The sequence below is a fragment of the Convolutriloba macropyga genome, chromosome 5, assembly GCF_964194025.1.
Source record: "Convolutriloba macropyga chromosome 5, txConMacr16.3, whole genome shotgun sequence".
NCBI classification, from domain to species: domain Eukaryota; kingdom Metazoa; phylum Xenacoelomorpha; order Acoela; family Convolutidae; genus Convolutriloba; species Convolutriloba macropyga.
The window spans coordinates 66,724,890-66,869,068 of record NC_134472.1 but is presented as its reverse complement, the minus strand read 5'-3'; the positions used below and the strand labels follow the sequence as shown (position 1 = coordinate 66,869,068).

Here is a 144,179-nt window from a genome sequence, read left to right as displayed (position 1 = left end):
ACCGAAAAAATTTTCAAAGCGCCGCCGTAAAACGCTCCGCACCCGTCATGCGTTTGAGGAGGCAGAACTTACTCAAGCCCTTGATAACCTTAATGTCACTTAGTCTTGCGCTGTTGTGGGAGTCTACCCGCTGACTGGCGGTGTGACTTAGTTAACTCACGAGTTACGGGTTAGTTTGTGGTTGGTTCTCTCCGATAGCGCTTTACTAAACGTTTCGCTCTCCCCATTCTTCGAGTTTTTCACTACCGTCCGTTCTCCGAAGGTTATCTGGTTTCATTTTCCGCTTCCGTCCTCTTGTTTCCGTGTCAATTTCTTTCTTTCTATCCCCCGTTTATTTGTTGTATGATGTAGTATGTTGAGTTTTGCTGTAGTAAAATTGCTTTCTGCTAGTATGCTGGTTTGTTGTTTAGACTCGTTCCTTGCTAGGGTGTGACTTAAGTTCATTCTGGAGTTACGGCTGGTCTGTTTTGTGGCTTTCACCACACTTGTTTGCTAGCAATTTGTTGTAGCTTTGTTTATTTTGGTAGTAAGCACTTTTGTTGTCTGGGTATGGTGGTTTGCCAGGGTGTGACTTAAGTTTGTTCTTGAGTTACGGCTTGTAAATTTCCTGACCTTTTCGACCTTTGGTTATACTACATCTTTGCCGTAAATTGTTTCATCTCTGATGTTTTTATGCCGTAGATAAAGCCCCATAATGTTTTGTGCTAGGTTACCTGACAGTAGCTTCTCTCCGTCTTTCTAGGGTGTGACTCGAGTTTAATCTGGAGTTACGGCTGGTTTGTTTGGTTGAGTTTGTTGCTGTGGTCTGCTAGCATTGATCTTCCCGCCTCCTCGCTTGTGGTTTACCGTCTCCTTCCCGTGCTATCCCGGCTTCCCGTACCGTCGCGCGCCATCCGCCCGACGTTTCCGCCCCGCCCGTGCCGTTTTCCCGTTTCGTCGCGCGCCATTCGCCCGACGCTCCCGTTTGTCCGTCCGGTTTCCCGTTGCGTCGTGCGTTACTGTTTTGGCGTCTCTTCCCCTCCGTCCCGTTTCCCGTCTTGTCCCGTTTCCCGCTTCCTGCGCACCGTTCTTTCTTTCTTTCGCCGGGTACTATTGTACTCGACGAACATCTTTGTTCTTTGGCGGTTTGCTAGGCAAACCGTCACACTAGGGTTCGGTATAACCCATTTGTGTTGTGTTGTTGCATGTGTGTGTGTGTGTACTTTATATTAGTACCAAATTAACCTTGTGGTTCCTGTTTTTCTTAAGATCATGACAACTTTGCAGGACAAATTTAACAAACTTTATAGTGCGAGGGCAAAATTAGAGGCTGAACAAATTAACATTTATGGTGAAATTAACAATGCTGTGGATAAGCAAGACAGGAAAGTTAAGATCGAACGTCTGATTGTGAAGTGCGAAGATGCTTTTACTAAAGTAGTTGATAAGAACGAAGAATTCTTTGATCTGGCACAAAGAACTGAAGATCCAGGTGCTGCCTGTAAGAACCTTGAAAAATGGTTAGAGACTGTAACAAAGAAAACTGATGAGTTCATTGCTGCTGCTCGAGGGTATATCAATTCGGTCCATGACAAAGAGACAGCAGAGCTGTATACCTCTCACCATTTAAGATTAGGTTCACATATGACTTCCTCAAAAGGATCAAGTCAGCGTCAACGAGACTTAGAACTATCAAAAATAAAAAGGGAGGAAATTGAGAAACAATATGAGGCAAAGCTTCGCATTGCTAGACAGCGTCTTGAAATTGAAAAACAAACGAAATTGCAGGAATTGGAAATTGAGCAGCTTGAGGAGGATCATCGCAAGGAAGTAGCTGCTGCAGCCCTTGAGGAAATTGAGTTGATGACAAAATCATCAGCAGACGGGTCCGGTACGGGCAAAATGAATGAGCTCTTTACGGAAAGAAGTTCAGTCAAGAGCAAGAAACTTGTTCAAGATTGGGTTAAATCGTCACCGGCCGGGAACATGGCAGATGTTGCAAATGAACCGAGTTTGCACTTTTCTGGTTCCGTCGCCCAATCCAACCAAGCAATTGTCCAACGACCTTCTTCAACTCAACTTCCAAACTCACACTCCAATTTCAATACACATGGTCAAGTTGAGGCCAACATCAACCTCCCTGTCCATGAGCCGCAAGAACCAAGTAGTAGAACCAATGAACCAAACAACAACATGCAAGAGCAGGAACAGCCTCAATATACGCCTCCATCACCAATAAACATTGGTATGCCAACTCAATTAAACGCCCCAAACACAGCCCAACAACTGTCTCAAGCAACAATGCACTTCGATGGTTTACAGTTAGATCATCAATTCCCGCGCAGGTCGAGCATGCCGGGACAGTTGAATTCAGTCAGCCCTCCACGTTCACCACCTTTAAATACACTCGTTAATGCTCCGCTAGCATTTAATCCGCAACAAGCACACATAATGTACCAGCCCCCCCATCCCCCGTTCTAAACCCCGCAACACCGCATTTCCCGTTAATCCCACCAGCATTCCGCTTTCCTCCTTCGCCGCCACAAGCACTCCCACTACACGCCACTAACCCCGTGGCGAATAATATCAATCGGTTACCCCATTCTCCGCCTGCACCAATCATTTCCTCCGCAAACGTTTTTGTACCTCAATTAATTCATCCACCACCCCCACAAAAGAGTTTTCAGCCTCAAAATTTTGTCGCTATAACCCACGCACCTCCTGCTCCTCCGGATCCAAATGTCTGGCGTTTTCCGGCAGCAGTTCCATCTAATGCAGTACCACTTGTACGTACATCTGCAAACTTATACACCGAACAACCTGCCCCGTTAATCAACCCTCATATCACTACATCGCTCCGCTCCTCTCATGTACAAGCAGCAGCAGGCGCTCAAAATTACGTAACATCAGACTTAATGCAAGCGAATCCATTTAGATCTTCCACAGGTACCGCCCCTACCTTTGTCACTCCGATCATTCCGCCAACGTATGGAGCTACCGATCCGAACCCGTTGTGTTGGGGTGGCCCGCCGCATCCCACACCTTCGGCTCCTTCTTTGGACTCTGCGGATTTGATAAAGCAGTTGGCGGAGGCAATTATTTGTAAGAAGAACGATCGACTGCCCGAGTGGAAATCGTCACAGTACAATGGTGATCCACTGCAGTGGCACGAATGGTTCGGACAATTTAAAAGCGCCATAGACGCACAGTCCTTGACTGATGATGTCAAGTTAACATACTTAAAAACGCTTGTAACTGGAAAAGCTAAAACCGCCATCGCTGAGTTCGCATACTGTGGTTTAATGTTTAAGGACGCACTTAAGACACTTGAACGTAAATTTGGCCAACCACAGGCAGTAGTCAGTGCACACTTAGACAAACTCAGCTCTTTTCCTCCACTTGAGATGCACAATAGTGACAACATCATAAACTATTCTGCAACAATTTCAAGTCTTGTTGGGGTCTTTAAATCAATTTCATATGACGCAGACCTTAAGAGCGCCTCACTTCTCAACACGGCTGTGCAAAAATTGCCTCCCAATCTAAAAGAGTCTTGGTCACTCTTCACAGTGAAGAAACATTGGGTTAAGCCCACACTCCTTGACTTCAACGATTGCTTAAAGGAGAAGGCGGAGGCACATGATTTAATGAAACAAACTTCATCGAAAGCAAGAACTGAGGATAACACCAACTCAGTAGTAAAGACCAAAGTTGCCTCAAGAACTTTTGCTGCTAATACACAAACTAAGGGCACTCAGAGACCAGCCTCAACATCGGCAACGCCTGCAACCCCTCGCTGCATTGTATGTAAAGGTAACCATCGCATCTGGGAGTGTAGGGTATTTAAAGAAAAGTCTCCCACTCAGCGAGCAACGGTAGTGGCAGAAGCAAAACTGTGTTTCTCATGTTTGAGAGAAAAGCATATGTTTAGGCAATGCCCAAATCCCAGGAAATGCAGGAAATACGGATGTAACAGCTCCCATAATACACTTCTCCATGGAGCTGAGAGGGTTTATCCATCAGAATCCCCTTCAAACAACAACAACAGTAATTCTAATGCTGGCGCAAATCAAAGTAAACTCCCTAGTGTCCAATCATCGAGTAAGACCACTACTTTGTGATCTGTGAGTAATGTGAAAGACCTCCTTCAGGTGACTGAATTACAGTTGAAGAGCTCCTCCGGTAAAGATACCACGGCTTTAGTTTTGTGTGATACCGATTGCAGTAACTCTTGGGTGTCCAATGATCTTGCAAATAGACTTGGTTTGCACGGTACAGCATTGAAACTAACAGTCAAGGGTATAAATACCGAGGAGGTTGTAGACACTAAGCTAGTTGAAATAATTGTAACACCACGCGACAACCAAGCATTTGAATCATTTAAAGTCAGCCCTTACGTAAAGGAAAATTTGAATGTAGGCGCCGATGTCATCAACATTAAAGCACTTCAAGAAATATACCCGCACCTAGCAGTTCTAGATCCGGTTACATATTGCTATGGAAACATCGAGATGATACTTGGACAGGATGTGTATCATGCCAGCCGCCCGTTAGAGTACTTCGCTGCCGACGAGAAGTCCTCGCCCTTCGCTGTTCGCTTACGCATAGGTTGGGTTCTAAGCGGCCCTCTACCGTCGTCTTCAGGTTTAGTCTCGACTTGTTTCAAAGCTAATATGGAGCAGGATTTTGAACTCAATAGTCAGGTAAAATCTTGGTACGACATGGAGTCGTACGGCGCACTTAAGCAAGTAGACCCACGATCCGCCTCGGATGCACGTGCGCATGAAATTTTTGAAAACACCACCGTGCATAATGGAAAAAGGTACGATGTCGGAATGCTATGGGCTGAAGATAACATCGAACTGCCCAACAATTATTTCTCAGCGCTTGTTCAATTAAAGTCTTTGGAAAAGCGGCCCACGAAAGATCACACATTAAGGGAAAAGTACTCGAATACCATCAAAGAGGACTTAGACAAAGGCTACGTAGTAAGGGTCAAAGATGCTCATAAGGTGGAAAGTCGCTCGGAATGAGAGTGGTACCTACCACACCATCCGGTTGTTAACCCGAACAAGCCGGGCAAGGTTCGTAAGGTACTAAATGGAGCAGCAAAATTCCATGGCGCATCTCTTAATAAGTCATTACTCACCGGACCTGACTTACTGCAAAACCTAATCTATGTACTCCTACGGTTCAGACAACATCGATTTTCCGTATCCGCCGACATCGAGGGAATGTTCCTCCAAGTTGGAGTGTTACCATGTGATCAGCCATCATTGCGCTTTTTGTGGCGGGAGGACCCCACAACAAATGCTGTGGTACACCAGTATACGCGCCACATCTTTGGGGCAAAAGATTTGCCCACCTGCGCCAACTACGCACTTCAGCGTACGGCAAGTGATAATGCTAAGGAGTACCCAGAAGCTGCGAAAGCCGTCATCGAGAACTTCTACATGGACGATTACTTAGACTCAGTGGAATCCCCCGAGAGGGCCCTCATTAGGTCGAAGGAATTGGTACATCTTCTCCATCTAGGTTGGTTCAAACATACTAAGTTTGTAAGCAATTTACCAGATCTGGCTGACCGAATTGATGGGTCTGCTCAATCCACTGAACCGAAGGTCATCGTTTCATCAAAAGAGGAATCAATGCAAGTGCTCTGGCTTAAGTGGGAACACAACAACGATACTCTGGTTGTGAGTAGGGGCACTAACAGCACCATCAGGAAAAATTTAACACAGAGCTTGGTCTTAAGTCTTGTGTCAAAGGTCTACGACCCAATTGGTCTTGTCGCACCTTTCACTGTTGGTGCTCGCTTAATCTTGAAAGACATTTGGCGTGTCAATGGACAAAGTTGGGATGACGAGTTACCTAAGGACACAGTTGACAGATTTCTTGCCTGGTGTATTGAACTGCCGCGGTTAGCTGAGATCACTATACCGAGAAGTTACTTTTCAGGACCATTCCAACGTCTTGAACTCCACATGTTTGGTGATAGCTCGCAAGACGTATTCAGTGCAGTAGGTTTTCTTAGGGCTCAAGTAACTTGCCCCTCCGGGGAGATTATAACACAGTTGGCGTTTGTCTTGGGCAAGGCCCGTGTTGCACCTATGAAGGTAATGACAGTTCCTAAGTTGGAATTACAAGCCGCTCTCCTCGCTGCCCTTTTAAAAGGGGAAATCTGTCGAGCATTAACGGTTACTGTGGACAAAGTCTTTATGGGGACAGATAGTACCATCGTCTTGCAGTGGATAAACTCAACAAACAAACACCCCATCTTCATTGCAAATCGTGTTAGTGAAATCCTTGAGAACACCAGCGTTGACCAATGGAACTACGTTGCCACTTGTGATAATCCGGCAGATGCTGGCACGCGTGGCATGTCCGCTGAAGTTTTGCAATCAAGTAGCTGGGTGAGGGGTCCTGACTTCTTGAGAACTAAGCAATTCCCTTTTGTACCAAATACTGACGTCGTTGATAACATCAAGCTCGGCGTTGTAACTAAGGAACAAGATGATGACTCCATCTCATCTCTAGCCGCATCCGTAAACAAGCCCCCTAAGGAACAAAGCATTAATCTAATCGCGTTTGATAAGTTTAGTTCTTATCAAAAATTACTTCGTGTCACCGCATATGTGCTCCGTCTTTTACCATCTCATGAAAGTTACCGTAACGTAGACGGCAGCATAGCCGACCCTGTTGAGCTTGACGAAGCCGAGCGTCATCTCCAGTACTTGGTTCAGGGAGAGTCCTTTAATACTGAAAGAAAGGATCTTCTTGACAACAAATCCATTAGGAAGAGCAGCCGCATTGCTCAATTCACACCGTTTATTGGGCCTCATGGTCTCATCCGTTCTTCTGGTCGACTTCGACAGCTAGGGGAAATTAACTTTGACACTAAGCATCCTATCATCAGGGCATCGATTACTACTTAAAGTCAAAGGTACAGGAATGTTACGCCATCCTAAAACTACGTTCCACACTGCGTTCAATCAAATCAAACAGCGTCATGTGTAGAAAATTCCGTGCTGCAACCATTCAACCTATCATGGCCGACCTCCCAAAGGAGAGACTCGCATACCAGTCTCCTCCCTTTACCAACACCGGGGTTGATTACTTTAGCCCATTCTACGTCACAGTTCGTCGGACTACCGAGAAGAGATGGGGATTTCTCTTCACTTGTCTCACTACTCGTGCTGTTCATGTTGAAGTCGTCACGTCCATGGACACTAGTTCGTGTGTAATGGGAGTGAAGCGGTTCGTCTCCCGTCGGGGTTCTCCTGCTATGATTTGGTCGGATAATGGTACGAACTTCATTCGAGCGGAGAAAGAGCTCCGTGAATGTGTGGAAAAATGGAATACGCTTAACATCGCTGCCGAACTTGCACGTAAAGGCATTAAATGGAGGTTCAATCCACCCAGCGCGCCACACCAAGGTGGCATCTGGGAGAGGTTAATTCGGTGTTTTAAAAGAGTACTGTACACTATCCTCGGTACGCGTCGCCTCACAGATGAGGTGTTGAACACTAAATTTGTCTGGTCGAATACGCACTAAACTCACGTCCCTTAACGCCCGTAAGCGCTGACCCGTCTGACCTAGGCGCAATAACACCTAATCATTTTCTACTCGGTAACCAAGCAACCAGAATTCCGTCTATCGTTGGCGTCGACGAGTTCGATCATCGTAAGCGATACGCCCGTGCACAGTCAGACGCCAATGCAATTTGGGCACGTTGGCTCAAGGAGTATGTACCTGCGTTGAACCGTAGATCTAAGTGGCAGACGCCTGCCGAGCAGCACCTCAAGGTCGGTGATTTAGTTTGGATCGTTGAAGAAAGCAACCCTAGGGGTTACGATCCAACCGCTCGGATTGAGGATTTTCGGTACGGCTCCGACAGCGTCGCCCGCTCCGCCGTCTTACGCACGTCATCCGGATCGCTCGTCCGCCCACTCGTTAAGCTTGTACCAATCCTCCCAACATTTTCTCCCGGGCCGGAGGATGTTACTGAGTAAATAAAAGAGCAGCGAGAAAACTAAGCGACGAATCTATGCGCTATCCAGCGAGAAAGTTTATTACGTAATTTCTTAACCATTTAACATCTAATATGCATAGAAAGCTCAGAAAAAGTCCGTTTAACATAATTTTCGCTAAGCCTACTAATATACTAAATCGATTGCGCTCTTTTTAGGCTTAAAATTTTTATGTTTCGAAAACGTTTCGGTGACCAATCTGAGCCGAAAATCGGATCAGACAAAATTCCTGCTAGCAAATACAGCTAGATTTGCCGGGCCATTTAGATGTGCTTTTTTGCCTTGATGTTAAATAGAACAATTGATCAAAAAAAAGTTGCCTTAACGTTATGATATAACGAATAAAGATTACGAAAGAGTGTTTCCGTCACCTTTACTATGAGATCGATTTGTGTTGCTATTTCTGTTGAATGCTAGTCATTCGATGAGTGAAAACTAACAGCATCGCAAGATTTTTGCCGATAGTGCTTTTGGAATCGCAACTTTTTTAAGATTCTCTTTCGCTTGTTGCCTTTTTTGTTGCCAGAAATTGATAGCAAAACTGATCGTTCTTCATTGTTGAAAGTCACGTTATTGTTTCAAAATTATTATTATGATTGAGTCGGAGCGTTATTATGTCAGTTAGACTGTCAGTTCTTTTCCTCCTTCCATTCTTCCCTCCTTCAATGAGTGATTTTGTCATGCGGAAACAGGAAGTTCTGGGGGAAAAAGCGGCCTTGCGACGTGAAACCACTCAATTTTTCGTCACTTCATTCGGTACTTTAACTCAATGAAATAAGGTCAGCTCAGTTTAGTTCACTCTAATTGGAGGTTATTTGAGAGCAGCTACAGGAAGTAGCAACAACATCTAAGCAATTAAAAAAGAAAACAGAAATAGTTTTCGTCTGTTTTTTTAAATTATATTATTAAGACTGAGTTGCTATCCCAATTTGTTTTTATGAGAATCTACAAATAAAACTTTTAAATTCAAGAAATATTTCAATATAGCATTCCTCATTATAATTATCTGTAATTTTTATATATCGTTAAATGAGACCCTGCAGGCGTGAATTAAAAGTTCATCTTTGAGAAGTGCAACACCATTGCAATGGAATCATATTTTTTTAGTAAATAGCTGCCTGTCAATATGGTCAAACAACAGAAGCAAGACTCCAATAATTTTTTGACTTCCATGACAGGTATGCTGGAACATTGTGCTACGGACAGAGTCGTACGAGCCTTCTTGTCAATCATCTTGCAAGAGTCATGTAGGAGTGTCAGATGACTCTTGCAAGAAGACTGACAAGAAGGCTCGTGGAAGCTCATAACTCTCATGGAAATCAAAAATTTTTGTGTTCTGTCAGAAAGACGGTTGAAAGAAAATGGCCGAAAAAAACTTTACCTGTGATGTTTGAACTAAACCATATGCAATCTTCAGACAGCAAAAACCTTTTAAAACCATACAAACACACACACACATTCTACACCCCCCCCCCCCCACGCACAGAGAGAGAGAGAGAGAGAAAGAGAGAAAGATAGAGAGAGAGAGATTCACACACACACACACACACACACACACACACACACACACACACACACACACACACACACACACACACAAACGCAAATCCCGACACCCAGAAAAAGTTCGTTTTGGCAAACTCGAGTTTGTCTTAACTCGAGTTTCACAATACATTTAGTTTTTTGTGTCTTTTTCTAAAAATGAGGTGTGAACTTATTGAGGCAATTGTATCGCTAATCGCAATTTTGATGCTCAGTTTTGCAATCACTTAAAAATAGATTTTTCGAAAAATCGTATCATTTTTATACTTTTTGGGATTAATTGAAATGTTAGTTGTTCTAAAGCTTGCAGATGGGTTAGCAACATGATTTTTTTAAACATTTCGTCTGCATAAAATGTATAAAACGTCTTTTTCTAGCAAAAATTTACATAATTTCTATTTTTGTAAGGTTTATAAGAGTTTTACTCTGCTTTTTTGTCTTTTATGCAGAGGGTCGGTTACTTAGTAGTACTGTATGAAATTTGTTTTCAATAAACTCTATATTTGGGCCCTTTCACGCTTTCTATTTTCTCGTTTCTATTTCTAAGAAAATTGAAAACTTTGATAGTTCTCAACATTTTTTTTGCGGAGTTTCACGATCAATTGCCTTTTTCTATTTCAAATTGCCCACAAATCAAAGGAAAGATTACATGGTAAAGCAATTTCAGAATATATAGAAGTCAAAGTAATATTCTTCTAATGTTGTTTTAAAAAAACTTTTTTTACATTTGTATTGAATTTTTAGGTGTGGTGATCAGTTAACCATCTAATTCCCGAATTTTTTAGTCTGGCATTGTATTACATCAGATCAGTTGGAGCAATCTTCATTGACAAAAAAAAGATAAAGAAAACAAAAAACGTTTTCCAATTTTATTATATAAAGAAAACTGGTTATTTTTTATGAAAGTGATTTTTGTACGTCTGGGCCGTTTTGAAACTGAACAAATGATTATTTCTTTTGAAATACGTGGAATTGATCTCAAAAACTGACCGGAATTTAAAAATACATTTCTGTTTTTTTGTTTTACATTTCAAAAACTGATTTTTTTTGTATATTAAGAGCTCTTGAATTATCTGAATCTTTTCATTTTTTGTGTTCTCCAAAAAAATTTTCCGATATAGAAAGACATTGTTTTGTACCCAATTTTTTATTAAGTGCTTTCTCCGAAATTTTTTTCGAAGTTTATTGTCAAATAGTTCAAATCCGGTTTAACTAGCTAAGTTTACTACTATTTTCTCCATTTTTAACGATATTTGTTTGTCTCCTGGGGTGTCAACTTTTGGGATGGTAGAAAGTTGTTGATGCCATTGGAAATTTAGCCAATGCGCCTGATTCATGTCTCAGTGTACAAAATTCTTTTGAACTTCCAATCGGATTTTCTTATTGCTTTCCTCTGCGCATATTAAATAAATATATGACACTAAGGAACATTGCTATACTTTTTCCTCTTTTTTGATGGGGTGAAAAGAAAAAAGTGGAGTAAATAATCTACAACTCATTACATCTAATATGCTAAGTTTCTGACCAAACAAAATTCATAATGTTACAAATTTTAAATTACTTAATACAGACCCAATGCAAGTCCTTTCATTTTAAGAGGCTTTTTAACATATAAATCTCTGCTTTTAAAAAGTTCGCAAAAAAACATAGCATTAGATATAATTATTTATCGTAATTCTTTTACTTTTCAACCTAACAGTTTATATGTCCCCCCTGGCCAATAAAAATTAATTTAAAAAAGATTTCTGCTTAATCTCTTGAAATAAAGCTGTTGTTTCTGAACAACTTTTCTGCATTTCTCTCAACTGAAACAGACTAAGCCGTATTGATCTTGGCTGAAAATATTTCAGTGAAGTTCAAGTCATCAACTTGAACTTCACTGAAATAATTTAGGAAACTCATCAACTTTAGGAAACTCATCAACTTAAGTTATGGAAAATAGATATTTTAAGATGTATAAATTGTTTAGTCAACTCCATTATTTTAACTGAATCTTGTTGCAAGTGTTGCGATAATTCCCAATAATTCGACAAGGGATAATTGTATGAAATGTTAACTCAATCTGCCCATTCAAAGTTTCCCGTGTTCTGAGCCATATACTTCCTCCTTCTTGCTCCCCAATATGGGAAGTCACTCTCGTCTGTGTTCCAACATTTCTCCACTCGCGTCTTGTTCCCGTTAATTGTCTCACCTGGAAAAAGCATAATGTTCTACCAATGTTCGGTCCTCTGTCTTTTTTTCGTCATTCAGTTTTCAATAAAAGTATTAAAATGGAATTGCTATTGATTCCATCAAATGGTTGTTGAGAATGCTGAAGCGCAAATCAGTTTAACTTCGATTCGTTTCCATGTCTTCCAGGTGTGTTTTAGGTTTCAGGAGACTTTTCCAGCTTATTCCTGAAATTTGTTCGCAGCTGATTTTGATATTTTTATAGAATATTTTGCTGCCAAATTAGATTCTGGAGATTTTAATTGTGCTCTTTCGTATAATGTGAAATAAGAGAAATAGCTTTAGCCATATTCATCCTTGTATCTTTAACAGTTTTAATTCAGTTTATTCGATCAACATTTTGCTATAGTTAGTGGTGGGGGGGGGGGTGAGGGAGGTTGCTGCCAGGTGAAAAGATGAGCTAAAGTTTTCTGATGACATAGGCTGTATATAAAGGCTGTTCTGCAAAAGCTCTTTAACGAGCCTCTTTCCGAATTAAAAGGAAGCTAAGATCAAAAATTAGTAAATTTACTTAAATTTGAGTACTTTTAATCTGCAAGAAACAAAACACTTTCAAAATTTTCATTATTCAATGAACCCAAATTAACATTCACAGAAAAATTAAAACAATAAAGTTGATCAGTTTTTAAAAATCAGATCAATTGGTCAGAACAAGCTTGCAGGGAATTAGCGACTGTCAATCCCAACTAATTTGGCAAATGGCCCAAAAACATTGAAAAGAACAAATAACGCTCCAAATCATCTAAAACCGAAAAATTTCAAATCTAGGCAGGGAAGCCGAAAAATGGTCACATTGGTTTTGAATGGCCCCTAAATTCCATTGGCAAAAATTACTAATTCTTGCTGAAAGTGTTAACTGGACCAAAAATAGTATAACTGCTCAGCACGCTATTAAGTCCAAAAATAAATGAAAATTTTTTCCTACCAAAATACGTTTTCAAATTTTAAACAGCATCTTAATTTACGCTTTTTCACTAGTTTAAAATAGAAAAGCGTGGAATTACAAATGAAATAAGTTGTCGAATGTTCATTTCAACTTCAAGTAAAATTTTATCTGCTTCACTGATTGAAACTTTCCCATTTTCCTCTATTGTTCCTCTCTTGAGGACAAATAAGCGATGCTGTCGCTGCCTTAACGCGTTTCAAAACAACAAAATATCAAAATTTTCATAAGTACAGCAAAAAATAATAGAATACTGAACCAATAAAACCATAAAGAAAACTAGTCATTCAAAATACCGACATTTTCAAGAATTACGAAAAACACGGACGCACTTAGCCTTGAAGCTGATAGAAATGTCTATGATTCGATTTAGAAAAGTGATTTTCTCGGTATCAGGCATCTAACCATTTTTGGTTTATTTTGATATAAAACTAACTCAAGTTCTCTGTAAAGTTTTTTTTGAAAAACCTTCAAATTTATTATTATAAAACCTTTTCACTTTCTTTTTACCTTTTTCTCATGTATTTTTCACTGAATATCACATTTTCAACTATATATCGGATCAAAAACATTTCAAAGATCAGAAAACTGCTTTGTGTTTGTTTTACTACCAAACTCAGTGCTTCAGCACACCAAAATTAGTTTGTTTGCTAAGATCAATTCAAATGACAGACTCAATTTTAAAGATTTCTCTAACAATAATGAAGGCAATGGGACTCAAAACAACGCAAAAAAAACGAAACCATTTAGTAAAAATTTTTAAAAATTTCCATTCTAGTTACAAAGCGCAAATAATGTTTGTTTAGTTTTTCGAAATGTTTTTTTAATTTAGACAGGCAAAACTTTAATCGTGAAAGCTAGCAACTTCACGCTTAGGTGACATTAAAGAGAACGAAACACTTGTTGGTGTGGTTTTTGTTTTTATCGGGTTCAATAACTTTAAAGGTTGTTTCGGCAGATTGATTAATTCAAAAAACCAACTATGATAGCGAAATAGATCAATAGTTATCATATGATACAAGGTCACAAGATTTTGCATTTATTTTAAGTTTTTACAATTTTGTATTTACGTTTTGCTTTTCAGTTTTTTGAAGGGATCACAACCATTTAAGTTAAGACAAAAAACGTTTAAGAGAAAAGATTTTGACTTAGACTCAGCTTCAAAATCCAAAATAGTGTTGGATATGCCCATTTCAAAAATGATGAAATATTGTAAAAAATTTTGGTTGAACGGTCAGGCTTCGTTGGCACAGGGCGTAGCAAAGTTGAACATCAAATAGACTAAGACCTCAAACAAAGAATTTTTGATTTCATGTATTCAAAAATTCACATTCTCAAAATGAAAGGGAACCTTTCAAAAAAAGGTTCAAATAGGATTATCGATGAGTGATTGCAGCTTGTGAGGTTACTATCCGCAACAAAAACAATATTTTTTTTAATATTTGCAAAATCTATTAAAAGCTTCGAATTAATTTTCTTCTAAGGAGCTTGGAAAAAGTTTATTTTTTGATTATTTGAAATTGATCCCAGCTATCAATTAATGCAAAATTGTGGTTAACGAAGGGCAAAAGTTTACCAAAAAAACTGATTATAAAATTGCTGCCCCAAATCACGTTGGTTGAAGGAAAATTTTTGACTACAGTTGTTTAATTTGCGTCCGCTTAATCTGTAAGTAGCGTCAATTTAGTACCGTCTCACATGTAGTGGCAATAATTGCTCGTTTTTATACCCACAATTCATCTGGAAATGAGATCGAAATTCTAATAGGAAAATTGTAAATTATATTGTAACTTTCGTGGTTGATAAAGAACAATGGTGGTGAGACTATTCTTATACTCTCATTGATATTGTTCCTATTCTCATTTTAAACATCGAAAATCTAATTTAAGCTAAAAACAATGGTCCATTGAGAGGTTAGAAGCTACTGCCATGAAGCACACACAAAAAAACGACTTGATGCCGTAAAACCTGTTTTCCAGTATTCCTCTTCTTATTTTCTAGATCGGAAGCACTTGAAACAGTTTCTATTGGTTTTCAACTCGATGAGATATAAGTCTCTTTTGGGATACTCGCAAGCCAGTAAAGTCTACTTTTTCCACATTCTTTTGTTGCTGTTCTGGTGAAATTCAAAAAGCAAATTCAAATTGTAGATAAGCATTACGACGCAGACGTATACTCTAAAAACTCCGCCCCTAGTGAAAATCGCTGAGAAAACAGATACATAAGCTCAGTAGCTATTTTTTTTGCAAAAGTGGTTCCGCCGTTTGTGCAATAATGATTTATTTTCAAGTCGGAATTTAAGTGGCTAGTACATCGCTCAGGTCTTGGATCATTGCATCAAACTATTAGACTTTAATTTATCGCTCTCTTTAATTATTTTGCTTATGACTGCGACTGACCAGAGCAGCCTGAAAATCACCCAGTTTTAAAACAAAAGTGTTTATAATATCTTATGCAAATAGTATCAAATCTCAGGCAGTATAATCATTTTTTTTGAAAAATTTTTTAAAATGAAATGGTTTTGGGATTGTGTAGGGATCTCTTAGCTAATATTTATTATAAAAAAAGAAATCAATCTTTTATTTTATGCTGCAAATGGCCATTTTGAACATGTCGTTTTCCTCTTAGTGTATCAAAGTTTTAGACTTCAATTAATCGCTCTCTTTACTTTTTTAAATTAAGCCTGCAACTGACCAAAACAGCATACAAATCAACCAATTTCAGAACAAATGTATATATATATATATATATATATATATATATATATATATATATATATAATCAATCGTATAAAAATAATATTTAATCTTAGCCAGTGTAATTGACTTTTTCAATAACTCAGAAAAAGATTTTGGCATTGTGTGGTGTTTTCCTACCTACTATTTAGGGGCAGTGTTTTTTTTTTGTTTTCAATTGTAGGTCAGGGAATGTGATTGACATCACCAGACACTTGCAGTGCCTTTTTTGTTCTGAGGGATATGTTTGGAAAAAAAATCTTTACACTGGCTAAAATTTGATATTAGTTTAATGCGATAAAGATCATTGATGTATAATTTAGCAGTCAAATTTACAACCATTTTTTTGATAGTTTTGAATTGTAGCTCGGGAAATGGGATTGAAATCATTACACACTCCCAAAGCCTCCTTTCTGATGGATTTTAACGAAAAGAAAATCAATTTTACTGGTTAAGATTTGGTAGTGTTTTGATAGGATAGAGGCAATAAAATATTATGAAGGTCTCGGATATATCACAATGGTCTCCTTTTGTTTATTTTAAAATGTGTAATACTAATCTTTAAACCAACTTCAATCACCTTCAATTGCTATCAATTAATAAAAAAACTTTGAACCTTTTTTAATATTAGGCACAATTAAGGAATGTAGAAACATTTGTTTCAAAAATTAGACACAAAGCGCGTTACGCTGAGTGCAAAAAAGAAAACTAAAAATACAACTAAACCAAACATAAATGTTTTTCATAGCGCGCAAAAAAAGGTACACATCCTGTTTCTTAAATAAGCTATTAAGATGCGCAACCTGTGTTCGTAAAACTTTTACGATCACTGGTTGCGCAATTACTTTCAATTTTGGCCGATTTGGCTAAAGTATTTTTTTTTCAAAATAATGTATATTCAATGCATTAAGATAGATAAACTATTAATCAAGGATACACAGATTGTGTAATTTTTTCTCTGACAATTTGGACATACCTCTGCGGCGTTAAGTGATGAAGATTTATCCCCAACAAAAATGAATGTAAATTTTCTCAATAAGTTTGTGTTTCGGACCAAAATTTTTGTTTTAATTCAGCTTGAATTGGTCATGGGTCTTACTGTTTCAAGCATATCTACTTTAATTTGAATCTAAAAATTATACGATTATCAAGTTTGGTTGAAACGTCTTGTTTTCTTCTCAAATTTGTTCTTTTTCTCTTTCTATGCTGTTTTATTTGATTAAGTTATTTTTTCAATGTTTTTTCTGCTTTATAAATGATTTGATTGCTACACTGATTTTAAGCAAATTGATTTTGAGCGATGTTATTTTGAGTCATAAGTTTTTCTCTAATCAGAAACTGATAATGAGGCCCAAGACTCCCAAGACCTCATTTTTTTCTTGTGTTGCGACTTCTCAAGAATCTCAGCGGAACCGATATATCACAGCCTGGTTCTCGAGTTTTACGCCAGCCTGGTTCTTCACAGTTTTTGATTGACTAACCATCTCGCAGAAATAATTATCCGCTCGGACGTATTAAAGGACTGTAACTTTAATTTTGTTGGTTGAAGTTAAGAAAATCCTTAGTGATAGCCTATGTTCAATCTCGTGCTGAAGTTTGTAAGGCTTCAACCAGCAGCTAGTATTGTTTCTATTTCCAAGTAAGCTCAACTAACTTAGAACTCGCAAGATCTTAAGATCTAGCAAAATTTAGCAAAAAGACTAAAGTTGTTAAAGAGTCAAATTTTAGCCAGTCTGAGAGTTAACTGCTCTGTATAACAGTTTGTAATGGTTTTAATTGCAATTCAGTTTCACTATTCAAACAATTGGGTTAAAGTAGATAATCAAATATTTATCATTTATAACATCATCACTACTGGTTTCTGATTGGTTAATCAAGAAATTGATTAAGGTCATTGTTTACATAGTAAATGTCAAATTACTGCAATATTTACTTTTATTGACTAGAGCACGGATGGTTATTACGTGACTTACGTGACTCTAAATGCCTCAAATGTGCGGTATTTGACCTTTAATTATCACCTAAAGTATGGTAAAATAAACAACTTAAGAAATTTAACAATAAATGACAAAATATCCAAAAAATGCCAATTTTGCACCAAATAAGTGCTAAAAGCCACACTTGTGGGTCTGATGCAATCACGTTCGTTGGGTCCATGTTGTTTAGAGGTAACCCTAACCGTGTGCCATAATCTTGGGTTGCTCGGGTTTTGCCTTCCAAAAATCGGGGGTGGGTGTACAGATTTTTGGTCCCAACTTGTAAAAATTTTCAGTTTTGACCATTTTTGAGTTTTGACAAATTTCAAGTTTTTTCAGTTTCAAACGTTATTTCTTGCTGTCTGATGGCTTTTGTAGCTGATTTGAAGTGGCGCCAACAACTTGCAAACTAGTTTTTTTCAAACAAAAAGCGAGAAGCTTCCAGCTCGTGACAGCCTATCTTTTTCAATTAATTTCAACAGATTGTCATTTATAAACGATTGAAGACCTTTGAATTATTTCATCAGTGTTCTCAATTGTGGCAAAACTTTAATATTGATAATTTGAAAAATTTGTTTCACTAAACTCAAAAATCTTTTCCCAAGCTGTCAAATGCGGTCATTTCTTAAAAATACCAATCCTAAATGGTCAAAAATGCGTTTCCTTTAAAAAAATTCTGAGAAACGGTCATTCTTAATCAATTTCCATTTGAAATTTGAGCGTTACTGACCAGTCTGGTCAACTGGTCTGCTCTATAATTTTTGTGAAGAACAAAATGTTACTTAACCGATATATATTATATAACTTTTATATTATTGTATCACTGTCACAGCTTTCGTTAGTGGAACCTTTCCGGTTCTGCTGCTGCCATTCATTGTTTTGATAGCCAGTTTAACAATAATTTCGGTCCTTTGTCAGCAATTCAATCATTAAGATTCGTTTGACCCTGAGCGAATTTTGCTGCGGGGGATCGTGGACATCGCTTACAAATTTGTTAAATCTACTTGCTATTTTTCGTAATCAGAATTCACGTTAAATCTACTAAACAATTTAGCTGGACAATTCAAAACGTCACTTTGTAAGTACTTTTTAATAATTTTATGTAATTAAAATTCGCAATGACAGCTGAGTGATATTTCTGGAAAAAAGAATCAAACAGAGTGAAATTTATTTTCCTTAAATCGTAGAAATGTGGTTACATAAAAGCTGGAAACATCAAGGGCATAGATTATACTGGTGGTGTATGGTGGTGATGGTTATATTTTTTTGGTAAATTTGTTATTTATATTTGTGGTCAACAAACTACATCAAACTTTTATAAGTTTAGTTCAGATTTACATTAATATTACCAAGGTTAAGGTCACTCATCAGACTATCTCGGTCTCGGCTCGGACCCTGCCACAAAAGACCTCGGAGCAGACTTTTTTGCGACCAATTTTTTAGTGCGACTTTCGTGCGACCCAAAATTTAAACCAAATAGACGGTTTTAAAAGTTGCTGGTCGTTTTCTATACCTCTGGTGGTGTCACTGAGATCGGCGTATCTGACCACTTCGCAGTAGAGCCACCCTATGATCCTGTGACAGTCCTTCTCAATCACTTTTGCCTCCTCTGGAATCCAGTCTTCCAGAATTCGCATGTTGTAGTCCGAGGCAATGTACACCCAAGCTAAAAAAAATGAAAAAAGTACCCCGGACTAAGATGCTCGTCCATGGTCAAACATTATCAGCACACAAGAAGACAAGTTTTTTTGGGTTTTTTTTTTTTTGGGGGGGGGGGGGGGGGGTGGAGGGGTGCCGGGCGATTTTATTACACGGACAAGTATCCTTGTCAAAGTCTGCTCTTAAGCTGACCATGAACGAGGAATTGTGTGACCATGGTTGATTTTGAGTACTAATTTTATTGGTCTGGGTAATGAGAATAGTATTCAAATTTATTTAGGTTAACCAAAAAAGTTTGGCTCTGTTTGTTTCATTTTTTTTCAGGTGGTAAATTAAGTGAAATGCGACCTTTATCAGCTCTGTCATGCAAAACTTGCAGTGAGTTTGCTGCTAGGTTAGATAAAGTGAGTTTCTTCAAATATGGTTAAATGATAATACAAGTCAGAGAAAATTTAAGCCCGCTAAAATAGGAAAAAGTCACCTTGAGCAAGCTGTCTGATTAACAAAGTTATCGGGTCTTTTCCTGTGCTCAATACCCCTTCCCCTTCCCCCTCCACCCTCCCCTGTCCCCTCCCCTCCCCCTGCGGGGGAGGGGGTACGAACGGAAAATATCCAAGCTATCTGGGTCTCAAATTTTTGAAAAAATCTTTTTGCAATAGGGCTTCGAAGGCATTGGAACTGCTTCCTTTTCCTTGTGGTCAAAAGTTTTGATTTCTTTTCTGCCCCCTCCCATCTCCATTTACAGCCCTCAATATATGAGTCATTTTATGGGCCGTTACTTAGTATGAAATAAACCAGCGTGATATTCGCGTATGGTAAGCAAGAGTAAGAGAGTAACATAATAAACCCGATGCCCGGGCCAAGGATTATACCCAAAGATAACGGAGAAAATAGTGTAAAGATAGTGATAAAAAATATTTTTACCCCGCTAGTGCTACCCTTAAAAAGGCTAGAATTAATGGCGGATTCACTTAAGTATAATTATATAATTATATTTACACTCTCTTTTTATTACACCATTAACTTAGATTAAAATCTTATTTGACATCGTTAATTTTTTTCTTCCACTCAAGAGTTCTTTATTAGAATCTGTGGGGGTATGTTTACTAATAAAGTCCATAGTGGGTGGTCCTGTGAATTCCTGTCCGTAGTACTGTTCGAAATAGTCCCCCAGAGTGTAGTTCACTCCTATCCAGTCTGTCTGTTGACCATTCCTGGCTATCACTTTGAACCACCTGTTGTACTTGTTGTCCGTCTTCACAGGCTACGATAAGTGAAAAAAAAAATGCATAAATACACGTTGTTAGTATCTGACAAAAAAACCTGCAGTAAATATTACTATATTTAAATTACCTTAGTACAGAAGGCCGAACAAAAATAACAATAAAAATTGTGGTTCCTGCGTAATCGCAGCGGAACAGCATTAGGCCTACAGGAGCCTGTTCTCAGCTGTCCTTTTTCTTATTATTCCCCACATTTCAGACTGATCTTTTTATGAGCAGCATTGCTCTTTTTTGCTGACTAGAGCCATTTTTTGCGTCTGAAACTTTCACGTGGTAACGTGTCCCATAAAGTTGAAATTTATGTTGAGCGTGTCCCATAAAGTTGAGCGTGTCCCAGCGTTGCTCTTTTTTGAGCAGCATTACCGCAGGTTAGAGTTCAAAGTTCAATTTTAAATCATGTAGAAGAAATTGACGAAGAAAAGCTTAATAGAAACAACGGGCATTCAAGTGAACACATTGATTCAAGTGAACACACATGGAGGCATTTTTCGAACGCTCGCTTATCTCCACTTTATGGGACAGACTATAACCAACCCAGCCAACATTGGTCCGGCTGTTGTCAACCTGAAGCTATGGTTCAGTAGGAGCTCATCCTCACACAGACATCTTCACGGAGGCAGGGGATTGAACTCTCACTTATTAGCGTGTGCACCACACATCTTACCTCTCGGCTATCACACAACATGACGAAAGCAATGTTTCAAACGACGCAAGGAAGATCGATTTCCACGCAAGAAATTGTTAAGTTTGGTTTCAAGCATAAAAAGTTGTCGGTAAAATTGGTCTTTTAGATTTGGTATGCTCTGTTACATTGATTTGGTACGTTCAGTTCGAAACGTAAAAAAATCGTTGGTTTTTTTTGTTTGTAATGCAGTCAAATTTTGTGATGATTTTCAAATCGGAGAAATTTCAAACACACATCTTGGAGACAGTTTCTTTGAGAAAAAGCAAAAATTGAATGTTTATTTTTTTGCTTCAGCTCATTTATTAAACTAGTAGAACAAACTTGAAAATTTTATTTGTTTTTCATGCCTAAAATTTAACAGACTTTTACATTGATGCGGCTTCCTTTAGTTGGTCCCAAGATCACCAAGAGAAATCAAAAACATAAATAATTTTCTCATAACTTCCTGTGATTTGAAATCAACCAATTTGTGACGGTTACTTACGTTGATATTCATGCGTATCGAATCTAAGAAACCAAAAATACGGAAATTAAGAAACCAATTGTTACGATGATTTCTATGGTTTAAAACAGATCACCGAAAAATCGTTACATTTAAAACCGAAAAAAAAACGACATTTCCTTAGGTTTATTAACAGAAGATACCAACGATACCGTAAAAAGATTTTTTGGTTTTGCCAAAATGAAACCGAAAATGCCGATGATTTAATTACGTTTACAAGGGACGATTTTTGAACTGGATTCTGTTTAAGTTTTGTACGGTAAGTTAAATAACAAATTTGAATAGCCGAAAAAGAAGTGAGCTCGAAAAGCATAGCAGGAATATTCACAAAACTTCAATTATTCCAAACTCAAACTCACTAGTTTTTGAGAACAGAAAGTCTGGGATTGAGTGTGTACACTAACTACTGTTTTGATCCCTCATTTTAAAACGCTATCAAAAGCAGGACGAATTACATAACACTGAAAAATTTTTGACTGAAAATCATTTTTTCGGTTAGAAACACAATGAATTCAATCAGTTTAAATCGATTGCCTACTTGAGAATCAATCTCAGTTTAACAAAACTGCGTGAGGGGGAAATTAAAAGCAAGAAAGATGCATTCATCAACGGAATGAACTTTGCAATATAACTGCTGTAAATTTTTGTCGGAAACAGAAAAACTGATTGGTTCACTTAGAAATTTTCTAGAAAAATTTATGGAATCGCGGCTGAAAGATTGGTTAAGGTTGAGTTCAAAAAAACCTTGAATAGGTATTAACTATTAATTGCATTCTCTACAATCGCCTTGTATTAAAAGTCACCTATTCATTTGTTTTGGGCTTCCTATGTCAGTTATTTCACTGTTGACATGTTTTTCTTGAATTTTCATATCGTAGCGAATGAGAAGACTCCCTAAAAATTATAGCCGAAGACTTGAAAGAGTTCTCTATGGTTTTGGGACGCTATGCCAACAACAAATCTCTTTGCATATTTTTGTATGATAACAGTGAAATTAATGGGGAAAAAATTTGCTTTACGAATAATGCAGAACATATTATTAAAAAGAAAAACCTGAAAGCCGTTTCGAAAGTGTAAAATTGTGAGAAAACAGCCAAATATGTCAAAGTATATAAAACAGTCAAAAAAGACCAAATAGTATCCAATAAATCAGAATTGACTAATCGTACGAAAAAGTACAAATAATTCAGCCTTTCTACAACTACAAAACGCTGCCGAAGTGTTGTGAAAATTGAATAGTTTGAAAATTTCATTAATGATTTTCAGCGCAAACAATTTCAATCAGAAGTTAAAATGAATAACAACTTGCGAGATTAGGATCAATCAGCAGAATTTCATGCAAGACAAAATCTTTTAAATCTGATCAAAAATACAACAAACTGAAATCTAAATACTATATCCGACAACTGATACCTCTTATACAGATGAAAAACCTTAGCGCACGCCATTTTTCGGTTAAACAAACAAGGGCACGACCTTATTTACTAAGAATTCAAACTTAAATTCCTGGAGTTATCTGTGAAGGAACTCAAGTATTTCATACATGATCTTTCAAAGAATTCAGAGAAATTTAAATAATACAAATTTTAAATAATACACGATGTTGTTCATATGGAAAATTGGTAAAGTTGTTTGCCGGGCACTCAGAAACCGAAAAACTGCTAATGATGGTTGTGGGATCCAAGTTTTTAAAATGATGATTACTTACATCTCGATTTTTGAGTTCGAAGAAGTAGTGTCCTTTCGAGACACAAGGATCCATCGTATCCCACGTTGTGCTGCAAAACAAAATAAAATCATCTCTGCAATTGGAGGAGGAAAAAAACAGTGTAAAAAAATAAAACTCTTTTTTTAAAAAAAAATTAGAGATAAACTGTGACTCGAGCAAGCGTGTGTTGATCAGACTTATATTTCAGTCAGTGCGTATTCCAGATAATTTATAAAAGTTTATTTGGGGCTGTGGTGTCAAAAAGAATGATAAGTTGAAATGATTGCTCAAACTCAAGTACAAAAATCTAGGACTTACCCGGGTCGAGGGGTCAGCAGCTGTAAGCGGATATTTTTGAAAAAAATCCGCTGAATGTGCGGAAATTGTGTAAGATTTGTGCTGATTGCGCTAAAAATTGAAAAATAGGTGCTGAATCCGCTGAAAAAAAACATATTTGAGCACATTTCAGCACATTTCTTACCTAAAATCTGCATCTCATTCAGCACCTTTCTTAGATATTTTCAGCACTTACGAAAATTTCAAATTCAGCTGATTCAGCGCCTTTTCTTCAAAAATTTTGACGAAGTCCTCGACCCAGTCACAATTATCGCGCTTTCACGTGCTAGTTCAAAAGTACGTACGAAGGGACCCATCTATATCAAACCTCGACTGAGAAAATTTAACAATCCAAAAACAACTTTTTTTCTTTTTTGCTAATTTATAAAAAAGCGTACGTACCACATTTACCTGTGGCTTAAAAGCAGAATTGGCAAAACACTTACGTCTGATGATAAATTGGTATCAGATATAGAAGAAGCAGAATTAACATTGCAATATCTCCTGCCATATTATTGAGCAGTTATCTCAAATTTCTGACTCATGAATTGGGTTTTACGATTGTGAAGTAAAACACAGTTGAATTTCTTTAGTTTTAAAACTATAGGTTGAGAATTCACTTGTAAAATGAAATCGTGACACTTTGCAAATGTGTTTCTCAATCGTCTTCTGATCTGAAGTGATGTTTAATTTGGAACCAAGTCCCCTGTACCAGTTTTCAAGGAGGGTCATAACTGCCGAATTCAGAAATAGGCATAGATATTGAAACCCTTTTGTATCTTAGATACCACTTATAGATACTACGGTCGAGGTTGCATATGCTAACAAATTGAGAGATGACCAATTCTTTTTGTGCCAGAATCATGATCTTGCCAACGTTATAATGAAGAAGATGCTGTATACTTTGCTGATAATCTGCTTGTTCATTGTATTTCAGTAGTCAGCGCAGGTTTGCAGAGAATTGTTGTGTAAATGTTTAGTCCGCCTGCAGAAGTTTTCTTTTAATTTTGCTAGTTTTTTCTCATCGCCAAAAAAATCATCTCTGTTTTCTTGCCGTGTTTGATCACCGCTGGCTCTGTTAAGATTTAACGTTACATCAAGATATTTTCCAACATTTGCTGACAAGCGTATGAGACAAAAGTTTTTATTATTCAACAAAATATGTACCAAACTCATACAAATAGGTCTTCCTTTATACTGCTGGCCTGGACAGGAAGACAGCAGAGGTTACCTGAAATTTTTGCCAAATACGTTTTGTTTGCTTTCGACCCTTGAGAGAAGTATGTGATAATAGATAATGCATAACTGATACAGGATTGAAATTTGCTTATTTGGTTGCTTTCCTTTTAATAAGTTACGTTTAAAATGAAATAAAGCTTTAGTGGCTATGGAAACATACTGTTTTACATAGAACCCGAGATCGGGTTCTAGTTGATTTATTTCTGTTTTTGGATCATATCTAAGAGTGCATTGTTCTTTCGATATTTAAAAGTTACATCTTTTAGCGTTCCATAGCAATTTTTTAAGACTTAAGTTTGTTAAAATTTTTACATCTGTATCTAGATCATGAGCATATAAATTTATCAAATTAAAATCATGTGTCAATTCTAGAACGTTCTGAGTTAGGATTTGTTTTCAGAAAGACAGCATTGTTTTTAATTGATATGAACTAGGACTAAACCAAAAACTTGTTTCAGAATACATTATTTGGCAAAAACTATGCTGTAATCAGCCTAAAATTTGTACAAAGAAATACAATCATATGAAAAACTTTGGTTTCTTTGTTAAAAATTTCTTTCTTAATTGATATACATATGTTTGACTACATATTTAGTTCGGACTATTTTGTCTGGGACTGTTTTGTCTGTTTCTTGGGACTATTTTGTCTGGCACTGTTTTGTCTCGAAATATTTTCCTATTTGGGACTGTTTCGTCCGGGACTTTTTTGTCTAGGGCTGTTTTGTCTGTTCACCTAGTTTGGAAAACAGAAAAAAATGCATAAGGAAAACAGAAGGCTCAAGACTCATCACTGTCTGCAGCAGTACAAAAAGTACTTTTCACATTTAAGATCTTTGCAAATTCGACTAGCTAATTGCTTCCAATTCCCACTTTGATTAAGAATTTAAATTTTTCAGTTTTAAAACATCTTTAAATGTTCACAATTTGATTAAAAAACCTGTTTATGTGGAATTTTCTTAAATCCTCGTGCAGAAAAGTTATTGAAAAAAACTATCTTGTTTCCTCATACTCTTTTAGTATATTGAACGTATCGAATGCTACCTTTCTAGTGTGACTGATTTAGGTTTAGTTGATTTTTGCAGTGAACAAATGAAACGTAGAAAGTTGCAATTGCAAAGACTCCGGTTACGAAGCATAACAAATCAAACCGATTGGCTTGTAGCATGCGGCATCAGTTTTGTTATCGTCTTTGTGGTTTATTCAATTGTTTTATGGTTTGAGAAAAAAATATTTGTTTTTTCCGCTTTTTTTCTTTTCTGCTCTTGAAAAGAATTGTTAAGTGCACTTTATAACAAAAATGTCTCATTGTTGACTGTTCACTGATTGAAATTATAGCCTACTAAGTTCCCTCAAATGTTTTTAAAGGCGTCAAAGCTCATCTGATCAAAACCTGTACAATTCAGTGTCAACTCCATGTCTTTTCAACAGTACGAGGAATTGAATTTCGAATATTTGATTTTATCTTTGCATGTGAAACATTTGGATAGAAACAACGGCTTCGACTTATTAATATTAGTTTTTATGTGTTACTTATGTTTAAAGTTATTCGTAAATTTGGACATTCTGTTGTAATTTAATCTTTTAGCCATCAAACATAATATCATCTAGGAAAAACACCGCGTTAATCTAAAGGATCTAATTAATGAGTGTTTTACGATGGTTTCCATAATGAATTACTTTCAGAACAGTTTACGAAGGAAGAAACTTCAAAGGAAGTGATATTTTCATTTCCTATCTCTTTCCCAAGCTTTTCAAGAAAAATGAAAACAAGCAAATTATCCTTGACCTTTGTAGAAGAATTCTTAGGCTCATATTTGGATGAACGGAACCACAGAGACAAGGAGAACGGTTTTGTGTGCTCAGCAACTGTTTGAATTATTCTGAAATTAATTCTTTGTGAAAATCATTGTACAAGACTCATTTATTAGAATCATTTTAAGTCTACTAAACGCTCGTTCTTTTAGATTGACGGAGCCATTTTCCTAGATGACATTATATTTGCTGTCTAAAACCTTTAAATTACAACGGAATTTACATATTTACGAATAACTGTATGAAATTGTTTTTAATCGAGAACATGATGAATTCCATTTTTATCTTACAACTAGGGGGATTACCAAAACAAAAACTCGTCCAAATTTTTCAATCTAAATTGAAGTTGATAAATTCCAGTTTTATCATCAGGGCGATATCTATAGGGGGATTACGAAAACATCAACTCGTTCAAAATTTTCCATCTAGATTGAAGTTAAGTCAGAAATCTTCTCAACTATCTTTTTGACGGTGATGTCAGAGGGAGAAGACCCGTTATAGATATCTTTTGGACACACAAGTAAACGAATTTACTGTACCGGTATTTTCTTGGATAACAAGCGGGTACATATCCGTAGGTTGAACAGCTGGGAAGGCTAAATACTTGATGTTGGCGGAAAATTGTCGTTGAGAGCCATTTATAAGTAGAGCTTTGTTCAGAAACTTACGAAACAGAATCTTTCGTAAGTTTCATTGCATTCAGAATCTCGTTCCTAAGTTTTTTTGGAACTCTAATATCAACTGATCGTCTGTTCTTTTTGCACCTTTCTAAGAAATTGATCTCTTCAAAAACAAAAGTGAATGAAATTCTATTTTCCCACCAGCTCAGGAGTCACGTAATTGTTCATAAGTTTATAAAATGCAGTAATCATATAAACTAAACGACAGCTGTGTACGAGGCAACTTTGAATGACTCCATATACTAGCGAGCTGTCTGAAGAATGCTGGCGAGAGCCCGTCTCCCGTTTTCGTCATCCAGGTTCCCAATCTCCAATCCCTTCGAATAAGCAACCTTTAAACGTTACAGATTCCCGCACTCATTTTTGAACGTTCTAGCTTGAGATCATATGGAGAAACGCCACGCTAAAACCGACATGGAACACTACAGAATTAAGAGCTTTGAGCAAATAAATACTGTCCAACAATCTTCCGAACGTTTTGCCATATATTGAATATTGCCCAAAAATATTTGGAAGTTATACATCGGCAAGGAAACGTCCCTTCCCCCCCCCACAAAAAAACAACGAGAAAAAAGTTTGGATTATATTGTCAATGTTTCGAAACTTTTGCTGGAAAAACTAAATCTTTCATGCTTATCGTTTAATTGTGCTCTAATTTTTTCAGCACTTAAACGGTTTTTGCGACAACTTTCAACAACGGGTTTTTGAGGAAAACGATCAATAGGTGGCAGCTTCAACTGTCGTGTAAAAGTTAACTTGAAAAATTTTTTTTTAAATGAAAATTCTCCCGGTCTTATTTCGACAAAAGATATTTTGCGCAAAGAAGGGTGACTTCGAAGAATTCAATACATTGAAATGCGTAGAATAGAGATTGAATGTAGTTGAGTCTAGCTTCACAAGAGAACTCTCATCGGAGATTTTTTGTTGAAGGAAAATTTGAAAATGTCAACCTTAAAAAATTGAGACTGTTCTTGAACTACTCCATAAAATAAACCTGCATCCGTCTGAAGTCAACGCAATATACTTTGCTGAGTCTTACGAATTCTATGTTTCGACTCCATATTTGAAAACATTAGAGCACCAGCATTTTGCAACCTCCTTCAAAATGCCATTGCAGCAAAAGTCCGCCACATTTAGATGACAACGAATGGAGACAAAACTGCTATCGCATCAAGGAGAAATCTGCCAACCCTGGAAAAACCTGGTTGAAAATTGCCATCGTTTTCACTATATTAAAGAGCGCTACACTCAACAGCAAGCGTTTAATTTATTACTGCTGTTCGATTGAGTATTTGATAAAAATTTTTGAAGCACAAACTTGACCTAAACAAAATTAATTATGTCAAGCAAAAAAGTACTGAGGGGTTTCGAAGAACTTCTAATTTGGGAACAAAACTCAATGACAATACCCCAGTCGATTTCGAATGGTTATCTTGCAAGATTCTGGCAGATTCTGCCAGAATCTTGCAAGATTATGCATAATCTTGCAAGATTTCTGCCAGAATCTTGCAAGATAACCATTTTTCTGCCAGAATCTTGCAAGATAACCATTTTTCTGCCAGAATCTTGCAAGATAACCATTCATTCTGCCAGAAACTTGCAAGATAACCATTTTTCTGCCGGAATCTTACAAGATAGCCATTTTTTTCTGCCAGAATCTTACAAGATAGCCATTTTTTCTGCCAGAATCCTACAAGATAACCATTTTTTGCAAGATTCTGGCAGAATCTTGCAAGATAACCATCCGGTCTCGCCTGGGGTACCGTCAGGGCTTGAAAAAACCAAATCACATTGATAATATCAAGTTAGTATCCAGATCATTAGCAACGACATTCAATTCATCCAATGGGAAACTAAAAACCACTTGTCTGCATGTTTAAAGAGATCATTCACTCTCAGTTATCAATTTTTTTTTTCTGGCTCCTCAAAAACTTTAATAATAAACATTAATCCCATGTGTTTAACTACTGCTTTAATCTCAACTATTCTTTTTAACATTGTGACAACTTCGCAATCTTAACATAAGAAATATCTAAGTCGTAAAGTATTCCTACTAAGTGTGAAATTTGAACGAGGTAAGTTGAATCTGACTATATTACACCTTTTGAGTTCTATCTGATTTACATTGTAACTTAGAGTAGCTCAGTTGGTGCTAATTCAATCTTGTTCAATTTGCTCATGATAATTACTTGATCCCTTTAAGCTCAATTTGCATAAGATTCCATCTAGCTTGAACAAATTAATTAATTCACACTGATCGTCAACTCCTGTTAACAGTAGACTTGGTATTAAGTGTAGGTTTTGAGGATTGAACTCTCAATTTATACATGTGGTCAATCGAGTAAACCATTTTGTTTGAGAATCTATAGTAACAAGGCAATTCGGTAATGAGCGATCGCACATAAGGTTCCGACCCCGCTCATCCACAATTTTGGTTTGATTGTCTACCAAATGAGGAACATTGAAAAACCCAAAAATTCAACTATTTTAACAAAATTGGTGTATGAATGAAAAGAAAGTCTCCAAAGCAAATAACTGCGGTGAAGTTAAAATGGCGCATTAGATTGATGAGATGTGCAAATATTAAGAAAGCGAGTCAAGTCGAACAGCAAAATCAAACAACAACAACAACAACAACAAAAATTAATTGCATCAAAAAACTTCAAGTCCGTTTTAAAAAACAAAACTTAATAACAAAGTCAAAATTCCGTCAGATAAAACTGAGATTAAACAAAACAACATGTAATGCATCAAAAAAGATAAGGGAGTAGTAAAAAAAGGCTTGGTAACAATTAGACAATAAAAAACAAATCATTAAAGTTGAAAAATTCGCTTATTTTTTTTAAAACAATTAATTTCGAAATAATGGAAACCATTAGAAGTCAAATAAAAGATCCCATAAGTATACGATTACCAATGCGTCTATAGAAGGAATTAAGAGCTGTCGGTTTTTAATTTTTTACACACTGATAAAAAGAACATATAGACAACAAACAAAAAATAAAATAAAACTCGGCAGAAACGGCTTTTGGAACCGTAACGCCATACTATGGCCATCCAAATGTGTTCAGTTGCACTTTCTTTAACTACCGATAATGTATTATGTGATCTCTCATTAATGAAGCTAGGTAACCGGTAGACAAAAATGGAAAACACAATGCAAAAATAAGTAACACTTTAATTTTTTTTCGAAAATAAATATTCCAAAATACATGATAGCCAATAATTACAGTATAAAAAAATGATTAGGTTCATTTAGTCTTCCAAAAGAAGCCCATGAGAATTGCAATTTTACAGAATATGTTTTATGTCTACAAAAATAACATCAAACGTGACAAAAATCAAAAGTTAATTTACTTTTTTTTTTCGTGTCGAAGCCAGTAAAGTCAACAAGTTCTTTAAAAACATTAGATTGTGTGACACTAATCCCGTTTTGAAACCTTCCCTTGGCAACAAAAATCTCATAATTGGCCAGTAATTAACGAGACTAGATAAAAACCAGACATTAAAAGGAACAAATTGCGAAGTTAAAAAGTGTTTTTTTTTAAATCGGAAAACAATTGTTTTCAGATTCATGAAAGCTATCAGCTATCTACTAAAATCAGAATATTGTCTCATCTATTCTTCCGTGAAAAAGCAATGAAACCGGGTCAATGTATAGTAAAATTTCATACAACTAAAAAGACAAAGCAGAAACGGCATTTCAAGACAATTTTAAAAAATCATATAAATTTTTCGAGAAAGTAGTGTCGAAGCCGTTAAAATCATGATCTATATGTTCAAGCATTTTAATAATATCAATTGCGCTATATTTTGAAAGCCAGTAATGTGATATAAGAATTGACAATAACGTGATAATGTCACAAAGATAGAATACGTGAAAAATGGGCAAATACCTAAAAATTAAGAAAATTTGAAATCTAGTTGTATCAAAGCCAGTAGCCATAACTTAAGGCATAAAACCGCAATAAAGATTAAATTTGATTTCAATAGAAAGAGGAAGCATTCTTTCATTGTGGACAATAAGCTACAAGTTGACGAAAGAAAGAGAAAAATAGAGGCAAAAGTTCAATAAGTCATTATTCATTTGAAAATCAAATAGTTTTAAAATTCAAAACGACCATAAGCTTTCAAGTAATCAAATAGATACAAAATTGTGAAGCTACTTAGGAACCCAATTGGACTTATCATTTGTGATTTTTTTTGAACAATTCTGTTATTTAATTAATGTAGAAGAGGTCGAATTTTTTTTATAAAAAAGACCGACTGTTTAAAATCCGAATTTTTTTTGGATTATACCAGTCCAAGATTGGTCCAAAACTAGCCTTGCTAAGGTTGTTTGTTCTTTAAGAACACTTATTTATTCGAATATTATAGATAATGATTTTTTGTTATTTAAAAAATCAAATATAGATGCTGCGTGTTTGATAATCAACGAATAAATTTAGCAAAGAAGGGCGAAGTTTTAATTACAGAGCACTCTCAACGGAATTTGAAGTAAAAAGCCCCCTTTTGAGTCTACAAAAATAGATTTAGTGGTGTTTAGGTCTGTATTTTTTGTAATTTTAATCAAAATGGACTAAAGAAACTTATTTCGTGCTGTTTTTAAAGAAAAAGTCTGAATTTTGAAATATGTAGCCAGAATTTCTGACAAAAGAAAATAAAAATAGCCTACTATATTCTTGTGATTTTTTTTGTTTTTACAAATAAAAATCAACAACACTTTCAAAAAAATTAACAAATTTGGAGCAAAATTGGCGAAGTTTCATTCAAAAATTCCGGAAAAGTGAATAAAATCTCGCCGGAATTGAGACTATTTTCTCAAAATTTAAACCTCGATAACTCCCTGCAAGAAACAAAAATTAAAAAAATCTTTTTAATTCCATATTCTACGCTGGACAAGCTTTCTCATGATACCAGTCTCAACTCTCTACGATGAATATATCGATCGGCCAAAATTGACTGAACAAAAAAACACCTGTTTGAGTATATAGTTCCTTCGGAACAATTACCAGCAGTATAACAGTTTCTTCTACAGAGGCTTGTCACTTATTATAACTGCAACGATCCAGTTTCAACTCCGCTAGTTTCATAAGTTCTCTCTCATCGTTTTCAAACTAATTCAATATACGTGAATATTGCCTACTTGATTAAAAACTGATTCATATGTCTGGCATAATTTCCTTTATTCGGTATCAACGTTCATTGTAATTTCATTCAGTTCTAGTCTCACCTTCTGAAGAATACTTCATGTGTCAGCTGACATTCCTAGAACAAATTCTCATGTTTCGCTTGTTTGTTTCTCAGATATCGACCGTAATAGAAGAGTTTCTGTTAGAAAAGTTTTCATAAGGTAATACCCCTTTTATTACTACTTAGGACTGCAGCTGCCGTTGACCAAATTAGGTAAAAACAGAGACAAAAATTACGATTTGACTCTTTTTTACTGACACTGCTGTAGAATGGTTCAGAATTGAGATAAGAGATAAAAGAATTCACACCCGGGGCGAGGTGATAGAAATATGACTCGACAAAACGTCGTCTGCGGGGGGGGGGGGGGGGGGGGGGGGTGTCATTCCGGGTCGTTAAATACACGGTCCCGGAAGAAGTTAATGACCCGGTAAGATTCAGGGCCGAACAGATTAGAGAACCTTTTCGTTAAGATTTACAGACAATAAGTATAGATCGATATGGATTTTAGATTAGTGGTTGATATTTCATTCAGTGATGATGCAGAGTTACTCAGGCATCAATCGATCATAATAAAAACTACTGAAGACAAAGAATGGCCAAAAAGGCAGGCTGATGATATTATCAGAATAGAAAAAATTAAACAAATCCAAAGTAGGCATTAGCTACTGACCTCACCGGAGCAGCAAGTTCGTACTTAAAATAAATAGCGACATCGCGAATATGTTCAGAGGCAGTGAAGTGAATTCACTTCACTGCCTTTCCGGGAAGGCTATAGATACCACAAGGCCTAGGAAACATAGAAAAAGAAATCCAAACAGTACAAGATTTTCTTTTTATTGCAGAAACGCCGCCTTCAGTTCAATTTCAAAAATAATCGATTATATAGGTGCACATCGGAAGAGAGTTTCAAAAATTGAAAAAAGAATAACTGGGTCAGAGAAAACCAAATATCGCATTCTCTTACAGAAAATCTGTAAATTTTTTTTAGAAAACTAAAGAAGAAAACTTGAAAATGAAAAGAGTTATCGAAAATGAAAGGATAATAACCTGGACACTGAAAAAAATATCACAAATTTTTTTGATTACAAGGAAAACGTCAGAAGCAACAAGAATTGTATTGGAAAATTAAACAATCAATAAAAAGCTGGTTATTAAAACCAGAATCCTAGATGCAAAAAACCAAATCACCACCAACAAAAACCATTCTCTCGAACAAAATAGCAATACTTTCACTGTTTTATACGGAAAAATTTCTCTTAAACAGAACACATATAAGTATGGTGAAGAAAAAAGCAGAGAAAAACGATAAATACAACAAAATGTTACTTCTTCATTTATTTAAACAGAAACATAATAGTTGCATTTGCTACCTTTAAACATTTGGTACCTTTAAACAATTGGTATCTTTATATAATCAGCGTGAATTAGCGTTTTCGGATATGGCAGTGCACATTAATGAACAAAGAATCATAACTTGTAAATGGTAACAAAGACCAACAGACACTGGTACTGTCCTTAATTTCCGAAGGTGTGCACCGCTTCAACACAGGAGCAACAGTATTAAAGGGATAATCCATAGGCGCTGCACGAGCAATTTGAAAAACTTCGACGACGCCTTAAAAGTGAATGAAAAAATTTGGCTGGAGAATTTTATACAGAGAATTGGTCTTCAGAAGTAGTAAAGGAAACGTTAAAAAACAACCAAAGAAACTGAACATGCTTCTAGCACAAAACATCTCAAATCATTAAAGAAAAAGAACACTCAAATATCATCGTTGTTTCTGCAAAACAGAGGTAACCTTAGCCGAAAAACTAAATACTGCTGCAGAAATAAATGTAATCTTCACAAACCGCAAGCTCAAGACATGCTTACCTATTTGATTTACCTGATAATTTCTAGAGGATATAATTCCACTTATGTCGGGCAGACCTGCAGAATTATTGCAACAAGTATTTCGAAGCATCAAAAAAACAGACTCATCAATTGGACAACATTTGAGTGAATAATGTGGGTCTTTGCGAGCCTTTGAGCGGCGTGTCAATTATCAGTGTAACGACTTGCAACAAAATGACACTGGAAGCTATTTACATTGCGCAGCGAAAAGCACGTAGGATGAATACAGGAGTAGAGAGCTAACACTAAAAGACTAATCTACTTGCACACATGCGGCTTTTTTCGAAATATGTGTCTATGAAATCGAAGTCGATAGCGAAATTTTGATAAAAAATGTGCCACTCAAAGAGATGGATTATAATAGCAAAAGGAATGAAAAACAGCAAAAAACTGCGAAATTGTAAACAAAGTGAGAAAATTTTCGTTTAATTTAAACTTCAAATTTTGAACATATGAAATTAAGACAGACTCATGTGATATGTAAAAAGCGTTTTAGTTGTAATTACTCCAACTTTAGGTTGTAAAAACTTCATAACCTGATGATGCTAATCATAGTGAAAAAAAATTTTTTAATAATTAATCAATATTGACTTAGTCCTTTTAGCAATTAAACAGACGAAATTGTTTCCAGCAAAGACATTTAAGACCGAATAAAAATCTAATGCAAACAAATCGAAATTAAATTATTTAGCGACGGAGACAATGATTATGTGAACGCCAGTACTGTTTTTTCTATTAAACGATTCATTTCTCGATATGCTGTTACAATTGATGTGGTATTAACTCAGAAACAAATCTTAGTTTGTTTCTGCCACAGGACAAATAAAGTAAAAGTGATTTAAAGGTAAGAATCATCGTATAGCCAGAATCACACACCATCTACAAAATAAAGCAAGTTGAATATTTTGATCACAAACACATTCTGGCTCCTCTGGCTTAGATAAAAAACTTGTGTATCAACTGCTGGCATCGACAGTAAAACCATAGTTCCACATAATGTAGTTAGCACAAAAGATGAGAAACAGAAAGTGATATGCATTAATGTTTTCCATTTCTTGTTTAAAACCAACTGCTTTGTTGTATCCGCAGTATATTTGAACGCTGAATGAGTGATAATTTGCTGCAGCTCACTCAACAACGAAAAAAATATCCAAAATTGACTGCTCATAGTACAGTACAACCAATCTAGCTACCACAGAATAGCAGAATTTTATATGAAAACAGCACAGAGACACTGCTTCCCATCAGAACTTAATTACCGCCTCATAAAAATGTTGCGAAAAACGATTAATTATTTTTTAAAATTTTCCGTCCGAAACTTGCTTGCCTTCACTTAAGTCGAGTTTCGATCAAAATCTGAAATTTCACGTGGTTTATGAAAATTCTTGTAGTGGATGTGAATCCGCCTGTGTTGGTCAGACTTGCCATCATATTACCACGAGAATGAGCACCAGAGACTTGAGTCACCGGTTGGGCAGCACGTTAGCGACTGCTGCGGTTCGTCAAAGGCATTTGATTGGCGAAGCATTGACCAGTGCTGCGACAATGAAAAATTGATAACCGTGGAGGCATTTCACATAAGGCAACAAAAATCGAAGTTAAACATTTGAGCCAAATACCGTGGGCGGGAGCAAACACACAATTACTAGTCTGACATGTGAGTTGGCTTGCTCGGTAAAAAAAATTTAAGAAACAATATATGAAGAAAAGCGAAAAATCAAGCTATTGTTGGAAATTTGTCCTTCCGAATTTCAAAAACGGAAATTAATGAACGACATGTTTTGAAAAATGAAAATCAACAACTTTCAAAAGTTCAAAAATTCAATTTAAACATATGATCAGTTCCGAGAACTAAAAAACGTTAGTCTTTGAAGTGATTGTTCATATATTCATTTTATTTAAAAACACTCATAGAACAAATTTGATAACTTGACAATGCTATTTATAGCAAAAGCGTTCGTATTTAAGTTTAGACTAGTTGCTTTTTAATTCAATTATAAAGACCAATTATCAGCACCGATCAAATGAAAAATCCTTTTCACCTGAAAAGCTGAGCAACTACTTGAGGAGTAACAACTTTCGATTCCAGGCCATTATCTACTGTCATCGATAAGGAGCACCAGATATTCTTAAACACTTGCCTTTAATTTGAATTCAATTGATAATTCAAGTAACAAAGGATATCATCTCACTAAGGAGACAACAATTCACGTCGTGTCTAAGCAGTACAGTGCCCTGCATTAGGAAGCATCACAAGAATTGCGCACACTTGAAGTGTGTGGAAGCACTCAGTTGACCTTACACGTTTATTGAACAGAGGAGGAGGTAAACTTAAAATAGGTAAGAAATAGAAATAAAGCCAGCAAAAAAGCGTCAAGCTAAGGAAGCCTATCATATACTTACAGATGGTACGGTCCGTAGTTCTGACGAACTTCTTGTGCAAAATGATGTTTGTTCCAATAATGCCCGTCGTTTGCATGAGACTTGCTCCACGAAAATTTCAAATTTGGAAAGCGTACTTAAACACTCGCAATGTTTTCAAAACTCGTGAAAAAAATTTTTAGAATATTTTTTCTTGAACGCTGTTTGAATAACAACTTGGTTCCCGATTTTCTAAAGTTTTTGTGTTCCTAAAGCAAATGTTTTTTTTTGAGCCAGCGGTGCATAAGTTCCAGCTAAGATTATTAAAAGAAGATCTAAAGAGTGCTAGAGAAAAAGGTTAGAAAGCAAAGGGGAATGTTGAAAATAGCAAGTTAAGACTAATCGAAAACATCAATCGCATTCGCATATGGCTGTTACCAATTGCTTTCAATTTAAGCAGAAAATTTATATCTTTAATTGCAGAACAAGAATATAAAAAGCTTTTGAGGCTGCAAAACATTTTGGAGACACAAGATAAACCGCTCCGTGAGACAAACAATTTTGCACTCAGAACACTCGATGGTATCGATTTGCCCGTTTTTGTCAAAGAAAAGCTCTTTTATTGCCCAAAACAACTGGTCAATGACAAACTCATTGAGATTCATTTTCTGGCGGATGTGGTTAAGCTTGTCCGATCACTACGAAAAAAGGGAACATCCAATGAAAAACTCTGAAAAAAAACGTCTGCAACCAAATGGTATGCGAAAAAACGTACGAAAGGCACCCATAGACCAGGGCCTTCTCAAGATAAATAAACACCTCAAGGAGAACAAATTTTTGGTTGGGCCATTTTGATAAAAGGAGTCGTTTTCGCGTAATGAAGAAGGAAAGCTATGAACAAAAACTCCGTTGTTCGCAATTTAAAAAATTGGAATTCGGAAACGATAATATAATTGAAAAAAATAGCTCCTCGCTAGAAATGAAGAGACAGGAATTGATAAGTGAATCAATGTGCCACAGATCCCGAACAATAGGAGCACAGCCTGCTCGTCTGTATGTTTATCAAAATTTTACAAATAGACACGCCACTGAGACGGTTCTGTCGATTCCTGGGAGTATTTATCACAATACAAACAAATGTCTGACACTACCTTTTCAAAATTTACCCGGAGGAAACGTTGAAACAACCGTAATCGATGCACGTACAGAACTTGAGCAAATTGTGCTCAATGAAAACGAACAGATAATATCGTTAGACGTAAAAATTTTATACACAAATGTGCCTGTTTCAGAAGCGATAAAAATAGTTCTGAGGTGCTTTGATTGTGACCATGCTACAGATATAGAAAGATCAACTTTAAAGTTTTGTTAATTTTGGCTTTGACAAATATCCATTTCAAATGTAACAATAAATGGTACTGCCAAGTTAATGGCCCATCAATGGGCGCATCTTTGGTGGTCATACGGGCAAATTTTTGGAACAAATAATTCAAAGATAAACTAAAAGAAGAGAGTTGTAGTCCTGAGCCTGGCTTGAAGGAAGATCTCAGTGCGAAATGCCCCGATTGTTCAAGAAAACTATTTTGGAACAGTGAAGGAAACGATGCCGAAAATGGTTTCATGTGAAGTGCCAGAAAAAAGAGCAATGGACAATATAAAAATTGGGGGTATTGTTTGGTTCTGTAGCCACTGCAACAAATTATCAAAGACAGAACTCAGTAAAGATTTTGGCACGACATGTTGACGACATTGTATCCACTTAAAATCAACCAGCAATGGATTGCTCGAAAAAGTTAACGCAATGCACAAAAACCTTCTTTTTATATCAGAAAATAAAGATGCAAATGGCGAACTGCCCTTTCTTTACATGAATATATGTGTAAGCAAGGAAAACAAAAGTCAATACAAATGGTACCGTAAGCCTACTGATTCATCCACAATTTTAAATTTTTGTAGTCGTTCCGCTTTTGCAACATAAGAGAAATATTGTTCAAGGCACTGTGTATAAGCTTTTCCGAAGCACGAGTAATTGGAAAAGTTTTGGCGAGGCACTCAAAACAAATCAGGATGTATGGTTGAAAAACAAGTACCTTGAATGTTGGAATGCACAAATTTTAAACGGAACTCTCCAAACACTTGTAGGAAAAAAGAAAGCCTCACAAAACGAAAAAAGAGATAACATTGGCAAAAATAGCCGAGAGGAAATTCCCACCTGTTAATGCAATACGCGACTGAAAGAAAAACTACAGAAAAGATCTCGGTGAAATATTATTTTTTACGAATAGGAAAATGAAAACTTGCTTGACTTCGCTGAGGGTGAAAATTGATGAAAATCTGAACTGGTTTATAAGTTTTCTTGTAATGGATATAAATCCAACTGTGTTGGCCAGAGTTTCCGTCATAAAACAACAAGATTGAGCACCAGAGACTTATGTCACCGGTTCGGCAGCACGTTAGCGACTACTGCGGTTCGTCAAAGGCATTTGATTGGCGAATCATTGATCATTGCTGCGACACTGAAAAATTGATAATCGTGGAGGCACTGCACATGAGGCAACAAAAACGGAAGTTGCGATTACAGGAGGTGGGAGTAAACACACAAGTAATAGTCTCAGATATGAGTTGACTTGTTCGGGAAAAGTTTTAACGAACAATATATAAATAAAAGCGAAAAATCACGCTACTATTGGAATATAGTTCTCCAAATTTCAAAATAAAATTGAGCAACCTCTTCGAAAGTTGAACATCAACGTTTTTGAAAGTTCGAAAATTCAATTTAAACAGGTGATCAATTTCAGGAACAAAAACATTTTAATCTTTGTAGTGATTATTGATATATATCCATTTCGTTTGAAAGAACTCATGGAGTAAAGTTGATTAGATGACGTTTTGCTAGCTACAGATTCAAGGGACTGGGCATAGGATTTTTAATGCGACTAGTGACTGGCAATCCTTTGTTGTAGCTCTTAAGAAAAATCAAGAGATCTGCACTGAAAATCAATATCCAACTGAGTAGTCCTCCAGTATTGTTAATGAAACGTTGGATGAAATAGTCACAAAAGAAAAAAAGCACAGCAAACCCCCCCCCCAAACGAACATAATTTCAGAAAATTTTAACAATAGGGAGCCTAAACCGGGGTTTTTGGTTCAATGCAGAGGAAGCATCACTCAGAATTCTGCAAGTAGACTGAAAAAATTGTGTGTTATTAAAATCATTTTAACAACAAGAGAGCTGAAAACTTGATTGCCCACCCTGAAATCATCTTTTGACAAGAATTTGGAATCCCATGTGGTTTATAAGGTTACATGTAATGAATGCAGTTCCATCTATGTTGTCGAAACAAGCGGACATGTTACCACAAGAATTTCGGAGCATCAAAAGAAGGTTTCCACTGTGGGACAACACCTCGCTGAATGTTGTGGTACAGCGCTTAATACTGAATTGGAGATTCTTGATGCATCTCGCGGGGTTGAAAACCTGGATCTATTCTGTTTCGACCCCCCAGTGTTTTTTATGACCCCCAGTTACAAATTATATGTTGTTATATAGCACGTTACTATGTAAGAAAATAGCACGTGCGTCTGGGGGTCATAAAAAATTTGTTCTCACTAAGCTGGGGGGCCGAAACAGAACAGATCCGAAAAACTAATGACGATAGAGGCGATCTACATCAAAGAACTGAAACCGCACGATGAGTACGGGGGGCGGGAATTGACGTTGAAGTATTAGTTCAAATACAAAATGTTTGACTTGTGAAATCCATAAATTATTCTGTTACATGTTAATTCAAAATTTTGTCAACCCCAACAAGTAAAAAAACAACAACAGATAGGAATGAAAAGAACAAATCCTTTCTCAAGAATAGAAAGCATTATACCCGGGATTTTCAAACGTTCCGGAATAAAAATTGAATTGATTTTTGTGTAATAAGTGTAAATAAAATATAAATATGATTTTATTTGTAAATAGTTGCGAAAATTCGATGTTATTATAACTCATTTCTTAGAATTAGAGTCAAAGACAAGCTTATATACTTTGTAAATGATTTCATTTAATTTTTAAACAAGACGATGAACGCAATGTTCAAAAGCGTTCGTTTAGTAATCAATTTAAGTTTTAATTGACAATTTTTTCTCTGCACCGTTCTTTTTTAAATTTAGACTAATTGGCTTTTATTTAAATTTTTGTCCCAGAAGAGGAATGCGTACAAACATTTACTGAGATTCTGAAGTGTCATTCAATAAAAAAAATACTTAAATGAAAAAGTTAAACAAAAATACAGAAACAGGCTACCAAATCTATGAAATAACCTCCTCGCCTATAAAAAGAAGTATAGCAGCCGCCCGTGCGCAATATGTATTATCTTTTGTAGTTGAGCGTGGTACTTGTTTAAAATACAAGGATTGAAGTTTAATTAATAAGTAGAGAAAAGCAGAAAAGAATTGTTTCAAATAAATGAAGATCTAATTGAGTGATTAACTCCGAAGGTAGGTTTATTATTCAATGAGTGAGTTTTATCCTCAGTTTTGCCCGTACCCAATATCGGTTCTATCACCGTGGTAAATTAACCAAGTAAATACTGATATGTCACAATTGTTAGTATTGCTCGAAGCCCGAGCTTTGTCTATTTCAATATGTCGACACCTATCAAGATTGTGTCAGTCATTAATCAAGCAATAAATTAAAATTTAAACTAAAACTTTGACCTTGAAACCCAAGGTTTTTAGTACACCCCTTTTTTACATACGTGTGACACTCACACTGCCCCCTCTCAATAAGAATAGAGTGTGCCACTCACCTACATTAGAATCAAAGAAAGTTTACAAAAATGCGAGAATCGCATGTGCGGAAAACATTGAAAAATTTCAAGAGTACAACAAAATAACTCCGACAATAATACAAGACTACTTAAAAACATTCCTATTCGAAAAATCCGGAATAGGAATGTTTTTAAGTAAATTGATAACAGATGTAAATATGTGTTGTAAATAGGCTAAATATTGTACATAAAGAAAAAATTTTCGATTGAATTTTTTAGAATGTTTCCTAGAATTGTTTTAATTGTCATCTCAGACAAATGTAAATACATATTCATTTTATCTTTTAACAATTTGTAAAACAGTTTTAACCTGACGATGAACGTAAAGTTCGAAAACGTTTGTTTTAAGTATTGGAAGTAATTTTAATTTGACAAATTGGTTTCTTTTACAATAATAAAAAGCATAGGGACGAATTTGATTTCGACAAACACGTGAACTCAAGTTCAATGAGCTTGTTGACTCACGCTGATGCTGGTGGAGAAGAGGAGTTTTTCAAGACCATTAATCGAGCATACCAAATACTGATGAACGATGGGGCGCGAGAAGCGTACAACAATTTCGGGCTGGACGAGGCAGAGAAACTCGTGAATGACGAAAAATGATACCTAAACTTTTTATATGAAAAGTACAAACTTTTTGTATTTTAAAACGCTTATGTATCGAGAGCTGTAAAATTTGTTTGATTTTATGTGAGTGAGTGGCACACTCTATTCTTATTGAGAGGGGGGCAGTGTGAGTGTCACACGTATGTAAAAAAGAGGGGTGTACTAAAAACCTTGGGTTTCAAGGTCAAAGATTTAGTTTAAATTTTAATTTATTACTTGATTAATGACTGACACAATCTTGATAGGTGTCGAAATATTGAAATAGACAAAGCTCGGGCTTCGAGCAATACTAACAAATGCGACCGAATTTATCATATGTCGACACCTATCAAGATTGTGTCAGTCATTAATCAAGTAATAAATTAAAATTTAAACTAAATCTTTGACCTTGAAACCCAAGGTTTTTAGTACACCCCTTTTTTTACATACGTGTGACACTCACAGAAGTATAATAAAAATGTGCTGAATCCATTATCACAATACCAAATGGACGCAAGGACTAGCAATTGCTCCTAATCATATTCTGCTGTGAAAAGCTTGCACGATTGACTAAAAGCTCAACGCAATTCTTTTTGTCAGATACATAGAATTCGGCATACAGTCTTTCTTTGACCCTACAATGCCCAGAGCACATCTAATTTTCATCTGATGCAGAAATAAAAACGATTTGCTAATATTTTTTTTAATTGAAGTCCTTCACTTCAGAAATACTATAGGAGCAAAAGCAGCAAGAGAGGCGAACTAATAGTTTACAAAGAAGACAAATTTCTCAGCTTAAACTTTTGTTTCAATTTTTTGATCTAATGTAAACTGCAGATTTTTCAGCAGAACCCGATGGTCGATTTAGTCTTCTCTCATTGATTCAAATTCTTGGAAGTTGACAAATTTTAATTTATTATACGTAGGGTAAGGAGTAGGGTTATGTAACAATGGTCTGGCAAGAAAAGCAACTTGTGAGTTCTGAAGCAAGTAGGACAATCTAGATATTTGCTCCGTGCCTTGGTGAATGGCCAACTGAATTTCCTGGGCCACATAATTTGAGCCAAAGGCCTCGAAGCAAATGGATATAATCCATTTTCATAACTATGCAATTTGAGCCATGAGAAATGCTCCTCAAGGTTTGAAATTTAGTTGGAACAGATGGTTGGAGGAGAGTGTTACTCCCCGAGAACAAATATGAAGTACAGCAGCAAAATTTTTGGTAGTGAACAGGTTCTCGAGTGAATGTCATACAACGACAAGTGGATTTCGTCAACGAGACCGCAGGGGCATATACACTTAACCATAATAATAATAAAATAATAATCTGATTCTAGAGTAGAAATTTATTAACTGGACGTCACCCGATAATAGCAGAAAATATGCCAATAGTCGTTGAATTTTTGAGGATCAGAGACATCCACTGAATCGAAAAAAGGTTTTCCAGTCTTTCTTATTATAGTCCTCCCCCTTCCCAGCTTAGTGATGTCCTCCCCTAGACATGGTAATTATTGTTCCGACCCAGGAACTATATACTCAAAGTGGGGGAGCCCGTCCAGCGTAGAATATGGAATTAAAAAGATTTTTTTGATTTTCGATTTTTAAAGGGAGTTATCGAGGTTTAAATTTTTGTAAAAGCAGACAATACTACCTTGTTTTAATTCACATTTTCCGTATTTTTTCCAAGTTTTCGTTAATTTTCGGTAAAATATGTTAAAATTGCTAACGGTAGTATTATTTATTTAGATTTTTATTTCTTTATAAAGGTAGGGTAGGGTTGCTGAATTGTTCGATTCGTGTTTTTGACTAGAACTAATGCTAAATTCTTTCAAAATTCAGACTTCGTCAAAAATGGGAGCAAATACGCGTTTTTAGCCCGATTTCTTCAAATTTGATGAAAGTGGACTCCTTGAAACTGCGCTCATATTCTTTGTAAGCTCAAAAAAAGCTAGTTGTACTCCCGCCGTTCTTAAGAGTCTTCTTGGACTATAATATTGCGAGTTTTTGGCAATTTTAAACTCGATAGTTATACAAATTTCATGCTTTTTGATATACTGAAAAATTGTGTTTATGAATTGATCTGATTCGCAACCATTAGAACAAATGAGTGTATTTTTAGGCGCACAGCATTATCAGGTCTGATCTTGATCTCATCATGGATCTTTATAGTTAAAAAAAAATTAGATTTTAATGGCGCGTTGCCTTTTTTAAAAACTATTTCCGCATTTAGTTTTTATGTAAATTACTGACAAAAATATCAAACCAGGACTCAATTATTGACCGATTCTATATAAGAAAAAAGATGTGCAATGACAAAGGCCTTATAATTTCCCAGTTCAGCTGATGTTTTTTATGGCTGACCAATTGTTTTGGTAAAATTTTATGGACTTCTTATGTTTTGATTTCATTTGTAATGCTTTTGTAGTCGAATGACTTAGTCTCACCAATCAAAGATCTAATTGGTTTTTATGAGGTAAAAGCGAACCTAGACATTATTTTCATTAGTTATCTGATGTCTCTTATGACTGTGAATATATTTGTTTTAAGAAAATATTGGTGAAATTTTGAATTTTTCAACAAATTTATCTTATTTTTCTCAATTTCAGGCGTATACTCAGCAACACCAGGAGTCACCATTTCATCTGAGATATGAACTATCGTTTTAAACGGTTTCTTGGTTTTGATACTACGAGTTTTCATTTTTTTTGTATTTTTAGTATAATTGAATATTTTTAAGTTCATTTTGTTTCCTTGTCGAATTATCACATTAATGACAGGTCCAATTGAAAAACAGGTTAATTGGGAATAATGCACAAGCGTTGAAAAAAGGCGTGTTTGAAAATGTTTTTTATTTTTGTTGAATATTTTGTGCTTTTTGGCTGAAACAGTTTTCTCGCAGTTGGTGGAGTTTGCCTATGTTTGTCTTTCTTGTTGTTATTTACGACATATACCTGATAATGATAGATCTCAATTGCATCTACAGGGCGAATATTTGAAATTTTTCAAAGACTTTGGTTTATGTCTATTTGTTCTAATGACTTTCAAATTAACTTAAAAAATTTTCGACAGTCTCTTTTTTTGCTTTCTTTTTTGTCATCATGTAATCAACCTTACTGGTCAGATGTTTAATTTTCTTTTGTTAATGCTAACATTATTTTCTTGGTTGGCTATGTGTTTTGACAGATGGCTTCGACCATTTAGTTTCAATAAAAAATTTATATACTGTTCAAATTGTGGGTCTTTTTGTTGTGATGTCTACGTAGTCCATTCATGAGGAAGACCCGTTGATGTTAAGATGGAGCAAGTCATTTACAATTCTTGACGATGACAACCTAAAATTATAGGGCCTTGAACACTGTGATGTCGTGAAATTGTTTGTGAAGTTTGGGCTTCTGCCTGTATTTGTTTTGTAGTCTTGTGACTCAGTCTCATTAAAGCCAGCGCAATTGGCCCTCTGAGGTGTTGCAACCTGATTGATCAATTTCCTAAAATCCTATCTCTGTTACGGCTTTTGAATTTATTTGTTTTCAAAAACATTTTTGGGTTTTTGAGCTTCGCTATTTTTGAAATCGTTTTTCTCTCGATTTGTAGCTTATTCTCCGTAAGGACAGGTAACAAGGCTTAATTTGTTGTGTTTAGGTTTCATCTGATGCGAGTTTGATTTTGTTATTTTGTTAATATAGACATCGAGGTTTGGTCCTAATTAATGTTTATTTTATTTTTTTTCTAGTACTCCTAGAAACAACAGGTTCCATCGGTCCTCTATCGTGGCTTTATAGTATCCCATTTGTGGTTTATTGAACATTATGTATGTATTTGAATGTTTTCGCTTTGATTTGGTGACCAATTGAGCCAAGAGTGTGGATGAGCGGGGTCGGAACATTGTGCGCACGCACAATACCGAGCCTCCTTGTACCATTATGGGGGCTATAAAGGCAACGACCCTTTTTTTAAAGGGCGTAACAAACAAGATTGAAGCATAAACGTGTCGAATCCACTAAATTTATTAACTTATTTTATTTTTACTTTTCAGACCACAAATTGAGAATGCTCCGATCTTCGTTTAGCAGGTTTGCCCAGCACCACAATTTGGTAAGTCTGATTCCTAGATGTTCTGCAATTGCAAGCAGACATATGGGGGAAGTGGCTGCTGTTCCAGAGGGAACTATCAGTTCGAAAACTGGACTTCCTGTAAGCAGTAGACCACCGCCTAAAGCAGCACAGGACTACATGTACCACGATAGAACGGATGTCCCGATTCCAGTTGTTCCGTTTATAGAATTCCCAAATGCGGAGCAGCAAGCACTTCTGGAACTTCAGAAGAAAGATTGGAAGGAAATTTCAAATGAAGATAAACGTCTTATATACAACCTGAAATTTCAATGGAGTATGGATGATTTGCGCCATTTGTCCCAGAATAATAACTACAACATTGCCTGGACCGTGCTCATATTCCTTGGTGCAGCTCTCGTTACATACGAGATTCTTGGTATATACATGTGGGAACGAAGTAGGCGACCAGCTCTTTTCACTGAACCAAGAATGACAACCTTCCGCTGCAAAATTAAGAAATTCATGAACAAAGTTGGAGATGTTGTCAGTCCCCAATACCTCGAGATGAAAAAGAAGGAAACCGAAATTGATGGCGTTGAATTGTGAATCTAATTGGAGTGAAGACTTCGTTCGTTACTACTACCATGTTTTAATATATATAAATGAATCTGAGATGCATCTTAAAAGACTGTGATCGACTGCACTTAACTAGGATTAACGATTGAATTCACTGCTCTCCCAAATATGATTTTTAGACAGTTGAGAAAAATGAACAGTTGGTCTTCTCGGGACTTCACCCAAATGGGGATGGTTTTTAGGAACTCAATATCTTCTAAAATTTTGCCAAGTAAGTGTTCAATAAATGTACATCCAATTGTGTTGAGCTGAAGATGCCGAGAGGAGATATTTAAAGGCCCAAATAAGCGTTATAACCCCCATACGTTCTTGCTATGTTATTGTCACTGGTCGAAACTTTAAGTTGCTATCTCTCTCAAATTTGAGATCTATCTTAAATGAGTCGGGTTGTCAATCATTCTTCACGAAGTTCATTGAAAGTTTGACAAAAAAGTTGTGTACTCCTCAATTTAATAGATCTGCTCGGAAAAATGAAAATCTAATGTTTATACATCAATTAAATCAGCTGGGGCTTAAGTTTTGTTTTGCAAAAACCTTGTGCAAATTTTACACGGCTGTGTTTTGTGTTAAACAGCTTCTGTATGAGAGTATTTTATTTCACCTTTTTCGGTTAGATATTGAAAAAGCCATTGACTGATTTTTTGTCTTTAGATCTAATGTTTGTCTCAAACATTAGATTTTGCGTCCTCAAAAACGGGATAAACCGATGACGCCCGTAGGCCCTGAGGGGCTGATACAGCCTTACGCCTGACCAGTCTCGAAACTTCTTTAAGTTGCTTCCTATCTGATAATTGAGATCTATCTGAAATAAGGCGTATTTTCAATCATTCTTCATCAAGTTCATAGAAAGTTTGACTAAAAAAGTTGTGTACTCCTCAATGTAATCAATCTGCTCGGAAAAATGACAACCTAATGTTTATACATCAATTAAAGCAGATGGGGTTAACGTTTTGTTTTGCAAATACCTTGTGCAAATTTTACACAGCTGTTTTTTGTGTTAAACAGCTTCTGTATGAGAGGACTTTATTTCACCTTTTTCGGTTAGGTTAATTGAAAAAGCCATGTTTGCTAATCCGTTGGGTGTTTTTTCGGGTGTTTTTTGTAGCAATTATATTAGTCCTGTGGTCTTTTTAATGCAGTTTTTCAATCGACTGATTTTTTGTCTATGGATCTAATGTTTGTGTCAAACATTGGATTTTGAGTCCTCAAAAACTGGGTAAACAGGTAACGTCCGGAGACTACAGCCTTACGCCTGACCAGTCTCTAAGTATGCGATTCGCGAAACTCTTTTGATGATACAATTTCTTGGTGTGAAGGGAAGTTTTACCCCTTTTTTCAGTGACTCCACCCCCACTCACCGCCTTTAACCCCAATTCACCCTCATCCACCAGGCCATTTGGACCCCTGCTCCCTCCCTCCTTCCCTCTTTCTCTTAGAGCTTTACGAGTCTCTAAATATCCTGCACCTGGCAAGCTAAGCACCCGTCGAGCACTGAAATCGGACACATCGCCTGACCCCCCTCACCGACTAATTCACAACCTAATGCTTGCATCCCTAAGCGCCAGATGACTACCACCAAAACCAACCGATTGCCAGTCATTTGAGAGCAATTCGCCTGTTGTTAATTGGTTACGTTTTGCTTTTAACTGCCAAAAATGAATGAATGAATTTAGGACGCTTTCAACGATACGCGATATAAGATCTTTGTTTAATAGCTGCCACAGCGAACTTATATTGTCCTTTTCGTGGTTTTAACAATTGTAGAATTTGAATTGTATTGGTGTGCTGTTTTTTTTAAGATCTGTTGCACTTATGTTAATATTTTCTCAATGATAAGTCAATCTGGAGTAGTGAATTTATTCACGCTGGAGTCGCCAGTGGAGCGAAAAGCTAGAAGGTTAGGAGCGCGTTTTTTAAACTGTTTTTTAGGGTGAGGTGTTGTTTTTATTAAGTCATTTAAATTACTTATACTGATTTGAACTGAAATCAAACGGCTGGACACTACTCAATTTCAAAGAAAATCGTTTTTAAAAAAGATTTTGCCCTCTTTTGTACTTGTTCTACCACGTAGTCTTATAAATGAAAGGTCTCCAACCTCTCTAATGACTCATTTTAAATCTAGTTAGTTGGTTCTATTCAAACAAATCTAAAAGTTATCACTTTTTTCAAAAATTATTGATTTTTCTTGGCTCTTGCCAGTTCTTGCAGTTGTCTGTTCTTCTGTCATTTAGTCCCACTAACGACGACTATGACGTTTGTGGATTTAGATAGCTTTTTAGTTGTGTTTTGTTCGTCTGTCACTTAACTTCAATGATGATAGGTATCATTAGCACTGTAATTATTTTTTTTACTCATTCATTTGGTCGGATGAAATCTAACAGTTTTTATGGTTTGGTCAAAAATTGTTTTCGAAATTGACTTTGTTGTTCCGTCTTTAGTCTCATTAATGACAGTTCTCATTTGATCTCTATTCAGGCATTATTGAATCCATTCAAAGAATCTATTCTCATTGCTAATGATTTTACTGCTTTTGACATTAGTTTCCGAAATTTTTTGGATTTTTGTTGCCGGTATTCGTTGTTAATTTTGTTGTGGTCACTGAACTGTTTTCTTTTCTGTTTAAGTTGATTTATACTGTTTTATGGATATTGAAGATTTCAAGTTTTTTAAATGCACATTATAATTTTTTTTCCACTTTTTTCTAATGATATTAAAAATCGTTGTTAGCCAAATGTCGCTTGCGTTGTCCTTTTTCTTTGTGGTTTTCGGAAAATTCGGTGTTTGTTGTCGAAACGCTCGGTATCTGAAGTATTTTCGAGTTTTTGTTGGATCTAATTAGGTCAATTAATTTTCCTAAATAGAAATGAAACTTGTTAAAATATTCTTTGTAATGTTTGTTTCGTAGACTTCTTGGTTTAGAATTGGTTTACTATCAGAAGCTGCTTCTCTGAGGAGTGATAGTGTTGTCTTCATTTCGTTCAGTTATTCCAATTGTAGTTTAGTAATTGTCCTGTTATGTTTTTGTTTCGCCGTCAATTTTATTGGTGCGGCCATATGACGTCATGCTCACTTGGAATTTGATTTTTGTTCATTCCATACAATTTCTTCTGAATTGCTTGAGTGACGTCCTTTTCGCTCTTTGTGAAGCGAATTGTTTTCACTTGCCTTATTATGTGTTTGATCACACCTCACTTTCAAAGTTATCTTGAAGGAGGAAGTCAAATAAGTGTGTCATTCTAATTGAAAGTTTTTTGAAGACAGTTTATGGAAACGGAAAAAAGTTATACAAATTCTTTCATCTCTTTCTTACTAAAATTTTTCATCTCGGCGCTGTCCTTTTTCGACAAAGTGGGGTGTCTTATTGAATTATTTCATTGACTCATTTTTTGCGTGGAAATGGAATAGACTCCTGTTGCTTCTAGTCATTTAGCCAATCAGTTGCAGATTCGTCGGTATAAAGCGATTTTTTTTGACAAATTTGTTTTAAAAAAAGAGAATGTAATTATTGTTAATTTTTTTTAACTTCCCTTAATAGTCAGGAGAGTTCCGGTGTTTTATGGCTGGTGGAGCTTTGCGTGAATAAATTATTGTTCTCAATTGCACACGGGAAAGGCTTTTCATGTACTTATATTATTATATTTATAAATAATAATTTAAATTTTACTTTTAATTAGTCTAATTAAGCTAGTTTGTTTAATAGCCGCACAGCGATAGCTGGGGCTATTATTGGCCTTCTCTTAGTTTTTACAATTCAAAGAATTTGAATTGTATTGGGGCGCTGTCTTTTTCTTTTTTTTTAAGGTCTGTTCACACATTTTCATGATTTTTGAAGTCAAATTGGAGTGGTGATTTTGGTCACGACGAAACAAGAAATGGAGCGAAAAAGCGAGTGGTTTTACGGCGTGAATTTTTTTCACTCTAATTTTAAAGTAAAGTGAGAAAACGGTGTTTGAACAAAAATTCGGTTTCTCGGTAGTGGTTTTTTTGTTCACATGCGGCAATTTCACTCTGATTTTTACTGTTTTTTCGATTTGTTGGATCGGATTTTTTCTAAATAGTTTTCCCAATCCATTCACAGCTCATTCTGGACCTGGTTTTTTGTTAGAATCAAAATTACATATCTCACTAGTGGTTTTTTGTTCTCCCTAGCAGCATTTTGACATTGATTTTCTGTTTTTTTTTTCATCTGATTTTTTTTAGAAATGGTTTTCCCAATTCACTCATTGTCCGTTCTAGGTCTAGTTGTTTGTTAAGTCAATGAAAACTCTTTGAATTGTACGTCAGGACTTGTCTTGCTATGTTTTTAATTTCGTCGTCAAGAATTTTGTTTCGACCATATGCCGTCACAGCCACTTCAAATCTGCTTTCAACTGAAGTGCGTGCGGGCCGTCATTTTTCGCTCTTAGTGGAGCGAGTTTTTTTGTTCATTCGCGTGATTAAATTTTTTGTCCACACATGATTTACCTCACTCTAAAAAATGACCTTCTGACTTTGAAATTGACTTTTATTTACTTTAATTCAAAGAGATAAGGTCAAGTGAATGAGTGTCTCTAAATAAAGGTTAATTGAAAGCAGCTAATAGATGCAGCAATAACTTCTCAATCAAAATTTTACATGTCAGCCTTTAATGAAAAGACTATTTTTTGTCTGTCTTTTTTTACTGTTTTTTAGACTGTAGATCTACGAAGCTATTGCGGCTATTTTTGTCTTAAGTTTGTGTTTTTATTTTCTTGTAGTTGCCTATAACAGTTATTTCCTGGGCTAGTTTTTAACAGCAAAGTTGACTCTTCGATTCGTTTCCAAAATCATTCTGCTATTCTTTTGAGTTGTTAGTGAATCATGATGTAGAAGACAATGCGGCCCGTGAAAAGAGGTGTTTGGGTTAGTTTGAGAGTTGTTCTTGTCCACACATCTTTCTGAGAGAAAGCAAAAACAATAGGGGAGGAGATTGTTTTGTTCACGTGCGGCATTTTCAAAACAGTTTCTTAGAGTTGACTAAAGTTCTTGGTCGAAATTTTTTTTCTTTTATGCCACTTTTACGTCATTTTAAGAACGTTTTATCAATGATTGGACCTTTGTGTGCAATATTTTTTGCCTTTTTAGACAATTCATAGCCGTATCAGCTTAGATTTCTCGGTGGCCCATAACTGCGAATACAAATAGTTATGAAATTTACGCAAAATTTCATAACCTTTAAGAAACCTTTAATGGTTTTTTCCAGCTCCATGATTTCAGTTTTTAGCTCTTCTATTTTTTGTTTTTTGTCTGCGTGTGCTATGAGAAAAGCTCTGCCGATAATGTTTTTATACTGGATAAATGTATGTTTTTTACCTAGAGAATGTAGTTGAATTTTTAATGAGTTGAAATAAATTAAAATATCCCATTTGCTAATCTTTCAAAGCTTCTTGGCTTTTTGTGTTTTAATGCGACATCTGATGCATGCGGTAGTCAACGACTGAACAAAGTTGACATCGAAACGTGTCTGGAGAACAATTGTTGGGATTGTTGCAACTTTTAAGAGATTCGGTTCAATTTGTCACATCAAATTTTGAACCTATTTTCTCTAGTAAAATCTATCTATACTTCACAATTAAATTTTCCCTCGATAAGTAAATTTTTTCACGAGCCTTTAAGTTGTAGTCTCACTTTGGGCTCTCCTGAAAAGATATCGGTTCACCATGATCGACTCAATAAATTAATCCAGGGTAGTGTAAAGTTCCTGTCCCCCCAAAAGAATTCGAGGGTTAGAACAATTTAAAAAAAAAACGGAGCCAATTAGGTAACCTATCAAAAGACGAGTTTATAGTATACTGTATTGCATTAATCCTTGCATGAAATTTTAATTCTTACTTACACAATAAATAAATCAATTGATTTTGAAAACTTTTCGATTTAAACGAAATAGGGCTACCATATCGCTGCAAAAGAAACTTAATGAGTAGGTAGATTAATAAAATTTGATTTAATACCTATTGATAGCATTTAACTAGTATCAATTAATGTCCTATCAATTCATTGTCTAAATATAAATGCCGAAAGTATCAAATTTTTTGGAAATCCCATTAAGCTTTGCACAATTTGTTTTCAGTTTACACTGGAGACAAGTGACCCAATAAGAGGTGATTTTGAACCTGAAAATCGAGAATATATTAAATTTTAAAACAGTAGAGCTCGAAATCAATTTTTATTTCTATAATTTAATTAAAAACCTCAATTAGGTCAAAATTTAGGGGACCTGTAAGAAGCAAATTGCTACGACCCCACTTTAGTGGGAGGGAGGAACTATATACTCAAACGGGTTTTATTGTTTCAGTCAATTCTCGCCGATCGATGTGTTCATCGTAGAATTGAGTGGTATCATAAAACAGCCCGTCCAGCGTACAATATAGATGAGAGAATATTTTTAAAATTTCCTTTTTTTTCGGGGATATATCGAGGTTTAAATTTTTGTGATCAGTAGACCGATTTCGGTTGTTGCTCACATTTTCGGTAATCTTTTGTTAATTTTGCTAAAATATGTCAAAATTGTCGATAATAGTGTTAATAGTTATACCTCTCTAAGACAGAGGGTTACTGAATGGTTAGTCCGAGTTTTGCTAAAACTTTGCTAAATTTTTTGACTTTCAGACTTTCTTATCAAAAACGGTGCCAATTGTGCTTTTTTAGCCCTCTTTGTTCAAGCTTGCCCGAAGTAGAGACCTGAAAATTGCTAACACAATCTTTCTACACTCCGAATGAGGGCTGGTTTGTTTCCGCTTCCTATAAAAGTGTTCTTGAAATAATATATTGCTCATTTTGGCTAATTTATCTCGATATCTATCCAAAATAGTTGAAATATTTTCGATATATTGAATTATTTCAGTTGCCAAATAATTTTAACAATTAGGTTTTAATTGGAACAATTAGGTTTTTATGTGATGTCAGGCTAGCTAGTTTTCTGTTCTCTGTGTACTATTATGATCAAAAGTATTGGGTTGTATTGGGGCGCAAGTTTTGCTCAATATTTTTTGCAGTTTTTAATCTCAAGTTGTTAACCGACAAAAATGAATTTAGGACAAGGTGCAATTAAAGGAAGTCCCATTTGCATGTCCAATCAAAGCCAGATTTTGAATTGTGTTCCATGCTTTTTTTGCAATCTCATGATTAAGTCCAATCCATAAGATATCCACCAAAAGCATTAAATTTGTTCCATTGCGCATTCTTTAAAAGTCAATTGGACATATCATGAATGTGATAATTTGTCAAGCAAACAAAAATAAACCTCGAAATTGGGCAAACATGCAAAAATCACGTTTTTTTTTCAAACCCGTAGTACCCAAGCCTAGAAACCATTAGTTAAATTTCAAACTGTTATTTCGTGTGAAATGAACTTTATCTCATTTTAACTAATGGTTTCTTGTCTTTAGTTCTACGGGTTTATAAAAATGACGTGATTTTTGCCTGTTTGACCATTTCTGAGATTCGTTTTTATTTGATAAGTTATCACTTCAATGATATGTTCAATTGACGTTTAAAGGATGAGCAATTGAACACTTTGTGATTTTAGTAGATGTCTTATGGTTTTGACTGCTTTGACACTGTTCATTCGCAAAACTTATTTGAATATTTTATATGTACCTGTGTTTTTCGTTCTGTTTATAGTCGTTCAAAATTTTCTAGATTATTAAAGATCCCAGTGGCCTCCCTCGTATAACAGAACCAGCTCAATATTTTTTATAGCTGATGGTTTTACTGTCTTTCAGATGTTGAACCTCTTTTATCTTGATTTTGGCATAATCTTACTTACCCTCATTATAAATTGTTTCATTATTTTTTTTGCGGAACCAATCTTCAATTTTTTTTTTTGGTTATGTCTTTTGACTGATGTCTTTATGGCTGGCACAATTTGTGATCATAAGAGTTTTTATGAGTTGCCTGTACTGGCCAAAATTGTTTTTTTTTCACCGAGTCCCATTACAAAGAGGATCAACTGATGATCAAATAAGGTTCGAGTGTGGAATTCAAGTATCTTCATTTGATCATAGTGTTTATTAGTTTTTAAGATCTTTGTTTTATGGGCTTCAATACTAGTTTCGTAAAATAGATTGTTAAATTTTGTTGTGTCCGTTTTTTTGTTTTTTTTTGGTCTTGTGACTTAGTCTCACTAATAGCAATCCCAAATCAATTCACAAGGAGTTGTGAGTTTATCTGCCTTTGTTTTTAGCTGGAACTTTTTAGTTTTATGACTTTAGAAAATATTTGTTTTAAAAAAAAGCAATGGCTTTTTGAGCTTTGTCACTTTTTATCTTCTTTCTGTTATTAGATAGTGTCTGCAACGATTGGCCATATCCTCCTTTTCGGGAGCCAAAATTCAAATTTTTTTACTGTTTTTTTTCAACTAAATCCCTTAATACTGCGCATTTACATTTAAAAATTGCAGTTTTGGATATCTGCCAATTTTTGAAGTTCTTTGTTTTCTTGCCACAATAAGTAACTAAAAGGGAGGTCCCATTGGTGTTGAACGATTGCGGTATTGAATCTATTTAGTGTTTTCAGTGAATAGATCTTCGTTTTAACGTCTGCGGCTTCGTTTTCTTGCTAAATTATTTCAATTTTTAAAGACTGCCTTTTCTTGTTTTTTTTTGGTCGTATCACATAATCAAAAATTAAATGGGCAGTTTTTAATTGCTTTCTTAGTTATGCATCAAGAGGTTTAAACGAACCTTTTAAATGAATTCAGTTGATACCTTATGTTTTTAATCACTGAAATAATGGTTTTTCAAAAAGGGAAACTTAATTTTGAACTCAAAAACCCATTGAAACCTAATTTTGAACTTTGTAGTTCTTTTTGTAGTCGTTTCACATAATCGAAACAATGACAGTTCTGAAATGCTTCCTGAAGAGAATTAAATTAATGTTTTAATTGCTTCCTCAATTATACATCAAGAGGTATAAATGAAACTTTAATTGAACGTGTTCAGTTGATACCTGATAGGTTTAATCACTTAGAAAATAATGGTTTTCAAAAATGGAAACTTAATTTTGGACTCAAAAATCCATTGACACTTAATTTTGGACTTTGTAGTTCTTTTTGTAGTCGTTTCACGTAATCTAAATAATGACAGTTCTGAAATGCTTCCTTAAGAGAATTCAATTTAAATGTTTTAATTGCTTCCTCAATTATTCATCAAGAGGTATAAATGAAACTTTAATTAAACAATTTCAGTTGATACCTTATGGTTTTAATCACTTAGAAAATTATGGTTTTCAAAAATGGAAACTTAATTTTGAACTTTGCACTTTCTGCAGTCTTCTTTGAATTGTTTCGTTGTGTTATTAAGGACAGATCTCATATTTTTATTACAGGTCAATTTGTTTAGTTCAGGTTTTATCTGATACCTTTTTCATTTTGTTATTGCGTTTGCTTTTAAACCCAAAAATTGAGTTTTGAGTATAATTATTGTTTTATCTGACTTTTGAATTTGTTATGTCTCGGTGTCTCATTATCGGCAGGTTTTGTCTACCCTCTTATGCGGCATTACTTCATTCATTTAGTGGTTTGTTGAACAATATTTGAATTTTTGAAAGTTTTCTATGTCTTCCTCATTTGGTAGGCCATTAAATAAAAATGGGGATTAGCGGGGTCGGAACATGTGATAACTCATATTGCCGAGCCTCCTTGTTCGTGTTAAAGCTTAAAGCATTGTTACTTTTTCCTTGTATCTCTGAAAAATGTTAGTTAACTTTGATTTTACTAAAATTGAAAGACATGACCATTTTTAAAAGAGAAATTGCTCAATAAGATTCACGTTTGCCTCAAGTGTTGCGTTATTGGATAAGCGTGCTGCTGGAAGTACAAATACTTTCCAACCTTTAGCATTGATATATAAAAAATCCAGCGGAAGAAACAATGATAGGAGTTTCTCGGGGATTAGTTAGTTAAAATAGTGCAATCTAAATTTGATCAAAAGCAAATGCCAAAACTTTGGCTAATCATAACTTGTTTTTCTCCAATAAAATTGAACCAATCGTGGTTGAATCCCAGTATTTTGAATAATTGTTATCTGAGCTTCTCATTAAATTGCTGGGCTGGTTGTTGAATTGCTCAGGAACTGAAGTTTGAAGCAATTATCCTAAATGTCTTTTTATGCAACATTTTTACGTGACCGTTTTTGGGGCTTTTCTTCTAGATCATTCTTCGCTTTGCGCAATATTTAAAAACATTTGCGCTAATTGGTCTTTTGAAATGAGTTTTATGCTTTTTTCAAGTATGGAACACTGAACTAAATTGAGGCTTTAAAAATTCCTTGTACCAGTTTTGCTATCTGATTGGTCACGGTGTGGTAATTTTTCACTGATGACGTTCTCAGCTGATTTTCAAAGAAAGCGAGAAGCTTTCTAGTCTTTCTTAATTAGGTTAGTATTCATAGATTTTTACATGACAATTTCCTGTGACTGGAATGCTATTTTAAAACCGTTCTGGTTGTCTGAATATTTGTTTAACATCCAACTCACACCACGCAAAAGATCTTGTATTTTGAAATAATCGAATTTCAAATGCCTATGTAAATTTGGCTGTGGTTTGAGTTAAAATGTATCTCGGTAAGTTTCGTGTGTAATTCAAGAGTTTGAATGTTTTATTCAACATAATTGCTGTTGCAAAAATTGTGAAATTTTTAATAGAGTGGTTGGGTTTCGTGTAAGATGCAAATGTAGTTTCAATTTCATTTTGCGGCAACGTGAGTAACCAATTCGTGACGAAAATTGACGCAAGAAAACCTTAAAACTATTTCTAAAATTTCTCAGCGGCAGTACATTATATTCAGAATTTTGAAACTTCAGATTAGTTTGAAACTTGCATGCTCTCTTTCAGTCGACAAATATCCTCCAAATTTTTACTCATTGCAAAAACCATGTCTTCACACTCAGACCTTCGGCGACGGCTTGACGATCGCAGAAGTTACGACAGACACCGACCTCCAAGCAGCCATTTTCACAGCCATTCAAGGTCAAACTATCACTATAACAGGTATCAAGGCAGTTCTTCATATGGAAATAACAGGCAATCAAGACCAACACAGAACCGAAATTTTTACTTCCGAAATGTTGATTACTCAAAAATGAGCAGGAGTGAAGTTTTGGAGGATTTGGTTAAAGTTGAGAAACATCATATCGAGAATGTTTTTCGAAGTGAAGACTCCTCCAATCGAATTGAGGATGTGAAATGGTGTCCGTCTTATATGGAGCGAGGGGAGCATTGCACTGGGGGGACACGTTTGCCACATCACAAGTGCCGGTTGTGTAATAAGTAGGTTTGCGTTGTTGAGATAGTTTGGAATTCTCCCAACTTTTAGAAGAGATCCCTGCTCTTCTACTTTCAACTGAAGCAGACTTGTTTTGTCTAAAAACATGCAAAGAGACACGTCTTGTTGTCACCATTTGCTATGGCATCATGTAAAAAGGTCCTCATCGATTAAAATAACCGATTAATAAAGCACGGGGCTTTAAAAATACAATAGTGTTCGTCTTTATTGATCATGGGCGTTAAAATTACATATAATATTAACCGAAACAGTCTTCGATTTTAGGTCGAAATTTGGTTTAAATTATGAACAACCTTGTTTTGATTGATATTTTGGTGGTCTCATCAAATTGTTTTTTTCTCGAAGTTTAAAATATAAATAATATTCTGAAATGGAATATGAAAAAGAGTTTATCAGAATTGAGAACGCTTGTGAAAAGAAAGAGCTAATTTTGCCAACCCTTCGCCACTAAATTTTGGGCTCGGAACCTATTTTTGAGCCCGCTGTTTTTCAGTTCATCATTGGTTAAAAATTAATTTGGTGTCAGGACAATATACCCATTGCCATTATACCCAATATACTTTGATATTTTCGTTCAAAGATCCGACTACAAATTAGCCGTCTCTATTACACGTATGTTTTGACGTACTTAATGGCCATGCCTCAGTGGCCCGTGGGACTTGATATGAAGAGATCCCTGGTGTCAGGACAATATACCCATTGCCATTATACCCAATATACTTTGATATTTTCGTTCAAAGATCCGACTACAAATTAGCCGTCTCTATTACACGTATGTTTTGACGTACTTAATGGCCATGCCTCAGTGGCCCGTGGGACTTGATATGAAACTATCACAACCGAACATAGTATAATTTATCCGCTTGAGTGTGTTGAAACATAGTGCAATAGCGACCGCTAATTTTGTAGTAGGATTTTTGAACGAAGATAGCGAAGTATATTGAGAATCATGGTATTGGGGATGCTTACATTAGGTATATTATCAGGCAACCAATAAGTTCATATCTGACATTAGTAAAAAATAGTTTGGGAGGCTTTTACTCGGGCAGCTAAGGTTTCAACCAATTCACCTAAGGTTTCACCTGTCAATTCAACCAATTCCATTTTACCCAATGTCATTTACTCGCTCTTCCCTTTCACCCAATGCCAAAGTAACGAATATCAAGAATTAGCCAATATTTTTGATCTGAGTATAATAAATGCTCTTTTCAAGTTAAAGCAAAGTTCGTAAGTCTAATTACACCGCATAAATAAAACGGCTGTCTTAGTTCAAAGCAAATGTCAAGCATTGATAAGCAAATGGAAAACAAGGTCGTAAACCGAAAAAGTTAGCAAATGTTCAATGTTCTTAAAGGCAGCTTTCAGGTCGAAGAAAATTATAGGTCAAAGAAACTTTTCGTCAAAGCGGCTTCTGTCATTTTTTCTTTGTAATGAGTGCAATGACCTATTTGAAACAAAATTAACGCTACCTGTCAAGTACAGTTGGTTAACTGGCTTGTTTTACTCAGTCTGACTACTATACGCGGTAGTTCAATTCCTTGTCGATGAAAAATTTTCCTTAAACTTAGTACACAAAAGCAAACTGGGAAAACAAAAATATGGAAAATAGGGAAAAACTGGTCAAATTAAGGAAGCAGGTTGGGCTAGTCAGTGGAACAAATGAATGGAACAACTACTGGTACCCATCATTTCTACTGGCAAAAGATGTTCCCTCTGGGAAATCTAGTTTTAGGGGTACATTTTTTAAAAGTTAGGTTGACAAATGAGATTTAGAAGTTAAATACAAATGAAAAGAGCGTACAAAAGAGCGTCACTAGGAATGAGAATACTAGGCAAAAGATTCCAAAAAGAGGAGCATCAGTTGATTACAGCATCAGTTGTATAATTTTTTTTACAATGTTATCTTTATTTATCACCCGATTATTTTTGCGGCGTGGATCCTCATTTCCATCGCTTTATTAATATTGAACTTCTGGTTTGTAGCGTCAAGAGAAATTTTTTCAAAAATGTTCTGATGCAGGGATGGTTGACTTGAAAAATGTTTTGACGCCCATATTCCAACTTTCCAGAGCTGCATTGGTTATTGCGCTTCTTGTGTTGTGCCCAATAAGATCGTCGTTCATTTGTTAAGATTCATTTGCTCTTATTTGATGATCTCTGAAACTTCTTGTGTTTCTTTAATCAACAATTCGGTTGAGGAAGAAAGCTTAGAGCTGGTATCATTTGCAGAGCGAGTTCAGCTATACTCATTTTGTTTTTGAGGCCGATTGCAGATATCGTTCTAGTGAAAGTTTGGCAATGTTGAAAACAACAAACTTTGATTTCGCTTGCAGGATAGTGTTCAGCAAACAGTGATTGTGGCCTGTCCACAATCCAGAAAGATTATGGGGTGAAACACCGCCCGTGAGATTACCCAGGCCAAGGAGTAATTTTTTATGAGTTTTCCTTTTTCTCACTAAGCAACGCATATATACACACGGAGAATAAAAACCTCCATTATCTGAATATGTACAGTATACAGCTGGTAGAATCCAATTGGGGTGATTTTAAAAGTGCTGTCACAAAGCCATAAAGAGTTGTTGGCTGTCAGTGGGTGCAGATTTTCTCTGGATCCAAAACTCATCTTTCGCTAGTTATCCAATTCATCGGTGTCTCACAGGCATAATTCCTAAAATTTTACTGGAATATTGAAATGTCTACGTATATTTTGCGGCTCTCCTCTATTTCCTTTTACGTTTTGTCTCAAATTGGTCAATACATATTACTACAAGTGGTTTTTGCCTTTTAAATTAGGCACAATTTATTACCGAATATCTTCTTTATTGTTGACTAGCACCTAAAGGATATCATCATTTTTAAATTAAGTGCAATTACTTATTACCTCGTTAGTTTTCGAGGGGTACCTAATTGTTCAGATTACATTAATTGTTGAATAATTAAGGTAATTTGTTATTAGTAAAACTGCATTGGGTGAAACTGCGTTGGGTAAAGCGGCAGGTTGCGTATGATGGCATGGGGTAAATTAGTATCGGATAATTTTTTATCAACCAAAATTTGTCTTCAGAAAAAAATATTCAACCGATAATGTTCTTTATTTCACAAAGCTTATTGAAAACATGGAAGACGGAAACAATACTATGGCCACCTTTTGGATCCTGGAATTTCTTGCCCTTCTCAAGTATATCCTTGCAAAATTGTTCCCATGTGCTAATTTTCAACGTTTTTCGATGACTTATAAATAATGTTGTTCTCCAGGACACAGCCTTGATCATTTTGCATCTACGTTATTTACTTTGAGAAAATAATAGTTGAACAATTTGCAGATGATACTGCAGTTGAGATGGTGCTTATTGAGTAATGAGGATATTTTACAAAAATATCAAAAATGTCCTTCTACAAAATAGACTTTTACTAGCACAAAAATAAGTTCTAGCAAATTCTGATAGCATAGAACATCTTTGTTTTTATTGATCTAATGTTTTTATTGATCTAATGTTTTTATTGATCTAAACTTCAGCTTGGATACCCAGCTAAACATAGTTTTGTTCAAAATGGCTATTGCTATTCGCTCTCTAGATCGTGTGAGGGACCATATTAACTAGATCTTGTGGGGGATCTTTTTAACTAGATCTTGTGAGGGACCATATTAACTAAAAATCAGTTTCTGTTCAAATTAATTTTACTGTCATATCTTTCTATTCCGAGTTTTCTGGCAAAAACTATACAACGGATAAGTCGACAAGTTCATTGAGGTCCTAGAGTCTGTTATATAAGTCGAAAAGGTGATCACTGTCGAGAATTTTTTATCAAGTCACATATTCGTACTTGCGAACATTTCGAAAATCAGTTTAATGAAAGCTTGTCTGATAAGTGTCGTAAAATATATATTTTTTTTGCAAAATCAACATGAGAAGAGGGCATTGAGCACAGGTGGGATCTTTAACGTCCTAATTTTACTTATAATGGTGAAGAAAAAAACTTAATTTATCATATTGTATTGTATTTAATTTTTGAATATAATTTACGGATTCAGAGCATGTGATTTTTAACCGTTCAGTTATATTTTATTTTTTGTTGAATCGGTAGAATTTGACTATTTTGAAGCCTTAAGCCAGTAGTCTTATTAGTCAGGTATTATTCAGTCCTTCAATCTTTGGAGAAATGAAATTCCTCAAAGTTCATCATTTAATTTGTCGTAGGATTGCGATCCACCTGGTTGACACAAAAGGACGCCCCTGTCTGAGGTGCTATGGCTGGCACAGAGATGACATTCCATCCTGGTATTACCACAAGGGATGCAGACATTGTGCTTCGCCCAGACACCGATGACGTCACAGAATCAAAACCTTCAATAGTTTAAAGTTCATTTTTACTCAAGTTTATTTGCTTTGATTTTCGGTAGCTGTTTCCTTCTCCTCAGAGGAATAAAACCATTTATAATTGTAATTACACATTGATGATGGTAATTGTAAAATTATTTGGCAGAGCACCATCTCTTATTATTAATGAATGATAATTGTGGTTCCTGCGCGATCGCAGCGGAACAGCATTAGGTCACAACGGCCTGTTCTTAGCTGCCCTTTTTCTTATTATTCCCCACATTTCAGAATATTCTTTTTATGAGCTATGCAGGCTATGTAATTCTTATCAGGCTATGCAATTCATTATCAGTTCACAATGCCCATCAGTTTGTTCAGAGACCACTGAAAACCAAGTTTTGTTCACGTTTGGAGAAGGAAACGGGTCCGATTTTTGCGGGAACTTATGTACGCAGGGGACTCAAAAAGATGATAATTTAATTTCGGATCTGTCTTCTGTTCACCCATTTATAATTTCTAGACGTGAGGAGAATAACAGCTCCAGTGGATTCGGTTTTGTAGATGTAACACTTTTCGCTGAAATTGGCGAAATTTAAAAAGAATTATGCAGGGTGAAGTAATGTTCTCTTGGGTGGAGAAAACATATTTGAAAGCTAATTGTATGATAAATGAAATGGAAAAGGTTAATATGAAAGATGATGCGATTGATTTGTTGTGATTATTATAAATTTTCTTTCGTTTTTTAAAGAAATTTAGATTTCATGTTGTTTCTATGATTACACTAATTACATGATTATATATTTTCTCGCTGAGCGTGATCTTGTTAAATCATTAGTGCTAAGTTAAAGCTTGAATCGCAAAATAGATTACACTAAAAATAGTTATCTTTCTTGTCTCTTAGAGCCATTTTGTAGCGGAGTTAATCCATTCCACAAGATTGAAGTTGTCCAAGAATGCTTTGACATTGATATACAGCTTGAAGCTAAAGATGAACAAAACCGTTTCTGACATTTTAGATGAGATTTATTTTGAGCTGATGATTTGTAAATAGCGATGTTCGCATCCGTAGACAGATATCGTGAGAATAACAGAGGTATACTTACTTTTTAACGTTTTTATCTGATGTCGTCTGTTTTTATGAGTACCTACCTAATCGCGTGTTTAATAGCTCACAACCGAAAAGTTTTAAGCAATATTTGGGTTGCTGTTGGTCCATTGTGATTTCTTTCTGACTATTTCGTGAAACTTTCTGACACTTTCTTAAAAACTATTGAGGCGCGATGCCATTAAGTCTCTGTTCAGTGCTTCCCTTTAGTCTCTCAGTATAACTTAGGAGGTATGATTTCATGATTGGAAAGTTGATGTTCTCCCCACTAGCTTCCTTGGGGATCAGTTACCTACTGCCAAATCCAGCCCCTTGTCAGTCATTTGAGAGCCATTCACCCGACGTTTTTCGTGATAGGAGTAGAGCCTTGCATTCTAGTTTTAGATAGCTCAATGAAAGAGAAAGAAGTTTTCTCAATAGATACATGTGGAGTGAGTTATCAAAACATAGTTTTTTTTGTATATAGAGAATTACAGCCGCATAGCGATAGCGGTGACTATTATTAGCCTTCTTTTGGTTTTTTAAGATCTGTTCACACATTTTCATAATTTTTGAGGTCAAATTGGAGTAATGATTTTGGTCACGCGGAGACAGGAAAGGGAGCGAAAAAGCGAGTGATTTTGCGGCGTGAAAATTTTTATTCGATTTCTCGCTAGTGGTTTTTTGTTCACATGCGCCAATTTTTACTGTTTTTCGAGTTTTTGGATCGGATTTTTTTAAATGGTTTCTCAATCCATTCATAGTTCATTGCAGGCCTAATTTTTTTTGTTTGAACCAAATTTCCATTTCTGGCTAGTGCTTTTTGTTCACAGGCGGCATTTTGAAACTGGTTTTTAATTTTTTGTTGTTTATCTGATTTTCTAGAAATGGATTTCCAATTCACTCAGAGTCCTTTCCTTGCTTTTTGTTTAGTCAATGAAAATTCTTTGAATTATACGTCAGGACTTGTCCTGCTATGTTTGTTTTATTTCGTCGTCAAAATTTTGGCTACGACCATATGACGTCACAATAACATGAAATCTGCTTTTTGTTCATTCGTTCATGCAATTTCAACTGAATTGCGTGCGTGACGTAGTTCTTCACTCTTAGTGGAGTGAGTTTTTTGTAGATTCGCGTTATTAATTTTTTGTCACACGTGCCTTACCTCACTCAAAAGTGACTTCCTCACTTTGAAATTGACTTCAAAGAAATAAGGTCAAGTGAGTGTGTGTGCGTCGCTCTAATTGAAGTTTGGTTATTTAAGAGAATATAAACTTAGTACTAAATTTTACTGTTTTTTTGAGACTGCAAGTCTACAAAGCTATTAGGGCTAATTTCGGGCAATCTGCCAGCTTTATTTTATTATTATTATTAGTTCATCAAAATTCTTTTTTTCAATTCATATTTTTTGTTGTACTAAGCTAATGCTTTCCGAAAGGGACAGGAGTCCTTCTCAAGTGATTAAAATAATAAATTTCCAAGTTTAAGATTTTGTTGGCAGAATGAATCATTGTCTCGAATGTCCCGAGAATCATTCTTGTGAAAATTGGCGTGGCTAAATAACAATAAAAAATCATAATCCCTCGTTTTTAAAGTTGCTCTTAAATGACACAATTGTTCTGATATCATTGAAAACCGCTGCTGATAACTTCAATTTTAAATCGCATCGGCCATCTGGTGATCTCTCAAGCCCAACGCTACTCTAGCAGCTAATTTTAAATTCAATGTTTACAAAGGTCACTTTTAGTGCGAATAAATAAAAACCAGTCGGCCGGGGGCTTATGCTCCAGAAAGTTGCATTATTAGTTAAGCAAGTTACTTCTTCAATTTTGCTTTGCCTCATGGAACCTCTTGTCAAGAAAAATTTGAGCCGTATTTTTCAGAGTCAACATGAAGGACAATATTCGTCATCAAATTTTTCTGCTGGGAAGTTGGGGAAGTTTTACTTTTCTGACAAATAACCGTCAAATCAGGTTGTTGGTGAGCTTCTGCAATATTGAATTGCTCATTTGTAATTGTTCCGACCCCTCTTGAGGGGGAAGGAACTATATACACAAACGGGTTTTTTTTTGTTCAGTCAATTTTGGCCGATCGATATATTCATCTTAGAGAGTTGAGACTAGTATCATTAGAAAGCTTGTCCAGCGTAGAATATGGAATTAAAAAGATTTTGCTAATTTTCGTTTTTTAAAGGGAGTTATCGAGGATTAAATTTCGAGAAAATAGTGTGAATTCCGGCGAGATTTTATTCACTTTTTCCGGAATTTTTGAATAAAACTTCGTCAATTTTGCTGAAATTTGTTATTTTTTTAAAAAAATGTTGTTGATTTTTATTTGTAAAATCAAAAAAATCAAAAGAATATTGTAGGCTATTTTTATTTTTTTTGTCAAAAATTCTGGCTAATTATTTCAAAATTTTTTCCTCAAAAACAGCACGAAATAAGTTTCTTTAGTCCATTTTGATTAAATTTACAGGAAGTTCAGACCCAAACACCACTAACACAATTTTTGCAGACTCAAAAGGGGCTTTTTTACATCAAATTCCTTTGAGAGTGCTCTGTAATTAAAACTTCGCCGTTTTTTGCCAAATTTATTCGTTGATTATCAAAAACGCAGCATCTATTTTTGTTTTTTTAACTAACAAAAATCAATATCTAAAACATTCGAACTATTAAGTATCCTTAAAGAAAAAACGGCATTAGCAGGGCTAGTTTTGGACCAATCTTGGACTGGTATAATCCAAAAATAATTCGGATTGTAAACAGTCGGTCTTTTTTATAAAAAAAATTCGACCTCTTCTACAATAATTAAATAACAGAATATTTCGAAAAAGCTCACTAATGATAAATTGGGTTCTTAATTAGCTCCACATTATTGTATCTAGTTGATTACTTGAAAACTTATGGTCGCTTTGACTTTTAAAAGTATTTGATATTCAAATAAATAATGACTTATTGAACTTTTGCCTCTATTTTTCTCTTTCTTTGGTCAACTTGTAGCTTATTGTTCGCAATTAAAGAATGCTTCTTCTTTCTATTGAAATAAAATTCAGTCTTTATTGCGGCTTTACGCCTTAAGTTATGGCTACTGGCTTTGATAAAACTAGATTTCAAATTTTCTTAATTTTTAGGAATTTGCCCATTTTTCACGTTTTCTAGTTTTGTCACATTATCACATCATTGGCAGTTCATATATCACATTATTGGCTTTCAAAATAAGGCACAATTGATATTATTAAAATGCTTGAAGATATAGATTATGATTTTAACGGCTTCGACCTTACTTTCTCGAAGAATTTAATTGATTTTTTTTAAATTGTCTTTAACTGTCGTTTTTACTTTCTCTTTTTAGTCGCACGAAATTTTGCTCTGCAATGACCCGGTTTCATTGCCTTTTCATGGAAGAATAGTTGAGACGATATTCTGATTTTAGTAGATAGCTGATAGCTTTCATGACTCTGAAAACAATTGTTTTCCAAATTAAAAAAAAAACTTTTTAACTTCGCAATTTGTTGCTTTTATTGTCTGGTTGTTATATAGTCTCGTTAATTACAGGCCAGTTATGACATTATTGTTGTCAAAGGAAGGTTTCAAAGGTGGATTAGTGTCACACAATCTAATGTTTTTGAAGAATTCATTTACTTTACTGGCTTGGATACGAAAAAAAAAGTAAATTAATTTTTTCCTTTTTGTCATGTTTGACGTTCTTTTCTTAGACATAAGACTTACTCTGGATAATTGCATTTCTCATGGGCTTCTTTTGGAAGAATATACGAACCTAAATAATTTTTTTGTTCTGTAATTATTGGCGTTCATGCCTTTAGAAATAGTTTTTTTCGAAAAAAAAATTTGAAGTTACTTATTTTTGCATTTTGTTTTCCATTTTTGTCTACTTGTTACCTTGCTTCATTAATGAGAGGTCACATAATACAATATTGGTGGTTGTAGAAAGTGCAATTGAACACATTTTGATGGCCATAGTATGGCTTTACGGTTTCGAAAGCGTTTTCTGCCAAGTTTTATTTGATTTTTTATTTGCTGTCTATATGTTCTTTTTGTAACCGCGTAAAAAATTGAATACCGACAGCTCTTATTTCCTTCTATAGAAGCATTGTTAATCGTACACCTATGGGATATTTTATTTGATTTCTAATGGTTTTCATTATTTCGAAATTGATTGTTTTAAAAAAAAAATAAGCGAATTTTTCAACTTTACTGCTTTTGTTCTTTATTGTCTTATTGTTACCAATTCTTTTTATTGACTACTCCCTCATCTTTTCTGTTGAATTACAAGTTATTCTGTTTTTATTAGTTTTAGCTGACGGTATTTTGACGTTGTTATTAAGTTTTGTTTTTTAAAACGGACATGAAGTTTTTGATGTAATTAATTTTTGTTGTTGCTGTTGTTTGATTTTGCTGTTCGTCTTGACTCGCTTTCTTAATATTTGCTTATCTCATCAATCTAATGCGTCATTTTTACTCCACCACAGTTTTTTGCTTTGGAGGCTTACTTTTCGTTCATACACCAATTTTTTTAAAATACTTGATTTTTTGGGTTTTTCTATGTTCCTTATTTGGTAGACAATCAAGCCAAAATTGCGGATGAGCGGGGTCGGAACCTTATGTGCGATCGCACATTACCGAGTCGCCTTGTTGCTTTCTGTACTTGAATCTGTTTTTGGAATCGGCATGTCGAAAACTGTGGTTACCGGATAGTCAGCCGTTTCTTGTTTTTTGGTCAGTTTGCCTGAAACGCAGAATATTAGACTGGTTGTTTCCTATGTTAAGTAGTCTCATATTTCATTGTCATATCACTTTTAATATCAAAGAATTTTTAATCACAATGGTTTTTAAGATTGCCATTTATAAAATTGCTGGCATCACACATGGTTTTTCGTTTCCAATTAGCAGTTTCTGTGCCCTTTTTAATTGCTCTCGAACGACGTTCGCAGCAATTATTGTAAACGTGTTGGTCTTTTTTAATGCAAATTTTTCGCTCGACCGTTTTGGTGCTTCTCTTGGAAAACCTTTTTTGACTTCTCAAGTGACTTTTTCACGATTTCGTTCTTCATTTTTGAGTGATCTCTATTGCTCTCACTCCGAAATAAAGCTTTTTGATAAATTAAAATCGATTGCAGCATTGAAACGACAAGGGACTAATAGCCGAGTGGGTAGTGTTTCTGGTGAGGTTTCGGGAGGTCCATGGTTCGAATTCCGACCTGGTTAACTATTTTTGCACCCGTGAAGAATAACTTATCTAGGCTACAGCCCCTGACTCAATTTGCCTCTCCCGTCGTTCGAGAGCAATTCTTCCGACGTTAGTCGGTTTATGGTATATTTCGCATGTACTCAATTGGTCCTTTTTTCTATTAAACAGTCTTGTGACTAATAAAAGCAGTGCTTATTTGTCTGTATGTTTTTGTTACCATATGCTCTTCTGGTTCGGCAGTGTTGTTTGCTGTAGTTCTGACGCTTTGAATCGTATTTGGAATTAATATTTCCGGATTTCGTAATTAATTTCCGGTTGCTTTTCGTCCTTTTGTCTGCATATTTTTCTGAAGCGACCATTTATTTGATCGAGCCTCAAGTCGAACGGCAGATTTTTCTAAAACTGCTAGCACTCAGCAGCTCAGTTTGTGTACGTGACGACATTTATTACTTCACGGTGGTTTGAATTTTCAGGAAATTCGATTTTGAGCTCTAAGAGCAACAAGGCGGCTCGGTAATGTGCGATGGCACATTAGGTTACGACCCCACCCATCCACAATTTTGGCATAATTGTCTACCAAATGAGGAACAGTTTTTTTCAAAAAATTCTGTATGAACGATAAGATAGCCTCCAAAGCAAATAACTCAGTGGAGTAAAAACTGATGCATTAGATTGCTGTAATATGTCAATATTAAGAAAGCGAGTCAAGACGAACAGCAAAATCAAACAACAACAACAACAAACATTAATTACATCAAAAAATTTGTCCCTCTTAAAAACTAAATTTAATAACAAAGTCAACATACCGTCAGATAAACCTAAAACTAAACAAAAATAACTTATAAATCATCAGAAAACATATGCGACCAGTCCATAAAAAGGTTTGGTAACAATTATACAAAAAAGAACAAAAACAGTAAAGTAAAAAAAATTAACTTATTTTTTTGAAACAGTTAACTTCAAAGTAATAAATACCATTAGGAATCAATTAATATTACCACAAATTTACGATTACCACTGCTTCTATAGAAGGGCATTAGGACCTGTCCTTATTCATTTTTTTAATGCGGCTAAAAAGAACAACAAAGAACAAACAAAATTTCAATTGAAACTTGCCAGAAAACGCTGTCAAAACCGTCAAGCCAAATTTTGGCACTCAAAATATATTTGATTGCGCCTTCTTCAAACAACTATAATGTAGTACGTGGCCATTCATTAGTAAGACTAGGTAACAAGTAGACAAAAAAGCGAAGTGCTAAAGTATGTAATAATTTTAATTTTTTTTTCGAAACGAAATTACATTCAATGTCATGAAAGGCATTAATTACAAAAAGAGCTATTTAAATAGGGTCGTTTATTCATGAAAAGGAGACCTTCGAGACCTGTAATTATCCAGAATATTTCTTGCATCTACAAAATGAACGTCAAATATGACAAAAATCAAATTAGTTTACTTTTTTTTTGTGAAAAACCGAAAAACCGGTGTCGAAGCCAGTAAGGTCATAACAAATTCTTTAAAAAAAAGATTTTGGGACACCAATACCTTTTATTCCCTTGACACCTATAATGTCATATTTGACCTGTAATTCACTTACGAGATTAGGTAACAAAAAGAAATATAAAAAGAACAAAATTGCGAAGTTAAAAAGTTTTTTTTTTTATTTTTGGAAAACGATTGTTATCAAAGTCATGAAAGCCATCAGCTATCTACTAATTTCAGAGTATTGTTTTTTCTATTCTTCCATGAAACGCCAATGAAAGCTATCACTATACAGGAAATTTCATACGACCGAAACGACAAAGTATAAATGACAGTTAGAGACAAAATTAAAAAATTCAATTGATTTCTTCAAGAAAGAGGCGTCGAGGCCGTTAAAATGACGATGTATATCTTTCAGGATTTTAATATGTTCAATTGTGCCTTATTATGAATGCTAACAAGGTGACATGAGAACTGTCAATAATGTGATAATGTGACAAAATTAGAAAACGCGAAAACCTGGCAAATATCAAAACAAATGAAAATCTGAAATCTTTTAGTATCAAAGCCAGAAAACAATAGTTTCAGGCTTAAAATTGCAACCCAAAATAAATGTTAAATCAGTAGAAAGAAAAAGGAGTCTTTCTTTGATGACACTAAGCTGGAAGTTGAAAAAAATAGAGGTAAAGTTAATTAAGCCATTATTCATTGAAAAGTCATTTTTTTAAAAAAACAGAAACGACCATAAACTTTCAATTAAAAAACTAAATGCATTAGTTTGGAGCTGCTTAGCAAGCTAATTGGTTGGACCTATCACTCCTGGGCTTTGATTTGATATGTTCTGTTCTTTATTATTAAAAAAAGTCTTTTTTTTAAAAAAAAAAGACCGACTGATTACAACCCGATTTTTTTTTGGATTTTAACAGTTCAAGAATGGTCCAAAACTAGCCCTGCTAATACTTATTGTCCGTTAGGAACAATTGATTTTTCAAATGTTGTAGATGTAGATAATTTGTTAGTTGAAAACTCAAAATAAATTCTGCATTTTTGATAATCAATGAGTAAAGTTAGCAAAAAACGCCAAAGTTTTAACTACAGTGCACTCTCAGCGGACTCTGAAGTAGAAATAGCCCCCCTCTGAGTCCACAAAGATTGTATGAGGGTTGTTTGGGGTAGTACTGTCGGCAAATTTAATCAAAGTGGACTAAAGTAGCTTATTTCGTGCTGTTTTTGTTGAAAAAGGCTAAATTTTGAAATGTTTATCCAGATTTTTTGACCAAAAAAATTAAATCAAAACAATCAACAATGCTTGTTGGTCTTCAAAATTAAAATCAACGACACTATTCTTAAAAATTATAACAAATTTTAGCAAAATTGACGAAAATTTAGGCAAAATTCCGGTAAATGTGAATAAAAACAACGTGAATTCACTCTTCTTTTCTCAGAAGTTTAAACCTCGATAACTCCCTGTAGAAAAGTAAAATTAAAAAAATCTTTGTAATTCCATATTCTACGCTGGACGAGCTTTCTAATGATACCAGTCTCAACTCTCTACGATGAATATATCGAGCGGCGAAAATTCACGGAACAATAAAAAAAACCCATTTGAGTATATAGTTCCTCCCCCCTCAAGAGGGTCGGAACAATAATTGAGTTAGCGTGTAGTGGGAAAATTTTAGAGACTAGTGTTTCTGCAAAAAGTCGTATGGTTGTTATGCGATTTCAGTGATTGTAATCTACACTCGTTGAACAATGTAATATTCGTAATGAACAGATTTATCAGAAAAACTATTTTAATCATTGGATAATTTGCATGTGTTTAGCTTCTATGATGAAACGGTTTAGGTTATAGAGCCGAGATACTCTGTCATTCTGTCAATTGCATTTTCTAAATCTTTAAAGTGCTGATCTATATATAAATAGATAATTTTTGCGAGAAAAAAGACTTCAGTGCTCTTTAGATTTGTTAGAGGTCTTTGATTTTTGTGTAGCAGGTCGTCTTTTTATCTTAAATAGATCTTAATAATTTGTGTGTTATATCAAGAAGGCTCGCTTTTGACGGAATTGTAGTTTTTTGTGAAGTAATGCATAATTCTATTACATGTTCAAGGTCTGATGGTTTGATTTTACGGTTGAAGCAAAGTTGACATCATAAAGATGGCGGACGAGGTGGATGGGGTGTTGTCAAGCAGCAGTTCATCTACTGCCACCGCTGCCTGTATCAAGTCCAGGTCTCTTCTCTGGGGTCGCATGCTGGTGGCTACAAGTACGAGTGAGAAACCAGTTGCAACCAGCCTCTTCTCTGAGAAGATATGCGTCCTCAATATGGGCATGTTCCTGCAATTTAAAAGTTAGTTATTACTTCCTAATTAAAATAAAGTGAAAGGGTGAAGTTTACAGTCTGAGATGCGCATCTAAATTTGACAGTTTCAATTGTGAAGACACGGTAAAATTATATACAGAGTCCGAAACTCTTAGTTACAAGACGATTTTTGAAAATAGTTTATATCAAAAAGGGGCATTCTTGATCATGCTCTAGTTTAGTCCGTCAAAATAGGATAAGATGCCTTTCTTAGGAAAAGCTGAATATGAGAGTCACTTTATATTGTGTGGGTAAAGCTTACCGACATCTCGAGATTTCTAGGATTTTTACATTTGTCTGTATTTTATTATGACAAAGTCGTAGTTAGGTATCATGCGCCTAGTCTCGAATACAGAGCTTCAGATCAGTTTTTCTTTGTGATAATTTGCAATGCACTAAGCTAGAAGTTCTTTATTTGAAGTATTGTTTCAGCAGCTGACGGAACTTCAACAGAAAGCGAAACACATGCTCTAAGCTCTACTAGTAACAGGATAGACCTTCTCCCAAATAACGTGTACGGGGTAGTCATTCGGATCAGGAAAAATGCCAATCTCTGCATATTCATGGCTCAAAAAGGTACTATTTGACATATTTTCTGTATTATTAGAAGGGGAAGCTATCAGAATTGAAGATCGCGCGAGTTGTATTTGAGTGAGTTTTTTTAAGAGTAGGTTGATACTGATGGAATCTCATTTGAATTGGATACTGTGCTTCACCTTTCAAATAAATTGTTTTAATTAATAAAATGTAACTTAATTTTTGGATTTTAACGATTGAGAAGATATTGCTTAAGCACTAAGTTATTAATAAGCTCAATAAATTAACCGGTTAAGAGAAACAGGTTGAGCAAAAATGGCTCACCGCATTATATAATTTGGTAGTTTTACTTCAATTCAGATTCCTCTGCGCATATAGTGTTGGTTCAGTGAAGTTCTTTACCAAAACTTTTTCTGAATGATCATGGCTCAAAAAAGTCGAGTTCAAAATTTCTTCCATAAACCCAGGCTCTGTCGTGGTCGATAACACGGGTAAAAGAATTCAATAAGTTGAATTTTAAATTAAATTTTGAACTGAAAATATACAAAAATTAGCTTGTATTTATAGTAGTTATCTATGAGAAAATATACAGAGAATATTTACAGAGAATATACAGAGAGAATCTTGCCATTGATGAGCACTTTCAAGTCCACGTAAAGTTTGTCAGGTAAGTTTTTCTTTCGTTCTTTGAAACTTTAATAAAGAAAACCTCTAAGTTTCTTGATGTTTCTCTGAAACCATCACATCCTCCCTCCTTTTTTAAGCAAGTTTGTGGGTATAGGTTCTCCAAATCTGTCGGGTTGTTTTCTGTTTCTTGTTGATATTCGTGAAGGCTCTGAGGTTTCGAGTTGTTGGTGCTCTGCAGATGTTGTGGCTGCAGAAGCTTCATCTTGAAGTGAAGGTCCAACATCTGTGCTCTGAAGTTGTTGTTCTGATTGAGATATGGTCTCCTCCACTGCTGGTTCAGTTTTCACATTCTCCTCGTCTAGTGTCGCATTTTAGTTGTCGCTCACTAGAGTCGTCCGTGCTGAGTTTTCGGGCTGTATGAAAGATGTGTTCAAGCCCTTCCTGATGATGAAGGTAGCAGGAACTGTCTTTGTCTTTTCGTTGGCCTTGAATAGAATGGGTTCGCACAAGTCGAAATCTGCTATTGCTGGTAGTCTCACTCTGCGTCCCAACAAGTGTTTAACTGGAGTTTTGGTCCTCGTCTTTGAAGTGTTGTGGTGTCATCAGTGTCCTTTGAAGGAATGCTCCAAATGACACATTAAGGTTGGGACTCCACGCTTGAAGTGCCAGCTTCACTTTCTGAACTGCTCTTTCAGCTAGTCCATTAGCTCTTGGATGATAGACGGGTGATTCCATTTTCTTAATTCCCAGTGATTCACTCCACTGTCTAAGGTCACCACTTACAAATTCAGGACCATTATCAGATACTAAAGTTTTTGGTATTCCGAATCTTTTATTCCGCAAAGATTTGACTAAGATTTATTTTTACTGTTTCTGATGTTCTTTTTCCCGCGGGGAAGGCTTCTATCCCACCAGAACCTGCGTTAACAATTACTAAGATATTGTCTTGGTCCTTAACATAACCCCAGTCCATGTGGAGCCGTTCCCAAACGTCGGCTTATGGCCACGTAGAGACTGTTTTTCCCAGGCTAGGCCTGTTCAATTGACAATTCTTGCATTTACTAACAAAGTGTTGAACGTCTTGGGTAATGCCAGGCCACCATGCTATCATTCTGACTGATGCCTCAGTTGCATTCTTCCCGGGACGTGTCTAATGCGCTTTTGCCAAAACCAAGTGTCGTAGTTTGGGTGGAATGAAAGGAACAACACCTCTGAAGATGATTCCATTATGTAAAGTCAGTGCATCTTTCTGTTGTTCGAATCCTTCTGAACATTGTTTCCAATTGCCGCTTTTGATTCGTTTCATCATGTCCTGGAAGAGTCTGTTTGTTCCAAGTTCAGTTTTGATTTCGGCTTGGGTCACCAAATCACTCTGGGCGAAGTAGATGTTATTGATTGCGAAGCACACTCGATCTTTGTCCGATTCGTCTTCGTCAAAATCCATTCTGCTCAAAGCATCTGCATGGGGTATCTGCTCTCCTGGTGTGTACTTCAACTCTTAGTCGAAACCCATTAGAGCTATTGCCCATCTTGTGATTCTCGCTGATGCTGTCTTCGGGATCTCCTCATCTGGTGCAAAGAGATATTTGAGTAGTTTGTGGTCAGTCTGTAGGGTAAATCGTTTTCCAAGAAGGAATTGTTTTAGTCTTGTAACCACAAACACAATTGCCAGTGCTTCCCGCTCTATGATCGAGTAGTTTTGCTCCGCTGAAGTCAATTTGCTCGATACATATATGACTGGATGTCCTTCTTGCGAAAGAACCCCGCCAATGGCTTTTTCAGAGGCTTCAGTAGTAACTGTTGCTTCTTTTTGTAGACTATATGGCTGTACTAGTGGGTTAGCACAATTCATTTTTTATGTCTTCAAAGGCTTTTTGCATTTTGCCACATGAGAAATCGCTATTTCTCATGTTATTTAATGGTAGCATTTTGGTTGCAAAATCAGGAATCATTCTTCCGTAAAAATTAGCTAGCCCAACAAACGATTCGAGTTGTTTGTTGTTAGTTGGCGCTTTTGCATTTTTTTTTATTTTTTCAACATGTTTGGGATCTGGTGCTAATCCCTACTTTGAAATGGAGTATCGCAAAAAGCTAACGCTATCGACTGGTTCTGAGTTAGATTTTTTCTCATTAATAGTAAAATTTTTCTCACGTAGTCGACTCTTGACTGCAAGCATGCTCTTGTCGAACTGCTCCTTGGTAGTTCCATACACCAATACATGGTTGATTCGATGCAATTTGAGTGTTGATTCGATGCAATTCTGGAAGATTGAAGAAGAGTTTTTCAGTTCCTGAGGTAGTCGGCACATCTTGAACAGTCCCTGAGATGTGTTGATTGTGCATATTTCTTTTGCTTCTTCGTCAAGTTTAATTTGATAGTAGGCATCTGAGAGGTCAATTTTGCCAAAGTATGAGGCCCCATGTAGGTTGTGGAAAATCGCCTCCATGTCTCGTATTGGTAGTCCTCATTTATGACCTTGCCATTGATGTGCACCTGGCTGTACCGGTTCAAGGATGCCTTGTCTGACCATTTGTTCCAGCTTCTCTGTGACCTTGTCTTGAAGAGGTAGAGGTATTTTTCTGGCTTCGCAGAATATTGGCTGTGTTCCTGGTAACAGCTTCACATGAGCTTTGTAACCCTTCACAGCAGGTAGGTCCTCGGCTGTGGTGTTGTTCACACCGTGCTTAGGTAGAAGGTCTCTACCAAGTAGTCCAAATTCTTTATCAGACTGCACAACTGCTAGTTGTTTTTGCGTGAGCTGGCTTCCGTTCTACTCAACGTCACAGGTAAGTGATCCCAAAGGCGTTAATTGATGACCATCATAAGCTTCGAGATGTCTTATCTTACCATCCAAATGAGATTAACCAAGCGCAGTTCATATTTTTGATTATATCACTGTGCTATCTGCACCTGTGTCTACCTGCATTTTTACTTTGTAGTTATTTATTGAGATGTATTCCCATGTCACAGACATGCTAAAGATTTGTTGTTTAGTATAAAACATTCCCATCTCCGATGCTGGAGATGCTTGCTCTCGAAGAAACATTTTCTTCTTCGCAAAGGTTGTTCTGTTTATTGTACTTACCTGAAGTTGGCTGGGGTTGGCTTCTACACATTTTTGAGAAGTGTCCCACCTTTTCACAGATGTTGCATTTTTTACTTAGCGCTGGACAGGGTCTACTACAGTGTGGTTTACCTCCACATCTAGTGCACATGTTGTTGTTTTATTAGCCGTAATTTTTTTCATTTGGTTTTCGAAAGGTCTTTTTGAAGTTGAACCAAACTTCTTTCACATTAAAGGGCTTATTACCTGATGAAGAACTTGTAAAAGCCATTACTTGACTTCTGAACTGTAAGCTCTCGGTCATTTCAGTAACCGACATTGCTGGTTTTGCTTTAATACCGTCTAGTAGTCTATGTTTTGCTTCAGGGTCCCTCAAACCTGAGATAAACTTTATTTTTACCAACTCCTCTTCGGGGTTGGCCGCTGTTTTCAGTTTTTTGAAGTCACAATAGCGTGCTTCTTCTCTAAGACGTGATAGGAAGTCGTCGTCTGACTCCCCTACACCTTGTATTACGGACAGAATATTAGCCCTTTCTGCCGTTACCACTCTCTCTCTCTCTCTCGGAGAAATATAATTTTGAATCGCCAATCTGATGTCTTTATACGGAGTGTCTATCAAATTCCTAGGACTCATTAGGCTCCTGAGTTTAATAATTGCATCTTGTCCGCACATACTAAGGAAGAGATTGGTTACCTGTAGGTCCTGTACAGTACCATCGTTGTTGACCTTGTCCTCTTTCTTCTCTGCGCGAGATTTCGCCACAAAAGACATAATCAACGCAGTAGCTGATTCTGCATTCTGTAGATCCAAAATTTGTTTGTCTGTAGCTGGTCTGGACACCATTGTCGTGGTCGATAACACGGGTCAAAGAATTCAATAAGTTGAATTTTAAATTAAATTTTGAACTGAAAATATACAAAAATTAGCTTGTATTTATATTAGTTATCTATGAGAAAATATACAGAGAAAATTTAGATTTGCTCAAAATATTTTACATGATTGGCATGTGAATAGATCTTATCTCGAATCCCGAAGGTGATTTTCTTTTTTCATCAACATTTCATGAGAATCATATATGGCTTGGGTACAATCGAGTTCATTAGTTGGAGGTCGGTGGATGTTAGAATCAGGTTTCTGTTGGTGGGAGAATTTACTTCTGACATATGATCGATAGGTCAATAAGATAATGATAGCGCCAAAACACAATTAGAATTGAGTTTAGTTTTGTGGCCATTACTTATCGACACAGCAATAAAGTTCGTCGGGTAAGTTCTTCTTTCGTTCTTTGAAACTTTAATAAGGAAAACTTCTGAGTTTCTTGATGTTTCTCTGAAAGCATCACAGGCTCCTTCAATTTGAAAGCGAAGCTTTCAAATTCAAGGAGCCTCCGTTCATACAGCCAGAATATACTGGCTGTATTTAAAAGCCAAATCCCAATTTGGCTAGTTAATAATGAAGAAGGCTCGCGCGTATGTGCTTTCGCCACAGCTAATTCCGATCTTCCACTACCTAGGGGGGGGGGGGGGGGGGGCGTGCAGCGTAAAATCGGGACCTAGGGGGCGCGATTTCGTTCCGTAAAATTGGGATAAAAGTAAATCCCGCAGGCCATTAATTTCTCTTTGAGCCGTACGGCGCATTATTCTCTATGCGATCCACCAAAACTTTAGGAGACACAATTTTATCAATTAGTCACACCTACTTCGCCTCCCTCTCCGCTCCACCTCATTCCAATTGTAACCCCTCACGCTCTCCCCGACCCCCCCCCCCCCCCGTTCAACACCCATCTTCCCTCACCCACCGTATGCCCCCCCCCCCCACCCCCGCCGTATTAAGCGTAAACTAGCCTCCCTAAGCCGCAGCTTGTTACTGACGAATCGAACCGCTGCTGGCTAGTCTAAGCAATTCCACTGACGTCAGTTAGTTTTGAGCATACATTTAGTTTTGAAATATAACACTGTTTTGTCAGATCATATAATGCGATTGTATTCTAATTACCGAGAATTAATTATAAAAAGCCCGTATTGAGAAAAATCTGCTGACAGTTCTTTCAAATGATACCATTCATGTCTACCTCTGATCAATATTTCCCGGTATAAGTCTTTTTATCGAGCAAGTATCACTTCTTTTTGGTGATTTCAGTTTTTCTGGTCAAAATGCAGAAGTGTAGTGAAGTTCTTTACACACCGGTTACTTAATGTTGGTGGTTGTATTCAGGTAACATTACAAGATGCAATGGCAACTGGAGCAGACGTACATTCCTGCACTCGTACTGGTCAGAGAGTTCGATTGTGATGTGGTACTTGGTTCTCAAGAGTAGAATAGACAGCTCCTCTCTCGCTCAAGACAGCTGTGTAACTGTCCTGCCCAAATGTGCATCGAGAAAGGCATTGTTAAGAACTATTTCTACACTCATACTTCAAAAAGACTTGTTGTCTGTTCTTGCGTGAGTTCTTGATTGCGTGACTTCCCACTCACCTTTTGTTTTTAGGACCAATTTGATAACTTCGTATAAAGACAGTACCTCCGATTCTGTTCAAATCATTCTTCAGAGCTATTTTAGCCATACAACTTGTTATTGTATCAAGAAATAAGGATAACGCTAGGAATTGTTCCTCTCCTAAAATCGGACAAAATTTCCCTTTATATCGAGTATCAGCGTTTAATTCTTAGCACAATAGAGATGCCTTTTAAAGCTTATGCAGTTCGAAGCCCCAGTAGCTAAGTTAGCACTGGGGCAAAATCGCGATCAACAATTGCCCTTTAAATGAAAAATAGTTTTAATGTGCCTCTTTAACATTTTGCTAAAAGATTTTTGGCTTAGTTGGCATCGGTAGGGAATCTCTTGGCGATTCAATATAAATGTGACTCAATGAAAATTTTCCTTTTATCAACGTTTTCAAATTTGAAATAGTTCTTAACTGATAATAAAATTGCAGCTGTGCTCTTCTTACGAACAGCGAGAATTCAGCAATCACCTCATTCTTGCCATCTCTTTTTGTGACTGAAACTAGTCTTCCCTCAGTAGCAGAGAATACGTCGGAGTTTATACGAAAACTGGATCTGCAGCTGAAGGAGGTGCGAATAGTTCTGAAAAGGTGCTATCCAGTTGCCTCATTGGGAACCCAGCCCTATTCCGACTATGACAGACTTCTCTGGTTCAACATACAGTTTGAAACTAATGACAAACTTGATGGAACTGCTTTGCAGGTTAGAACGAGTGTATAAGTTGTTACTGAACCTCTGGTAAAATTTTTGTGGAGGCCATATCAAGCTTAGTTTGTGTCAAGCCTCGATTGTGAACGAGGTATTATGGCTTGACCATGTAAAGATTACAAACTTATTCGATAAATTTTTGAATTTTAGCGACGATGTGAACAGTGAAATGCTTTGTAAAAGTTGGTTGCCGAAATTCTACTTTTCACGAAAACTTGACGAGCTAACAAATGTGTCTACTTCCTTGGATCTGCGACTGGAGAATTTTTTCAATTCTGAAACATGTAAATTAAAATAATCACTTGATTAATGCTGCATGCTGTCAGATTATAAATCAGACACTGCATCATTTCAAATTTTTTCGTCTGAACTTAAATTATGATACCCTCGAAAATTGATAATTTTTGAAGCTATGACTGAGGCTTCTGCAGTATTAACGTAAAATCAACCAGGACGTTTACTTGAACCTATGCCATCGTATTATATGAGCCCGTAGAAATGAACCGTAGCGTTTTAATGCCTACTTAATGAAATAGTGTCGTCTATTTTTAGTGTAATGTACTTGCCAACTTCTTATATTTATATTTATAATTATTTAGTATTCAGTAATTATTTTAATCAATAATGGTATATTGATATTGGGTTTACAGCGGAGAAACCCGATGACAGACGTTCACTTCCTGTCGTTAGTGGGTACTGGGAAGTACCTATTGGAGGAACAGATGTTTGGCTCTACTCTCTCGTATCACGTGCCTCTCAAACTTCTCTCTGCTTTCATTAACCACTTCCAATATGTTTACAAGCTCATGTACAATCTCCTCAAATTGGACCAAACCAACAATGGTAAGTATCGAAAGCTCTTTGCTAAACTTTCCCTCAGGTGTTGCTACTCCTTTTGTTTTGTTCATTATTATCACTCTTCGTCCATATTTTTTTTACGTCCGCGAAGCCATGTGGAGCCGCGAAGCCATGTGGAGCTAAGCCCTTGTTAACATGATTTGCGTTTTTCGTCATCAAATCCAAATTGTCCCATTCGCAAAGCTGTAAAGATCAAATGTTTTGTTCATTTCACAGAATAGAGGGTAAGAAACAAACCTCGACTTTTCAGTATGTTCCTGCTATCTCACTCTGTGCATATTTGCACACCCAAAGAGAATGTGCCATAATTTGTATAATGATTTGTTATGTAATGACACGTTTTCTGTATGTGGGGACAAGACAAGCAACAAATTTAATTTCAATTCAAAAGATACAGGACCTGAACTTAATGATACTAGGTAACAAGTAGACAAAGGGAAACAAAAATGGCAAGGATGAGAAATAACTTTATATTAATTGAGAAAAGCTAATTTCATGAAAACGATTAGATATCTACTGAAATTATTAAATTGGTTCTTTTTTACCTCCTAAAAGGGCCACTGACACCTATCATTATCCGATTATGTCTTAGGACTACAAAAGGAACAACAAATACAGGCAAAAATCAAAACTTCGATTAATTTTGGCAGAAAACGGCGTTAAAGCAGAGAAAACAATTATCTATTCACTGAAAACATTCGATGTGTTAAATTGTGCTTTCGTTCAACATCATTAATGTGTCTTTAACTTGATAATATGATAAGACAACAAAAAAGAACCTCAAAAATGAGAAAATATCAAAATCAAAATAATGAAGACTCGTAGAATCAAAGCCATATACAAAAAAGTGAAATGGAGGTTAATTTTTTTTCAGAAGAAAGAGGATGCAAACCTCCCCTTGCTTCATTGCTGAGACTAAGCTCAAACTTAGAGAAATAGGATAAAAAAAATTGCAAAAGCTCAGAAATTGTAATAATTTTTTACTTGACTACGATAGCTTTCAAAGCTTTCAGTTTTAAAGATACTAGATAGAGTAACTCCATAGGAAGCCAATTGGACCTGTCGTTATTCGGGAAAAAGTCCTTAGATTACTCAATAATTGAGGCCAAACTCAAAAATATCACGAACCTTTTTACGCAAATACAGCATTAAAGCCTACATGAATTTTTTTACTGAAATAATGAAGATGTTTTCATTGGACCGCATTTGCACATACATGCTATCTGTTAATAAGCGAGCTTCGTTTTGAAACCTTTCAGTACTATAATTAACACACTCAACAAATAATGCAAACGTATTTTAAAAGACAGTGCCCTAATACAATTTGAATAATTTTTTGCTGGCAAAATTCCACGATTAGACCAAAACTAGCCTTGCAATTGTTGCTCGTCCATTAAAAAGACGCAATTGTTCCAAATATTAGCTCAAAAGATATTTTCACCATAAAAGTCAATTTATCAAAAAATAAATCATTAAATATAGACAATTATTGTGGTAAATTATCGAGAAACCGGCAAAATTTTATTTTCAGAGCAATCTTACAAGAAACCGAGGTAAAACTCTAAATCTTCTGGAAGTTTGAGAAGATTTTTTCGGCAGATTTTTGTTTTATATTCGTGGCTATCCTAAACTAACTTGGCTTAAGAAGTATATCTATTGCCATTTTTGAGGGAAAACAAGGCTGGATTTTTAAATAGTTTTTGCCAAAATGTTGGATCAAACAGCACCAAGAGTCTTCTGTCGTTAAAATTATAAGCAATATTTCTATTTTTCACAATTGTAACCTAGTTTCCAAATTTGACGAAAATTATCCAAAAACAGAAATCAGTCAAATGTCCCTAGAACATTTAAACTCGTTAACTCCGGTGGTAATAACGAAATTAAAAAAAAAATCTTTTTATATATATTTTACGCTAGATTAGCTTTCTAATAATAGGACTCACAGCTCTCTACAATGAATATATCGATCGGCTAAAATTGACCGAACAAAAAACCCAGTTTAGTATATAGTTCCTCCCCCACTTAGGGGGGTCGGAACAATAATGCATACCACCATATTGGTATAGAATATTTGAGAAAATGGCCATAATTGAAGTTTTTATCCCAAGTAATTTTTCAAATTTTTGCGGAATGTCAGTGATCGATGCTATCGATGATTACCAAAGCAAATTTGTGCTAGCATTAGTCCCTATTTTGGCAGTTTCTATTATTTTGGCAATAATTTTTAACGAGTTGTTATCACATACTTTAGTTTAAAATGTAGAGTTCTCCCTTTGTGTCTAGATGATGTGCTTTCGGTTCAAAAGTTGGTTATTACCATTTTGAAGGTAATAATTTGAAAAATTCAATTAATTTAATTTCTCTGCTGAGCATCAGAGACGCTCATAGTTTGGTAGTAATCAGAAAACTTTATTCTAATGCATTTTTGGCAAAACTTTTAAGAAAAATTCAATGCATTTTACTGCGAATAAAGACGTCAGAGGTTAGATCTGTATATATTCGGCTATGTAGTTTGTTATAGTTCTATTTTCCTGTCTTTTTAAAATCCAATATGGAAACAAGAAGCTTTCATTGATGAACATTTCAAAGACGTTAGAAAAAATATGCTTAAGTTGGCTAATAGTGGGCTATAAAAACAAAGAATGTGCAAATTCAGAGAGAAGTTTGCGGCAAAACAAGTACCATATAGATTTGCAAAATAAGTTGACAATTAACTAATCTACTTGGCAAATGTGACCTCGTAGGAAATTATGAGGCCTCCGAGTATTTTTTATCACGAGAGCTCCACCAGCTTAGCTTGACTTAAACTAACCCCCCCCCCCCCTTAGGTATTAGGTGGATAGCAAGCGGCATAAATGCAACGGTGGTAACCGAACTGATCAAGAATGTTGCAATCCTTTCATTAGATACACTTCAAGTAGAGAGATAATGCTGAACTGGCAGTGGTACAGGTCGCTGTTGTCGTAATATAAGAGGGTGTAATGTGAAAATTCTATTGAAGTGAACAGTAATGGGGGTTATTTTATTTATATTACCAATTACTTCAAAAGTGCGTATTCGAAATTTCTGTCCCTAATACGATTATACTGCTTCTACACAACAGCGACGGGTCTGGCGCTTTAATAATTTACAGAAAATGCTACAATTTTAGAATTCAAGAGGTTTCAAGGTTTGTTCAACTTTTTCTCGTTTCATCCTGTGTGCAATTATGACGAGCTGTCTCCTCATATCAACTATTTGGTTTGAACAGAGTCAGTTTTTCATCCCAACAGCTAAAAAGTTTACTTGAAGCTGCTCATTTACTTTTCGATACTTATTTTCGGGCTATCTATTAATTAAAACGGGGAGTGGGATATTACGCGAAAGCTTGATTGGGCGAAACTAATTTTTGTTGCCAAAGTTTTTCAAATAACTTTTTGTGGAAATCAGGCGAAAACCAATTAAAAAACTTAAAGACGGTACTTCAAAATCCATATAACGCTAAAGTGTTCAAGTGTCCGTAACAATTGTCTTAACATAAAAATGAGTTGATGAAATGTATGTAAAATTATTTTATTTTTATCCCTATTCGGAAATATTCGAGATAATTTTGTTTAAACTTACTACGGAAAGACTGAATTTAATTTTTTTAAATGTCTTATTCTTAATAGTTGAGAGCTATGTGGCGCGGTAACTTCGAGAAAAATGTTGCCACAACTGTGGGATAGATCTAAATCGAAGCGCTGCAAATTTACCTTATTGAAACACTTTTATATCCGACTTCTGTAAGCTGTTAACAAGTTAAGACAATTGTTAGGGACACCTGAGTACTCAATTTTGTAGTGTCAAGTGGATTTTGAAGTACCGTCCCTGAATGTTTTAATTGGTTTTCGCCTTATTTCTACGAAATCTTAGCAGTAAAAGCTGGCTTTCACCTATTCGAGCTTTCACCTGTTATGAAATCGAGCTTTCACCTACTATTCCATCCCCCAGTTAAAACTACAAGCTCTTAAAAATTAAGGTTTTTGAAAGTCTAGAGTTTTGGCGGAAGTTATGCGTTTATTCCTTGTTTACTATATTTTTAAATCTGAAACTTGTAAATTAAAAATAAGCACTTGATTAATATTACATGCTAAAAATTCATAAATCAAACATTATTTTCAAACATTATAAAGATAACACCTTAAGTTTCTGTTTTCTTTAAAGAAGCTCATGAAAAATGTATTTAAATCCTGCTAGTTTTTTCTATTTGAATTCTTTCAGTCCGTTCAATCATTTCTGTAAGTTTTGGTTTAAATTTGCTCTTCGAACTTTTTTTCTAATTGTAATTGGAAGTTAATCCCAATAAGGAATAACATTTTGTAAGAGTACGTGTACGGTGGTTTACATTGATCGTCAGTGGTCTTTTGTCTACTGTAGCTTATTGATGACCTATTTATCAACTTTTTTCAAAGTTCTGCTGCATGAATTTGTCTTTGAGGTGATATAGTTAAATAACTCCATAATTAAAGAGCTATATTTTTGCTAGAAATAAAGTGCGCCTTTTCATCATTTTGTAAAAGCTCCCTATGTCGTTGCCCTAACGTTGAAAGCAACTTTTTTCAAAACCTATGTGTCCGAAAAGATAGCGAGTGTTGAAAACAGGCGTATCTGTTTCATTTTTTAAAGGATTTCGAATGATTTGTACGTTTTGCCTCATATTTTGCTCCTATCGGTATTCAAATTTAAGAAAACCAGAAATTTTGACCCGGTTTGAGATTTCAGACTTTGTCACGCCCCTATTTCTTGCGTCATAGTTACGTGATGATTTTCCTTTAAATATCCATAAATAGTGCTATAATTTAGTTCAGATTCAGATAGATCTCAAGGCCATATATAGCCAGTATTTCCATCTATGCCTGTAACCACTAATTTGTTTATGTCTACTAAAAACAACCGCAGATTGACAGTTTACTGATAAACATATTAAGTGCCTAAAAGCCTCAGTATTTACCTTTTTGAGTTCCCTGACGATGAATTCGCATATTTGGTAAATATTTTCATGAGAAACTATGTTCATGGTGATGTTAATATTCGCATAAAGTAGGTGCTAATACGGAAAATGTATATGTACTTAACAAACATCAAGAGACGTACAAAAGTTGGAAATTGCCCAACTTGTAGATCACTAAATATTTGCGAAGGACCAATACAATTCAAGGTACAGCCCTGCAGAACCCACGATCACCAGAACTCCGGAGAACCAGCCTGACAATCAGTTGATCACAATCTCTTGAAAACTTGATAAAAAATGAAAACTTCTTATTGATTATTGTTGATTAATTCTCGTTAAAATAATTAAAGATTGAACTGGAAAATCTTTGTAAAATGCCAAATTAAAACAGGCTTCCTTAGAGCTTAATAACTCTGAGAAAAGCTAATAAATACAAGGCAATTAGTGGATATATCACGCATCTGAACCGCTCAATAAAAGGCTATTACTAGCTAACTTTATTCAAATTATATCTGCTAAAAATCGCACTGTGAAACATCTAAATAAGCCCTTGTACAATGACGATTATTCAAGTTAATTACTCCGAATATTAACCTCAATAACACCACGAGGAACACTCTAAAAATCAGTGCGTAACAGACTTCCATCCTTCATATACCCTGAGGCCAGATCTATAATTCATCAATGGTTGCGTCAAATTCACATGTAATTAATTGGATAATCATTTTCTGGACATGTTATACAGTGTCTGATTCCGATCATCATTCAGCAGGAGTATTGTTTCATACAAATTGTATTATTTTTGTTTAGTTGAGGTTTTAAGACGGACTCAGCAACAGACGGTGGATTTCCTGCGAGAGGCTTTTGCCAATTTGATGGCAGGAATGGACACCAGCTCATATCTTAAAAAATCAGACTGGAAAAACGAGTTAGTTGGTGCTGTTTGTAGTTTCTATAAATAGAAAGCTATGTCAATCGGTGGGTTTTTGATAGTCTAAAGAAGACTCGAAACGGATTATGGCTTTGGTTGTTGAAGGAACAGAGATAATTCTTTGTTCCTATCCGTTCGTTGGCGTTCGCTGTTTTGCAGTTTTCACACTAGTTTTTGATTTGACCTTTAAGCTTTTCTGAAACCATTGTTAGCATTGATTCTGTGGTTTACACAAATTTAAAAGCGTTTTTCTTTTAGTAAACAATTGATCTTGGTAGTGTTTTGAGGCTTGCCTGTTTGAGTTTTGTATTCTATGACTTAATTTTCATCTCATCGTCTTCGATTTCATTACCTTTTTCTTGATTGTTTTCTGGTATAGTACGCTATCATTGAGATTTCTGCGGGCGGTATGGCCTTTTGCCTCCATTGATAAAATATCAGAACAAGATACAAATTGAGTTTAAAAATTCGGTTTTTGTTCGAGTTCTATTTGTGGTCCCGTAAAAATGATTGATAACTAACTAAATAATGTGCATTTTTTAGCAAATGGAGTGCAAGCATTCCGCTAAATCTGCAAACATATCGTGTCAAATTATACGAGCTCAAAATGCAGCAAGACTTAGAAACAATGGACACGATAGCTGAACAGTCCGAAAATGGTTTTTGCGTCATAACGACTCCTCAAGAACGCAAAAGTGAGAATCGTTACTGGGACGAGCCAACTGAATTAGAAAAGAAGGAGTTGAAGTCGTGGGAGATAGTGACAGTCGGGTGTCCGACACCACATGCCCTTGATTGCAGTGGAACTGGTCGTGGTTTGGTCCGTTTTGAGGAGCTAGTTAGGCTTCAAGGTGAAACTGTCAGACAGTTATTGAAGGTCAATCCGGAGCATAGAGATTTAAAGCTGCCATTTACAACTTATGGTCTCGGTAAGTTTCTGATGTTGCGTGAAGTCTGAACGACTTCAGCCAGCCATTTTTTAATTGCCCTGAATATAAGTTTGTACCATTTATATTAGTCCTGTGACCTTTTTTAATGCAATTTTGCTTCTTGACTGATTTGTCGCCTGACCCATTTGACGTTTCGTCCTTAAAAACGGGATAAACAGGCAGTGCCAGCGGGCATTAAAGGACCTTAGCCGCGTTTAGTAGTACTTCAAGCGCTTAGTGTGGTGAAGCTACTGAGAAGGCCGTAGTTTGAGGTTAAAAAGTAATTTTTAGGAGTTTTTGAGCCCAAAATGTTGCAATTTTTGGTGTTTTTCCTCATTTTTCGTTTTTTTTGTTGGACCAGTCTAAAATTGAGGCTAAATAAAGTTGATAGAGGTCTTTTGCAAGATATAAGTATTTTTTATGACCATTAGGAGCTATATGTTTTGGTAATCCAAACAAAAACACGCAAGTTTATACTAGTTTTCACAATTTTTTTTCAAGCTTTTTGAAAATATTGTCGTTTTTTGAGTTTTTTAGCCCAAGGTGTCAAAAAGGTGCATAAAGCTAATCGTTATTTGCCGTTATTTCGTCCATTTGGTTTGTTTGTTTTGCGCTAAGTCATTGTTCGTAGTAATTTTTGTCGATTGAAACTGCAGTAATATGTAAATCCGAGAGTGTGATTCGAGGACCAAATTGGCTCATATTTCAATTTTCTGGCTATTTTGGCATTTCTCAACAATTTTTATTTCTGAATATCATAAGTGACTTTTTGTAACCTCTGTATATGGTAACGGACCCTTTTTAAATGCTCTCAAACGAAGTCTGTAGCAATTATATTAGTTCTGTTATCTTTTATGCGATTTTTGGCTTGACCGATTTTTCATCTCACCTATTTGACTTTTCGTCCTCAAAAACGGGATAAACAGGTAGCGCCTAAAGGGCATTAAAGCCTCTCGTCTCACTAGAATCAGAGTATGCGATTCACAGAAACTATTTTGAGGAGACAATTTCATTGTGTGATGAGCGGTTCTCAATCTTAACAGTTTAACACCCAATCACCCCCTCCCGCGCACTCTAAGCCCCAGCCTTGTACTACCGACGCCAACTAATTGCCGTTCGTTTGAGAGCAATTAGCTTGACATTAGTCGGTTGCGAATAGCCGCCCTCATCTCAGCCGGCTATTACAGCGCTCTTTTTTTCGTCGAGCAAAAATTGGTTTCGCTTTACCTCATTTTGCCGCTCTTTCGACATTTTGCTTGAAATCATCTCTTATTCTGCTCAAAGTGCTTTTGAACAGCAGTTGCTCATCAAAGCAACCTAATGTGAGCAGAGTCAGTATCGAAAAACGAAATCAAAATAGAAGCGGGATATGCCCATAACGCCGAATTTTAGATACCCGCTGCTTCAACTTTGTTCTTATAAGCCTTAGTTAACATCTTTAATGCTTATTGGCATTGACACCAGCCCCTGTGTCGTCTCACTAAGAAATAGGAGTGTGTTCAACTACGAAATGACATCAAAATAGTTCGCACTTTAAAAATGTTTTTGTACAAAAATCATTTTTTGATTATTTTCCTGTACTCTTTCAATACCAATCGTGGTTATGAGAATCAGCGACGGCTATTTTCCGGCAATCTGTCGGTTATGTTATTTAGTTTTTACCTTTGTTTCAATTCTGTCATTAATCATAGAGAGGAGGTTTGAGTTATTGTGGTTTGATTGGCAGCAAAGGTCATTTGGAGATAGATTGCAAATTATTTGAAAGCTGTTGTCCATTTTGTTGAAAATAGGCCACTACAATCTTTCTGGAGACAAGTAGACCATAAAATTATTATATAGCTGCTCGTCAACAAAGCAATTAATTAGGGTTCAATTTTAAAAAAGTTAACTGAGGTCAACATCGAGCGGAGGTTGTTTTATTTTACTAAATTATATACATTGTTTGTAATTTGGAGGATTGGAACATCATCCGAACGCATACTACTAATTCTCCTTGTTGCCGTTATGTATTAATTGGAAAGTTTTTGCTGAAACAAAACAATGATGGTTTATTTCAGCGACTGATCGGCTCTTTTTATTAATTGCTCTTAAACGAAGTTTGTAGGAATTACATTAATCCTGTCGGTCTTTTTTTAATGCGATTTTTCACTTGACCGATTTTTCGTCTGACGCTTTTGACTTTTTGTCCTCAAAAACGGGATAAGCAGGTAGCGCCCAGCGGGCATTAAGTGCTCTTAGAGCCTTTCAGCTCTGTTTCAGCTCAAATTGTTTTGGAGACTTATACTTATGGTGTGAAGGGCGGTTCTTAGAGGTTGAGACAACCCCCCCCCCCCCCCCACTTTTGACCCCCCACCCCCACTATTGCCTCCACCCCCATTGCGCTATTGCCCCCCCAACCCAGTGTTGCCCCCCATCAGCCCCCGGTGCACCCCCCCCCCCCCCCCCCGTGGCTAGCTACTGACGAAGCCAACCGCTCGCCGGTCGTTTGAGAGCAATTCGCCCGACGTTAGCCGGTTATGTTTAATAGGTGTCTAGTATTAATGTATATCATTTCAAATGTTTTGGGTTTCAGCGTTTACCGATGTATTCATCAGACGAGATATTTTGTCTCTCAGTCTGATTTTGACTCCACTGTGTGTTGGATTAGCCAGAGCATTGGAGACATGCAAAGATGACCTCATCTTCTGGAAGATCTTGCTGACTCACAAGGTCAACTTCTCATGGACAAGCCTTATCAATGACAAGTAAGCTCAGCTGTCGCCCGTCAATGCGACTGTCAATGTTTTTTTGGAGGTTAGGGGGGGGGGGGCTGATGAGGTCGTCGCTTTACAAATACGTGCAAGTTCATAACATATCTTCACAAGTTCTTTCAGGTGCTCAATGTGCTTTTTGATCTTAGAAATGCTCGCAGGGGGTCTATGGAGCATAATGTGAATTGTAAACGGATGCCGAATAGTCGCAGTTTCAGAACTGCGAGTGATGGTTTTCAAATTTTGCATTTTGGCTATTGGTGCTAAGTGTGCAATAATTCATAAAATTTCGTAAATGTTGACCAATCATAAGCATATTTTCCATCTCCACAATACTCCACCGTTTCCAGTGAGCTATTGTAATCGCTATTTTCAGTGGCAGTGAATTGGACATGCTGAGAGATTTCGTAGCTGCAGTGGACTACGTTAACAGATTTGTGAAGTTTGTCTTTTATGAAGGAGACAATGGTCTTTTCCCTGACATTGAAGTGGACATCACAGGCACAATCTTTATACGCTTTCCAGTTCCATACAATGCCAATCTGACTGATAAAAGGTAAGCTGAATGGCGATGCTTTGACATGTGTTGTAGTGGATCTGTTAAAGATCTTATAGATACTTCGTATGAGTTACTTCGACTACTTAATCAATTCCGTGCAATACCTGTTGCTATCTATATTTATGGCACTTTACTCTATTTTGCACAGGTTTACACGATCTGCCGGTTATGTTGAATCATTAATATAATCAATTTTACTACTGAGTTCGGTTCGTGGCGTCTTTTTATAGCTGCGAAGCTGTAAGCTGAGCGAAGCTATATTGCGGTGCTCTTGGTTTTTTAATAGCCGCACAGCGATAGCTGGGGCTATTATTGGCCTTCTCTTGGTTTTTTACAATTCAAAGAATTTGAATTGTATTGGGGCGCTGTCTTTTTTATAAGATCTGTTCACACATTTCCATGATTTTTGAAGTCAAATTGGAGTAGTGATCTTGGTCACGCCGAAGCAGGAAAGGGAGCGAAAAAGCGAGTGATTTTGCGGCGTGAAAATTTTTATTCGATTTCTCGCTAGTGGTTTTTTGTTCACATGCGCCAATTTTTACTTTTTTCGAGTTTTTGGATCGGATTTTTTAAATGGTTTCTCAATCCATTCATAGTTCATTGTAGGCCTATTTTTTTTTGTTTGAACCAAATTTCCATTTCTGGTTAGTGCTTTTTGTTCACAGGCGGCATTTTGAAACTGGTTTTTAATTTTTTGTTGTTTATCCGATTTTTTAGAAATGGATTTCCAATTCACTCAGAGTCCTTTCCTTGCTTTTTGTTTAGTCAATGAAAATTCTTTGAATTATACGTCAGGACTTGTCCTGCTATGTTTTTACAATTCAAAGCATTTGAATTGTATTGGGGCGCTGTCTTTTTTTTAAGATCTGTTCACACATTTTTATGATTTTTGAAGTCAAATTGGAGTAGTGATTTTGGTCACGCCGAAACAGTAAGTGGAGCGAAAAGGCGAGTGGTTTTGTTACGTGAACTTTTTTTGCTCTAATTATAAAGTAGAGTGAGAGAACGGTGTTCGAACAAAAATTCGGTTTCTCGGTAGTGGTTTTTTGTTCACATGCGGCAATTTCACTCCGATTTTTACTGTTTTTCGATTTTTTGGATTGGATTTGTTTGTAGTTTACTTTCCCAATCCATTCACAGCTCATTCTAGGCCTAGTTTTTTGTTTGAATTAAATTTTCATTTCTCGCTAGTGGTTTTTTTGCTCACATGCGGCATTTTGACATTAATCTTGTTTTTTTTTTATTTTTTTGATCTGATTTTTTTCAAAAAGTTTTCTCAATTCACTCATAGTCCATTCTAGGTCTAGTTTTCTGTTTAGTCATTGAAAATTTTTTGAATTCTACGTCAGGACTTGTCCGGCTATGTTTTTTTGTTTCGTCGTCTGACGCTCTTGTTTCGTTTTACATTTGTTCACACAGCAAAGTTGAAGAAGTCAGATTTTCTGAATGACTTCTTCCTCTCACTAACGGCACTTGCGCGCGTGACGTCATTTCTCACTCGCTTTAGCAAAAGTTCTTGGGTTATTTGCGTGATTAGATTTTGATCATACGTGACTTAACCTCACTCAAAAAAATGACTTTTGCAGTTTAAAACTTAAGTTTAGTTTGAATTTGTTCAAGGTCAAAGGAACTCATTTGTGCAGTAAAGGTCCCTAATAAGAGGCTTCTGCGGAATGAATTTTAACAAGCTTTATTAATTCATCGCTGAATGTTTTTTAGCCTAGTTTTTTGAGCGGCGTCGATTTTTTTTTCAATTTAGATCTGTATCTGTTTCTATCTCTATTATATGGCTCGCAGGTCTATTCTTTCTTAGCTACTCCGGCAATCTGCTGGCTATGTTTTAACCCTATTTGTAATCAGTTTTTGTTCGTCTGCTCGACTAATTAATTGGTCACACACACTTAACGTACTTCTCTCGAAATGATTTTCCTTCACTCTGAAAATGACTTTTGCATACTTTGATTAAATGAGTTAGGTCAAATAAATATACTGCGCTCTAATTGAAGGTTACTTGAGTGCAGTTGATAGAAACAATATCTAAGTTAGATCAATTGTTTTTAAATCAATTCAGAGACATTACAGCAATAAGTAGAAAAACTAAAATTCTTTGTTTTTGGGTGTTATTGTTTCATTCTGATGTGTATCATGTAAAATTAATTGAGTTTTTCTAAATTTTATTAATTAAGTTGTGGATTTTTTGTTTTTTTTTTAAATTTCTGAGTAAGTTTTTATTCAAAGTAGAAATAACAATTGGTAGCTAAAGGCAAGTTTTTTGTGGAAAAGACATTTCCAGTGGCTTTCAAGTTTTCTAATTTGTCGTGAGTCAGTGAAACAGGGTGTAAAAGCCAACGCAGCATGTAAATATGGGTAATTTTGTTGTTTTTAGTTGCTGTCGATTGAAACGTGAAGTAAGTTTTATAAACGTGTCTCCTGAACATTATCGCTTGAGCGAATGCTGTTGGTATTCCCTCTTAAATAATGCGATGAAATGGTAAAGCCGAGGAGCGTTTAGTATCTGAGCAGCTCGCTTAGAGCTTTAGTAGGCGCTTAGTGCACAGTTCACCGATGAAGAAGCAGAACTTAGAGGTGTGAAGGGAAATTTAGAGTTGATGGGGATTAGAGACCCACTTTTCTCGTTTCTGTTACCCCCGCGGTGCAATTTGGTGGGGCTAAAGCTTAAGCTATCTTCAAACAAGCCAAACACTTACCTATTGTTCGAGAGCAATGAGTGGGTGTTAGACGGTGTTTTAACTCCGTCCTACTTCTTCAGCGAAATTGGTTTTGTCAAAAATTGTTGATGATGAAGGATTTCTAGAGCCCTACTGAAATTTTAGAACCAATATGCGGCCTTGTGTTGATTTTAAAAAGTTTTATAGAGGAAATTTTTTGTCTCATTTTCCAACCTCTTTGGTTTGAATATTGTTGTGCTGATCCTGATACGTGGATCCTGGTTGACAGTGCTATCAGAAAACTTTGAAAGACTTGTTTTTTTTATGTACGGCTTTTCTTCTTTCATGAACTAGGCTGATTTGGTGCATCGACAACAATTGATCCCAATAATTTAAGATTTTATGGTAGATATACGATTTACAAGATTTTAATCATGTTGGAGCTGAAATTAACACAAAATATAGAAATTGCGCGGTTTTTGTAGAAATCAATGTGACAAGTTATAGATTGGTTCTAATGGAATGCTTAAAGTAGTTTGTTGTTTAATAGCCGCGAAGCCATAGCGGCTATTATTGAGGACATCGTGTTTTCTTTTTAATTCGTCGTCACCATCGATGGTTCTTACGACCTGACTTCTTGGAATTGACTTTTTCAATGAATGCAGTGACTTCTACTGCTTTGCAGTTAAAATTTGTGTGCATGACGTCATTTCTGCTTTTAGGTCGATTCCTTGACTTACCTCACTCAAAAAAATGACTTCTGAACTCACTTATGGAACTTTAAATTTTATGAACATTTATTAGTTAAAGATGAATAGTGTGCTTCTAAGTAGTGACAAACTCATATGCCCTATTTCTTGAATATTAGTCTCGAGTTTTTGATTCCGAATATCAATTTTGAAAAAGCTTTTCTAGGGCTTTTTCCTTATGGACCGTATGTGTCATAAAATTAACAGTCTGAATCTAAGCCAAAAAGTCTAGTGGTCTAATAAAGGGATGGTGGTCGATCTGTCTATCTTATTTCATTAGTTGTTTCAATTCATGGAAGGCCACAAGCGTCTATCGCGGTTATTTTCCGGTAATGTGCCGGCAATGTTTTTAATAGCCAGAAAGCGATATTTGGAGTTACTAGTGGACTTCTCTTGGTTTTCTACAATTCAATGAATTTGAATTGTGTTAGGGCGCTGTAGTTATACCACTCGAAGAGCCATGGTTTTCTGTTTTTACAGCTCAGAGAGGAGTATTAGAGAAGCGTCTTCTTTAATCAACTTTGTTGTAGTGATTTTTGGAGCAGGAAATGAAACGCGTTTAAAATTCAAGTTGTTTTATGTGCTGAACAACATTGAAGACAAAAGAAAAGATTGTAGTTTTTTGTTGATACCGCTGTTTTTGAGAGAGCTAGATATTGATGTGATAAACAATAAACAATTCACGTGCGGCTTTTTCAGGCAGTATTTTGTTTTGAATGTTGATTCTTGTTTAGTACTTTGAACATGCTATTGTTATAATTCTAAGCATGTTTAGATAGTGTTTTAATTTTTTTAGAGTTTAATGGTATTTTGAGGTTTTTCAGGTAGCGAATTTTTGGCCATTGTTTTGTTTTATCACGTTCATTATAAATTTTGAAACAACGCCTTTTGCACAAAGTAGTTTTTGTTGCCAAATGATTCAAGTTTATAAGGTATAAAACAGTGTTTTTGTTGAGAAAATGACTGAAAATTGATAAACTATTTTCTGCTTATATTCTGCAGTTTTCCTTCAAGTATAAAGTTTGCGAGCCTGACATGGCTTGCCTGTTACTGTGTCAGGAGTTTGTTGGTATCAATCAAACAAAATGATTTCTCTTGTTTTGCTTACTTGTATTATATAAGTAGGTAGTTTTTTTTTTACTTTTCTAGCTCTGTTCTCGTACATATCTTTTGCTGAATTAAAAAGGTAATTTCCGGAATTGGAATTCCTTGCTTTTTCTAAACAAGTGATTAAAAAATCCGGTAGTTCACTGTGTGAATGAAGTTTAAAGAGGTTTCTGTGAATAATTGCGAAGAGCGGAGAAAAGGGAGTGTTGTTATATTGTTCATGCATTCTTTTGAAACAGGAGGAGAAAAATGGGTGTAATGTAATTTTAGCTGCGCAAGCGAAGTTTCTCTTCACGTGCGACTTTTTTAGTTCTTTTTTCTAGTGTCATTTTCTGAAGATTTATGGCAATTAAATTAGTTTATGCTAATTTGAAGCTTTCTCAAATATTGTGCAGATTTTTATCTATTTTAGCAGTATTTCATCAATTACATTGTTTCATTGGCTTCATTGTTAACAGTAGTGAAATGTAATGCTCCCAGTCATTTACTGTTAAGTAATGAATGAATTTTTGTTTGGTTCGAGGCAGTTCTTTTGTAAAAATTTGATAAAGTTTTGCGCCATTTCGCTGTTTCTCCTTTTTTTCAAAGTTAGTGATTTTCAGAGCTTGTTATGTCTTGTCTATTTTTTGAGAGATTTTGTAGTCTCGGTTTCATGAATCAACGGTTATCGTTTGGATCTTTACTGGTACTATATGAAAAATTTATTTGAATTTTCGTGATATTTTAAGTTAATATACTTTTTTTGCCCAATTTTTCTCTTTTTATCAGACTCAAAATTATCATTTTGCCCTGCTTTTGTTCGTTTTGCCAGTAGGATTTAGTTATTTGGAAAGCTGAATTCATCGGCTGTTTTTAAAGATCTGTTAACACATTTTGAAGTCAATTGGCGTAGTGATTTTGGTGAGGCACAAAACATTAATTGGAGCCATAAGTCAGTGGTATTGCCGTCTTAAATTACTCTAATTTTAGAGGTGAATAAGAAACGTGTTAACAAAAATTTGCTTTCTGGCTCGTAGTTTTTTTGTCCACATACGCCCATCTGAATGTAGTTATGAAAGTAGTTGTTATGCCTGCAGAAGTAAATATCGGCTAGTAGTTTTTCAATTGCAGTTATGAAAAGGTTGTTTATAAGCTGCGAAGCTATAAGCCATTTTTTGCTATTTTGACATAGCTATTTTGTTGGTTTTTTGGCAATTCAAAAACTTTGAATTGTATTGGGGCGCCTTTTTTCAAGATCTGTTCTCAAGTTTTCCTGATTTATGACCTCAAACTGCAGTTCCAAACAGGAAGTGGAGCGAATAAGCGAGTTTTTTTGGGACGTAAAGTTTAAATACTTTAATTTTAAAGCAGATTAAAAACCAATGTTTGAGCGAATTTTGCTCTAGAGTTTGGTCTTTTATTCACGTGCTTTTACTTCCGAGTTTACCGTTTTTCAAGTTTTTCTGACTTTGATAGGATTGTTTCTGAATAGTTTTTAAAAACCAATCATAGCCATTTCTAGGACTAATTGTTTGTCTAGTGAATTTAAATTTTTGAAACTGAAGGCCAGAACTTGTCCTGCTTTTTTTGTTCCGTCGCGAAGATATTTGTTGGGACCAGATGACGTCACGATCGCCTCAAATCTGCGTTTGGCTCATTCTTTCATACAGTTTCGACTGAAGTGACTGCGTGATGTCGTTTTTGACTCTTAGTGGATCGAGTTTTTCTGTTCATTTGCGTGATTCTGTTTTCGATCACACGTGATTTACCTCATTCTCAAAAATGACTTTTTCTACTTTAATTAAAGGAGATAAGGCCAACTGAGTGTGTTGTTCTAATTGAAGGTTGTTTGAGATCAGCTAAAAGTAAAAGCAATAAGTTATACTGCTTCCTAATCAAAATATAACATCTCAGTAATTGATAAGAACTTTTTTTTCTTTTGTCGCTCTGTTTTTTATTTTTTTGAGACTGCAAATATGCAAAGATAGCGCGGCTATTTTCTTTGCCGGCTGTTTTATCTCGGTATTTGATTGAGCACGCTTTTCGCGCAATTGGGTAACCCCAGCTGCCCCTTCCTTCTAAAAGCGAGCCCCGTTTGTCGTAAGAGAGGAAGTCGTCCGACATTATGAGGTTTTTAAATCTTTGCTCTTGTGAAGGATGCTTATCGACATACTTCTGCAATGATGCGTCACCCCTCCCCCCACCCGCAGTGTCTTTCTGGCCTTTTATAAATGTGTTTTCCTATAGCACTTTGTAGTGTTGAACAAATAGCACGTTACAGTTGTCTTACACATTTGAGTCAAAATTGTATGCTCACAGAACCGGCCCACTGAGAATAGAGCAGATTATAAATCTCAACAGCAATGCGTGATCAACAAAACTTAAGAGGAAGCTGAAATGTTTTGAAACTTGCCATTTTGAATTTGTCCTCAATAGTCTTTTTGAGCATTGAAAGTTGAATTATACAAAACAGTTGAGTGTCGAAAACAGTAGTCTGATGTGCTTAATTTACAAATGTGCCTGTTTTTTGGATATGTTATTATGGTGGTTCTACGCTAAAAATGGCAATTGATACTGGTGATTGCATCAACTGGCTTAATACTGCCTATTATTTGACAGATTATGCAATTATTTGACAGTTGACGTCACAGTTGGCTGTGTTATTGGATTGTTGACGTAAGTCAGTGTTCATGGCCAATTTTGCTCGTAGTACTGCTTTATTAACGGATACAAATATTGGGCTCTTCTGTAAATTAATGAGAATTGTAACATAAAGCTGCAATTGTTTTCAGTTCTGCTTGAAATATAATCTCATAGATCAAATTATGGCATACATGCGCACGCTAACACTTGTGGCAGGGCTTGAGCTAGGTCGGCGCAAAATTTTGCAGTGAGTGGGGTGACATTGCCACAAATAGTTTTGAAATAAGTGCCGCCGTCCTGGGCTATTGCGAACATCTGCGCAATTGTAATTTCTGTCGTTTTGACAGGGTACGGGAATGTTGTATTGTAAAGAGCTCTTATGCACTTGTGACAGGGGCTGTCCCATTGGCCTCTTTCTTCGGAGTTACTGGCGTCCATGCTCTGATTGTTTGGTGTCCACGGTACAGATAACGATAAGTTGATAACCAATAGTGCTGTGGTGAAAAAGATAACAATTTGAATCATTTTCTGGCTTGTTATGAAAGTTGCGCTTGTAGTAATATCCGCAGCAATTTAACTATTAAGAATTTAACTGGCCTTAAAAAGGCTCCGATTTGAAGTAAACGATTGGCCAGTTTTTCAAATCTTGAATACTTTGCAAGTGAAGCTAATAATTAAGTGTCCATGAACTGATTATGGTAGTGTGGTAATGAAAGGTTGCTGTTATCAGCTTCTGGTTTGGTTAAGCTATTCACAACGACTTAATTTGTAAAAAAAAATGATTGCGGTCCTCATTATAACGATGAGAGCATCGGTGAATGAGGAAGCAAACAGTATGTTTGCATGTATAAAGACACAAGCTACAAGTCTATTTTGCTCCATTTTCTCATAATATAACCGTAATCCACACGGTGTACTGATTGAACTAAAACTGTTACTAGCAAATGTGATGTTCCGTAGTAGTGATGCGGAATGGAGAGCATGGAGATCCCTTGTTTGAAATTTAACATTGTTCATGTCCAGGCTCGGAAAATTTTTGGTGGCTACTGTAGAAAGGTTAATTACTGCTGTTAGCAATGAGAATATTTAACCAAGTAACAGACAGATTATTAAATGTTCTCAAACGACGTTTGTAGGAATTATATTAGGCATGTCGTCTTTTTATACGATTTTTGCTTGACCGATTTTTCGGGATAAACAGGTCACGCTTGGAGGGAATTGATTTAAAGCCTTTGGGCTTTCAAGACTAAGTATGCGATTAACCGAAACTGTTTTGGACGCATAATTTTATGGTGTAAAGGGCGGTTCTTAGAGTTTGACCCCCTCTCAGTTCACACACGCACAATTGACACATACAATTCACCCCACCCCCTCCACCCAGACACACACAAACTTTTTTTGCCCGAACTTCGTTGACCTAACTTTCTCTGCGGCTATTTTGGTGTATGACGACTTCAATGCATGTTCCTCTGATTCAATTTTTTTAAAATTTTGAGTATATGAACTCGTGCGCTAAATTTCAGCAGTTTATTACCAAAAGCGATGTGAATTTTCTTGTTTTCTGAGCTGCAGAAATAAGTTAATTAGTTGGCACCTGAAAAATTTGCGGATGCACACGGCAATTCAGCAGAACTAAGAGAATGAATACTGCTTCTGGATCGATTCCCACTTCTGAAGCTCTGCTAAATGGAAGCAGGATGAGGAACGCCCACTGGTCCCTATTGTTCTAATGCTATTTTGCTCGAGGGAAATTTTTGAAAGTAGTCCTTTGAATGCAAATTTTTCCCTTGAAAATTTGACAGTACGCAGGTTTATTCTTTTGAGAAGACAGCATCAACAAAATATTCAAAAACAGGCTTTTTAAGTTTCCCGAACCAAAATTGTTGTGTTGGTACTTTTTATCAGTCTAAATTCTTAATAATTTTGCCCATTTTTTAAACTTCACTATAGTATCAAAAAGCTACGTACACCAAGAGATTTTTTTAAAAGCGGCACAAATGTCAAATAATAGAACATGTTGAGTTCAAATCAGTTCTCTAGTAACGGGAAGTTACGCTTTTAGTTTTTCTAATATATGGTATACCATATATTAGAAAAAATGAGGGACTGCCTATAGCAGTTTTTGAAGTTTTCAGACAACTTTTTAAGGAAATCTGAGTCAAGTTTTTGACAATTTTTCTTCCAATTTTTCCTAAATTTATCAGTTTTTGTAATTCTTGCTTCACAATTGCTCATAATTTTTCAATTGCCCACAATTTTTTGTAAGCGGAGAAAATGAGAATGAAAACCGGTTTAAACGAGTTTAAAATTTCAAAATTTCACGCCTTTCTTCACGCCTTAGCGTGAATCAAGCATTTTGAGCAAAATTAACGTTTTAAGCGAACAAATTCTGCTGTACGTAGCTAGGTTGCAAGGTTGCGTTTCGCAGATGCCTTTCTAACTGGGAAGCAAAAACAAAGAAGCCACCTTTTTGTGGTTAAAGAATATGATGCAACCGCACACCGTATATCTCTGATTTTTATGGGACTGAGTAACCTCACAAGTAGCAGTTGGATGGAATTAAGTGGTGCTCCAAAAAATGCAAAAATTCATTTTTTCAAACTTTTTTGTTTGTGAAAAAAATTACTAACAGCGCATAAATCCTAGAGCTTGCTCGACCAATCTATTTGTGGTCAAGCTATAAGTCAGTTGATGAAATAAAATGGCGGCTGTAATAGTCGACCATCTTATCTCTCAATTTTCGATAAAATGGCTTATTTGTTTTTATCTATCGTTAACCCCATTGGTCGGGGATCAAATACTGGTTTCTCACTTCAAATGTTTTGAGAACAACAACGTATTGGTTTTGAGCGATGCGCTACAACCCAGTCGCATCATTCCAATTTATCTAATTTATTGATTCAGGCTGTCACAGCTTTCCAATGCATTTTTTTTGAATTTCAAGTTTTATTGCGTTTAATTTACTGCGTTTATTCGCACAGAAAAAAATGTTTTTCTTATGGTTTCTATGGAGCTCAGAAACGTTTTCGAAAAGAAATAAGGGCTTCCATTTTCGAGCTATAATGCCAAAAACATTTTTGATGAAAAACATTTTCTTTTGTTTCCAGAAAACTTTATAGTTGCGCCTAGTAAGAACCAGAAATTATATGATAGCTCAGAACATATGAAATATTTCTTTTCTGGTGAGTTGTTATCCTTTATCTTCAAGAAACGTTAAAAAATATAATTAAAATCTTTTTTTTTAAAAAAAAAAAAATAAAGCTTCACCGATATTTTTCTGATTCAACATTAACCTGTATTATAAAATAACTCGATAGGTCGATATTTCATGCGTATAGATTTTCAGCGTTCGGTTGTGGATCCATCCAGCTATGTTTATTTTCTCTTCTAGGTCGAAATCAGGTCTATATTCCATACCGACAGATTTTGATCCTCTTCCAATTTTCAGCGTACGGTTGTGGATCCATCCAGCTATGTTTATTTTCTTCTCTTCTAGGTCGAAATCAGGTCTATATTCCATACCGACAGATTTTGATCCTCTTCCAATTGCGACCCAATCCTGATCAATCCAACTATGTTAACCGTTTCTGTTCCAGGTCAGCGTTCATGCACACAGTGAGGAGGGAGGGGAAAGAGTTCCAGCTAGACTGTTGTGTCCACTTTCTCAATCAGAGACTCATCCCAGCACCCGCTGGAGCAGACGCCACCGGAGCCTCCAATGCATTGTTAGTAGCCTTGCTGAATAACTGGTAGACTTTGTTTATAATCTTCTACAATTAAATAAATTTCAATGCTCATTTTTTCACCTGAAGGTGTTGTTGCCCGAACGCTCTGCTTGAAGTTTCGTAAAAGATCAGTAATGGGAGATCTTAATTCCGTTAGAAATAATTCTCACAATTTTCAAACTTTAAACAGCTGCTTTCCCCCTGATTACTAATATAAGGGAGTCTTTCATGACACAAAGTGGGCCAGATGGTTGCTATATCTGCATTTCGGCTGCAACCGAGAATATATGATCGGATCGGGACTGAGGTTATCGGCACTGTTCCACTTTCAGAAATATCTGTTAGAAGCCACCATCAGCGTTGTACTCTGCTCGTGCGACCAAATTTTTACTGCTTGAAATCTGCACTAACAGTCTTTAGCAGTAATTATTCTTGAAAATAGTAAAATCTTTAACCTCCTCGGATTTGTATACCAATTTTAATTTTTTTGAAGAAAATTTTTTTATTGTGGTGGCTAAGAAGACTAATTTTCATGATTTTATTGTTCATTCACTCAACTGGACAAATAAAACATAAAGCATTATAATATGCTTTAGAAAAGAGAACAGGTACATTTCACTTAGTATTATTCTTCACTTCAAAGAATCTAAGTCCGAGTTTCCCTGTATGAATTTTTTTTATTATACTCCTACATGCTTTTTTTCTCAAGTTAGGACACTGACTACCGAGGTCAGCATCCCATATTCCCTGTTTTTTCAAACAATTTAAAAGCTTTATAGACTGGTGTCCAATCGACAACTTCATGATTTGCTTCCGATGCACTTTTTGTTCAAATAGATCTTGTTTAGAACTTCTAGTATTTATTTTGACAGCCTTAGGGAAAGCACTTATGTTGTCTGTTGCATATTGTAGTAATTGCATCATGAATAGATCATGGACATTGAAAATGTTAGCCTTCTCAATACTTTGCTCAATAGCATACCGAAAGTCAGATGCCAACTCTCTGATATCTCTTGAGATTTGATTGGGGTGCCCTCAAGTTAATTTTTTCCTATCAATTATTTTATGCTCGATAAATAGTTTCAATAGGTGCCATGAGGGCCCTTTTTTCAAATAGGTTTTTTGTGCCTTCCATAACTGTTCAGTTTCTGACGCCATATTATTTCATTGGATTATACTGTCGCTACAGGGTGTCGATATGCAGCCTCTCGGGCAAGTTAATGCTTTTTCAATGAAAACGCAATTTAGCCGTAAATGACGATGCCGATATACAGTTTTCATAATACCTCGGAATGCTGTGTGGCTAAATCAGTTTCCGGTATGGTTTTGTCAGCTTGGTAATGGAGCAACGTCGTCTCAACAAATTCATTTTGGTTTCATTTGTTCTAAATTAGCTAATCGACTTGTTTTCCATATGTCCAATGAAATCTATGATCAGTAAGGGCTCAAAAGCAGAGATCTCCGCAGTTGGCATCGCAACAATTCATAATCAGATGAAAAACATAGGTGAGAGGAACCGGGTTCCTTCATAGTCCGTTCTTGGTCTAGTTTTTCGTTCAGTCAATTTCAGTCTTCGAACTGTTTCAGGACTTGTCTTGCTAGGCTGTCTACTTTGTCGATTGAAAATGTATTTCGCTATACCTCATTTTGCTGCTTTTTCGACATTTTGCATGAAATTATTTTGATTTCTCTAGGTTAGTTTCATTCTTTGCTAATTCTGCTCAATGTGTTTTTCAACAGCAGTTCTGCAAAGCTGACTAACTGACTAAAATGAACAGAATGAGTATCAAAAATGAAATTGTAACGTCCCGTTTCTCACTAAACATTAATTGCTAAATTCATTGTCCTTATATAGATATCTACCACTCGGTGAAATATGTTTATTTATCTCTAAGTTGCTTATTTATTCGTGATACATAATTAATCATAAAAGTAAATGAATACATCCGCCTTATATTTGTTATATAACTTGTATATTTGCTAAATGATGACAAAGATGTTATAAAAAGTATGTAAGACACAACTGGAATAAGATGAGATACGATAGTGTGCGAGGCCCCAGAACAAGTTACAAAATTCACTTCTTAAAACCCAATGTTTTCCACCAATTAAGCTGTCAGCCTATGCACACCGAAGACAAAACGCAATCGCCATTCCCTGTAATTGAAATGATAAGTACGTTAGTTGACTAAGGAAAACAACTGTGATTAGAAGATATTTACTCCAGACATTATATTCAGAAAATCAAAGATTACCACACATGCACTAGAAATAGGTATACAACATGGTGACAGGAGTGACGACAGCTTACCAAAACCGTACTTAACACTTATCCTGGAATTACTTACCTTTGTTTACCTTTTTCATCATGATGACAGGCCACTTCGGAAAAATGCTTACAAATATACAGTCATCAATACAATTGCAACAATTCGAATCACCAGTAAACCTTATTTCCTATGGCGACTCAAACTTATCATATACCTCTGCAGAAGTAACCCTCGCATATTACCAAGAACAATTAGCCCTTATTATCTTTGTTGGTTGGACTGAGAAATACCAAAATAGAATTATTGCCATTAGTTCTTTCGATAATCATCAACAATTTATTTCAGCAAAAAAAGAAATAGAAAGAGAAATGCACTTTGACTTGACAAAGACAAAATTCGACTTAATTTTTGAAAACTAAAGCATTGTCAACATCAAATCTATTATTGGTTATATAATTAATTGACCGACGAGACGATAAAGAGGACAAAGAGAGTGATGCAAACATTTTCAGGAAACAAGCCAGAGACCCTTGTGGTAAAATGCCAGTAAGTCTCAATTAAACTCATTTTGAGGCACTAATTTAACATTAGTGGTGCTAAGTAATTCAAAAAGCTGTGCAGTAAAGTAATAATCTAGACCCTTAGACAAAATGGCGGCGAACGCTCAAATTACAATCGAACCTTTTTGTGGAGCAGAAAATGAAAATTTTCGAGAATTCGAACAGCTTTTCCGAGGCATAATTGGCGTAGCAGCAGTTCCGGCCGGCCAGCAAGTAAACTTTTTGCAGCTACATTTACGAGATGCAGCATTACGCTTTTTCCAAACGCTAGATGCAGCCACAAGAGCGGACGTTGACTTAACGTTGGCAGCGCTGAGAGATCATTTTTGTAATGTGCAGTTACAAGAGGTTCATATTTTGAAGCTTGAACAACAGAAATTTGATTTGAAAAAAGATACCCCAGAAAATTTCCTTGTTACATTACAAACGAAGGCACAACGAGCATATCCTACGCCAGACCTCCCAAAAGTAGCCCCATTAGCGTTGGCAGGACTTGATCCAGCACCGGCAGCAGCTGAACAAACACGCTTTGACAGTGAAACAGCGACACGGGCGGCCCGCTTACAAGCAGCTGAAGATCATAAAAACGAACAGGTAAAACGAATCTTCATAAAAGCAATGCCAGGTTGGTTAAGGTCCAAAATAATGGAACAACCTCCTGCAACACCAGTCCAAGATCTTTGTACATTCGCTAGACAACAAATGACCATTCGTGAAATGTGCAGAAAAGAAGATTATCCAGAAGATGGATTTAACGAAATTAGTCCAGCACTTTCAGAAAACCTAATCAATGCGCTTTCTAAGTTAACCGCCAACCAAGAACAAATGGAAAGACAATTGAAGAATATGGATGAGAAACTTCAAGCAAGCAATTCAACACAAACAAATCAGGACTCAGAAGACCGGTTCCAAAACTTAACTCAACAGCAACCCTACAACCCTAACCCACAAAATCGTAGGTTTGCCAATTTTAACGGGAATTTCCGTCCTGGACTTCAAAATAGAGGACAAACCAACAGGCCAAGTTTCCCAATACGTTCAAGAAACTATCAATCACGCTTTACCCAGCCTTTCCAGCCAAGGAGTTATCAGGCAAGGCCTAGCAATCAAATTGATATACGACTCCCTACAGCCCCTACTTGCCAATTACGCAAGCCAGTAAAGCATTTTGCTATATTTGCGGTTACCCAAATCATACAGCAAGCCAATGCTTCCGCCGAGGTAGAGGTAACCCGAGAGGATCTTCATTTCCATTTCATCGGCAGCCAAAAAACTTCTAAAGCCACCCAAAACAACAAAAACAGAAAAAACGCTAAACGAATCACCAAATATTCATTTATCTACTCTTTTTTAAATAACGTAACTGAAGCTAATCAGACAGTATTATCTTATATTAAACTCCAATTCTCTCCGAAAATAGTACGGAGAGCATTGATTGATACCGGCGCCTGTGCAAACGTCATAAGTAGAAGAACTTATGATGAACTGATAGCAGACCCAAATACACACATAAAACGCTTAGCAGAAAAACCACAATGGGACCAAGTAAAAATGGCTGGAGGCCAAACAATAAAAGTTACATGCCAGGTCCAAATCTGCTTTAAATTAGCGCATCGAGATTTTAACGAAAATTTTCTTGTATTACCTTCGGCAAACTCGATAATCTTGGGAAACCCTTTTTTTAAAAAACACGAAATTAATATATTTCCAGCGAAAAACCTCATCCAGTTTGAAGACTTAACAGTGCAGGTTAATGAAATTAAACCCAAAAACGAACCAAGAAGAACAATCAAACCAAGAAAAGTCCCGATTTATACAACACGAAAAATTACAATTAAACCCAACGAACATTCAATTATCGAATGCAAACTCGTGAATTCAACCGAAAGTCTTGACAATCAGAGTGGAATCATAGTCCCAAACGAAAAACTAGAACAAGAAACTGAGATAGCGCTAACATCTTCCCTAAGTACAGTCGGTGCCAACAACACGTTGTTCATTGCAGCCGTTAATATAACAGACCGCCCAATAACCATAAAAAATCAAACTGAAATTGCTCGATTTTCAATCTTGACAGCTGAACAAGCTCAAAATCTGACTGTAATTGACCCAGAATTAATATCACTAGCCAAACACAAGTCATCAGAAAACACAATACTAGAAATTAACCAATTGATACAAGACTTCTGTAGACAAGGCAAAAATCAGCCCCCTAGACCAGCGCCCGAATACGAAAAACTTTGGTTTCCAACCCCGGAAACCTGCAACAACCCTGATCAATTACAACCACTACAGAAGGAAATTTACGACCAAATAACGAGACTTCAACATGCGGAAAAACTGAACCCGAGTAAAAGTGAAGAAGACAGATATCAATTTTTGGAAAAACTTCCCTGGCAAAACACCTCACTAAATGAGGACGAACGCAAACAAGTTGAGAACCTATTGGTGGAATATCACGACATTTTCGCTAAACATCGCTTCGACGTTGGTTACAACACAGAGTTGAAAATTAAGCTAACACCAGAACACGACTTGCCTATCTACACTCAAAGTCCGCCCACACCAATTCATCTCCGCGACGAATTGCATATTGAACTGGCACTTATGCACTATTATGGCCTTATAACCACATAACCTCAGTCAAAGTACAGCAGTCCTCTGTTTGCGCATAGAAAAGAATCCGGAAAACTTAGACTATTAATTGATCTACGAAGGGTTAACCATCTCCTAAAAAACGATTACATCAATGCCAATTTCCCAATTTCAAACATGCAAGATGCCACAAATCACTTTGCTGGAAAAACTATGTTTACAAAATTGGATTGTTCACAGGCGTATCATTGTGTACAAATGGCCGACGAACTTTCAGTACAACTACTCGCTTTTAACTTTGCGTCAAGGACCTACGCCTACAAATGCTTGGCGCAGGGTCTCGGCAAATCTGTAACAGGATTCAGCTCTTTCATAAGACACTATTTAGATCCATGCCTAGCTGCAAATATCTGTACGCAGTTCATGGATGACATAGGCTGTGCTGTAAACAAATTTGAAGACCTGATACCCAATTTACGAAAAGTATTTGACTGCCTTCGGCGCTCTGGACTCAAGTTGTCGACTGAAAAATGCGAGATAGCAACAAATTCAATGAAGTTCCTTGGGAATGTAATTACACCAAAGGGCATTTCGCCACAGTCGGAAAAAATAACAGTTTCTTAATAAAATTAAAATGCCACAAACCACAAAACAGGTTAAACGCCTGATTGGCTTCATACAGTTTTTCAAGAACTTTATCCCAAATCTCGGAAAAAAATTGATACCATTTTATCAAATGCTCCGAAAAGATGCAAAAATAGAAGCAACGGAAGAACATTACAAAAACCTGGAAATTCTAAAAAATGATCTCGTCGAAGCAACTAAAATGTCGCTCAGATTACCGAAACCTGGTTTGCAATATGTCTTATTATGTGACGCCAGCTATTACGAGGCCGGATTTGTTCTGATGGTAGAAGACTATGTTGAAGAACCGAATGCAAAATCAAAGAAAACTTTTGCCCCGGTTGCGTTTGGCTCACATTTGTTCAACACAGCCCAGCTGAAATTCTCTATCTACTACAAAGAATTTCTGGTACTATATTACGCTCTTGATCATTTTGCGCATTACCTCTGGTGTTCATCTCACCCAATTATGGTCTTGACTGACAATAAAAGCCTGACGCAGTTTTTCCAATCGAAAACTATTCCTCCAACACTGTGGAATTTTTTAGACAGAGTACTCTCATTCAACTTAGTAATCGCCCACATACCAGGCAGGGCAAATTATGCAGCTGATTTTCTGTCAAGAATGCAAACCGACAGATCAGCAAAAATGTCTCTTAAGCTTACTGACAAAATACCAATTAAGGAAGTGCATATCGATACAACAGCACAAATACCTGACGTAATGGTAAACTTAATCAGTTGGAATGAAGACGACTTTGACACCACAGAGAGAAAATTTATCGAACAACTTAGAATGTGCGGCTTGTTCGATCAATACGTTGAGCAAACAAAAAATGAAGTTGGAACGGATATAAAAGGATTTCTTCAATTGAAAAAACCAGAGATTAATGAGGTACACTACAATAATCCACTTGACGTTCTCAGTGATATTACGGACAGGATGCAGCCTTTAAACTTGTATAGTGAGCAACAGCAAGATGAAGACATCAGGAAAATTATCCGTTGGAAGAAGGACAACGTCACTGCTGATTTAACATACGAGTGCAAAACAGTCCGCAAATATTTTAAACAAATCAATAGACTAGTTGTCGAAGAAGGAGTACTTTTTAGACTCTTTTATGATGACATTGGTCAAATTCAATATAAACAGTATTGTCTCCCAAAACAACTGTGGAAAGAAGTTGTTTACCGGCTTCATAACTCAAGAACAGCAGGACATGTGGGAATTCTAAAAACAATACGGGAATTCCGACAAAGATTCTACTTTCCAGGATTCTCGGAATACCTGATTGATTTCATCAGAAACTGCCTGACGTGTTTGCAACTGAAACCAGCCGATGAGCGACAACTCAAGCCACCCTTACAACCAGTCTCATCCCTCCAGTCATTTCCGGGAGATATGCTCCAGATTGACCTAGTAGGGACTTTCAACTCACCAATATACAAGTACGTCCTGAGCGGAATAGATGTCTTCTCTAAATATCTTTTCGCAGTTCCGCTAACAAACGGAAGCGCAGACACAGTGGCCAAAGAACTTGTCAAAATATTCTTTAATCATAGTTACTTACCCCACACAATTGTAAGTGACCTCGGATCTACATTCGTATCAGAACTATTGCAAGAATTAGCGGAATTACTTGAAATTAAACTGAAACACGCCTCTTTAAAACACCCCCAGAGCATTGGAGCCGTTGAACGCTCCCATGGCCCCCTAAAGCGAATTCTGAAAATAAACACAAATGAACAATGGAATAATTGGCACAAGTATGTGGCTTTGGCAACCTTCATCCACAATACCTCATATCACAATACAATCGGGTGTTGCCCAACAGCAATCTTCCATGGACGCGAACCATTAAAACCCCTCGACATACGTTTCTCAATGAAAACAATGGAAGCAGTGGAAGCAAACTCGGACTTTGTAACAGAATTACAAGATGCCATGCTTACAAAATTTGCCGAAAACAAAATTAGGCTCCTAGAAGCCTATCAACGATATAGAAGTTATTATGACAGGAAAGCTTCAGCAAAACCACTCCAAATCCACTCACACTGTCTTCTACTGAATCCAAAGCTTACATCCCAAAATCAGTTCCAAAGTAAATCAGTCCAAATGTGGCTGCCTCTGTATCGGGTGGAAATTAAGCTTACAGATTCAAACTATATTATTTGTAGAGTAGGAACAAATTTCACACAGTGTGTTCACAGAATACGACTGAAACCAATAAGGCCGCCACCAGATACGAAGGATATTTTCCCTGTGAAACCTGAGCACTTTGAACGAGATCCGTCCAGGAAAGACGATAGGCGTGAACCCGAATTATTTGATGACTATCTTGTTGATCTATTGAACGATGAAAAAACCCAAACAAGGGAGGATACACAACCCACCACTCGGGCTCGAGTTCGTGTAGGAATTCAAATAGGCGCGGCACCAGCTCCAGTGAGAATGGCACCGGTACCACGCGCCACAGTAGCAGGACATATATCTCCAGCAGGAAGTCCTCCGAATTCAGAAGCATCCGCTACTACAGTACACAGCTCTTCCGAAGAATATTGTGACAATGATACAGGCGAAATTCCTGGATTACCAAGTGATACTGAGGATGATGAGGTAACCGCCCCCGACTCCTTCAGTGATAGCGACCAAACAGAAGAGCAAATTCAGTCCCCGCCAACGAGACCACAAACACGAAGTCAACAGAAAAATGTCACTTTTAGTAATTGGGTTAAAAAGAGAGAATTCACTGCCAGATACAGGGGTGACAGCCCAGAACGTGTTAATATTGCATCACCAAGCTATATGCGAAGTACTGCTGCCAGTAGAAATAAAGAACAAACACGACAAGAAATCATTGACTCGGTACGCAGGTCCAAAACATCCTTAACACCTGGTAGAGACACAAAACTCGATCAAGTCCGCTCAAGTATTTTGCGATACCAAACAGGACAACCAGAAGCACAGCAAGGAACCTCACATCCTGAAAACACTGCTGGTCACATGAATAACATAGGTGTACACGATATACAATCAAAAACAAAAGCAACGTTTTGTCAAACTTACGGCAATATTTTAAAATCAAAAACCTCAATGGCACATTGTGTATCGAGTGATTTTCGAATGAGCAGAGGATTAGCATCAAAAGTAGCGACCTTTTATCCCGAAATCCAACAAGCAGCGTTCAGACATAAACGATTACCAGTTGGATCAGTTTTCGCATTCTACGACCCGTACGATAATCGATATATTTTCAACTTAGTAACAAAACGAAATTTCTATGAAAAGCCAACACACGAAGCCCTAGAGCAAGCCCTAATTAACCTTAGGTTCATGGTGCAGCAATACAGACTTCCGCGGATAATACTGCCAAAACTAGCATGTGGTCTTCACGGTCTCAATCCTGACATCGTGTATAAGATGATTATCTCAAACCTTGGAGACCTACCTATAACGATATATCACCAGTGTTCGTATGCACACTTGTTAGATAACACTTAGAACACCTGAAAAGTTGGCTATGGGCGCTCAATACGAAGAAAATTGGAAACAAAGACAACGTTGTGGACCTTTATCAGGGTGACCCCGCAGTCTCGATGAACTAGTCTCGCAATGATTACCCGAAACCGAAACTCAACAGTGCAAAACACTCCTCATGAACCCCTCTTGAAAAGCTACTATACATATTCTTGTATCTGAACAAGTCCTCGTGGCGAAAAACGCGCGTAAAATCAAAAAATACGAAATTTCTTCGAAAATTACCAGACGTTTCTTGTGCATCCAGATCTCTCTTCTTGGAAGGACTTATGCTATGACCCTGAAAAGCCGTCTACTCATTTCTAACAAGCAGGTGCCCACTTTGTTCAAGCCAGATTTCCCAATTTCGATTTATGTTAAACAAAAAACTGCCAATAAACTGAAGAAAAGGAAGAAAATAGGAAAATTACGAAAATATCTTTGCACATCCAGATCTCTCTTCCTAGAAGGACCTCCGCTACAAGCCTGACAACTTGCATACGCATTGTCAAAAAGGCTCTGCCCACTTTGTTCAAGCCCGATTTTCGATATTTAACCTATGCGCGGAGAAATCGGCTCTTAAACTCCCCAAATACAAGGCGTAAAAACAGACCCAATTTTGCATTGACAAGCTGTAACTGCCAAATTGAGTTTCAAACAGCCAATAATTATCTCATTGTCTCTCTAGTAACATGCAGCTACTACTTCAATATAACTGAGCTCACTGTAAACAAACAAAAACACATGCGGTGCGCTTATAAATTGGCAAAACAGTACAGCTCAGAAACACAAAAGAAAAACAATTACCTTTGATTGTCAAAGATGCCACCCAATCGCATTTATATCACTCAAAGCTGTAGGCCCCCACTGTTCTTTCTCTTCCTCAGTTACGTCCACCAAACAGGATTCATATGGTTTATCACGTTTCAAATTTGCCAAACGAGATTTCTTTGCCGACTTGTTGTACTTTTGATCAGCATTTTCCAAACTCGCTTGAAGATCATAATTATTATCGAAGAGCACTTTAGGATGAGTCGTTGAGTTACTCGCGGAATAAAAATCGAGAATATTGGTGCCACCAGCCTTCTGACAGTCTTGAAAAGCACGCCTGTAATCTCGTATCTTCATTAAACGTAGTAAATTTCTGAAGCCATGCAGTTTTAGTTCAGAACGAAGTTTCCCACGAGGGAACCCAACAGCATAATTGTCAAAGAGACGCCTTCCACGATCTTCAACTCGGAGGTCAATAGCTTCGTAGCCCGAGACGAGAGCCCACTTAGGTTGCCCAGATCGGTCGAAGGTCGGCTCCGTGAACACACAATGCGTTGCGAACGCCGGCTGTACAATTAAGTCCCCGGGCTCACCAAGATGATAATAGCAGTTCGATAACAGAAGTGCTTGCTTAGGGGAAGGCGTAGCAGAACTCAGTAGGCGGTACATGGCATCAAAAGACTCCAATTCCTTGGCATAAAGCAATTTTGAAGACTCTGCTTTCGCAGTAATTATCCAGAGCTTCGAGCCTGAAATTAAGGAAGCCACTGACTCCCCTCCACCCCATTCGATATGAGGTTCAGTGTACCACGGCCCTCGTGTTGCCAGAGCACCGAAACTATGTGCAACCAGGTTTGGGTACTCCTTATAAATAATATTCTCTTTCTTCGGCAACTCAAAAGAGAACGACTGAGAACCAATTAAATTAAGTTTGTCACTTGTTTCAATTTGGAATAACGACTCCTCACTCTCGATAAATTGTTTCGCGTCTACCTCTCCATCGTTCCATTTAATAAGTAATCGATCGCTCCAACTGTAAATTTCCTTGCAATTTCTTCCTCGAATAAAAAAGGGCTCTTTTGGGAAAGAACTTTGAGAAAATTCCCAATTCCGCCTACAAGGCAATGGTTGTAAGCCAAGCTCACCAAACCGAGTTCCACGAGCCATTTGGAAAATGGCTGTAATTTTTTCAGCGTTAGAAAGCATGCTAGACGGTTCTGAAACGAGCATTAAACACTACACAAAACATGCAAATGTCACAAGCTTCATGCACGTGCAAACTACAAAGGCCCACATTACACAGGACGTATACTATTACTCTAACACAACTTAACATGCAGATTAATGAAAGCTAGTTAGCGTCAAGCGTGTATTCAGCAAACAACCGATCGGCAGTAAATTACTTATAAAAACAAAACAAGAAAACAGTAATTGAAATTCAACACAGAAAAGGCAAATCATAAGATAGAAACGACAAGACAAACAATAAAACCTACACAAATTTAACACCTACATCTAAAACTGTCTCTTTAGAAAACTCAGAACTCAATTAAACTCTCACTCTCATGATTAGGCCAAGTTGCGCTGGCGCCAATTCCACAAAAACAAGGCCAGTCTGGCAATCAAGAGCAGGAACAGAAGTACTCCCAAAAGTACATGTAAAATTATGCCAGAACTGTCCTCCTCTTCAGCCACTTCAGCCCGTGGACAGCCAGGCGCATGAAAGCGGGACCAAATGCCCAGTACAGGATAAAATGTCCCGTTCGAACAACACACCAATTCAAACAGACCGACAGTTATGTTATTACACATTTTCGATCTGAAAAACTCACAAAACCCTGAACAACATGGAAAATAAAAGTTCTGAATTTCAAGAGAGGATTTCGTTGTTAGCATGGTTCATAAATAAGTAAAGGGGTGGACCCTTTTACTTTGAAACATTTGCAATTAAGACGAAACTACCAAATACAGAACTAACCACAACAAATAAACAACAGATTGTAAATTAGCTGACCAAATACAAAACCGAACAGCGCTTTGCGAAATCAATTTACACGGATTATTTCTTAAACGAGTTGCCCGCCTTCATCGATTATGCATTCTTCAAAGCTAACCTTCATAATCTTTCTTTTACGAATAATAGGTTTACAAACAGAACAAGTTGATTATTTATCCCGCGGAGTTATATTCAATGAAGAGACTAGAATTCTCTTAGCGGAAAAATTTATAAATGTGGAATTTTTACTACCATTCCCGACTTATAATTTTACATCGCGAGACGAAATACAAAAAATGCTTGAAAAATTGAAGAAAATGTGGGAACATCCTTCAATTATGTGCCCCCTCGACTCGAATACTCATTTCAACACATCAACAGGCGCGTTTAACCTTGACTGGCTTCTAGTTGAAATTAACCAGGAAGTCGAAGAAGCAACTCATGAGGCCGAACAAATACGAAGCGAAAGTGCTGCATTTTTATACCAGGAACGAAAAACTAGAGTGAAACGAGGCGCCCCTGTCGCAGCAGCTGTAATGGCAGGGATCGGACTATTTGGCGGAGGAGTACTTCTTGGAGGGGGAGATTGCGGACTAACAGGACTTTTTGGTCTCTGCCAACAACACGGTCGCGAAAATGCCGCAAATATAGATCGCCTCAACCAGTACGCATCTGTTCTGACAGACTATGTACTAGAAGTTGAAAGCGCATCGAATGAAAAATTTTTCTTGATTACGAATGAGCTGGAAGAAATACAGAAAACCCAAACCGAAATGCAAAACAACCAAAACCAGAATTGGAAAATCGTTGAAAAACAATTCGAAATCTTTGAAGAAAACATCCACATACTTCGCGATTGTAACGAATTGCTTTTTTCTAACCAACAACTTAATTTCAATTTTGATACAGTGGCTGCACTGCTAAACGTCCTTTACTCAGATATAAAAGGCTACAGGTCAGCACCATATACATTCCGTATCAATCTACTAAATTCAATTCCGATACTGCTAAGCAAACGGTTGCCAATGTCTTTAGTACCCCGGAATTCACTACTTAAAATTTTAGATTCCGTCCATGACAGCCAAAAACATGCCTCTGATCGGCTTACTTTGGCAATACCATTGCCGGATATCTTGTCGTATTATGATGCTAAACTGTTACGAGAAATCTCAACACTCGATGAAGGCGTTCTTTTAACACTATCAATACCCCTGGCTTCTAGCCAGACAGCATTCAATGTCTACAGAGCGCACTTAATCCCAATGCCACAGCGCGACAGCACTGAAGCTCTCCAGTGGGTTACAGAGGGACCCTATCTAGCCGTTTCAGAAGATTCAATGGAAACCACCGTATTAACGCACGAACAATATGAACAATGTTTAGGATCAAGTCGTTATAAAATTTGCCATCAAACTATCGAAACTCACTTAGCACAGTCCTCATGCCTAGCAACATTATATTTTCACAATACAGTGACGGCTATGTCAGTTTGTGATACAGAACGGATAAGGCTCCCAACACCAGAGCAAGCAACAAACTTGGGTTATGGCATATGGCTGATAAAATCCGCATCAGATGCCTTTACCTTACGAGAGTATAGCATACAAAATGATAACATTCCTCACAAACACGAAAGGCGAGGATGCAATGTCTGCATAATTACATTAGAGTGTGGTACCCAACTTATAAGTAAAAACATCAAAATCCGACCCGACTTACAACACTGCAACCAAATTCCAGCAGCTACGATAACAGTAATCTTGCCAGACCCTTTGGAACATCTCATTGCAACGTTACCAGACATTTCGAAATTACCGTATTTCAACTCCAAAGCAGAAGCGAATATTGCACTGATTTAAAATGTAAAAGCCGAATTGAACAAGCAGTCATTAAGCATTAACTCTGCGCAAATACAGAGAATTGCTGAACCAATAGCACATAATATGCAACTATTAAAACCAACCCTTATCGAAAAACTGCATGACTACGTTCAACTGAAACTTTCTTTTACCCTCACTTTAATTGTTTTCATCGGGAACCTGCTTCTGCATACTTTAGTGATGTATCTTTACCATCGCTTTAGCATTTTTAAACGAATCACGCCAAGTTTTTTAAAATCCGGCGGAGAGAAGATAAATTTGAAACCAGTTGTTGCAACAACAACTCCTAATCATCAAGAACAACTGAAGAACTCAAGCAAATGGAAAAATAGATTAATGGTCTTAACTGAAAACCAACTAAATCGAATAGGCCAAGAAGCCCCGGAAACTGATTTGATACACCATCAGCAACAAAATAAAAGGAGACCACAAATCCAAACAGCATCACAAGTGGAAGAGACAACATTCTCTGACGAACAGCGTTCGAAATCTCTCACATCAGTCCACAGCCGTCAAAGGAATTCATCAAGCCATGCTGACCGTATAAGCTACGTTGACATCTCAGACATCTCAGACCAAACTCAAACTTAACTATAATTGTCATTAATTTTACTCAAATGCGATTCCAAAAAAAAACTTTGGGTGGCTCAAAAAAAGACATATATATAGTAATCTGTTTCTTCTTGCAGTAAATTGTTTTCAAAAAATTTTCGTATGAAAATTTTTCTTCAAGTCGGGTAGTGTAACGTCCCGTTTCTCACTAAACTTTAATTGCTAAATTCATTGTCCTTATATAGATATCTACCACTCGGTGAAATATGTTTATTTATCTCTAAGTTGCTTATTTATTCGTGATACATAATAAATCATAAAAGTAAATGAATACATCCGCCTTATATTTGTTATATAACTTGTATATTTGCTAAATGATGACAAAGATGTTATAAAAAGTATGTAAGACACAACTGGAATAAGATGAGATACGATAGTGTGCGAGGCCCCAGAACAAGTTACAAAATTCACTTCTTAAAACCCAATGTTTTCCACCAATTAAGCTGTCAGCCTATGCACACCGAAGACAAAACGCAATCGCCATTCCCTGTAATTGAAATGATAAGTACGTTAGTTGACTAAGGAAAACAACTGTGATTAGAAGATATTTACTCCAGACATTATATTCAGAAAATCAAAGATTACCACACATGCACTAGAAATAGGTATACAACAGAAATCAAATTTAGAAACCTGATAAACCGTTAAAGCCCAACTTTCGATGCCCTCTTCTTGAACTTTGTTCTTTTTAGTCTTAGTTACCATCACTATTGATGATTGGTGTTAGTACTAGCCCCTGTATCCTCTCATTAAGAAGCAGGAGTCCAACAAAATAGTTTGAACTTTGAATATGTTTCCTTATATCAATCAATTTTTCTCGTTTTTTTTGTTAATCGTATTCGGCGTTATGAGAATAAGTGACGGCTATTTTCCGGCAATCCTGCCTGTTATGTTTAAAATATCAAACCCTGCCGAAGTGGTACGGGCGCCCCTAGCAAAAGCCGCATGAATCTTCTGAAGGCCAGGGATAAACGCAAAACTTAGGCTAAAACGAAAAAAAACGACCACCTCCTTTTGTTCTGTTACTTAGTAATAGACCCCTTTTTGAATGTTTCAGTGGCGCTACTGGAAAACTGTCGACCATTCAAAACGACATCTTCAAACAAGTGCACAAAACATTTGTAGAGAGTCACTTGAAGGACACTATAGGCATACTGAACTACACTTATGGGCAGACAGATGATCTGAAACGACTACAGAATTCCGGTGACAAACTGAGGTCTCTGTTGAAGAGTGCTGATTATTTAGAGAAGAGTGCAAGGTTTCCACCTGCCATTGATCATGTGGAGGAGTTTATGACTGCATCTAGGCTTAGCAGGTTTGAAAAATTCCACTGACGAGCTCATTTTAGCTGTTTACTGGAGTTTACTATTGTACGTTCATTGCTGTCAAATTTGGTGCAATTGTTTGGGTCCTGTTGGTCCTTATTCGCAATTTTTTACTGGGTTAATTTTTCGACCCATCATTTGACTTATCGTCCTCAGAAGCGGAATAAACCCCAACCCGAGGGCATCGGGTCATGGTCCTTGTTGCATCTCTCTTAGAGCTTGATTGGGGTCGTATTGCACGCACGGTTCAACGAGACTTTTGAGGAGCCAGAAATTCATGTGGAGGTAAATTTAAGGTTTGGACCCCTCTCCCCCTTTTTCCTGTCCCGTCACTTTTCTCAAACCCCTCAACAACGACTGTTAGAAACCTCCTGAAGTTTAAGCTTGCTACTATCAAATCCAACTCCTCGTTTGAGAGCAATTCTTCCGACAACAGTCGATCATGTTAATTAATTTCGTGTGGTAAAATGTCTAGCTATTTCGTGTGATTAATAGCCGCCTCATCTTCTCAGCCGGCTATTATAGCGCTCCTATTTTTTTTTTTACTTCGTCGAATAAAAAAATTTTTCGCTTTACCTCATTTTGCCGCTTTTTCAACATTTTGCGTGATATCTTTTTGACTTCTCTAGACTAGTTTCTCTCTTCTCTCATTCTGCTAAAAGTGATTTTGAACATCAGTTGCTCAGCAAAGCAATTCAAAATGAACAGAGTCAGTATAAAAAATTGAAGTCAGAAGTAGAAACGGGATAAACCCATTAAGCCCAATTTTAGATGCCCGCTTTTTGAACGTCGTTCCTATAAGTCTTAATCCTACCATCTCTAATGCTTATTGGTATTGATAGTAGCCCCTGTAGCCTCTCTCTAAGAAACAGAAGTACGTTATCTTCAACTACGAAATGCCATCAAAATAAATAGAACTTGAAAAATGTTTTTGTACAAAAATTTTTTTTTCAATATCTTCTATTCTTTCAATCCCAATCATGCTTATTGGAATCAACGGCGGCTATTTTCCGGCAATCTGCCGGGTATGTTTTTACTGCAATTCCTGCACTGCTTTATGACAATTGAATCTTGTATGACCTGGGCTATTTTTAAACAACAGCTTAGCAGAGTAAAGAAATTGCTTGAACTCTTGTCAGGTATATAAACTTTTGTGAGGTTTGCGTAGTGTCTGCTATTTGTTTTTTTTTTGCAATGCTTTTGTCATTTCAGATGCATCCGACTTGTGAATTGCAAGAGTGCCAAAGACAGGACGTCAGTTATGGCCACATGGGAGATGTCACATCAGATCACAGAGTTCCTCGACACATTCCAGAAGAGCTCCCGATTCCAGAACAGAGAGGATATGCGCACTGTCATAGTGGATAGTCTCCGAAGAGGAGTTCGATTGAGGAATTGTAAGATGAATGTGGGTCAGCCGCGGTACAAATTCACTGGCATTAATATGAGGCTAATGCCTGAAGTGAGGAGGAACAGTTTCCATAAGGCTTTTTATCTAGCAATATGGTTCCAGCTACTTTTTTTCTTACCAATTGCGTGAAAGACATTAGAGCTTGCGATAAGGCTAGAATTAAAAATCAGTATTTCAAATCTGGCGCAGCACATCTTTTGTGTCTTTGGTCCCAGTGGTCTTTTTAACTACCCAGTGTTAAGTCCCGGTGTATGGAAATAAACCTTCTTGCACAAATTTGAAAAGCGTTGTCTGGCATTTCAGCAGTCTATTTCGAGGCTATTGTCAGGAAATATTTTTGCTGACTGAGCAATTTTTTTGTCAACTTGATGTTTTTTCAAGCATTTTTCTTCCCGTTTTCATTTTTTTGTTGTCTTAGAAAGCATTATAACCTTTTTGGCATTTGAGGGGAGTTTTACGCTAATATGAAGCTTTCAATATTCTGACCATTTCTAAGCTCTTTAGCGATATTTTGCTCAATGCATCGTTTTATTGCATTAATTGTTAACTGAGTTTTTCCTGAGCGTTTTTCAATTGATTCTTTGGTACCAATTATTTTGTATAACTTTTGACAAAAGAATTGAGAAAATTATCATAATTTTTCTCCATTTTTTCAAATTTAAAGATGATTGTGACACATTATGGCTTGCCTTATGTTTCTTGAGCAATTGTTAGCGACGATAGCACGAAACAAAACTTTTCATTTGTTTCGTTATTTGTGCTATATGAAAAAGTAATTGAATTTTCCTATTTTTAAAGGTTAGCTCAGTTATGGAGTGATTATTTGCTCTCAAGCGAAGTTTGTAGCTATTATATTAGTCCTGTTGGTATTTGTTTATGCGATTTTTTTGTCTGACCCATGTAAATTTTTGTCCTCGAAACGGGATAAACAGGTAGCGCCCAGCAGGCATTAAGTTCTATTAGAGCCTTTCAGCTCACTAGTCTCAAAGCAGGCGATTCGCAGAATCTGTTTTAGAGACTTATACTTATGGTGTGAAGGGCGGTTCTTAGAGGTTGACCCCCCCCACACACACACACACACACACACACAAACACACACATACACGCGCACACACGCACGGACTCACACACACACGCGCACGCACACACGGACTCACACACACACCCGTGCATCCCCCGCTGCGCTCACCTCACACTCCTTCAATTAAGCTAGCCTTAATAAACCGTTGCTAGCTACTGACGAAGACATCCGCTCGCCATTCGCTTGAGAACAATTCGCTCCGACGTTAGTGGGTTATGTGATTTTGTTTATTTGAATTTAAATTGTTGTCTTGTCTGCTTTCATGCGTTGTTTCAGCAGACAGTTTATATTTGAAAAGCTATTTTTACCTGGCGGTGACAATTTCGTTTCGTGTCCGTAATTCCTCTGCCTATGTTTTTTAATCAGTGACTTATGTTTTCAAAAGATGGAAAGTCAAATGCCGCACGTTGAAACAGGTGTTTAGGTCAATCTGCTGAACAAATTTCAAAGCAGATTGAAGGGTAAAGTGATTTTTGTTCACGCAGCTGTCTAAGAGAGAGTGAAAAATTTATGTGTGAAAATTTTTGGCTCTGGGCGAGGGATGATGACGTAGAGTTTTTTAAAGTGATTTTGGTTTTTGTTGTGTCAATTATTTTGCTAGTATTGGTATATTTGGACGCTTTTTTGATCATCTGAAGCAAATTTTTGACTTTGAGATTTTTTGCAATTTTGTCCTGTTGGACTCTTTTTTAGCAGTTTTTGTAGTTTTCATTTGGTTTCTGTAGAATGGACATTTTTAGTTGAACTCGCGCGGTTAATTTGGTAGCATGGAGTACTTTTTGGTAGCGTGGAGTAATTTTGATCAAATTTTGGCCCAATTACAGTCAGTTGTGCTTATCTCTTTTGATTTTGCGTTTTTTGCAATAGTTATTCTAGTTCACTATTTACTCGAGAGCTATCCATTAGGTATTGTTTTTTAGAGGTGACAATACGAGATTTTACAGTGCATTTTTCAATGGAATAAATAGTAAAAATTTGTATTATTAAATGTTTTTCAGTGTTTGCTTTTTGATGTTTTCCGTTTTTGCCCCTAGTACTTGATACACCCCTCAGTTACAGAGCGCATGCCTTTACATAGTTTTTTTAGTAAGTAAAAGTATGGCTCTTGTGCTTGGGGGTGCAAATAATACGCACTAAGTTGGGGGCATAATTGGAAAGATCCACTTTTAAATAGTTGGTTAATGTGTATGTGGCACGCATTGGGCACTGATCGAGCAGAAAAATTTTATAAATACCTCTCAGAGTATTTGTTGGGAAAAAAAGTTAAGCTTTTGCTAGAAAATTTTTTAAAGAATCTACAGAGTGGATTTTAATTTCGTTGACTTGATGAATTACGTGATATGGTGAATACGGTCAAGGTTTTAAGAGCAAAATCAAAAGAAACTAGATAGGCCAATCAAAGCCGGTCATTAAGTCATAGCGCATTAGGTTCTCGAAAATTTTAGGAGACAATAGTATTAGGCTCAATAGCCGTCAGAAGTTGAATTAAGTGAACTGTAATTTGAGAAGCTGTAATTTTAGAAACTAGCCAAAACTGTAAACTTTTTGATCTCTTTTTTCTGTTTGAATCCCAATGTGCATCAAGGGGCTCAACGGTTGCTATATTTCCAGCAACTTGGACAAACGGCGTAAACTTGCGCGCTATCTCATTTTAAAAAGTGGTGTTTTAGATAAACCTTTGCGTCGGCATGCTCACAGAATAATTTCTCTCGAACGAAGTCTGAAGTCTTATTGTAGTACTGCCTCTTTTCGCAACTCAAAGGAGGGTATTGGTATTATAGACATTCTTGCTACTCGACGAGGCGTATTGATACTATACAGGTTTTTTAGATGAGGAATCTATGTTCATGAGTTGAACTTCTTTCTATTCGAGCATTAGTATCTTTCCGAACGTTCGGTATAAGCATGTAGAAAACTCAATTTTAAACTTGACTTCTTTCGACTTGGCTTCTCAAGTGACGCTTTAACGCTGGACTTCTTGAAATTTGCGTGATCTAAGTTGCGCAAATTTGTAAATGAGGGTATGAATTTTGCGTACGCACAGAGAATTTAAAAGCCGGAATAGCTTAGTCAAAAGCGTCTGAGACTGGCGTCCGGGACCATGGGTACTTCTGCATGTTTTTGACCAGTTAATTAGGCAACTCCGTCTGTCGTTAGAGAGCAATTCGTCCCAGGTTAGTCCGTTATGTTAGGGTTCATTAATTAGAAATTAACACTAGAAAAAGTTCTGTTCATGAACAGACCACAACATCTGTTTCCTGCTCCACATTTATCCATTGCCAGTACCAAGTTTTGAATTGAGAGAAAAATTGTCTTCACTTTTTACAAACTTTCCTATTGTATTATTAGGCAATTTAATTTTTTGTATTGATTTCATGGTATGGTTAGTTCTAGAGTTTTATTTGAACGACTTCTTGAGTCGCTTACCAACACCTGGTTATGTTTTTTAGCTGAAGGTTATCTGTTCATTACTTGGACGTGTTTTGTTTCTTTTCTACCATTGATTTAATTTTAAATGGTGAGCATCAGGATATAGAACATTGTTTTTATTTGTACATAGTTACCTCAATTAGTATTCAAAGTGAAAAGGTCCTCTGGGGAAATTTTGTTGCCATAACAGTCCCTTCTCACTGCCCGATATATTTCTAGAACACAGAAATGAAACGGGGTAAACCCATAAAGCCCAATTTTAGATGCCCGCTACTTAAGCGTTGTTCTTATGTGTTAGTTGCCCCCTCTAATGCTGATTGGTGTTGATACTAGCCCCCAGCCCCTGTACCCTATCATTAAGAAATAAGATTATGGGACTAGAAAATGACATCAAAATAGTTCGCATATTGAAATTGTTGGATCTTTTCCGTTTGTGCCCCCCCCCCCGCAAGCTTAGTTGGCCCATATTATTTGCGCCACCCAGACGCACGTGCCATATTTTTACATAATGATTTCCTATGTAATGGCACGTGCTCTGTATCTGGGGGGCGCATAACGTACTGGGGGCACAAACGGAAAAGATGCAAAATGTTTTTGTACGTTTTTTTCCTGTTTTTCTTTCAATTCCACTTGGGGTTATCAAATGCAATGGCGGCTGTTTTCAGGCAGTCCGCTGTTAATGTTTGCTATCAAAATATGCGAAGAATATTTCTGCCTTTTTGAAAACTTTAAGTAGTAATATTCTGGCTATTTTCTAGTTCTTTGTTTTTAATGGCTGCGATAACTGATCGAATTTTTATTGAAGTTCAAAGAATTTGAATTGTGTTAGGGAGTTGTCTTTTTTAAATATCTGTTGACACAGTTCTATGTTTTTGAAATCGAATTAGTGTATTGATTTTGGGCACGCAGATTTTAACTCTAATTTTAAATTAGAGTAAGAAATTGGTGTCTGGGAAAAAATTCGCTTTCTCGAGTGCAACTTTTCACAGGCGGCAATTTTATTTCTTTTTACTGTTGTTTTCGAGTTTTTTTATCGAATTGGCTTTCTAAATGCTTGTCCGAATCAATTTCTAGTCATTTCTAGGTCTAATTTATTGTTTATGTTTAGTTAACGACAATCCTTGTCCTGCTATATTTTTTTCGGATCTATTCTGTCCCCCCATCTTTTGCGACCTCAGGCGCACGTGCTAACACGTTACGTAGTAACGTGTTATATAACAACATATAATTTGTAACTGGGAGTGTAAAAACACTGGGGTGGGCAAAACAGTAGATCCTTTTTTGTCAAGGTTTTTGGTACAACCATATGATATCACGCTCTTTACATTTGCTTTTTTGTGCGATCAACAACTTATATGCGTGTTCAACGTCATTTTCTACTCTTATTGGAGTGAGATTTTTGGTAAATCTATTTGAAGGGGTTGAGGTCAACTGGGTGCATGTCGTTCTAGTTGAAAGTTATTTGCGGCAACCAATATAAATAAGTTGTCCAAAATATGCCATCTCAACAATAATGTTCAAAAAACAAAATTTTCTGCGTCGGTTTGTATGTTTTCATTGTCATTTTGATACTGCAATCCTGTGAATCTATTGCAGCTATTTTTGGGCTATCTACCAGCTATGTTTTAAATTGACATCTGTTTTTGGAAAGGTTGTCCTAAGTTGTCACCTGAGGCGGTTGAAATTCATTGAGGCAATTTTGGGGAATTAGGACGATTTAAACCCCCCCCCCCCCACCTATCATTGCCCAATGAGGTCATTTACAAATTTTTACAACCCGCCTCTCGTTTCACCTCTGATGATGGTAATGTTTTTTATTCAGGCTTATTTAAATTTGTTCATATGCGTGGTCACGGTGTTTCATGGCTCAGATAAGACTAGCGTTGAAGAAGATATGATCATGACATGAAAGTGATTTGATCTGGTCTGAGCATCCTGTAGGGATGGGGCTTCTTTATTGGTCTGCCATGCATCGTGAATACCACATCTGATTTATCGATCCATCTGAAATTGACAAAGGCCGCTATAATTAAAACATGGAAAATTTGGGTCTTTCCCATCATCACCCCCGGGGATCTTTCCGTTTGTACCCCCTCCCCACCAAGCTTAGTGGGTGCATATTATTTGCACCCCCAGACGCACGTGCCAAATTTTTACATAGAGACCATTTAATGACACAAGCTCTGTAATTGGGGGAGCATGAGCATAACGTACTGGAGGTGCAGAAACGGAAAAGATCCCGGTTTGGTAACGTATAACCCCGTCCCCATTGCCGGGAACATACCGTATCTTTTCCATTTGTGCCCGCACCCTCAGTACTTTATGTGCACCCAAGTTACAGAGCACGCGTCAGTACATTGTAAAAATAAGGTGCGTGCGTCAAGGGGAGGGGGTGCAAATAATGTGCACCCACTAAGCGGGGGGGGGGGGCAATGAAAAAGATCCACCATACCATATTAGAGAGGGGCTATGATGGGGAAAGGCCCAAAATGTGTAACTTTCATTGCTAGGTACTAACTGTACAACGTAGAGTCTCTATGATTGAGGAGAGGAAGGCGTTCATGTTTATCCTCTCCGCGCATCGAAGGAGTGACCATAAGCACCATTATACATATTACACTACCGTAGAGTGCAAAATCCGAATTCTTTAATGATTAATGATACTGATGAATGATACTGTGAAAGCTAAATACCTCGCAACATTTACGACCAATGTTGCGAGGTATTTAGCTAGTCTTGACTTTTTACGGAGTTAGGCAATATGCCGATCAATAGATTTCGGGTCTTTCCCATTATAGCCCCCCCCCCAAGCTTAGTGGTCAGATAATCTATAGCCCCCCCCCCCAATCATGGTAATTATACCATAATGGGGGGCTATAATTTCACGGGGGGGGGGGGGGGGGGCTATAACGGGAAAGACCCTAGATTTGTAGGTAAATAATTTGGATCTTTGCCATTATAGATCCCCAATCTTAGTGTTCATATAACCTATAGCCCCCCCTCCCCAAATCATGTTAATTATACGATCATAGGGGGATATGGTGGGGGCTACAATGGGAAAGACCCAATAATTTGATGTTTAGTTGCTCGCTAGTAGATTTTTGCTAAATGAAATTGCACTAAATTACCGATTAGTGTACTAACAAACAGTAACATAGAGAAACATAGCAGCAGCGTATAGCTAAGAGACGCCACGAGCCGGCATGGCATTAAGTCGCTCAAAATTCTCTCCTAGAGCTTTCCTAGTATCTAAGTGTAATGTTCATCGAAGCTGCTCAGAAGTCCTAATAATATTGTGGGGGGGGGGGGGGGGTCTGAGCCCCAAACTTCCACTTTTGGCTGTTTTTTGACGGGGTGTATCATGTAGACTAAGCTGGCACGTCATGAAATCATGATCGATTATATGAAAAAGTGTGAGATTAGATTAGAGAACCTGTCGCTTTCGGTCGGAGGATCGAATATTGTGGATTTGTTGTGTTCCTCAAAATGTCTCCTCTGATATTTCTCCTGGTCTTTCAAAGGAGTAAGCAGACTGGGTTGGTCTCCAGGTGTGCAATTGCATGGTATTCCTCCATCTGTAGTGTTCAAAGTAGGGCACAACATTTTGGGGCACAGAAACCTTCCAAAAATAGAACTAGGATCTTTTCTGTTTGTGACTCCCAGCTGTGTAGTCAGTCTTTTTTGATGCAAAATTTTTTCTGATGGTTTTTGTTCTAGAACTTTTGGTCTTGGTTCTTTCCCATCATGTCGTGACCCGCGCTCTCCAGCTTAGGGGTCATATAACGGACAGGCCTCACCCAATAACCTTAAGTATACCATAATGGGGGGCTATAGTTTGGTGAGGAGGGGGAGTGGTTCTATATTGGGTAAGACCTATTATTTGCTATGTAATGACATTTCATTTTCAACATGGGCGCGTTAGAGGGGTCAATAACCGAAAAGATCCTCGAACTATTAACAGGTTAAGCTATAGAATAAAAGCAAGCTTGTTGTCTTCACATAAGGTGTTTTTAGTGGTTAATAAATAAGCAATTAAAGCACGTGCTTATTTTTGGGTCTTTCGCTCTATAGCCCCCGCCCCCCAGTTCAGTGGTCATATAACCTATAGCCCCCTATCATTGTATTTATGCCATAATGTGGGGGTTATAATTTCGTGAGGGGAGGGGGGTGCTGTAATGGGAAAGACCCGTCAAGCGTTAGTAGTGAGCGCTAATAGCACCATTTATATGCTTAAACTATAGTAAATTAAAAATGAATTGTCGACTGCTCCTCCTCTGTGATCTGAAGGAGTTGAAACCACCAGAGGGAACCTTCACAGGATCTGCAACTGTGGCAACTTAGACAACAAATAAACATTCTATCACACCCTTACAACTATCGAAGGAACACACGCTCCAACTTAATTATCACAACTTAAAACCAGAAATAGTTCTTTTGGTTACTGTTGTCAAATCTCTGCATTGAACAATGAATATCTTATTCACTCTTTGCCTCTTTTTGGGTTTTCCCTGAGAAAAAGTTTTTTTTACTGATAGCCTCCGAATAACAAATTATAGTTTTATGGGTGAGTGTGAACAAATATATGCGTATTTTGTTATGATGTTTTTTTTCTGATTGTGTATTAATACCAGCTTTTTAATAGCCGCCTTCAGCCTCTCAACGGCTATTATTTAGGCGCTTTTCATTTCAATTAATTTGAATTGTATTGCGGCGCTGTCTTTTTTTAAGATCGCCGCACAATTTTATGATTTTTGAAGTCAAATTGGAGTAGTGATTTTGGTCACGCCGAAGCAGGAAGTGGAGCGAAAAAGCGAGTGGTTTTGCGGCGTGAAATTTTTTAACTCAAATTTTAAAGTAGAGTGAGAAAACGGTGTTTGAACAAAAACTATCTTTCTCGCTAGTGGTTTTTTGTTCTCATGCGGCATTTTGACACTGATTTCAGCTTTTTAAAATTTTTTTGATTTTTTTTTCATTGGTTTTCCCAATTCCATCATAGTCCGTTCTAGATCTAGTTTTTTAGTCAATGAAAATTTTTTGAATTGTTCGTCAGGACCTGTCTTGCTATGTTTTAATTCGCTTTACCTTTTGATCACATTTTTCGTATTTCATAAGTCACGATTTTCACGTTTGACTTCTGATTTACTTCTCATTGTTTCAGCTGAATGGATTTTAATTTCTTCCGCATTCAATTACGCAATGTGGTGAACACTGTGAAAGCCAAAAAATCAAAATCAAAAGAGACGGTATAAACCGATAAAGCCCGGTCATTAAGTCATCGAGAAATAGGTTATCAAAGTTCCTTAGAGTGTTTGCTAGCTAACATTGGTATTTACATTATTAATACCCACCGTCAGCCTCGCAAATGGCTATTATTTAGACGCTCTCCTTTTTTCCAATCCAATAATTGGATTGTATTGCTGCTCTGTCTTTTTTAATAGCCGCACAGCGATAGCTGGGGCTATTATTGGCCTTCTCTTGGTTTTTTTATTTCGTCGCGATTTTTGTTACGACCATATGACGTCGCAACCACTTCAAATCTGCTTTTGTTCGTTCGTCCATGCAATTTCAACTGAAGTGCGCATGTGACGTCATTTTTCGCTCTTAACGGAGCTAGTTTTTTTGTTCGTTCGCGTGATTAAATTTTCGGTCACCCTTGACTTACCTCACTCTCAAAAATGACTTCCTCACTTTGAAATTGACTTTTATTTACTTTAATCCAAAGAGGTAAGGTTAAATGGGTGTGTGTCACTCTAAATGAAGGTTTTTTGAGAGCAGCCAATAGAAACAGCAAAAATTTATTTTTAATCAAAATCTAACATGTCAGCCTTCAATGAAAAGACGAATTTTTTTGGTCTGCCTTTACTGATTTTTTTGGGACTGCAGATCTACGAAGGGATTGCGGCTATTTTCTGGCAATCTGCAGCTATGTTTGTAAGATGTTTTCACAATATTTTCTTGACTTTGATTAAGGTGGCGGGAATCAAGTTTCCTTAGAGGCCCTTAACCGCGTTTTGTAGTCGAGCAAATGCTTAGAGCGGTGAAGCTACTTGGAAGGCAGTAATTCAGGTTCGCGTTTTTATGTCATTTTTCGATTTTTTTTGTTGAACGAGTTGAGGTTTTTAAGAGTTAACAAATGTCTTTTTCAAGACAGTCTGTTTTTTGACCATTTTAAGAGCTGCATGTTTTGGTACTAAAAACATAAACACACAAATTTATACTAATTTTTATAATTTTTCAGTTTTTTGAAAATTTTATTGTTTTTTTTCGCCCTAGGTCTCAATAAACTTCTTCTAGAGTTTGATAATAGGTTACTGCACAGTTTCTAGTGGCGATGATAGAGTTTTCAGTTTTTTTGTCACGAATTTTAGCAGTTCTTTTAAAAGCGTGCATTTATGCACCCGTTTTTTGAAAATTTCTCGGGCGTTTTTCCGTCAACATTGGCCCAGGAACTACCTCTAGGGTTTTATGGTAAATTACTGCATAGTAGCTAGAGGTAATAGATTGGTTATCAATATTTTAAATTTAAGAGCTTCAGTATTTTTTTGATTAATTTTAATTTTTTTTCAAATCTTTTAAAAATTCTCATGTTCCGAATTTATCGAGCTTCATGAGCCAATGAAACTAATTAACGCTTAAAATAAGGATACTAGATGGTAACTGGAGACAATGAAATGGTTCAAATTATTAATGTCACTAATTTTAGCCGGATTTTGTTCAATTTTACAATTGTTTTTTTTTTGAGTTTTTTGGCCGTTTTTTGAGTTTAAAAATTTTTATTGTCGAACAAAAATTTTTCAGGTTTTGCAGATGGGATACTACATGACAGGTCTCCAGAGACAAAGAAATGTTAGTTTTTTTAGCGAAATTTAGAAACTTGAAATTTTGAACTTTTCTGGTTTTTTTGAAGCATTTGTTATTTTTCTCGAGTTTACCTTAAGTGGATAATAAATCGCGTTCAAGGTTTTTGCGTGAGTATATTTAATCTTATCATATTTGCCCTTCAGGCTTTGTGTTTAGCTTGTTTGATTATTTTTGTTCCTCAATTTTGAGATTGTCTTCTTGGCTGGGATTGTTCACTTGATGTGCTGGTCAGGTACAATAATTTTCTATGTTTCAATCAATTCTTTGAATTGTAGTTCAGGACTTGTCCTGCTATGTTTTTTTAATTCGCTTTACCTTTTGATCACCATTTCCGTTATACATAAGTCACGATTTTCCCGTTTGACTTACCTCACTGACTGTTTCAACTGAATGGATTTTAAATTCCTTCACGCATTGAGTTATGCTATTTAGTATATACAGTCAAGGTCAAAAGAAACTGGATAAACCGATGAAGCCGGGTCATTAAGTCATAGTGCATTAGGTTATCGAAGTTCATTAGAGCGATTGCTAGCTGATATTAATATTAAGCTTAATACCCGTCAGTTTAGAAGCTGATATAAGTATAGGTTAAGAATCTAACTGAAACTGCACACTGAATTAGAATCTTTTGCCACTGAAAAAAAAACAGAAAAAATGGTCAATTTATCTCTTTTTTTTCCTTTTTCTGTTTCAATCCCAATGTACATCAGGCGCGTCAACGGCGGCTATTTTTCTGCGGGCTATGTTTCTCGCTGCAGGCTCTCATCATTCATGTCATAATCAGTTAACGAACATTGCGTTGAAGTGAATTAAAAGTTGTAGTAACCAGGGAACTCGGGGATAGCTATTTTACGCTGATGAGGGTGAATTTGATATTTTGTTCCTTCTTAATTCATTCTAGTTAATAGGCGAAGTTAATTAATTGTCGGGATCGCATTCGTGTCTTTCTCATCTTTTGGTGCTTCAATTTAGAATCTTCTTAATTTTATTACAAATTTACGATTTTAACTTACTATAGCTCAATTGCGAATTATAGAATAGTGAATATTAACTCAGGAATTCAATTTTTATGTAGAGGCTTTTTAATTGAGGTAGATGTACAGAATTTGTAGTAAATCTGGTGAGATCATGTTTTAAGGCTGTAGTTTAATGGTACGTTTCCATAGTGTGGGTGAATAAACATGCTATGTTTTCTTGTAGACGTTTCTCTGGAATCTTAATTCCCTCTTTCACCGTCACAGGTTTAGTTTGGCTTCACCTGGCGACATTCGAAAGCTAGAGTTTGACCCCCCGAAATGACTATGACAAAGCAAGATAACTCACTGACGAAACCGGGGGGGGGGGGGGGGTGGCAAGTGGTGAAAGATAGCACAATTTCACATTTTTAAACACAGATGGTAAGTGGTTAATATATATTACAAAAAGAAGAGATTACAAAAATAAGAAAAATTACAGCTAGATTGTACACCGTTATTCAGATCAACACATTGCGTTCTTTTACATAGGTAGGAAAGAAACAAACTAAGACAAATTTTCCCTTATACCATACCTCTTAATCCAGAAAAAGTATTAATAACAGTTCTCGACTTTTTTTTTTCATTCTGAAAATTTCTGCGAGCTCAACTAGAGCATCAACTGTACTGTGTTTGCCTCTGAATCCAAATTGCTTGTCATTAATCATATGGATGTTTTACTGGTGAAAATTACAGGTTCAGCAACATTGCTTAATATGTTGCAAATGTGGTCAACACCAGTTGACAACTTATTATCCAATTTTAAGATTGTTTATCTAACTTCAGCAGCATTAGTTTGATGGTAGAAAGAACCATAGTTTTTGCGATAGGTTTGTATTCTACAATACCTTACTTCACTTTAAATTTTCGCTCCAAAAGTTTTTGTGAAGTGTAGAATTGTTAATACCGATTACTTTCAATTTTCCTGAGAAAGTTAGACCATCTTGCATAAAAACGCTTTTATAATCATTTGATTTCCCCTCTATCTGTTATGAGTTTTTCTTGCAGACAGCTCATTAAACTCTTCGTCAACTGATCTAAAATGAATTGAAATAATATTTTACGTTCTTGTGAACAAAATTCCTGTTCTGTTGCTTTATGAAGCGTTAAACCTGTGCGTCAAAATGTGTGTTAAACTGCGTGGTTTGCCAATGTGAGTATTGAGCAATTTCAATTTCATCCTATATATTAAACGCGTGAGCTTTAAATTTGGACAAAATTTTTGCATGTTTAAGGGGCCTCTTGAAGCGCACGTTTAAGAGTCGCATTGAGCACCATGATTACGCAAACATATCGAGAGAGTTCAATGACCTAAAGGGCTCAAAGTAGATGGTTGAGAACCGAACCTGGGACAAAAGACTGTTAGTCAGGTGCAGTTACCAGGAGGCTAAGCGGGCTTGTAAGTATGCTCGCCAATAGAGAGGATTTACTGTCCTGGGTACTTTGTGTTTTTAATTGCTCCCGAACTAAGTTTGAAGTTCTTATTGTAAATGTGTTTTTCTTCAAAGTTTTAGTCTTACAATTCAGCGCTGTTCTAGAACACTCTTAGCTTTCAACTAAGTTTTTCATTCTTTGCTTTTGTTTTTTGCGTGATCTCAAATGCTCTCATTTTTAATTTTTCTTGTAGATATGAAAATTTTGAATCAACATCATTCCGCCTGTTGTTCGAGAGCTTTTTTGAGTCGTTTTATCTTCCTGAGTGTGTTAGAAAGAAAAATGCTTATCCTATATATTAAAAGCGTGAGCTCTAAATTTGGACAAATTTTCTGCATGTTTAAGGGGCCTCTTGAAGTGAAAGTTTAAGAGCCGCCTTGAGCACCATGATTACGCAAACATATTGAGAGAGTTCAATGATCTAAAAGGCTCAAAGTAGATGGGTGAAAACCGTGTCTGGGACAAAAGACTCTTAGTCAGGTGCAATTACCATGAGGCTAAGAGGGCTTGAAAATATGCTCGCCAAGAGTGAGGATTTACTGTCCTGTGTTTTAATTGTTTTTACTTTGTGTTTTTAATTGCTCCCGAACTAAGTTTGAAGTTCTTTTTGTAATCGTATGTTTTTCTGCAAAGTTGTAGCCTTACTGATTCAGCGCTATTCTAGAACACTCTTAGCTTTCAACTAAGTTCTTTACGCTTTTCTTTTTGATTTTTGCGTGATCTCAAATGCTCTCATTCTGATTTAATTTTATTGATTCAATAAAAGCGATTGTGAGAAACGGTGGGATATAGTCGTTATAGCGCATTTGGTAAGATAGATGACTGCTAATCTGAGGGTCGAGGGTTCGAACACGTGTCGGGTACCCTGCTTTTTGTAGACATGAAATTATCTAATCGACATCATTCCGCCTGTTATTCGAGTGCATTTCTTGCGACGCTGAGTCGTTTTATGTTCATGTGTGTTAGAAAGAAAAATGATGTTCCTATAAATTAACCGCACGAGCTCTAAATTTGCACAAAATTTTTGCATGTTTGGGCAGCCTCTCGAAGAGCATGTTTATGAGCTATATTGAGCAGCATGGTTAAGCGAATATATCGAGAGGGTTTAATGAAATAAACGGCTCAAAGTAGATGAGTGAGAACCGAACCTGAGACAAAAGGCTCTTAGACAGGTGCAGTTACCACGAGGCTAAGAGGGCTTGAAAGTATGCTCGGCAAGAGGGAGGATTTACTGTCCTGGATACTACTGTTTTTTATTTGCTCTGGAACTAAGTTCCAAGTTCCTATTGTAAACGTGTGTTTTTCTGCAAATTTTCAGGCATACAGAATCTGCGCTATTCTAGAACACTCTTGGCTTTCAACTTAGTTCTTTACGCTCTTCTTTTCGATTTTTGCGTGATCTCAAATGCTCTCATTCTGATTTAATTTTATTGATTCAATAAAAGCGATTGTGAGAAACGGTGGGATATAGTCGTTATAGCGCATTTGGTAAGATAGATGACTGCTAATCTGAGGGTCGAGGGTTCGAACACGTGTCGGGTACCCTGCTTTTTGTAGACTTGAAAGTTTCTAATCAATATCATTCTGCCTGTTGTTCGAGGGCTCTTCTTGCGACGCTGAGTTGTTTTATAACCCTGTATGTGATAGAAAAAATGCTTATCCTATATTTTAAACGCGTGAGCTCCAAATTTGGACGAAATTTTCATGTTTAAGGGGCCTCTCGAAGTGCATAGTTTAGAGCCGCATTGAGCATCATGGTTAAGCGAACATCGAAAAAGTTCATTGAGCTAAAAGGCTCGAAGTAGATGTGTGCGAACCGAACCTGGGACGCAAGATTGTTAGTCAGGTGCAGTTACCACGAGGCTAAGAGGGCTTGAAAGTTTGCTCGCCAATAGGGAGGATTTACTGCCCTGGGTGCTTTCTATTTTGTACTTTGTTTTTTAAATGTTCCCGAACTAAGTTTGAAGTTCTTATTGTAAACATGTTTTTCTGCAAATTTTTAGATTAACAAATTCAGCGCTATCCTGGAACACTCTTAGCTTTCAACTCAGTTTTTCATGCTTTACTTTTTGATTTTTGCGTGATCTCAAATGTTCTCAATCTGATTTAATTTTATTCAATAAAAGCGATTGTGAGAAACGGTGGGATATAGTCGTTATTGCGCATTTGGTAAGATAGATGACTGCTAATCTGAGGGTCGAGGGTTCGAACCCGTGTCGGGTACCCTTCTTTTTGTAGATTTGAAAGTTTTAAATCCACTTCATTCCGCCTTGTTCAAGAGCTTTATGCCACGCTGAGTCGTTTTATCTTCCTGTGTGTGTTAGAAAAACAAATGCTTTTCCTATATATGAAACGCTTGAGCTCTAAATTAGGACAAGATTTGTGCATGTTTAAGGGCCTTCTTGAAGTGCACGTTTATGAGCCGCATGGAGCACCATAATTACGCAAATATATCGAGAGAGTTCAATTACCTAAAAGGCTCAAAGTAGATGAGTGAAAACTGAACCTGGGACAAAAGACTGTTAGTCAGGTGCAGTTACCACGAGGCTAAGAGGTCTTGAAAGTATGCTCGCCAAAATGGAGGATTTACTGTCCTGGGCACTTTGTTTTTTTAATTGCTCGCAAACTAAGTTCGAAGTTCCTGTTGTAAACGTGTTTTTCTGCAAAGTTTTAGTCTTACAGATTCTGCGCTATTATAGAACACTCTTAGCTTTCAACTAAGTTTTTTACGCTTTACTTTTTGATTTTGCGTGATCTCAGATGCTCACATTCTGAATTATCATTATTGATACGATAAAAGTGATTTTCAGAAACGGTAGTATGTATGCGTTATAGTGCAGTTGATAAGATGGATGACTGCTTATCTGAGGGTCGAGGGGTCGCACCCGTGTCGGGTACCCTGCTTTCTGTAGACATGAAAATTTCTAATCAATATCATTCTGCCTGTTGTAGGAGGGCACTTCTTGCGACGCTGGGTCGCTTTTTTCCTGTTTGTCAGAAAAAATGCTAATCCTATATATTAAACGCGTGAGCTTTAAATTTGGACAAAATTGTGATGTTTAAGGGGCCCCTCAAAGTGCATATTTTAGAGCCGCATTGAGCAGCATGCATGGTTAAGCAAACATATCGGGAGAGAGTTCAATTACCTAAAATGCTCAAAGTAGATGGGTGAGAACCGAACCTGTGACGAAAGACTGTTAGTTAGGTGCAGTTACAACGAGGCTAAGAGGGCTTCAAAGTATGCTTGCCAATAGGGAGGGTTTACTGTCCTGGGTACTTTGCGTTTTCTAATTGCTCCGGATCTAAGTTTGAAATTATTATTGTAAACGCGTGTTTTTCTGCAAAGTTTTAGCATACGAATTCAGCGCTATCCTGGAACACTTTTAGCTTTCAACTAAATTTTTCATGCTTTACTTTTTGCTGATCTTCCTTTTTTGTAGGAAATATCAGTCGCAATTGAGCACAATGTTCAACAACCCTCCTAAGGTAACGTGTTTTAGGGGTCCTTAATCCTGCAACCTAGCGTAATAAATGCGTTTTGAGACGCTCTTTACCATCCTTTCTAACCTCCTAATATGCAGATTTTGCGCTGATTAAGCTTGCGGTATAGCAAAAACAAGCAAGTTACAAATGCCATTATCAAGAAATTTGCTGTAGAAAGAGCAAAAGTCAAGTGCAATAACATAGATAGCTTAATTTGTGAGACCTCTGGCTGTTAAACGAGAAGAATTGGTTGTAGCCTGAGTTGGTGCTAAACAGAAACCTTTAATTCTTTTAAACCTTCTATTCGTGTCAGGTGCAGTTACCACGAGTTTAAGAGGGCTTGAAAGTATGCTCGGCACGAGGGAGGATTTACTGTCCTGGATACTACAGTTTTTAATTTGCTCCCGAACTAAGTTCCAAGTTCTTATTGTAAACGTGTGTTTTTTGCAAAGTGTTAGCCGTACAGATTCTGCGCTATTCTAGAACACTCTTAGCTTTCAACTAAGTTCTTTACGCTTTTCTTTTTAATTTTTGCGTGATCTCAAATGCTCATTCTGATTTAATTTTATTGATTCAATAAAAGCGATTGTGAGAAACGGTGGGATATAGTCGTTATAGCGCATTTGGTAAGATAGATGACTGCTAATCTGAGGGTCGAGGGTTCGAACACGTGTCGGGTACCCTGCTTTTTGTAGACTTGAAAGTTTCTAATCAATATCATTCTGCCTTTTGTTCGAGGGCTCTTCTTGCGACGCTGAGTTGTTTTATAATCCTGTATGTGATAGAAAAAATGCTTATCCTATATTTTAAACGCGTGAGCTCCAAATTTGGACGAAATTTTCATGTTTAAGGGGCCTCTCGAAGTGCATAGTTTAGAGCCGCATTGAGCATCATGGTTAAGCGAACATCGAAAAAGTTCAGTGAGCTAAAAGGCTCGAAGTAGATGTGTGCGAACCGAACCTGGGACGCAAGATTGTTAGTCAGGTGCAGTTACCACGAGGCTAAGAGGGCTTGAAAGTTTGCTCGCCAATAGGGAGGATTTACTGCCCTGGGTGCTTTCTATTTTGTACTTTGTTTTTTAAATGTTCCCGAACTAAGTTTGAAGTTCTTATTGTAAACATGTTTTTCTGCAAATTTTTAGATTAACAAATTCAGCGCTATCCTGGAACACTCTTAGCTTTCAACTCAGTTTTTCATGCTTTACTTTTTGATTTTTGCGTGATCTCAAATGTTCTCAATCTGATTTAATTTTATTCAATAAAAGCGATTGTGAGAAACGGTGGGATATAGTCGTTATTGCGCATTTGGTAAGATAGATTACTGCTAATCTGAGGGTCGAGGGTTCGAACCCGTGTCGGGTACCCTTCTTTTTGTAGATATGAAAGTTTTAAATCCACTTCATTCCGCCTTGTTCAAGAGCTTTATGCCACGCTGAGTCGTTTTATCTTCCTGTGTGTGTTAGAAAAACAAATGCTTTTCCTATATATGAAACGCTTGAGCTCTAAATTAGGACAAGATTTGTGCATGTTTAAGGGCCTTCTTGAAGTGCACGTTTATGAGCCGCATGGAGCACCATAATTACGCAAATATATCGAGAGAGTTCAATTACCTAAAAGGCTCAAAGTAGATGAGTGAAAACTGAACCTGGGACAAAAGACTGTTAGTCAGGTGCAGTTACCACGAGGCTAAGAGGTCTTGAAAGTATGCTCGCCAAAATGGAGGATTTACTGTCCTGGGCACTTTGTTTTTTTAATTGCTCGCAAACTAAGTTCGAAGTTCCTGTTGTAAACGTGTTTTTCTGCAAAGTTTTAGTCTTACAGATTCTGCGCTATTATAGAACACTCTTAGCTTTCAACTAAGTTTTTTACGCTTTACTTTTTGATTTTGCGTGATCTCAGATGCTCACATTCTGAATTATCATTATTGATACGATAAAAGTGATTTTCAGAAACGGTAGTATGTATGCGTTATAGTGCAGTTGATAAGATGGATGACTGCTTATCTGAGGGTCGAGGGGTCGCACCCGTGTCGGGTACCCTGCTTTCTGTAGACATGAAAATTTCTAATCAATATCATTCTGCCTGTTGTAGGAGGGCACTTCTTGCGACGCTGGGTCGCTTTTTTCCTGTTTGTCAGAAAAAATGTTAATCCTATATATTAAACGCGTGAGCTTTAAATTTGGACAAAATTGTTATGTTTAAGGGGCCCCTCAAAGTGCATATTTTAGAGCCGCATTGAGCAGCATGCATGGTTAAGCAAACATATCGGGAGAGAGTTCAATTACCTAAAATGCTCAAAGTAGATGGGTGAGAACCGAACCTGTGACGAAAGACTGTTAGTTAGGTGCAGTTACAACGAGGCTAAGAGGGCTTCAAAGTATGCTTGCCAATAGGGAGGGTTTACTGTCCTGGGTACTTTGCGTTTTCTAATTGCTCCGGATCTAAGTTTGAAATTATTATTGTAAACGCGTGTTTTTCTGCAAAGTTTTAGCATACGAATTCAGCGCTATCCTGGAACACTTTTAGCTTTCAACTAAATTTTTCATGCTTTACTTTTTGCTGATCTTCCTTTTTTGTAGGAAATATCAGTCGCAATTGAGCACAATGTTCAACAACCCTCCTAAGTTAACGTGTTTTAGGGGGTCCTTAATCCTGCAACCTAGCGTAATAAATGCGTTTTGAGACGCTCTTTACCATCCTTTCTAACCTCCTAATATGCAGATTTTGCGCTGATTAAGCTTGCGGTATAGCAAAAACAAGCAAGTTACAAATGCCATTATCAAGAAATTTGCTGTAGAAAGAGCAAAAGACAAGTGCAATACACATAGATAGCTTAATTTGTGAGACCTCTGGCTGTTAAACGAGAATTGGTTGTAGCCTGAGTTGGTGCGAAACAGAAACCTTTAATTCTTTTAAACCTTCTATTTGTGTAAATGATTTTCTGGTTATGGTTTTGCGGGCCTGCTAGTGTTTTTTTAATTAAAACTTATTCATTGTGCCCGGTTTTAAAAAATAAATAATGAGTTCCAACAGTCTTCTTCTTTTGTGTTCTGTATCGAGTATAATAGAAATTGGTATTTATTTCCGAACTTATTTATAGATATACAACACGTTTGAGAGGTCACAAAAAAGGCCTTAGCTTGTCCATAGAGCGGTGCCTCTTTTAAGCTTGCAGAATAAAGAAGTTACCTTACGGTACTGATAAAATTACCAGAACTGTCCCGTCAACACTTGGTTTCTCTGTATGTAATTGTCTCCTAAGTTATGTAGGATGTTTGTTAGAGGATTCGTTTGCAAATTAAATTTATCTTACAATGTTTTTGTCTAGAGTAATTAAAATAATAAACAATATGCTTGATTTTTTTTTCGTTGACCTCAGAGTTTTTACGGTTTTTAGTCTTTTCTCATCTGAATGATTGTTGTGAATTTCTTCATTGCTGAAGATTTGTGATCCAAAGCCACAGTCGAAACTTGGTCTTTAACTTTTGCTCGTCAATTTTAACTACTCGTATTGATGCAATTCCATTGGTGTCAGTAGTTTGATCTTGCGGACGCTATTACACTTCTTTAGTCCAAAAGTTATTCTGATTCTGTGGTTTTGTGACCAGTTAGGTTTTTAAACTTGTTTTGTTTGCATGACCATATTTTCTTACAGCATGCTGCAAAGGTGGTTGGACAAAGATTTTGTATAACTTTATCAAATATCCCTTCTGAGTCTGTTTTTGTGTTCGTAGAAACAATAGATTGTTTTTAAACCTTGCTCTGGATTACTTCTATGTGCGTTTTATGGCTCAGTTTTGTTTTATCGATATGTACACTAAGGTACTTTGAACTTTCTTTGTCATACAAAGTTATTCCTTGTATTAGTAATCTCTTCCTAGTTTATCTCGTTGTAAAACACGTCGTGTTACAATTCGAGAAGTTAACTTTTGAATGATTTCTCACAAACCAATCGCACAAGTCACCAAGATGGATCAGCAAGTCATCACTATTAAGTTCTCTGGAAAAGTAAATATCTGTATCGTCTGCGAAAAGTATGATTTCGCTTGATATGCAAACTCTCTCGATATCCCTTGCATAGTAGAAAAGAATTTGTGCTAAAAGGGACCCTTGTAGGATACCTATGTCTGGTTGCTTGTCGTCAATTTGGACGAATTGTTCGCGATCAGATAGATAAGATTTCAAGAGATGGTAATCATAATCTCTCAATCCATACTTTTTGCGTTTTAATAAAAGGTTGTGGTCAACAGTCTCAAGTGCTTTTCTCAAATCTAAGAAAACACTGCACTTTTCATCCAACGAATCAATGCTAAACGGATATGTTCAATATTTTTTGCTATGGCGTCAACTACTTCTTTTATTTCGAAATCCAAATTGTTTTTCGCTTATGGTTTTATGTTCAACCAGGAAAGAATTCATTCGGGCATAGATCAGTTTTTCAAAATTTTCCTGTTACTGGGAGTATTGATGTACGTCAGTAGTTCTGCGGGTTTGCTTTCTATTCCGATTTTAAAATCGGTATTAATTTGGCTGTTTTTAAAATGTTCGGATAGTATGTTTCTGTAAGCATTTGAAAATTGACGCCAGTAGTTCATATATTGCCGGATTGTCGGCTTTCATTGGGTTACTACATAATTGAAACGTATCACAATACTTTTTATTTTTTCAATTGCCTGATTTTTTCCTTGTCTGAAGACTTCATCCCCATTTGTATCCCGCAAAAACATAGTTTTTTTATTTTGGAGGATTTTTTAAATCAATTATTTTGTTTTTTGTCAGAGCTAGTTTTTCTAGTTGATGTCAGGGCGGTCTACTGCTCATGGTTGTTCATTATTCTTGTCACTATATAAATATTTCAACATTTTTGAACGTCACGTTTACGTCTGTGACTCTTTTTTGCTGCAAATTTGTTCATAAAAATTTGTTTTTGCTAACATACAGGCTGCTTTTGTTTTTCGATAATGATTTTTATACTTTTTTTAATTGGTTGTATTATGTGTCAGATATAATCAAAACGCTTTTTTTGTTTGCGAGTTTCCGATTTGTTGATTTGATCCATTCTTTAGTCAGTCGTGGTTCAGTCTGTTTAAGTCATTGTATAACTGATTCCTTGGAAGCAATAATTGTGTAATGTAGCCGCTCAATTGTTTCTTCAAGATCAAGAGACTATCTTTAAACGCTGTTCTTTGTTTTCAAAGTGGACTAAATAGTTAGTTTCTTTCCAATTATTCTCAAGAATTTTTTTAGTTGCGCATTTATGAATTCAGAGGCCGCGGCTTTGTCCAGATTTGCAAAAACAAGTTGCTAAAAAGAAGACTAATTATCGGAAACAGCTGTCTTGTTATCATTGCACACACTTTCGAAGTTAAAGAAAAATAGGTCAGTACAAGTTCTGCTATATGTTGTTGCTCTGGTAGCCATTCTGTTGTTTTTCAGCTGAAATCGAAAATCAGAGAGCAATTCTATCACCTGGCTTACTTTGCAGTCCTCTAGAAGTACGTTGATTTTAAAGTCACTGCAAATTGCATGCTTTGTAGCTTCTGTTGATTTAATTGGCCTCATCTGATCGCTTAAGAGCTAAGAATTGGTCTATAGGGTAATTTTGGAAACTTTTAAACCCCTGTTATGATTAGCAATTCAGGACCACTTTGAAGAATAGTACTGAGTATTCGCACATTTTAAACAGTGCTTTAAACAATTTTCTTTAGTTTAGTACATATGCATAGATCTTTCTGATGTGTTGTATTAAAATCCATAAATTGGTCAATTGAAGTCTTTTAATACTTCTACTACTACTACTACTACTACTACTACTACTACTACTACTACTACTACTACTACTACTACAAGAGGAAGGAAAAATCCCGACCCCTCCCATTTTTTCTTTTGCATAGGATATCATATTAGGATGTCGGATAGGATGTATAGGATGTGTAGTTGCATAAATAGATCTTATTTGAAGTTTGAACTGAACAAGTTGGCAAGATCATAGGTTCAATTAATTTGAGTAACACCTCTTCAAACACGTATCTTGGCTTGCAAAATTTAGCTTCCGGTCATTTGTGTTCTTCTGTTTCCAACGTGAATAATGGAAAGTCACATCACTTTGATAGTCTGTATCAACTTTCCTTGATCAAAGGTTTTCCAGTAAAACGGACAACGTGCAGTTCTGCGTTGAGAGACTCGGGGAAATGTTAAATTTAAGCATTTTAAGTACTATATTTGACAACATCCTCTCACGAGAATCCACGACAAATTGTTGTTCTTCACCTTTAAGAATTATCACATCGCCTTTTCCTGGTTTCTAGAGAGCAGAGCCCTAGTTAGACTTGGTACAACGTAGCACACATTCAACTTCTTTTTGATCAAAAACTATAATAGTTGTTTCATTTCAATTCGTTCTTCTTCTTCGACAGAGTTGAAAGTTTTGTCGCCTTTCTGTTGATATCTATTCTGTACTGATTAATGTTGAAATCCATTGATTTGAATAGCGTCTGTAGACCTTCTTCACTTTTGAGTTTAACACCGCATCATCGGCTTTTGGAAGGTGAATGAATGCGCGGAGAGATGAGGTTGACCTTTGACCCAATAAAAGGTTTGTATTTGTGAAAAAAAATCAATTATCTATTGTGCATATTGCCTCTATATTAGGTCAAAACCAAACAGGGCTGACATGTCTCAAAAGATTACTTAAAGGGTGAAACTTCATCACTGGAACTAAGCCAGGGAGTTTTAATAAGACAGAACTATTATTTTTCTGATAAGTTATTAATAAACATCGTTAATAGGGAGTATAATTTCTCGTCGTTAATTACAAAAATTCTACAAATCTGTTGTATTTTATGTGACTTCGACTGGTAAGATCGGTAAGATAAGCCTTGTCAAATGGAGAATCAACACAAGTGGCAATTAGTGATGTCATCCATCAACAACAGCATTATCGTCACTAATGGTATCAGAAACTGTAAAGGCTATTCGAATGATTTTTTCGTAATATCGAGATGCAAAGTTCTTGTCTAGAACACAGAAATGTCCAGGTAATGACTATGTCGCTGAAAGTTACTTAATTAAATTTAATTGAAAAAGATGGAGTCAATTATGATAATTGTTATAATTATTGTCAAAATGGATCGTAATTTTTGTTCTGAGCAAATTTGCGTTTTCAGATCATTTTTGTGAAACGCTGATCGTTCCTAGTTACACTTAATTTTGCTGTTACTGATAAAGTTTCGATAGGGGCAACTACCAAGGTTCAACGTGGATGCTTGATTCAAGTACAAACCACTTCAGCTTTTAAACCAATCTAACTTTATCGATTAGTGGAATACAAAAAAAGTGACATGTCACTATCATCGTGAGCGCGATAAAACGAAACGAGCTGAACTGTCAGTTAGTACTAAAAATATATTTCAATGAAGCATTATCATTGCTCAGTGTTTGAGTTTCACTGAATAGGTAAATGAGGCCCTGGAAAAATTCGTGCTTGGACTGATTGTGAAATTAATTAGTTAAATTTGGGAAACGTTTTATTTTTGTATCGTATATGATGATGCGTCACATCTGCCTCAATACCTTGGTGCTTGGTCTTCAAAATCTTTGAATTAAACTGACTGCGTTTCTTCAAAGGAACAAGTGCTAACTCATTTATTATAGCACATTTATTAATGTGCCGTTTTGGTGCTAATTCAAAATTGCCTCAAAACCTTGTTCTGTCCTCAAGAATTCAAATATAAGACTGGTAATTAAACTCACAATTTCAATTAACGTTAAAAGTAGTTTAAACTTCAAGTTTCCAAATTCAGAAGAATATGGGACCAAAAACTCGATCATCGTCGTCCAATGTTGCTTCTAAAGATGCCGAGCAGAGATTGGCTGATTCTAAGAAGGTGGTGCTGCCATCCAAAACAAAACATTTCCGACACCTTCCTACAGACGGGGGTGAAGAGACTAGTCATGAACGTCAACGGAAGCGAGGGTTCGTGTCTGAGAGACGTGCTTTATTTAATAATAATAATCATTGTTCAATTTAGGATTTTATGCCTAGTTTTGTAATGATTTCCGAAGCTTTTTCCAATTATCTGATAAAAAATATATTTACTAACAATAAAATTGTTATTAATGTTTAAATATCGTTGTCCGTTCATCTGATATCTTTCATTTTGTTTGCATAAGTTTAAGAGACGCAAAATTTTTTATGATAACAATCCGGACCCAGTTTTATAACTGAAAAGTTAAATAGAACATGAATAATTTCTGAGCGTTTCCAGAAATTCATTTGCGCACTTTCAACTGCTAAAACCAATTATACGAAATAGGTATCTGTGCAAGTTAATTGTAAATATTGAAAATGCAACAATATTCGG

At 36.4% G+C, this 144,179-nt stretch overlaps 5 protein-coding genes across 8 annotated transcripts in view; 4 read left to right on the top strand and 1 right to left on the bottom strand.

Annotated features, from left to right (window-relative positions):
- Positions 1–11,512: 11,512 nt before the first annotated feature.
- On the bottom strand, positions 11,513–27,383 carry LOC142340187 (uncharacterized). Of its 2 annotated transcripts, none has more exons than XM_075390691.1 (5): positions 27,199–27,383; positions 23,273–23,342; positions 20,202–20,358; positions 18,949–19,101; positions 11,513–11,743 (listed from the first exon to the last, which is right to left on the bottom strand). In XM_075390691.1, the coding sequence occupies exons 2-5, from the start codon at positions 23,324–23,326 to the stop codon at positions 11,610–11,612; spliced, it is 498 nt and encodes a 165-aa protein (XP_075246806.1). In that variant the 5' UTR covers positions 23,327–23,342; positions 27,199–27,383; the 3' UTR covers positions 11,513–11,609. The 2 variants fall into 2 exon arrangements, with proteins under 2 accessions (XP_075246806.1, XP_075246805.1); XM_075390690.1 differs by lacking the exon at positions 27,199–27,383 and adding an exon at positions 24,055–24,238.
- An 18,818-nt stretch (positions 27,384–46,201) lies between these two features.
- On the top strand, positions 46,202–46,988 carry LOC142340186 (uncharacterized). The gene has a single exon (XM_075390689.1). The coding sequence runs from the start codon at positions 46,240–46,242 to the stop codon at positions 46,849–46,851; it is 612 nt and encodes a 203-aa protein (XP_075246804.1). The 5' UTR covers positions 46,202–46,239; the 3' UTR covers positions 46,852–46,988.
- Positions 46,989–57,672: 10,684 nt separating this feature from the next.
- Positions 57,673–62,636, top strand: LOC142340185 (uncharacterized). Its single transcript, XM_075390688.1, has 2 exons — positions 57,673–58,168; positions 62,384–62,636. Exons 1-2 carry the CDS (start codon positions 57,720–57,722, stop codon positions 62,511–62,513), a joined length of 579 nt encoding a protein of 192 aa, XP_075246803.1. The 5' UTR covers positions 57,673–57,719; the 3' UTR covers positions 62,514–62,636.
- Positions 62,637–72,355: 9,719 nt separating this feature from the next.
- LOC142339564 (uncharacterized) lies at positions 72,356–127,557 on the top strand. Of its 3 annotated transcripts, none has more exons than XM_075389700.1 (14): positions 72,356–72,625; positions 73,070–73,213; positions 79,082–79,256; positions 79,804–80,074; positions 80,731–80,923; positions 84,090–84,107; positions 86,721–86,838; positions 87,385–87,770; positions 90,343–90,514; positions 90,897–91,076; positions 101,823–101,951; positions 117,834–118,094; positions 119,317–119,566; positions 127,314–127,557. In XM_075389700.1, exons 1-14 carry the CDS (start codon positions 72,433–72,435, stop codon positions 127,365–127,367), a joined length of 2,544 nt encoding a protein of 847 aa, XP_075245815.1. In that variant the 5' UTR covers positions 72,356–72,432; the 3' UTR covers positions 127,368–127,557. The 3 variants fall into 3 exon arrangements, with proteins under 3 accessions (XP_075245815.1, XP_075245813.1, XP_075245814.1); XM_075389698.1 differs by having other exon boundaries at positions 79,082–79,310; XM_075389699.1 differs by lacking the exon at positions 84,090–84,107 and having other exon boundaries at positions 79,082–79,310.
- Positions 127,558–142,885: 15,328 nt separating this feature from the next.
- The window catches only part of LOC142340184 (protein lin-9 homolog), a 13,514-nt gene continuing 12,220 nt past the window's right edge, over positions 142,886–144,179 (top strand). Inside the window, exons 1-2 of the mRNA XM_075390686.1 lie at positions 142,886–143,205; positions 143,619–143,791. Of these exons, the coding sequence (XP_075246801.1) occupies positions 143,625–143,791 (167 nt within the window). The 5' untranslated portion in view covers positions 142,886–143,205; positions 143,619–143,624. The remainder of the gene's footprint in view (positions 143,206–143,618; positions 143,792–144,179) is intronic.

Coding starts and splice junctions, on each gene's coding strand:
- LOC142340187 (XM_075390690.1), bottom strand. CDS start 24,119: ATGGCAGGAGATATTGCAATGTTAATTCTGCTTCTTCTATATCTGATA. Junction 23,343..24,054: donor ATACCAATTTATCATCAGAC/GTAAGTGTTTTG, acceptor TTTGTTTTGCAG/CACAACGTGGGATACGATGG. Junction 11,744..18,948: donor TCTCAGTGACACCACCAGAG/GTATAGAAAACG, acceptor TGCTTTTTCCAG/GTGAGACAATTAACGGGAAC.
- LOC142340186 (XM_075390689.1), top strand. CDS start 46,240: ATGCTCCGATCTTCGTTTAGCAGGTTTGCCCAGCACCACAATTTGGTA.
- LOC142340185 (XM_075390688.1), top strand. CDS start 57,720: ATGCTCTCTTTCAGTCGACAAATATCCTCCAAATTTTTACTCATTGCA. Junction 58,169..62,383: donor AAGTGCCGGTTGTGTAATAA/GTAGGTTTGCGT, acceptor AATTTGTCGTAG/GATTGCGATCCACCTGGTTG.
- LOC142339564 (XM_075389698.1), top strand. CDS start 72,433: ATGGCGGACGAGGTGGATGGGGTGTTGTCAAGCAGCAGTTCATCTACT. Junction 118,095..119,316: donor ACTGCATCTAGGCTTAGCAG/GTTTGAAAAATT, acceptor TTGTCATTTCAG/ATGCATCCGACTTGTGAATT. Junction 119,567..127,313: donor ATATGAGGCTAATGCCTGAA/GTGAGGAGGAAC, acceptor TGTGATCTGAAG/GAGTTGAAACCACCAGAGGG.